General features: G+C 42.6%; 2 protein-coding genes across 2 annotated transcripts; one reads left to right on the top strand and one right to left on the bottom strand.

The window, feature by feature from the left end:
* Window positions 1-56,607: 56,607 nt before the first annotated feature.
* On the top strand, window positions 56,608-98,924 carry LOC147526871 (uncharacterized). Its single transcript, XM_086627016.1, has 69 exons — window positions 56,608-56,718; window positions 56,997-57,188; window positions 57,583-57,720; window positions 58,386-58,568; window positions 58,672-58,866; window positions 59,076-59,224; window positions 60,389-60,557; window positions 61,141-61,275; window positions 61,377-61,520; window positions 61,610-61,811; window positions 61,896-62,036; window positions 62,416-62,598; window positions 62,999-63,070; window positions 64,618-64,744; window positions 64,976-65,115; window positions 65,904-65,975; window positions 66,315-66,464; window positions 66,855-67,034; window positions 67,621-67,737; window positions 68,192-68,341; window positions 68,822-69,037; window positions 69,848-69,952; window positions 70,042-70,186; window positions 70,301-70,515; window positions 70,598-70,697; window positions 71,421-71,587; window positions 71,755-71,988; window positions 72,447-72,544; window positions 73,183-73,360; window positions 73,858-74,085; window positions 74,290-74,385; window positions 74,553-74,726; window positions 75,509-75,664; window positions 76,390-76,510; window positions 76,904-77,121; window positions 77,645-77,896; window positions 78,006-78,197; window positions 79,045-79,269; window positions 80,030-80,179; window positions 80,324-80,427; window positions 80,918-81,135; window positions 82,734-82,954; window positions 83,155-83,301; window positions 83,970-84,134; window positions 84,375-84,526; window positions 84,751-84,919; window positions 85,176-85,284; window positions 85,832-85,977; window positions 86,351-86,476; window positions 86,884-87,063; window positions 87,239-87,463; window positions 87,965-88,091; window positions 88,424-88,623; window positions 89,343-89,555; window positions 90,460-90,605; window positions 91,152-91,279; window positions 92,140-92,302; window positions 92,609-92,741; window positions 93,199-93,351; window positions 93,701-93,827; window positions 94,034-94,245; window positions 94,941-95,103; window positions 95,493-95,575; window positions 96,252-96,412; window positions 96,606-96,747; window positions 97,114-97,301; window positions 97,400-97,478; window positions 97,988-98,125; window positions 98,881-98,924. Exons 1-69 carry the CDS (start codon window positions 56,608-56,610, stop codon window positions 98,922-98,924), a joined length of 10,782 nt encoding a protein of 3,593 aa, XP_086483142.1.
* A 17,152-nt stretch (window positions 98,925-116,076) lies between these two features.
* On the bottom strand, window positions 116,077-134,932 carry ATP12A (ATPase H+/K+ transporting non-gastric alpha2 subunit). Its single transcript, XM_086626788.1, has 23 exons — window positions 134,848-134,932; window positions 133,899-134,095; window positions 132,369-132,428; window positions 131,280-131,483; window positions 130,580-130,693; window positions 130,290-130,424; window positions 129,642-129,759; window positions 128,715-128,983; window positions 127,688-127,886; window positions 127,084-127,193; window positions 126,205-126,339; window positions 125,734-125,926; window positions 125,072-125,247; window positions 123,906-124,042; window positions 123,053-123,203; window positions 120,833-121,001; window positions 119,974-120,128; window positions 119,233-119,356; window positions 118,767-118,912; window positions 118,023-118,156; window positions 117,043-117,144; window positions 116,296-116,387; window positions 116,077-116,105 (listed from the first exon to the last, which is right to left on the bottom strand). Exons 1-23 carry the CDS (start codon window positions 134,930-134,932, stop codon window positions 116,077-116,079), a joined length of 3,234 nt encoding a protein of 1,077 aa, XP_086482914.1.
* Window positions 134,933-142,505: the final 7,573 nt, after the last annotated feature.

Here is a 142,505-nt window from a genome sequence, read left to right as displayed (position 1 = left end):
GACATGAAACTGTAGCTGAGCCTTGGGCTTTTCATATTATCTTCATGTCTACACTGTACCATTCAAAGCAGAAAAGTTTCTGGGTTGGATTAAGTACTTCTATCTTTAAAAAAAGAGTTGTCCTAGCTAGAGCTGTCAGCAGTGCTGAAGTCAACATAGGTCAAAAGCTGACAGGATTGCACAGTGTAGTTCTGCAGTTTGTACTGTGCAAGAATAGCATTAATGGCTGCTTGCCAGCTGTGACACCCTGCCAGACAACTTGCATTACTGGTCCTGGTACATGCTATGACACATGCTAATGCCTGTAAACTTGCCTACAAAGGGTGGCACACAGTAGCCTACTTGGGAAAAGGAGATGGGAATGTGAAAGAATGCTTTGCTGACAGCTCTGAATTGACTGCTGCAATGAATAAAACAACCCAGGTGATATTATGCAGAAATTGCTGGTCTTTGTTTTAACTTGGGTTGCCATGCATGTAGAGGGACCATGGAGGGTAAAATGATGCTGTTTCCACATCAGCTTTGTACTGCTGTGAATTTGGGTGTGAGTTTTAACATGGGGCAGAGATGATGCTAGGTGCCTTACAGATGAAAAAGCTCAACTGCTGCATCTGAACACGTCTCCAGCAAAGAGGCTGCCAGCCTCCTGTACCTTTCTTTTTGGGATTTATGGTATATTGTGAAGTTGGCTAGGAGATAGTGCTGCTGTGGCAGCCAATCCCTGAAACAGGTTTCTGGTGTGAGGCTGGCACAGTGCCCATGCCTGTGGTAGATCTGGGGGATGGGAGCTAAAATGAAATATCTCTTCTAGCTGAGGAGTGCCTGAGTAAGCCAGTCACTTTACAAATGAACAGCAGTCATCAATGTTGCCTTCCTACTGTACTTTAATTGGATTGTACAAACATCCCATAATTTGCAAGGCCTGTTTTCTGACTTGAGTTTTGTCTTTCAGCTCCCTTTTCTGTTTTCTTTTGTGTAACTGTAATATGCTGTAACAATTTATATACCTGCCTTTGACTGGATCTTGTAATGGTTAACTTCTTACAAGAATTTGTGCAAGATGAAACTAGAAATTACATTCTTGGATATTAACATGGCCTTTTCTTAATTATAACTAATTCTTGGCTAATGCTACAAGAAAATTGCCATTTTCTGAATGATATTAAGGGGTAGAGAGCTTTGTATGAACATACCCTACAACAGTTAGGTATGAGCATCATAGAAGGTTTTACATGCTTAACATGGGCTTGAGAAGCAACACCTAATTTTTTGAGACCTTTTTTCAGTTTCTTGCATGAAATGAAAGTGTTGATGATGAAAATTACAGGTGTACTTGCTCACCACTGTAATGTGAATAGTAGAAATTGGATCCTTGTGCTCCAGGAATAATATAGAATATGCCAGTGTAATGTATGACTAGGGTCAGAAGTAGTAACAAATGCATTGAATGTGACTGGTGTGCAACTTGGATGGGCTGGTGCTTGCATGTGTAGAAAATTTGCTGGTTAAAAATGGTGGATATGTTTATGGAAGTATAGTGGAAGTTGAGTGAAATGCGTGGTTTCTCCCTGGAGCAGTTTGTCTGATGCTGAGTACCTGTTATGTGACAATGAACCTGTTGCAAAAACAATGACAAGACTTACCTGGGATCTAAGCAGCCTGTGCCAGATGATGCCAGTTTATATTTATTTGCTAGTGACCAGAAAGAATGCTGCATGAAACATGGTTAGTCTTGCAGCCATGCAAGGTGCCTGTACCTTCTTTATTGTTTTTGTGCACCAAATTCATACTTTGTGCAAGTCTGAAGTCTGATTCTGGGTCTTTATCTCTTGGAAATCATGGATGTCATAGCCTGGTTTGCTTTGTAGAGTTGTGTAGCCCATGGCATGCTCCAGACACGGTTTTGATTATTGTTGATGGCTTAAAGTTCAAGTCGTCTTAAATTGCTAGAGAAGTCTTCTGGACACTGTATTGCCTCTGGAGGATCACAACATCAAAAGGACGTAAAAAAGGTGAGGGCTTTACTGTTTTTGAGGAAATGTTCATTCTCTGCTGTGCTGGAGAAGAACTGACTTAAGCCAAAGGTTCTTTTTGGGGCCTTGTATATACTTCTTTTAGATCTGAAAGAATTAATTGATGAACTACTTACTAGGGGGTAGAGAATGACTTCTGCAGAAAAAGCCTACTACATGCTGAAACACATCCTCTGAAAATGTTGCAAGAACAAAAAAATGCCAGTCTCCTTGTTAGCTAGGTCAAGTGATCACAAGTAGTTTCTAGACATAAATGAGAAACTGCAGATGCTACACCTTCATTATTATTCACACAAACCTGTCTTTCCTTCTGCTCAACATTTAATGGTCCAGTAAGCAGGACGGTAGCATCCTAGAAAGAAGGCAGAGTCATCCCAGCCCTCTGTTCTTTATGCTCTGTTGAAGTGTTTCTATTAATAGGCAGGACAAGGGCTCCTGTCCCAGTCTCTCGCTCTCTCATTAGCATGCTTTTAGTTTTTCAGCAGAGTTGGCTGATGCTCATTGGACCTTGAAGGATTTGTTCCATGTCAGATGCAAGACAAAAGTATAAACACAAGACGTACTTTAAACTTGCAGAAGAATTATCACAGGGGTGATGGTGAAAACCAGCTAAAGATACATTGGTGTCCCTGCCTTGCATAGCAGAAGGATGGTCCTTCCCATGGTGTTATTGGTAGGATGAAGCAGTTATTGACGTTTTGCCTGTAGAATAATGGTCCTGTCTTCAGTCTTTCAGTTTTAGTGGTAATGGAGAGGCCTGCTGTTGGAGATCAGAACAGAAATGGCAAAACACTGTTGTGGTGGTAAAAAGACTAAAGAATAAATATATTCTGTAGCAATTCCTGTGATTTATCTCTTTCTGTGGAGGGGGAAGGATTGTTTGATATCGACATCAGTGCAGAAGCATGAAAAGGAATTAATCTGACCACTTTAACGTGATGATCTTCATCCAAGGATCATAAAACATTATCCAAAGGTGAATTAGTAATATGTCTGTTTATAGCTGAGGAACAGAATGTGATATTATGCTTCTAGGGGTAAAGGACTGATAATACTATTAGTTTTGAAGTGGGTGTAAGGACTAGCCTGCTATGTAAGTATAAATTGGTCTTGTGTGATACTTTCCATGTGAATGCTATTGGTCAAAGCACTTGAGTAATTTGAAAAAAAAGAAATAATTAAGTCTTTGAGGGCTGGCAGGAAGTCTTTTTACTTACAAGGTTTTTTCAGCAACTGCATGTCTGGTGAAATGGCAGATCCTTTGTTTTATTCAGATGATGTGCACACTCCTCCCACACTGTTCCATGTACGAGTTCATGCAGTTTTTGGCAGTGAATGGCTAAAACAGATGAGTAGCTGAGATAAAACAGTAACTGCAGCAGAGTGAGTTAGCTTTTATTTAGATGATGTAAAGAAACATTTCTCAGGCAGACTAGCTGGTTGCTCTGTGGACCAGCTTTTTAAATCTGTTAAATGAAAGTATCGATTTCTGCTCCATAGTTGCCAAATGGAAGCCATGTGTGTTTAACTCCAAGAGCATATAATATGGATATATCCAGACTTTGCATAATATTTGATTGTACAAGCAGCCTCCTTGGAACTTTGTGATAAACCATGCATGAAAGCTCTGCTCTTTAGGAATCCTGCTTCTGTGGGAAGATTTTGTGATGAGGGAAGTGTGACTGTCCTAGGATGAGCAGACAAAATACACTAAGCTGGTTTATTTTTCTACTGCCTTGCATGTCTTATAATACCTTTTGAAAAGGTAGAGCCAGTTGAAGTCATTCTACTGGCAAAAAAAATCAAATAGCTTCCAACTTTTGTGTTAAGATAACTTCCAAGAGCATAGAGAATTGACTCCAAGTATAAAAATAGCTCAAAAATCATCATCATAAGGCACCATGCTGAAAAGGGCCTTTTCCCTTGTACTGGTTCTTGGAACACTTTCCTCCTTTTGATTAAGATATGTGTCTCTAATCATTGCATATATGTTGCCAGCATAAATATAGACTAAAAGCTAGCACCTACCTAGCCTTTAACAATGGCACAAATTAAGGAATATTCCTGCAGGAGTGGATAGAGTATGAAGTGCTTAATCCATTCTTTAAATTGTATTTTGAAGTATCCAAATGATTATTATAATGCATTATTCAGTCAGAAAAGTGCTTTGGAAAAATAATTTCATCTTCATTGTAAGTGCATGTGTTCCTTACACGTGATTAGCTGTCAGTCTTCAATGTTTGTGCAGTTAAGAACTTGCTCTAGGAACTGTACGAGACTAAAACTAGCTGTCCTTGATGGAGGGTTAGGGCTTTTGGACATGCTGTGTTTACCAGGTCAAAGATGTGGTTGACAACATGAAAATTGTGCTACTTGGTGATAGAGGAGCCTGCAAAACCCCTGTGTGTGCTGGGGAAGCCCCATCTCTACGGGTAGGACTGAGGGATAGTGGCACCAGTTTTTACTCTTCTGGCCTCATTGTCCAGCTGTTGTGCTTAAGTGAAAAAGACAACTTGTGTTATTGCTGGGCCTTTTTGTTTGCACTCGGAAGTGAAACAGCTGGGAGGAAGCCCACTCTAAGCTTTTCCACAATGTTTCTATGGAAACTGTCAGCTCTCCAGCAGGTTCTCCAAAAGGCATAAGCTGTGGATGCCTCCAAGTAATTGTTGTGTTCATATGCTTCTGAACCTTATCCCTGGACACCAGCAGATCTCTGAAATGGTTTCCTAGGTGACTGCATTTTCCATGCTGTGGACAGCAATAGGCATGTTAACAATGCTAAGCAGTGGTTTCTGCACCTCTTGCTGCTCTTGGAGTATCTGCTGATATCTTGGGGCCATAAGTCCCTGTCTGGAGTATTTTCTTCCTAATGGAAGTTTTCAATGTCTGGAACTCCTTGGGGGCTTGATGTGTTGAAAAATTCTCTATGAATGAGAACTCAAATTAAGGACTTATTTTAACATGTCCTGAAAAATAAGAGAGACTTTCTAGGAAATCAATTGTAAGTTGATGAACGGCTTGTCTGCTGTGTTAAGAGTTGAACGGTCTGAGTACCAGAAGCCTTATTTTGTCTTTACATGTCAAACATTGACAGAAATCTGGGGTTTCCATTGGTATGCAACAAATCTTTTCCCCTTTGATCCATTGAAGTGCTTTTAGCCTGTTAGTTTTCATCAGCTGGAGTTGATGTCTGAGTTGCATGGGTTTATGGGTCAATATAGGTGCTGGTTCTGAAACAACTGGAGAGATTTTTTCTGAACAAAGTTCCTTTTCTGATGTTCAGCTGCTGTATGGAACTGCTCAGGTGTTGAATGTGAGCCTGAACATGCAGCAGGCTGGTAGATGGTCAATAAAGCTTGGGCAGAATGAATGCATGCTGCTGTCATTACAAGCTAATGCTTCTACTTTTTTGCAGAAGTGTTTTTCACTTTTCTGCTTCCAAAAAGCAATTTGCTGATGGGGCTGGCTATGCACAGAAATGCAGGGGAAGATCCTAAAGCCATTTCCAGAGGTGGCTTTAGATCGTGCTAAGCACAATCACCAGCAAGACTTTTTGCTTTTCATAGGCTATCTGATATCTCTTCTGTATGGGTAGGTTTGTCCATTGAAGTGCAGCATCCAGTAGGATTAAAGAAAGGATGCTTGCAATGAGTATAAACTGAAGTGGAGGGGAGAAAATGAAAAGATAAAACTAAAACTGTAGCAACAGCTTAGAGAGGCAGAGGTGCTTATTGACTTTTTATTATATTTTGTCAACATGTTTGAAAGTGACACCACTTCCTAAAACATCCACTAGCTTAATGCTGTGTTATTGTTTGGGTGCTGCCTGGGAAAGGAAAAGTCAGAGGGAAGGTGCAAAGCATGTCAGCTACTGATTGAGAAAACACAGGTCTTCAGAGGTTTGCCAGCAACATATACAGATGCAGCTGAGTGTTTTATTTGTAGAGATCCCATGTGAAAGAGTTCCCATGACTTCCCTAAGAGGCTACTAAGTGTTTTGAGATAGGAGGAAGATGAACAGAAGCTGTAATGAGAGAATGAAGGCAGTGTTTTGTCACTTGATGAAAGACTATGGCATTTGTCCAGGCAACCCCATGGGGTCTACAGTAATTCATGCAAGCCTGTGTCTTTTGTCTGGTTGAAGTGCCTGAGGGCAGTTTGATCAGGATAATGTTTCTTTCCCTCTGAAGAGCACCAGAGGGTTCTAGTCTGTCATTTTGGTCTACAAGGGCACACTGAAATGCTGCAGGTACATGGTCTGATGCTGAAGAGGAGCAGAGATTCCTAGTGTGAGATGAAGCTGACAACAAAAATAAGAAATGGCTATAACATCTGTTGCAGGACTGTTAAATGTCTCTAACCAGTCTGTATAAACACTGTATGCTGGAATACCTTTCCCATTGATAGTAGGGTGAAATGTGGAAACTGTTTCTGTAAGCATAGTGTCCTAGCTCATGACAATTATTTCTACTTTTTAAAACAATTGAACAAAGTGGACTTCATGCTTTTGGAGTGGTCTGGAGTTATGCTGCTGAGGTGACAGAGCTTTAGAGTGGGAATTGTAAGAGGTTGGAGTGCTTTTAAAAAGGTAGTTGTGGAAAAGCTGTGTCTATTTTAACAAGCTGAGTTTGGTTATTAAAAATGGGGGAAACTACTTACAGAATTATGTAGAAATGAGAGTTTCCTAAATTGAGTGCATGAGCTTTAAAATGGATCACAGTTTTTATTAAAGGATATGGCTTTACAGCAATCAATGTGCAGTCCTATTGAGTTCCATATTGGCTTCTTTTCTAGGGATCTGTAGGGAGCTTTCTATGAAAGACTTAAGGTGACAAAGTAAAATGTTCCTTGTAGCTTCTATATGGGATTACAGTGAAGAGATCCTTTGGACAAGACCTTAAATGCTGGGAGCTGTGGTTACTCAGCAGCTAGTAGGAGATGCTGAGAGTTTGGCTCAGCCCCTTACCAGCTGTAAACATCTGAGTCACACAGGTGGTACTACCAGTGTTAAGTAAGGGCAAACACTGCTCAGTTGAGCTGAAGTAGCTTTACAGTTGCTGTGGATTGGGCTGGAGAATGAATTGCCATTGCTGTGAACTCAGAGGCTGCCTTGGTGCCAAACAGCTCTTTTTCTACTGTGTGAATAAAGGATCCATTATCTGGGAGCTGAGACATCTTCTGTATCTTATGCATAGTGGCAGACTGTAGGAATTGCCTCAAGGTTTTTCCTATGGTGAATACCAGGTTCCTAAATCTAAGTGGAGCTTCTTGTTCATGGTGCCTTCTGGAGGGGAAGAAGCCTAACCTTATTAAAGGTGATCATCATTCTAAGATTCTTTTGAATGTCCTTCTGCTCATGCTATTCCATCCTTAATTGCTAAAACAATGCAGTTCAAGGAATGTTTGAGGGTACTGTGTTCATAATGGGCCTTTCTTCAAAAGCTCATTGGGGGCCACCTTGGAAAAGTGTAGGTTTAAGATAGCTGGCTTTCTGATGCTCAAAGAACCCTAGGAAATATTGGAAGGGCTCCTCTTCTACATGGAAGGATTTTTGTCAGCAGGGTTAGATGAGGTGCCTAACCTTTTGTCAATTCACCTCAAAACCTTCGTAAGAGGTGCTTGTAAAATGGTTCTGTATTTAGACACTTCTCACTTCGACGCTGTTATTAATAATGAGCCTTACTGACAAATGGGAAAATACAGGAATAAACTCAGTGTCTGATTTTCACAAGACTTGCATTAATCCAACCAGGCCTGCTCCTTGCATCCTTTGACTTCATTGTGCAGTAGCTGTTCATCCTTTGCATGGGTAAAATCAATGTGAGTGCATTGCAGCAGGGAGTTGGCTGTTAAACCTGGGACAGGGAAGAGTATATTTGTTGGTTTTGTATAAGCAGGACTCTCACGTGGAGGGAGGACTGTCCTTCTGCCTTTTACTGGCTTTGAGAAAGCTTAGTATTGGCAGGGCCCATTAATTTTCAATTTACTCTTCTCTATGCTGCACTGCTATTGTGTTTTATGAGGACATTATGCTGAAATGAAGGCCTGTAAAACAAAATTTTAAAGTTTGAAAGAGGCACAGTCATACATAATGTGTACTGAAGTAGAAATGAGTGGGTATTTATAGTACAGCTAATATTAATTGTTATTTTTATTGTGATGTCACCCTTACAGGTCATCTGAAAAGTAAGATACAATGGAAGCCAGAAATCCCCAGTCATTAAATTAATATTGACATGAAATGTTAACACATGCTTTATTTCTACTGCTGGTTTGTATTTAAAATGGCTTCTTGTATCACATATATTGTTGTGAGGAAGGATATAATTCAGTAGCACTACTACAGAAGCCTGTGTACTTTATCAAAGTCAGACCTAGGATGTCCAGCTGTTAGAATTAAGAACTGACTAGAAAATAACCTTTTTAGTAAGCAGCATGGCTGTTAATCCATGAAGTGATTCTGGGTTTGTGCAGACACACAGGAAAAAAATGCTAAAAGGTAGTGCCCTTTCCCTTCCCTAAACTTTGGTTTGGGGGCAGAAGTAGTTCTAGGCTCTAAAGGCTGCATTAGACTGGGTAGCTCAGACTTCCAGATGTGTGGCTTAAAGCATACTGGGCTACAGGGAGAAGTGAAGTAGATTTTGGTCTAAAGCATGGCTGGGCTACAGGAAGCACAGTAGCAAACCTGTTGCAATCTTGCTGGAGATAATATGCTTTCTGGGTACTTTTATCTAGTACAGACTGAATTGCCAAAGCTTTTTTAAGGATCTGAGCTAGATGAAAGGAAGCTGTAGCATGGGAAGAAGCATTAGTGTTTTTACGTTCTGAGAATGTGATGTTTTAACTTTTAACTTGATTGGATTTGGATTGTAGTACGGTGTAATTCAGGTTGGAAGGGACCTCAGGAGATTTCTAGACCAAGCTCCTGCTCAAAGCTTGGTAGAGACTTCAGGATTTAGCTTAATTGTCTGAGGAGAATCCTTGAACAGGAATTGACTGTGAGAAACTGCTTTGGGATGAGTTGTTTACACTTTGTCCAAGTTATTGACAATATCAACATCTTTGACTTCTAACCTTCATATAGCACAAATTTCTCAGGGATATTTGAAACTCCTCTGCTTCACTGAAAACTACCTGCGAGGGGAAATTGACAGCAAAATACTTGCTCAGATTCGGAAAGCTTTAAGATCAGGAGAAAAACTTGACAGTTCTTGGAGGAGCTGTCTTGTGCCTGCTTCCTGTAGGATGCATGAGATAGGGGCTTATGAATTTGTTGAAAGATATCTGGTAAAGCAGATAACTTTAAGATTTAGAAATTGCTTCTCCTGAGATTATTTTTCTAAAAGGTAAAATTCTGACATTACCCTACGATGGACCCCTCAGATGCTGCTACTGTGCACAGTTAAACACCACAAGCAGGGAGAGCTTGCCTGCTACAGATGGTTGCCTGTTGCTATCTTCCTTGCTCTGGGGTTTCAACTAGAGCTGTGTTGGAGCAGTTTGGAAATGGAGGCTCAGCTACTTTAGTCAGGTAACGGTTATGCTTTTATTTGTTGAAGAGAAGAGCTAATGAATTAAAATTTTTAAAATATATTTCTGTACCTAGAAACTCACAAGGTGAAATTCTGGTGCTCTAGAACTGGTGATGTTTTCTAAGGCTTCAGCCTCTTGTGCAGAATGTGCAAGCTGAGAAACAGCTTGTACTGACGTTTACTATTCAGCTAATTCATTCTCTTCATCTGAAGATCTTGAGCTTGTACCAGATCAAGGACAAGGTTGGGGTTTGTTTTATCTCTGCCTCAATGTGAGAAAGCATTGTGAGTGGATGTAAGGAGCATTAGAAACAATGCTTTAGAACTGGCTTACATATCTGTAGGCAGACTGAAGAACAAGTAACATAATTTGTGGCAAGGCTTGGTCTGTCCTGTGTACTACCTGAAGAGCTCAGCATTAAGAACCAGCTCTAGCTGACTTGTGTTCTTGAAAATGCTTCTGCCAGAGTGGCTGATTTGGAAGGCTCTTGCAGCCTGAAAATTGCAACATCTTAAATCTCTGAAGCTTCTATCCCTCAAAAAACACAGAAAGATAATGAAAAGTTGATGAAGCACAGGAGGAAGCTTCTAGTCAGCAGACTGCAGTGGTGGTGAATCGGATTTTCACAGCTCACTAACCTCTTAAGTGTTTAATAAATCCAAGAGATCTGTTCCAAGGATAAGGTGGCCCTGGTATCTAACCAGACAGGCTCTACCTGCTGTCATCTTTCTTAAAACTGACCCCGCACAGCAGGACCAATTACCCAGCTAACAAAGTGGAGACAAGTGTCTCCTTTTGTGTCATCCCCTCAGCTGAGCTAAAGGTATTACGGTTGCCATGGCAATATTGCTTCAGATGCTGATAGCAGGAGTAGTTGTGATTAAGTGACTGAGGTTTGGGTATGTAGGCTTTTCTCCTCCTTTTTGTATAGATTTTCTTCATCACATGACCTTGCATTGATGGATTGAGGAATAGGCTTCTCTGAGCAGTCTCTGATGCTGTGATTCCTTGCTATGTTAAAATGGCAAGTTCAGAATATAGCAGATCCTAAAGACATTGGTAAATGAGTTGCTGTATTGAATTAGATAGCTGTGTATAAATATCTGGAGTAAAAACCCCTCTTCTGTAGGCAGCAGTGCAGTGGATGAACATCTGAGGCTTTCCTGTAAGCTTACTTGTTAACCTGTTATGCTGCCTCTGTCCAGGTGATGCTATTGTTTTGTGTTTTGCTGTAAGAGTTTAGGTGTCTTGCTCCTTGAGCAATTGCTGCTGGTCACAAAGTTGTGGATCTGGGCAAATGAAGAGTTACAAAGCTGAGACTCTTGCTGGGAAGGGGTAACTAGGGAGCTGATACCAGACAATTGATGTCCTAATTGGTCAGTGAGTGGCAGGAGGCCCAGCTGGCACCTCAGAAGTGATCTTGAGGATGAGCTGCTTGTTTCTCTAGTTAGGAGACTCCTTCTGGAGTGTGTGTGCACTTTATTTTTGGTGAAGTTAGCTGCTTGGTGCCTTGGGTGGTGACCAGTATTTTGAGTCTTGCTTTAGCTTGGTAGTTGAAAAAAATATTGGACTAAAAGTCAAGTCTAAAGTTCTTGTTTTCGCAGCTCAACTGTCTATGTACGACTATGAAAAGTCTGTAAAATTGTCTTAAGTCAACTCGACAGATGTGAACAGTTAAATGAGACAAGTAGAAACAGTTTAGAAGTGAGGCCTTGATGCAGGAGGTTCAGGAGGGGCAGCCAACCTGTTTATCAATTCTGACTTGTCCAGGTGTCTTGAGAAAATCATTCCAGCTTCTTGGCTTTGTTTACTTATTCAGTTTTAAAGATACCGACTGACCTTGAATTGCATAAGTCTTTTTAATGTTATAAGCTAATGTTACTGTGTTTTTTCTAATAGTCCTAAACCAAGATTGTTTTCTCCCAACAGAGTGGGCAGACTTTGTGTAGCTTTATTTGCCCTGTCAGACCTGTGATGGACCATCTCTGTTCAAGTCTGTTTCCTGTGGCTCAGTAGTTACCACTCTAGTAGTAACTGAAGTTACCTCAACTTCTGTGTTCTGGCCAAGCTCTGGCTGAATTCTGAGAACAGGCTCCAGTTCTACAGGACTGGATCCAAAGTGATTTATTAACTTCTGCAGGAAGTGTCATTTGTGCCCTTCAGTGGTGTGGAATGTAGCTTGGTCTAGCTGTGAGGATGGCATGCACCTTGAATGACAGCAGGCACGACACCAGTTTGCATACAGAAGGCAAAAGCCTTTACACAGTGCAGATAATGCATGTTGTAAAACAGTTACAATAACATTCACTGCAGCCATGAAAACAATTTTACAGCAGATTAAACACACTTAGAGAAAGGGAAAAGATGAGTGAGAAAGCAATGCTGACACTAAATTAGGGTTTAGTCAGCAGCAGAAAGAACATAAGTGAAAATGTTCCAGCTCTCCTACTGCTTAGTTTTTCCAGGCCAGTTCTACTCTGCTTTAGTCTATTTTGTTGGGCTACTGTTTGAGTTGAGAAGCTTTACTGCTTTAAGATCATGCCTGTTAGTGAAAAATACTAGAACTGAGATGAACATTGACGACTTTAGTGCTTAGAGGTTAAGTCAGTTGTGTTGTTTTTAGACAAATAGTTGTTTGGTGGATCAGGTCTTCCTCCTTTGTCTTATCAAACAAGCTGTGAGTGCTTGGGAGCATTGGAATCTGTTGTGCAAAATGCCCTGTTCAGACATACTCTAGTGGATCACTTAGGCTGTTGTCACCAGTATGATGTGTGTTATCGAGTGTGTGTTGTTCCTGTGTGTGGTTTGGAGTCTGTCAGGCTGAATGCTGTTTGTGAGTGTAGAACAGAAGTATAGGCAAATGCTGAGTTTGATTGGGATGTGGTCTTGAATGGCTACAGACTGCAGAAACAAATGTCCTGTACTCGAAGCCATTGTAACCAGCAGAGGATAGTAAACCACATTCTAGTTTCCTGGATGATGCACCAAACACTGCTTTCCCTTCTAGGGGCTGAACCACATAGGAAGGAGGGGCCTACAATGCTAGTGGAGCAACTGCTCAGGTGGTGGAAGCCTATGCTTTGCTGAAGGCTTTAAGCAAGTCTCCACTGTTGATTAAACTTGGGATGTCAAACACATTTCCTCCAGCTTCTTGACTGTGTCTATAGAATTTCCATTAGTGAGCAGTTGCTTCTTGCCTTTACATGCATGATGGCTGATTGTGCAGGTTCATCTTTCTGCAGCACAGACACCTGCTAAAAAGGGAGTAATCTTGTTAGAAGTGAAACTTCATCTGATCGTTAAACATGGTGTGCTTACAACCTACTTGTCAGCTCTGCTTAATTCAGCATGCAGGTCTCTGTCAGAATTTCTATTGATTCATTGGGATTGCTTAGTGTCTTTGAAGATATTAATCTTGTATGTCTGACAAGCTACTGGGCTCTTTGAGAAGATGTGGAGTTGGTCATAAAGGCTACAGGCTATGGTGTCTAGTTGACTTTGTGTAGATGTCCTGGCTCTTTCTGTGAGCCTTCTCCTGTGTGTATTGGTGTTACTGCAGTGTTCTAAAACAGCTAGCATGTGATTGCTTCCTGCTGAATAAGTTTTAGGGCATCTCTGCTGTGTTTCAGGCTTAGTGCTGGTGATAGTGAAAGGGGATTTTTCTTTAGTTTGTGTACAACAAGTAGGTAACTTGGTAGGACAAGGATCTGAATTCTGTTAGAGTGAAGGTCTGGTCATGGTATATGTGAATAGACAACTTCTGTGTCTGCTGATTTGCTTAACATCTGTCTTCCAATTGATCTGTTTTGTGTGCCTTGGAAATATGGTCAATAACTTGGTGATCTGGAGTTTTGTAGGTGAAAACAGTGAGACTGGGAGCCTGTAAGATAGGGGATAGCTCGCTGTAAGTTGTCACTCATTGTCACACAGGCTGGTGTAGACTGAGCGTGTCCAGTGGGGATTCAGCTCACCTAAAGCATGATTGATGTGGTATCATGCCAACTTGAGATGTCTGAGTTAATGACCTCCCTTTAGTCATGCTAAACTGGCAGCAATTGCTCCAAAGGAAACATTGCTGGTGATATATCTCTACCTGTTTTTCTAATCAGTTCATTTACCTGATTAAGGCAGCTGCTCTGGTCTGTGTGAAGTAGATGTGTAGTCCCTTTCTTGTTAAAAATGAACTGTTTCTGTAGCTGTTGAACCTTTTATGCCTCTTCAGAGAACTGGGTCCCTGTTGCTGTATGGTGCTGCTCTTTGGAAGGAGTGCTTGGAACAGTTTGGATATACATCAGTGCTGTTAAAAATCCTTAAGTGAAGCTAGGATATGGGAACATACCTGTGGAAGACCTTGTTTTGGAAACTTGTTTGTGTGTTTCAGTAGAGTGAATCCAGAAGGTGAAAGGTTGAGATGCAAAAAAGGTATCCTTTGTAAAAGTAGGAGATGTACTTCTTGCTGTAAACACATTGGCTTGTAACAAGCATGTCAGTGTTTATCAACAGACATGTGTGACAAAACTGTCTTTATTTGCATGCATTTGTTTCAGGGTGTCTGGAGTATTGCATAAGTTCTAACTCTTGAAGGATGAGAGGAGGTTAAATGAAAGTCAAGAAGTTGATTATATCAAGATCTTCTGGGATTTTCCAGTCTGGCAGTTTCATTACTTTCCGAAATCATAACTGATTCTATCTGAAGAGGTGAGAGGAAGAGTGATTTAGATCATGTCCATTACCTGTCAGCAAATAATGCTGCATACGGCTGTGAGGAGTGAAATGAGTGCATCTTGGCACTGTTGGTAGCTGTCCTGTTTGACTTCTGTTACCATCTAGCACTGTAGGATGATGCTGTGTCTATGCACAAAGAATGTTATGTATCCTATGCACATTTCCAAAGCAGATGTGTTCAAACACAATTTGTAGGAAACACAACATGTTTGTAGCTATACCTGGTGTAGCCAGCAGTGGTGACAGTTGTGGAAGTCATTATTATGTTAACATTGGATTCTAGCCTGGGAAAAAAACAAACATTTATGCTTATATGTAAGAAAAGTAGCAACTTTAAGACCAGAAAGCTGTGAAAGATGGAACTAATGTCAGCAAATACACTCCTGAGGTGCTGCTGAAATGCATGCCTAAGTCTGCTCTGTTGCCAGTGTAACTTTCTGCAGTAATAGGATTTTTAAGTCTCCCATTGAAGTTACTGATGCAGTTTAAGTCAGTCTAGCTCAAGAGATCTTGTACAGTCCCAGTGCATAAGGCAGCTGGCAGCTTTGATGTTCAATGCTGATAACGCTTTCTTTTAAGATACACTTGCAATAGAAACAGTATTTTGAAGAGATGGCTGTTAGCAAGTAGTAATTAGTGTAATACTATTGCACACACAAGAGAAGGGAAATGTGCCTCTGGGAAAACAAGCAGGGTGGGTATGTGCATCTGCTCTTGTGAATACGGAAAGGGAAGGGCTCAAGTGAACAACTGAGCAGGAGGAATGGGAAACCAACAACACTCCTTTTCTGATTTGGTAACTGAAGATCACTGTCCTTGGCTAAGATGGATTTTCCTGCACTGGAAAAAAGTGGGTATCAAAGACTGAGAGCTGTAAGTACACCTTTACATGCAGGGAATTACCTGGTCCCATGGCTGGTTCCATGTAATAGGAGGAGCATGTGAGAATGGTGCACGCTGGCAGAAGCTAGGTGGGCATCAGTGCCTGCCTATTTGTAAGGCAAATGTGTAAAAACATACTACCATGCCTAGTGGCACTTCTTAAGGCTTTAATTATTAGGACCTGGCTGTAGGTTTACTGTAACATGGGTGATTGGAGGACAGGGCCCAGTAAAGTGACTCTAACTTCACATGAGAGGCCGTAAGGCACAGCTGTTACAGATGTGTAATTGGTTGTAGTGATAGGATATGGAAATGATCAGATGAAATGCAAGAAATGTATTCATCTAGCCCTAAGGGGGTGGTCTAAGCTGCGTTTAGTGACAGCATCTTTGAGAACTAGATGTGGTTTGACCTCTTCTAGAATTTATTGTCATCAATCTGTTCAGAACTCTTTTGAAACAACCTTTCTTTCACAGCTTTATTTGGTAAATTTTGCAGTTATGCATAATAGATAATAGTAACTGTATGTGTAATGTCAAGGGCATTTGTTTTTCTTGTATTTTGGTTGGCTACCTGATGTCTTAGTGAGTTATGTCCTAGTTTGTCCACTGTGGAATTAAATTCCTCATTTACCTTGCACATACTACTTGTGATTTCGACAGATGTCTGTTAGATCCCTATTAAACAGTTGTTCTCTTATTTTCCTAGTGAAGTTTAGTTTCTGTCTCTTGTTTAGCCCTAACTTTTCCAATGAAATGACTAGAAATGAGACTATTTGAAGGAGTATATGGTTAAGAATACTATTTAAATGTAAAGAAACAATAGTTAAAAAAACCAGACCCTCCACACATCTTTATCCTTTCTGAGTGTTCGAAGGATAACTGAGTGCAAAGGTACAAAGACACCAAATATCACAATGGAGGATGGAATTTGGAGATTGGGAGCACAGAACAGAAGTGGTCTGTGCTAGTGGCTTGCTCCAGCATGGCAAAGAATCATGCTCTGGCCATGTATGGCTGGAAAGTAGCTTTCTCTTGAGTACAGTATAGCTTCGTTAGTGAGCCTGAGATGTTTGGCAGAGCTGAGGGGGATTTATTTACGTGCAATTTTATTTTCAGACTTCTTACTCTTTTGACACCTCTTGGCAATTTTCCTAAGTGCTTAAACTGCAAGCATTACTGTGAAGGATGTTTTTAAGCAGCTACATGTTTAAATTGGGTAAGGCTTATTTACTGTTTGACTTCTGGCTCTGACAGCGTTTATTTCTCTAAACGATTTCTGCTAAATGAGTTATTTTTTGGTTAGATTGAGCGGGTTCCCACACTTGCATCTCTTCCATTTGCATTTTCTTTCCTTTCTGTTGCTGTCAATCATGCAGCTCCCTAGGTGAAGGATGCTTTTAGAAGTCAAATGTTGCTTGACAGTGTGCAATAGAAGGGGCAGAAAACCAAGGAAGGCTGAGAAGCTTGCAGCTTTTAGCTATTGGCTGACATAGACAGCTGAAAACAACTGTATTTCCTGTTATTCTGAGTGAGAATATTGATGAAGCAGAGGTGAAAGGCATGGGCCCAAGTGATGGGATTTCTAGAAAGAGGCTTTAGGGTGCCATGATTAATAGCTCTACTACAGTGGGCTTTATGTGGCTGAGATCTTTACTGCACATCAACAGTGTCCACGAAAGAGTCAACAGAAGTGCTTAGACTTTATTTGAGGGGCTGATGGTGTGAGCTATCTTACCTTTGAGCTTCTGGCTCCTTGTGTGTTCTGGTGTGGAATGCCTATGGAGTTCTGTAGGATGTAATGGCCTTGGGGAGATGAAAGTACTTTAAGAATGATTCTCTTGTCTCCTGCAGGACTGGGGAGGGAATTCTCTGAGCTCTTCTTGCCTTAGATGCAAACTGAGGAAAGTTTTCTTGTTGAAACAGCCCTGGTGTCACTCTGTTTCATGGTAGGTAAGCTTGCCTCAGTGAGCTGCTGGGTCATCACAGCCTCTGTGCCATGTAGATGCTGCTGTAGCAGTGTCCTACAGAGCTGAGCTTTGCACTGGGCATGCAAGCTGCAGCAAAAGACCTGAAGAGATGGTTTTGCTTTAGCCTGGTTTATTTATCTGTTGGTAGATTATTTTTTTGTTTAAGGAAAAGCTGTTGCATTGTTTCAAGATGTTTTCTATGTGCAGTGAGGTCTTAATCTTCATGCTAAACTTTCTGTCATTGTGAGATAGCTTCCTTTGTACTTCATGAACTGACTTCCTCTATTGATTCAGTGAGACTTGTGTTACTTAGCTCAGGTAGAAATGTACACCTAGTAAGTTATTTGTTAAAGAGATGAAGTAAAACAAACTTGAGCTCAGTATTCTATGTGAGACTTTGCTAGTAAATTGCTTGCTTTGCCTACATACCAATTATTTCCAAATGCTCAGGGAACAATAGTGCATTATCGAACAAGGGAGAGGAATCTTAGCTCAGGGTAAGAAAGAAGCATGTGTTTAGTAGCTGTTGTTGAAGGCTTTGCTGTCTTCTTACAATAACCTCCTGCACAGCTTTTTCTGAGTTCTATCCCTTCTTAGTCTCAACTTTTTGTTACACTTTCAGATGCTTAAGATGTTTCTGAGCCTGATAATGACTTTTTGAGATAAGGTTGGGCCACTCAGGGAGGCAGAGAAATGATAACATCTATATGCCTGGGAAGGAAAGCTGGCTGATATGAAAACTGACCTGCTGTCCCCTTTGGGGATGATACTGTCTGATGGTGGCCGAGGCATTCTTTTCAGAATTGTAATTCCCATGAACCCTGGTTTGTGTTCTTGGCCAGAGGATCTTTGCAGCCTAAGCACAGCTCAGCGTTGCTTAGCAATGCATTTCTATCAGAGCACTGTATGAACCTGACATCTTATAAAGCTTTCTAGGCTGATCTCTTGCCTCCAAAAATATAAACTTGAGCAAAGGAAAAGATGGCTTTAAAAAGGCTCTACAAAAGCCAGATTAGACTTTTTTTTCTGAGTTTGTAGTAAGAGAGCTCAAACTTCACATACCAGTTTTAGAATGTTTCTAAGCAGAGGATGGGAGGGCAGGGGTGGAGGCTGCTTTGTGCAGTGATGCTGTTGTGATTGAAAGCTTGGAATTGGTGAGTGGTGATTCTGGGAATTCCCTTAGGTGTCAGAAGGGATTCTGGCCTTGACCTAATGCTGACTAGTCAGTGAGGCCAAGTCAGAGCAGCACACTACTCCCTTCTGAGTTTTCTGTAGTTTAGGGAGCTCTTTATGTTGATAAGCTGCCTGGTAGCAGGATGGGTGGTATAAAATGCTCAAAGAATCAGAACTCGCCTAGATCTGGGTGGAGACAGTGCCTGGGCTTTGGTATAGGTAGCTGTAGACAGCAGCTGCTGAAGGAAGACCCTGTAGGTAGAATTGATCTCCTGTACTTGCATTGTTTCACTTGTTCTTGTGGCACTTTGGTTTTGTCATTCTTAAATGCTGCTTTTGCTGTTACCTGCAGAGCTTTAACACTACCTCTCTGTCTAGGACTCCTTATTTATTTGCTTAGGGATAGTGTTGGTTCTGATGAGAGCTCTGCAAGATGTCAGTCAAGTTAGTTGTCTGTGAGGACCATGGCAGCCTTCTCAGGATTTATTGCCTTCCAGGATGTGCTGTTCTTGTGGTTAGTCTATGTTGCTCTTGACCGGGTCTCTCAGCTGACCTCTTGATTTTTAGCCCCACTTCTTAACTGATTCTTTGCCCCAAAGGCTGGGGATCAGGAGCAGAGCATCTTACCAGTTATGAACTGTTGCTCACTTTCCTGACCTGCAACCTTGCTTGTCCTTTTCAGTATGTGTATGAGTCTACTGGGACCTGTTTCACTGAGCTGTGCTGTTCAGTCTTTGAATCTTGGTCTGCTAAAGAGCCAGTTGAACTTGGAGTCCTTGCTTTTATGGTCAGTTTGCAGCACATGTAAGTTAAAAGTGTCTTTTAAAAATGTCTGGATAGAAAGTGAAGGATTTTCTTGCTTTTTCTCTGAGAGGAAGCACGATTAGGGGTCTGGCATGTTCATCCTTGATTTAGATTTTTGCTGCTTCTGGGGTTCTGAGCTAAATGCTGCCTTACAAAGCATTTAGGTAGGAGGGGAAGGGGATTTTTGGCCTTCCATGTGTCTGCTGACATTAAGATGCTGTTCTTGTCTTGTGATGGAGTGAAAGCAAATTCTACTGCTAAAACTCTTCTACTGCTAAGACTCTTCAATTCTTGGACAATATTTCTCTTGCTCACTTGATATCAGAGGCTGTTGGACAAGAACTCATTTCAGCTCTACTTTTTAATCTGTCCCTTAAAGGGTTACAAGACTTTTGTAGTGAGCTTATGTATTTCTCACAGAAGAGCAGTGAAGATGCATGTTATAGGGATTCTCTTGCAATGTTAATGAAGATAAAACTGTATGCTTTGGTCATCTTTGCCAAAAGCAGTCTATCTTGATTGATACTTGTATCTGTCAGTTGAGATACAGCCTATAAATCCTGTATTTTTATAACTATTACATCCATTTGGGCTATAATTGCGACTGTTGAAAGGAGTGCTGCCTCTTTAAGGCTGCTTAATTTAGCAGAAGAATATTCAAACTCAAGTTTTGAGCTAGGAAAACTGTGCTTCTTTGGTAATTAGAAGTTTGCTTCCAAACAATCAATAACAAATGTCATAAAGTACCAATCTATTCAGAGGATTAATTGGAGAAATTAATAATGAATGTTCAAGTGATAGTTCCTCTTTAACTTTGCAAGAATATTAAGACAAAGTAAACATCAGAGGAATTATAGTAAAGCAGACAAGCTGTGTGGGGAAAATTAGGTATGCAAACTAGAGAACTGCATAAATCTGCATGTTATTAATTGGAGGAGAGTTCCTGAAGTTATCACATGAGCTGAATATTAAGTATAAGAAACACAAATTAAATGAAGAGGTGCTATGTGAGGGGAAAAAATGGTACAGTGTATGGGAGGGACTATCACAGGCATCCCTCGAGTGCAGCTTCTCCTGGTGGTTGATAATATACATGATGTGTAATATTTTAAATGTATACTGTTTCCTGTATGTGCAAGAAGCTGTTCAAAGGCTGGAATAACCAGAGCAAGTAACTTTTCATTAGAAATGTCTATAATCATACACCTATTGTATCTTACCTCATACAACCCAGGGGTGGTCATTTTCTGATCAATTTGCATTATTCATAAGGTAGCATCTTCCAATGTATTATTTGAAAGTAGTTTTCTTCAGATTCACATTTGAGGTATCCAACAATGAAACTATTGTGCTTAGTATTACTTCCAGCTTGCTACTGTTGGAGTCTGAAATCAGTCCTGCCTTAATTTTTGTGTAATGAAGCTGGACAATGGTTTAGCCTGGCCCTCTGGAAACTCAGCAGAAGCATTCTGTATTACTGCTAAAATCAGAGTGACTGAGAAGATGAGTAGAGAGCTTCAGGGTTAGTGTGACTGGGCTGAACTGAGTCCCCTGCACTGCAGGAAGCAGTTGTTTTCCAGCCTGAATCTCATTCCTATGCACATGAATGCAGGATCTAGACTCCTGTAAAACGAGGACTGTCATGTGGCAGGTGTTAGGCTCATGCATAGCAAACAGGGAATTTACAGGCAAGGATAGGAAATAATTTGCTCTTAAACACTCAGGGAAGCCTGCAGTGAAGCCTTGTCCTGTGCCTTAACCATGAGGCAGGATCTTCTGCTGTGGGGATAAAAGACTTGGTGTTATACTGAGGAAATAACTAATTCTGTGATCTTTGTGTTATGTAGGAAGATAGTAGTTCTCATGCCTGGGAGTGTTTCTTCCTCAGATGCTGGGAAGGCTAGGAAATGGCCATCTAAAGTAGTGATTTGTACCAAAGTCTTCCATGCATCTAAGGCCAAAAGTTTCTCCAGAGGGCTGAGAGTCTGGAGAGCTGTCCCCCAGGTTCCTAGTGTTACGATGCTGAGCCCTGTTGGTTCTGTCTGGCTTCAAGAAATGCCTCCTGCACACATCTGAATCTCTTAGTTTCTGTTTTGTCAGCTGGGAGGGAAGATGCTGTGTCACACCTTCAGATGAACTGCTAATGTCTAAAAGTATAAAAATGGCCTGTAGCTGTTGCAGTGTTCCTTTTTGCAGAAAACCATTGGATCAAGCAGTAAGGACAGAGGACTAAATCTGAGGTTCTGACCTTGTCTCCTGTTTCATTTTGTGACCTTACATGTGTTGCTTCTCTTCATGTTGTACAGTTTTTCTATTTGTAAAAATGAATCTCACTCTAAGCGCTGCAAAAGCTATGATGCAAAAAAGAATGTAAGGTTTAACTACACTGTGACTTTAAAATAATGTTATATTTTAGGTTCTGTGATTTTGAGAGTCTTTTTCTCTCTGTAACAAGGTAACATAGGAATACCTTAGAGATGCTACTGACCAGGTCACTGTTACATGGTTCTTGATGAATGGCATCATCTCCTTTCCTTGATGTTAATGTATTATTGTGGTGCACAGCTTGCCTGTCTCAATAGTCAGACTATAATTCTGACAATAAATGCAATGCAAGTAAAAAGCTATTTAGGGGAGTATAGTGGCGCAAAGTACATGGCAAATGCCTGACTTCTGTGGTCATAACTGGTATTAAATCTCACATATGTGGGTTTTTTCAATTAAGTTTGAAGTATTGCTTTCATTTTTCTCAAGCATGTATCTAAAAAGTAAACTTGTCAAATACATGACTTGAACTGTTTAGGGAAATTTTTTTGGCTTTGTGCATTTCCCTGGAAAAATTGCTTTTGTGAGAAGTATTATAATTGATTAAACAGGAAATTAATGTGTGGATATGTTACAGTAAGTGTGAAGAGATTAAATTTCTGCTGTCTCTTGTTTCATTATGAGCTGGAAATATGACAGTGTTAAGATGTTAAGGAAAGTGACATGAGGATTCATGAACAGGCTTCAGGGAGGATGGGGAATAGATGGGCATGAATCCAAGAGAGACCCTTAAAAGCATCATTCAATAGTGTGCTTGCTCTCCTCTTTTCTCTTCCAGCACTGTCTGATTACTTATATCCATATTGAGTAATAAAAAAACTTACACTGCTTTCCTTTGATACAGGCTCTTATTTTCTCCAATTGCAATGAGCAGAAAGGTAAATAACTCAGTAGTTTAATGGCTAGATTTTAACCCTTGGTTTTGTATTTGCAAACTGGAGTGCATTATGGAACTGTCAGTTATTGCTGCCTTGATAGTAATGGTTCAGAAGGGATATCCTGCCTGTTGCTTCATCTGCTCATGGAAGTCAAACAACTTTGGGGTGACATATTAATGGCTTTCACAGTTCAGGTTAAAAGGATGATTATTTATGCAGGTGGAAGTTTCTAGTAGGTGACCTTGTTGGACAAAGTCTCCTCTTAAAAGAAACTGCTGGGGACTACTTAATGGAAAGAAGTTGGAATAACTGTCTCATTTGAATTGTTCTTCCTGGAAAATCTTTATGTATGTCCAATAGGAACGGCAGCACTGGCTGAGGTAAGTCATGTTTCTGCAGGTGTAGAGCTACCTGACATCTGAGTCAAGCTCTCACCAACGGTATTAGACCCAGCCCTATTTTGTCTGTATGTGTAGCACCAAATGGGATGGGCTGAGAAATGTAAAAAGCATGCATAAATGAGGACAGACATATCCAGGTGCAGGAAGAGGACAATGGTAAGTGTGCAGAAGGGCTGAAGGAGTACTGGAACAAAAACAGAGGGGCCTGGTAACCAGTCAAGTTGTCTGCATATGAGGGTATCTAGCTGCTGGTTGTTCATGATAAACATCCCTCTCCAAGGGACTGTGCGATACTAGTGGCACCTAGCAGCTGGTGTTTTGTAACCAAGATATAAATAATAAAAACTTTTACCTAATAAGTTCAGAATGGTCTATAAGATTCAGCTGCAAAAATGACTGCCTGTTGTCTTTGGTGATTCATTTTGCTCTCTGAATTCCAGGCATTAAAACCAATGTGAATATCTATCATGCTGGCAACATAGCTTTGGGACAGCACCTCTTATTCTGCCTTTAAAGGCCATGGACCTGGAACCTTACTGTACAGTCTCCAGAATGAATACTGTGATGGCACAAACTTTTGGAGGAGTTGAAATGTAAGAGGGTAGTGTTATGTAACAGCCTGCACTATGTATTTGTGAATTGAATGTTGGAAGCTCAGGTGCTTTCTTTGTCTCATTTTTGACTAGTAGCTGAGCTTTCTCAAGAGTATGATGCTTTTCTAGAGTTCCCAGAACTAGACAATTAAGAATTTCAAGACTTTACCTGAACATGTGATACTCTTCTGCTGCATAATTAGAAATTGTACAGCTGCAAGTCTTATGAGTTGCTTTGGTTTTCCCAAGAAAGTCTGTTACATCTTTTTGAAGAGATGAGGACCCATGGTACCCATTTGTAAGAACTGGCTTTTCTTGTGGCTCTGCTTTGACACTGAGTGGTTATGGGAAGGGTTAACCTTTCTGTGTCAGCCCTAAGTGTCTCTTAAATATACTTTGGAAACTCACACTTAAATATGAGGTAAAGAATTTACTTAGTATTTTAATGTGCATTGCTTTTTTCCTTCTAATAGATTTCTTGCATGGTTTAATTAGTTAGTGTGCCTTTTCTATTCTTGACCTAGTAGAGATGTTGAATGTCGATTTACTCTTTCAAATTCCAGTTTGCTTGAGATCTGGCCTCTGGTTTCTCTATGCTGGGTCTGAACATGTTTTTAATGTGAGAACTGAATGGGTTGATTTGTTCTTCCCACTGACAATTTAAATATTTTGTTTGAAAAAAACAAACATAGCAGGAAACACAAAAATATCTCAGGAAAATACAACTTTCTGAAAGCAAGACTTAAACAGTTGTGTTTTCTTTAGTCTTTATTTTTGTTCAGAAGTATTTTCCATTAATTTTTCTGTTAATGAACCCTAGTGCTTCCTGATTTTAAAGAAAAGAAATGCTGTTACAAAGCCTCTGAGCAGATATTTACTGTAGCCTAGTGTGGGCTTTAAATCAGGGCTTCACATTACAGATAAACCTGCTGAAGAGAAGCTGTCTTAGTTGCATCTCTCCAGGTTAGTGATTACAGCTTTGGATGGATATGTAGCCAAAGATAAAGGTAAGGATTGTATACCTAGGCTTCATCTTCAGAAGCAATTGAAATCTGCTGATGTAAGGCTGAAGCAGCTGCATTTAGAGATGTCAGTCTAACTTGATCTTGAGTCCTTGGAATGAGGGAATGTTAGACCTGGGAATAAGACTCAAATATCCAGAAACATGAGTGCTAATTCACTACGTGCTGAGGGTTGCTGATATGCTTGACTCTAGCCCAAACTTTTGCTAGCAAAACACTGTAGACCTCACTGATGTGTGTAAAACTGCTCCTAGCTTGACAATGCCAGAGATGAGCTTGCTCTGCAATGGACGCATGCAATATAAAGGAGACCATGCTTGTGTGCTTCCTTCCTGATGCAGGGCAGTCTCTAAGGCACTGGGTTGCCCCTACAGAAAGTGGGTGACCTAGCAATAACAGTCCTGCAAGACTGTTTCAGAGCCTCTTGCCAAATGTTCTTCTTGAAACACCTTTGAAATGCTGTATAATCTGTCTGTGGGCTGTCTTGCTAGAGGTGGAACATGAAACAAAGCTTTTAACTGTTCAGCATGCTGCCTCTGTTCCCCTGTGACCCTACTGTAGCACCTAATGTGTTTGTAAAGGGAGAACAGACCTGGGGCTTGTTAATTAGTGTCCCTGCTTGATCTGAGCAGCTGGCCTTCTGCTTGTCAGGTCAGATAGGCTGTAAAATCAGGCAGAAAGTGCTGCCTTTCTAATGAACTGTTTAAAATAAGTACCAATTAAAGCATTAAACAAGCTCTGCTCCTGAATCAGCCAGATATTTTTTGTTGGTGGTTATTAAATTACAGATTGCAATAAAAGAAGAGCCATCAGCTGGGACCATTTGTAGCACAGTGGTGTTGCTCTTGGTTTGCATTAGCTGGAATGGACAAGAGGAGAAATAATGGCTTGTAAAACCATGTAGAAATGGCATGATTTCACATTTAATTGTAAGGCTTAATGTTAACTGGACTCGAGTTTATCATCACTTAAAAGAAAGCAAGCTTAGTCACAGTTAATTTTTGCTTGGTTTTTGAGTTGGGGAGGAAAGTAAAAGAAAGTGGCAGTGCTTGAATGCCTCATGGAAGCTCTGAATTGAAGCAGATGTTTCACTTGTGAGCTAAGCTTACTTAGGATGATGACAAAAATTCTGTTGTTTGATGTTGAAATCAACTTAGCAGGCAAGGATCAGCAAGTAATCTCCAGTGAGGATTCCTTGGTTTTGAGTCTTTCTGCTGTCTTCATTGATCTTGTAGCTACCTCTTGGGCACTGTACTGTGTTCATCTATAGCAAATAGCCACAGAAGCAAGAACAAGAGCTACTTGTCCTTCATCTTCAGCTAATGTGACCTTCATAAGAGCTGTTTTTCTGTCAAGGTTGTGTTCAGTTACTGTCCTTGCAGCAAGCTGTTAACCAATGCAGCAGGCTGTACTAGTAAAGCACAGATGTTTCTCCGAGGCCACTTGGGTTAGGCACTGGGCTATTTTGTTTATTTTCAGCTGGATTAATAGTTCAGAGGGAGTGTTTGACAGGGAGGAAGGCAAGAGAAGCTGCCTGATGTGTTTTCAGTTTGGTGGGGCTCAGAATTCTGTGCTATGTAAAATAAAATGAGAAGCTCATGTAAACAATATGCTTACTGACAGCTTTTCTAGGCACTGTGCATAAATCTTGGTGCATGGTTTGTGTGGTTTCTTACTGCCCCTCTATATGGGTGTTGAATGAATACATGAATCTCCTGAACACCACTGTTCCTGTGTGTGAAACAGTACAAACAGGTGAAATTTTCTGGAATGTTTTTGCTACCTTGCAAAATTAGGCAGTTGAGACAGTAGGATACACTGTTACCACAAAATACTATAGAAAACATACTTGTAGTGAAATTAAACTCAATAGTGTGAGTATGAAGTTGTTCTGATGTGTGGTAATTGAGCAGGAATTCCCAGTTGTGAGCAAACCCTTAATTTGAGTGCTCTTGCTTGGGAAGGCTTAGCAGGGGCAGGAGTAGCTGTGATAGAGGTAAAGAGGCTGTTCTGCTTCCCTTTCAACTCGATTATCTGGGAATATTTTGCTTGTTTGATTGTTTTCTCTATTATTACTATTACTTTTTATGTAGTTGCCTTTACCCCAGTGCTTGTCTGGAAGAAACCTGCAACTTAAAAATACACATTTGCACAGAGGAAGTAATTGTAGATAAATAAGACCTGAGGTTTCCTTCCCTTTGCTGACACTCTTTCTCCAAAATAATGGGTGGGCTGAGTAAACCCTACCAAAGCAGAATGCTTAGCTCAGACCCTTACATCGAGTACTAAAAGAATCGATTATTGTAATGTTTTGTTCTCAAGATTGCTCAGTAATTTGCTGATGCTACTCCAAACACAGCAGTGTTATCTGACTGCTGCAAGGAAACATGATCACATTCTACTTTCTTTACTCTCTTGACGGGTTACCAGTTCATTTGCAGTTGATTTTGGCTGTTCTTTTAATTTGTTCTTTTAATTTGAATTTTGCTCTGTGTGCTTGTATTCTCATTTATCGGTTGCTGTACTGTTATTACACAAAGCCACACATTCATCAGCAAAGGACTTTGCTCTTCTCTTCTGGCAGCAGTGAGAAGCAAGTGCCTCCTTCAGGACAGGTACTTTACTGCTGTTTTCCCTTGACTTCTGGGACCTATCTGGAAGATTGTGTCTGGAGCCTTTCCTAGAGCTGTCCAGACTTGCTTAAACTACCCATTCTGAGCAAGGACTTATTCCAGTCCTATGGCTCTGGAGATGAAAGCCCAGGGCCTACCTGGTTCCAACACAGAGGAGCTTTAAGGACTAGGAGTGAAATTTTGATGTTATTCTTGCCTTTACTATTGGGTAAAAAAACGTTTCCACCTTCTTGGCTAGATTAGCTTGATGTTGTACCCTCTTTGTGTTCTGCAAATCACAGTTTATTCAGATCATCGACAAGTTTCTCTCTGTCTCTGAGGGAATATAGTTTTAAGGATATTCGTGTTCTTTCTCCCTCAGCCTTCCTGGACTTTGTCCTTGGTGTGAATGCAGTGCTTAAGTGAAACACATGGAGTGCAAGAATACATCAATAGCCTTATTCTTCCCCTAAAGATGCTCCTCTTCCCCTAAAGAAGAAATGCAAAGGTTAGATTTCCCTAGGTTTTGCTGCTACATGATGGTCTTATGTGTTTTATTCTGCTAAGGGTAGCTTATTCTGTACTGGCTGGAATAGAGAGCATCCTCCAAAAGCAGGAGACACTTTTTAATTCTTTTGGGCCCCTTGCTGCTGTTCTTTCCCCAGCTACTGTTCTTTTGATGATTAGTAATTGTTCTTGTTGCCTTAAAAGATGGGTTTATATACCTGCTGTGATGTTCAGAAAATATAGCATCTTCTGAAATGGTATTGTTTCTGTTTTGGTGGGAGCTTGAGCTGTAATTTTCCTGTTCTAATGTATTTGATACTGAAATGGCTTTTGGGCTGGTGGCACACATCTTGTTTTTCAGTAGTAGAGACTGAAGAAGAAAATAAAACCCCCTGCTTTGAAAATTATTCTCTTGTACTTCTCCTTGAGTACAACTAATTTTCTCAGGGTTCCTTCCTTGGTAAGATCTCATGAACCCAGCTCTCAAACCTATGCTTTTCTGCTTTTGTCTCAACATGGAACTTTTGGAGCCATCAATTAGGCTGCAGTTCAATTTCGTGAAGGGTCTGAATTCTTGACCTTCCAATGATTGCAATGTCGAAAGGAAGTTAGAATATGAAAACAAGTGACTGAAAACATGAATCACCATGGCAGCCTAGCCATCCACTATTAAGACTTTGATGCAAACTGGCACTAGAAGAAAAAAATACTTACCATTCCTTTAAGCATCAGTCTTCTAACATATGGTCTACTTAAGATTTTACAGCCATCTATGGTATAGCTAATACACCTTTTGAGACAGTCACAAGTACTTGTAAAGTACCTGCAAAATTCAGCTTTCTTGTATTATGCTGCCTTAACTTTTTTGGCATCTTTTTCCTCAAATATGAACTGCCTCAAACTTTTCCAAGTTACTGTCTTTAAAGAACAGGGATGATTTTGTGTCATCATAGCTATGAAAAAGCATGGAACACAATGAGGTAGCTTACCTCTGAACTTGGATAGTTGTGATGTGAGCAACAGAAAGTTTCACATGTATTTCTCTTTTAGGGTGAATGAGTCTTAGTGGTTTTTTGACAGCACAAAACGATATATTCAGTCTCTTCCATCTGTGCCATCCTGTTTGGTTTTCATTGCATTCACTCCACTTGTTAGAATGAAGCTTCCAACTTTATGGACCATCAGTTAGGGACTGGAGGAGGCCAATTCCTTGTCACCATGCTCCCACAGCCCCAGAGAAGATGGGGTTTTGTCCTACAGGTAAGTATGAATACAAGTTAGCAGGATGCATTGCTCTGTGCTTTCTAAGCATGCTAACAAAGATACAGCACTAGAGTGGATGGTATGTTTGGACTTGGCAGGGTTTGCATGACTGAATTGGGAATGACTGTACACTTCTAGGCAATGAGTTTTACCTTTGACTTGAATCAGCATAACCAAGTTTTCTGTGTGTGAAAGGTGCTGGACTGACAGATCTACTTGCCTTTCACTGCCTATTCACTGCACATATCAAACAATATATGTTTCAAATACTCAGCTTTGACCTGTAATGAGCATTGAATTTCACTGATTCAGCCCATGGCATCTCTGCTGTGTTTGCAGATTAAAACTGCTGATTGCTCATTGTGGGGCAGACAGTGGAGACTCTTACTGCAAAATTTTACCTAACTTCACCCACTGAAGAACTATCAGATGGTTAAGCTTTTAATCACTATTGCTGTAGGCTACTTTCATACTAGTGATCGTACCCTTGGAGGCAATGTGTCTCAATACTGCTCTGCTGAGCTTGTGAAGCCCTACCCTAAAGTGGACATGTCTTTTTTTCTGTGTAGTCACTGTAATGTCAGCGCTGGTGTAGCTGGCCCAGTGTGACACTTTGGATGTGGAGACTCGACAATACAAGGGGCAGATGTTCTGTGCTTTTCCTGGCTTGGAAAATGTTGGAAGACTGTGCCAGTTTGGAGTTTTGAGTGCTGCGAGAAGCCAGCTGTAGTCTGCTGTGCATCTAAATGGATCACAAAGGGGAACTAGGTTCAAAGCCAAACTGGTTTTCACAGCAAAAGCCATAGTGGTTGGTGGTATTACAAAGCATTTTGGCTGTAGTCTGGCTTCATAGAGCTCTTCAAAATCTATGCTAAATTATTTGTGAACATTTAATCAATTGAAAGACTTTAAGATAGGAAATGTACATACCTTGTAAGTTATCACTTGATATGCTTCATTTAATTGTGTGCATGTATTGCTGTCCTGTGAAATGAGAAGGGAACATGAAGCCGAGAGGTGAGGTGGCAGGTCTCTACTGGCCTTGCTGCCACTGTGCAGAACACTACTGTAAAGGTCTTCAACTACTGCTAAACTAGCTTTGGTCATGTTATGTAGCCTAGCTAGATCAGTGTGCTATGCCCCAGGAACATCACTGGTCTGCTCCTGAGACTTGGCTTATTGTCATACTTCGCTGCCAAGGAGTATCTGAACTGTCCATTGCATGGAATAAACATGTCAACTGTATCCTAGGTGGCAGCAAGATTAGTCTCGGACCTGGATTTCAGGTTTTGCTTGCTTCAGTGTTGGGTGGTAACTCCTACGGAGTAAGCTGAGGAAGGAATCCATGAGCCTTATCTCTCAGCCAGCTGCTCAGCTGGCAAGCTGCAGATGTCCCCTAAGAGGGATGCTCTTGGAAATTTCATATGCAAACAATAATTAAAGCAATAAATGTTCTGAATACAAATTCTGTTTAGAGCTGGCTTTGAAATGAATTTTTTCCTGCTGAAAGGAGGATGGGGAAGGAAGAACAATGAAAATGAAACTCATCTTTTAACAGGAAATGTTGTGTGAATAACTTGGGCTTTTAAAGGAAACAGTACAATAAAACTAAATACAAAATGCTTTGGTTTTTAAGTGGAATTGACACTCATTTTTAAATGTAAACAAAATGGGTAAATATCTAGAGAAAACAAGGATATTAGTTTCAGTCCTTTTTCTCCTTATCAGATGTTTTTCACTCAGTGAAATTTCACTAAGTAATCTTATTTGAAGTTCCAGTAGGAGAATCTAGTGAATGATTAGTAGTATTCTTGAAAATTGGTCAGTCTTTCTAGGTAAGCTCAGATGACTTGTAGTGAGTCCAGGTATTATAGAATGATGCTTTTTCCTACGAGAGACTGGCTACTATGATGTTGTCTGCAGAATTTTAACACTTGCAAGTCTTTCAGGGCTGAGATTTTCAAATAGGTTAGAGCCAAGGGATATGTGGTGAGGAAGTCAAGTCTGTAAGTTTTGGGGTTATTTTGATTAAAACTATCCTAATGAAGAAGGCTTTTTAATAAGGGCCTAAGTTCTACCGTTCTTGCTCATGATGAAGAATGACTAGAAGAGTAAGTAAAAGCAGATTACTGGCCCAGAATACAGTTTCCAAGTGTTAAAGAAAACGTCCAGGTCCATTGCCATGGTTAAAGAACAGTTCAAAGTGATCTTGAAGAGCAGGAAAAATTCATTGCTACCTTTGACCAGCAGAAGTCATGATTAACAAATTGGAAGCCAACTACATGATCTCCTAGAAGGGAAATGTGATTCTTGTAAAGTTTATGCTCAGGTAGAGGGGCCTCCTCCCCTAGTTAGGCAAAATCTCCTTGGACTTTTCCAGCTGTGTGCCAGCTTAGTAGGAAAATGAGAACAAACTGATGGTGGCTGGAAGGAGCGAGGATCACAGCCAAAACAGTCTCATGAGGAAAGGGGTAAGACAGGAATGGTGATGTTGTAATAGAAAGGGACTAAATGAAGATAAATGAGGGGTTGAGACTAAAAGAGAAGAAAGCAAAAGAGTGTGAGGGGAAACTTAAGAATTTGAATCTGACTACAATAACCTGGAGGTTAAACACTGTTACAACACTGAAAGCTGCAAACCCTAATACAACTCCTCCACTCTATTAAAAAAACCATAGTTCACTTTAAGCAAGAGGAATTGTTCTGAAAATAAAGTATTGGGTTTGTTTTCCTAAGGAAAATGAAACTCAAAGGAAAGAATACAAACTAGGGAGAAGCAGGTACTTAACTTGCATTTTACAGTAAACATAAAATTGCAAAGAATGAAATCAAAAAGCCTTTGCAATAAAACACTTTCTAATAGTAAGCTAACAAGCTCTCCATGTTATTTGCTAGTCTGTCCACTTTGTTTCAGGGAAGCCAACCTGTGTCAAAATAACTAGTGAGACACTGACAGGAGATGCTGAAGGGTGGTTTGACACAGTGGTTTTGACACTGCTGATAAGAAGGAAGGTATGGTTTAGCATCGTCTTCTCAAAAGTAGCAAATTACCTAACAAGGGAGAAAGTCGTAGTAGAATTAATCTCTACCTGAAAAACAATTTCATGCTAGGCTAAACAGGGAATAAAAAAATTCCATGGTCTGATTCACAACTCAAGACTTGGTTTTAGAAAGGAAAGCAGCAGGAAAAAAGAAATTAGAGGAAATAGTTATCTCAAGGTGTGACTACAAATGTGTTCTATAAATAAGACATGGTTTGGGGTGGTCTGAACTAATTAAAGATCTGTGGGACAGTTGGCTACTGATTATAAATTTAAGGATTTAGCTTCCTGCAGTAGTTTCCTGGGGATGTATGCAACTTGAGTATGGGAAGGAGGGATAATGGAAGAGTATCAGGAGGGAGTGAATGGGAGGATGTTAGTACGTTTCTACAGAGGTTAATAGGGTAATGTGTTTGAATCTCATGCATTTAATCAGGTACCATGGTGAAATAGATAGCAGATGGAATTGCTTACTTGCACAAGTGTTTTGTTCACATTGAGCAGGAGGAGATCCTGAAGTTAGGAAGCTCGGAGACCCAGATGAGTTCGGTTCCTGCTGTGCTGCATGTGATCTTAGGTGAAGCACTAAAAGGAAGATCTGCAGAAGCTTTTAGTGCTGAATCCTACAGCACTGTTGCTTTTGGAAGGTAACTAGTCATCTAATGGAGCAGAAGCCATTCAATTGCAGGTGACTTTTGTCTGCAATTCAAGGCAAATCCCTTAAATCTGTTTGGAAAACTTGTCAAAACACACAAGTATGTTGTAAATGTCTGAAGGGTTAGCTGTGTACCTTGGCTGACGTGTGATCACCCCAAAAAAAAATCCTTTTGTTTACATCAAGTGTGCCTCAGTATCCCAGGTGTGAAATACAGTTGCTGCCCTAACTCACAAGGACTTTCATGTGGATAATACACTGGGTAACATATGAGAGTGTTTGTAAACAAATGTAACAGCTCTGAGAATGTTGTAGAAACACTGTTCCCTACCAGATGATATCGCCTTTGCTTCTGTTAAAGTAATTGTTCAATGAGAAGTACCAGAGTTTAGAAATAGAGAATTTTCATGTCTCATTTTCCAGAATTTTCTGAACCCAGTTTCTCCATTAAAATTGCTACCAGTTAGAGATGTGTTCCTTGTTTAACTTAAGACTGCAAACTAGATCTTTCAGGATAAACTGAAATGCACTTTTAGTGCTGCTTCCTGAAAGACAGTGGCTCAACAGCATGGAAGAAATATTATTGTATGCAGCATGGCCTTTGTTTGAAGGACTAGGCTATTTTAACACAAACTTTAGAGCTGTCTCTAAGGCAAGTGAAGAAGCTTCATCTCTTCAGTTCCCTATGACTAGACTGGATGTAGCCCTGGAGACCGTACTATATTCTCTCTGGAAATAGGATTGAGATTCAGGAAGTTGGTGGCAAAAGATAGCAGAAGCTGTTGCAATGGAAAAGAGAAAATTTGAACACTTGAAAGAATGTGATCTGCACAACTGGACCGACCTTAAGGTCTTCAAGTACTTTTTTCATGATTGCTAAAGCTGTCTGACACTCTTACAGAAAGTAAAAGTAAGATAAAGTGAAGTAGCTATCCAGGTGCTTAAGCTTGGAAATGAGAAGTAATGATTTGGAGGCACATAATTGTGGAGGATAAATCAGTAGTGCAGATCTAACACTGTTCTCTTCCTGCTCTTGGAGAACAATTCTACTTGATGCAAGGCACCTCTAACACAACTGTGCTTGTACAATGCAGGCTATAGGGGTAAATAAGCATCCAAGCATCTTTGCCTGGCGTTGCAAAATGAGTCCAAACCACAGACTGGAAAGACCTGGAAGTCAGGATCCTGTGATGGTGCCTATTAGCTTAAGGAGGCTAAAGGCAGTATTTCCTGATAATTCTGGTTTTAATAAGTGTCCATTTGTCCCAGTTTCAGGGAAGGGACTGGGACATGAATGCAGAAAGAAACTAATGGGGTAGCATCGGTTGCCCAAGATCACACTTTTTCCTTGGTAAGTGCTTCCATACTGCTCTGCTGTAAGAAGCAGTTATGAGGCAGCTTAACAGGTGATGTGGAACAGCTGAGCTTCATGGAGCTCCATGTTGAACTAACCATGTCCTAACCTGTTAATCTGCCTGTGTCCTAAAAGGCCAGACTCTGCTCTTGACTCTGTGGAGGAGTACATAAATTACACAGCACTTGGAGCTGTTGCAATTTATAAGGAAACCTTCTCAGGCATACCTGGGAGTTGAATGATGGTGGTACTGTGACCATCTTCATCAAATTCTGTGCTGTCAGAAGGGTTGTAGCCTGTTCTGTGTCTGCATTCAGCTAGTTAGATGCTGTGTGCCTATTTAAAATTTTTAACTTATAATTAAATTCCTGATAGTATGACTGCCCTTAAGTTTCTCCTCCTAGATGGATGTTTCGTCTATACTGTCCTGTTAAAGCCATTCATTGCTTTAATCTGAGGATTTCATTACAGGCATCTAATTTTTCAGTGCTTTAGGATGGAGAGACTGAGAAATCAAGTGCCTCTGAGTTGTATGAAGTCCCTTAATATAACACTTGCAATTTTTGATAAATTAGCAGCCTGATATTTTTGAAAGGCTTTTTTTCCTTGTCCAGTTTTCTTTTCAGTCACTCTTTAGTCTATTGCTGGTATTTGCTTCAATCTTTTTTTTCTTTTCTCTTTCTAGGCTTTGTCACTTGAGCTGCTAGTTTGGCCTTGGAGACTTCTGACATGGTCCAATTTCCCTAGCTGAGATCTTTTGCAAGGTCTTGGCAGAGTTTAAAAAGGGAGTTTCTTCTGCTTCTGAGTGACAGAATTGATCCTGATTTCAAGAGGATGCACTAGGATTTCAGTTTTTTCTGCCTCTGGAAGAAGAGACTTGCTTTTTCAAAGGGACAGGTGCCACATTCTTATCAATGTGTAAATCTATGATGATTATGCTGTTGCCTTTGTTTTGGTGCCTACTGCAGGATGAAGTATGATTGTGTCAATATAGGCAAAACAATAATGGGAGTGGTGGGGGGCCCTTTAAAATAAAATTGCAAGTTTGTTCAAGTCAGCAGCTAGAGCTGCTTTTCTGCTGTAGTAGCAATCTTGTTTTCCAATAAAATGTGTGATAGACTCTTAAGTTCTGGTGTTGTTAGGAGCCTTTGAAGCTGTGATCCTTTCTGAACTCGTGCTCCTTTATGCATATATAGAAGTGGAATGTTTGGGTTATCTGGACTCTTGTTCTTGTGTGGGTTGCTTTGTGCTATTAAATCAAAGCTATGTTTTCCTTGCAGCATTTACAGGCCTTCAGACTATCCTATCATTAACTCTTTCTTACTCGGATACATGTTTCTCCCCTTCTCTCTACAACACCTTCAGCTCACATAACCAAGGGTCCATCTCTATTCAGCTGCTTTCTTGGACACTTAGATGAAGTGGCCATGTTTTCCTTATTCTGTTCTCCTGTACCAGGTTTCTACTCCTGTTGTATAGACAAAGGGAATGTACATACATAACACATGCCTACTGTTAACAGTGGTGTTTCCAGATGCATTTAAAATACAGCACACTGCAACTAGGCTATGTGGTTACAGAAGAGTCTATATTGAGGTAATATTCCTTCCCAACAACTGAAATATTCTTTCAGTGGTGGTGCCTAGAAGCTTTAGGTATTTACTGAGATCTGATGTACTTTGACACAACATGTCTATATCTGCTTATACTCTAACTATTACATGATCCCTGTTTATTTTGTCCATTGTAACCTTTCTGTGTGTGGAATCCACATGTGGACTGTGTTACTCAAGTATCTCCTGTGATGGAAGTAAAATGAAAGGTGTTTATGGGTCTAACTTTGTTCATTCTGCTGTGAGTAATTCAGTCTGAAGAACTTCTCAAAGGACGGTTTTGGAGATGCCTCACTTATTCTTCTCCTACAGTTGTCCATATGAACTCTCCATATAGAGGGTTTTTTGGGGGCTACCATTGTTTAAAAATAAAAGCCAAGCTAAAATACTTCCCCCCTTTCATGCTCCAGTTCTGCAACAGGTTGTTCACAGGGTTGGGAAGTGTTGCTTTTCAAAATTAGTCAGCATTTACAAGGAAAGGCTATGCTACAGCTGTTGGGTGTTCTCATTTGCTTCACTACCACCAGCAATAAATGAAGATATGTTGTACAATAAACACAAAATGAGAAAGGGCTCCTGTGATGATACAAGGAGCCAACAAGTGTCAAGTGTGTTATTATCCCTGCCTCATAACAATGGAATTAATCCCTGTGCCTGGGCTTCACACGTGATACTGAAGCTGGTTTAGTCAGTTGCTAACCTGTCTCAGCCTCTAGCATTGCTGTAATCCTCTGTCAACCTGTGGGCACTGTTTGTCTGTCTCTCAAAACTATGCTGCTTGTTAGCAGGGAATGCCTTGGCTGCCTTTCTTCACTTGGACAAGAGATGGCAAAGGATTGAGACCCTTAAAGTTTGCACAGGGAGAAGCCAAATGTCTATACTTGACCAGGAAGTCTAAACAGTAGTTTAGATGCTTTATAGTGGAGCTATGGAATTCCTGTGTTGCTTTTCCAAAATGTTTTCCACATTGCTGGTCTCCTTCCAGCCTGGGATTGCCCTGGCATTGCAACAGAGCTGTAGCCAACCCTATTTATTATTCTATATCCTCAAATGCTTCACTTGGTCTCTTTGGCAAGCCCTCTGCACATTTATCCTGCTTCCTCTAGCAATTTTCAGCATTAGCTTGGTTTGGTAGCTAAACACTGGCCCCATTTCTCTGGATTCGTTTTCTGAAGAGTCAGCTTTGATTCACTGTTTACAGTCCAATCATTCTGCTGAAGCGAGAGGCAGTGGTGCGAAGTCAACAGCAGTTGATGACTTTTTTTGTCTATTCATTTACTTTTCAGCAATGCACAAAACACATTTGTTAAGCCACCTCCCCCTCTGCCTTCCAGGCCCTGCTTAGTGTTTCAGTAGTGGAAACTTGAGAAGGCAGTGTTAGCTGTTGGGTGTGATGTCAGATGTCCTTTTTGACAACAAATCTCTGCCTCATGTTAATCCTCAGGCTCAGGGACTGGAAGACACCAAGAGTTATCACAACTGCAAGTGGAGGGTTATGGGCAGTGGAGATCCTTCTCACCAAGGACAATACAAAGAAATAAGAGGTTTTTAGCAGTGTCTCACCAATCTCCATTAATTGCAGTATAATTATGTAATCACTTTAATAAATGCTGCCTGAATCCTCTGAGGATGCAGCTATCTAAGAAGGCACCAACAGAAATATATCTTGTGACAAAGTGGGCCTTATGGTCTTTTCCAACCTAGAAATCTATGAAATCTTATGAAGTCTTGGAAGCATCATCAACCCCATGACAATGGGGACAGCTGTGGGCTGTGTTCCATAAGTGCATGTTTACCAGAGAAAAATGAAAAGCTATGGGAGAGTACACTGAGGCAAGAGTCAGTCTGTTCCTGCCCAGTTGCTTTGGCTCATCTCATAATATCAGCATTTTCTGCTAACCTTTTTCAAAGGCGGGGTAGTGGATAAATGCTTTGTCCTGGCATACAACGGTTAGCAGAGTGTTTCAAGTTTGATTTGGGGTGGGGTGGGAGACAGAATTATCCAGTCGATGAGAACAAGGTATAGAGCAGACCAAGCATGTCTTACCTGTTTGAGAGAAATTAATGACACTATTTTTATCAAAATGTTTCACTCAAACTATGAGTGCCTGTGGTTAAGATAGCTTTTTCCCAGCTGAGTCTTTTTGGATGAGTGACTTTATCTTTTCTGCCTCTGACGCTCTGTTTGTGCTTGAATGCTGTAAGGTTTTGATGATACAGAGACTTTTTGTTACTTGTCGTTAGTCCCACCAGTCTCTTTCAAAGCTGAGTTTAACTTAAGTGAGTTTAATATTGGGTGTACACCATGCGTAGAAATCCAGGAGTGTTTTGCTGTTGATTTCTTTGGACCTAGGATTCCCCTCCTTGTTTTCTGCCTCCCTGTCTATCCTGCTGTTGCTTTACGCTCCCCTAATCCGTTGGCCATCTATGCTATATCTGCTGGAGAAAACTGGGCAAGCTGTGCTGCATCTTAATCTAAATTCATCTGAAGATCTTTCTGGTTTTCTATGTCATATCGCTTGATTTCTCTCTCTGTAGTTTATTGCCTTTGTAAATTCAGCATTTAGCTTTGTAAGCTTAGTAGGGATAGAATTTAGCATGCAAAGTAAAGCTGTGGTGTGATTTTACGTTGCTGTTTTCCAGCTACTGTTTTTTGCAGAAGGGGAAAAACTTCCAGTTACCTGGGAAGGATGGCTCAATGTTGTGCATGTGCTGGGACCCTGGCTGTGATGGTGCTTGCGTACGTTTAACACGTTACTGAACTTGATTGTCCTGTGTTAAACTTCATGGGTTTTGTCCTCAGTTCTCAACTTGCTCTAGGACTGTACGAGAGGAAAATAGCTTCTGTATCCTCACAGTGTCTCTCAGTTTATCTGTAGGTTTTGTATCAGTAAGTGTTGGATTTTTTTATGCTATTCAGCTATGTGTTTTTTTCTGAGGTGTTAACAAATCTTTGGGGTGCATATACAGGGGAGCACTACAGCAGCCCATAAGCCCATGGCAAATTATGCATCTGATTTATGAGCATCGTTAGGAGGGACTTGAACAGGGTTTTTTTTTATGAGGTGTACGTGCGTGTATGCAAGAAAGATGTAGCCCTGACTTTGCAGCTCTGGAAGTGGAATTTTAATGTATTAATCTGTAGGCTTCTGAGTAGCGCTATCTGCATAATAAGAATGAAAAAAGGAAGAAAAGAGAGGGGGAAGCGGATGGGAGGAGACGCCACCATTAGCCATTGCTGTCATTCCTGCTGATTTATAAGAGAAAATGGTGGCTTTAAGTTGAAATATTCTTGCTGTTTCTGTACAGGAGCTAAGAGGTTTTTTATTCTAAGTCATAGATCTTTTCCTTTTTCATTGAAGAGAAGTCTCTATAAGCTGTTGGTATGATTACAGCTTATATCTATATAAATAAGTGACAAAACTGTTCCCAATGTGATTTCTAACTCCTGTGTCTCCCCAGTTTTGAGCTTTCTGTGCTTCCTTTTCCCCCTTCCCCAAGAAAGACTTGCTGTAGGCGAAATGAGATGTGCAATTTAGGGTAACTGCATATTTTTCATTTAGAAAACAGACATTTTATCAGGTTTGATGGCTGAGGAAAATTGCCTATGTGGAAATGGTAACTAATTTTGGGGTGACTGGTTGTAGCTTTCTGCAAGGTCTGAGGTCATTCCTGTCTCTTCTGGTCCGTTTGCCACAACAGGGCAATCTTCCTGCCCTAAGGTAGGTAGTGCTGCTGCCGCTTACGCACCCAGGAGTTTGTTACTATTGGCAGTGAGCTGAGCAGAATGTTTTTTTGGTGTTCAAATCAAGAAAAATGAGGCCTTTCTGTTTTGTGAAGGACTACTAATATTATAAGGCTGGCTGGTTTCTTTAGGGCTGACCAAACAGTTCAAGAAAAATAGGAGCCTTTTCAAATACAGTCAGGTCTGCTGAAGCGATAGTCAAGTCATTGGCGGAGAGAAGATGAGGGTGTCACTTCTGGGAGCTGACCTGTTTTGTATCCCAGAAGAATGAATATGCTGATGCCTGGTAGACCTCTAACGCCGGCAACCGAGAAAAGGAGACATGCCTGTTTATTTTCCTTGTCGGAGTTATCCTCGTGTTTCTGTACATCGTGTCCAACAGCCCAGATTTATAATTCAATCGGAGTCTATTTGTTTTGTGACAGAAGAGTGGGAAATAACAGCAAGGCTCTGTTCTCTTTCTAGCCAGGAACAGATAGCTGTGGCTTACCGTCAGCGTAAACCGTACGGGGTTTTGTGACGTTTCAGGTGAATGATGCTACTGCTGCATCCAAGTAAATCGCCGTGTCCTGGAGTGAGTCCCAGGTTATTCTGCTGTTCCCGCAGCAGTTCATTTCCGTAGCAGTGCACTTGGGGAGAAGTACATCAGGCTAGATTCTTCTTCTTGCTAACACCAGGAATCACCGTGGCAGAGACAGCGGAAGTGGGCTTATTCAAAATTGGTGCAGATCCAGTGGATGCCAGGACCTGTTTGGAGAGATTTAGAGTTCAGAACTGGGAAGTTTCATCGACTTCGTGCTACACCAGTGGGGTGTGTGACAAAGCTAGTTACTGATGTGCTCAGAGGTCTGGTTTGACTAATCAGAGGAAGGTCTATCTTTGAGCACAAGGTCAGCATCTCATCCCTCAAATGAGACTGCAGTTAAATAGTAGATCCTTCTTTGCCTTACTCTAGCACATGCCACGGGGGTGAATTTGACCTGTGAGTTATCTCTGCATAAATCTGATAATTCCATAGTTAATTAGGAAACTGGGAATGAGGCAAACTGAATCTAACAGTTTTTCTTACCTTTTCTGCATTCTATTGTATCTTCTGTCTTTTCTGAACTTTGTGAAGTACAAGGGACAAGCAGGTCGAAAACGGGAAGAAAATTAGAAGTACTTGGCCTGGTGCCTGCCTTTACACTGTGTTGATTAGGTTTTAATTGGCAATTCTTGTCTGTAATATAAGATAATTGCAGAGATTTCCAGGAATTGTTTGTAGAATAGGAAGAAACAGGCACATCTGAGTTCTACTGGAGGAGTTTAATTAAAGACTTTATAAGTGCAACAGATGGTGCTTAGCTAGTGTTAGGAAGACAGGCGTGAGGCCTCTTTGTAGGCATTCGGCCGCGATGGCTGGGGCTTCTTCTCCCTGCTGGCTAGAGGTGCTCTGACATCATCGTTCATTAGGGGACTTGGACTATTCAAGGATAACATGCACTCTGTGTTCTGGTCCAAACTGGGAAGATGATTTTTCAGAACGTGGCTAAGCAGCCATAGAGTGAAGCTCCTCGTGTGTGTGGCAGGACTACCCTTCCCAACAGGAGTTTGCTTTCACTGACCTCTGCAGTTGTCCTTAACTGCCTTCTGAAAGGCTTACAAGAAGTGAGAAGACAAGTACCTGTTACAGGTTTCTTTATACATGCTCCAGTGGCATGGAATAAGGAGGATCGTTTTGGGTTTTGGACAGCGCTGCTCCCTAATAATTTGATGTGAGCCAAAAGCCAACCATGGGCTGACTTCTGGACTGGAATTACCTGTGTGAAACTTGGAAGACAGAAAAGGAACAAAGAGAGAAGAGGGTATTGTAACTTACAGAATAGAAAAAATCATCTTTTCCCAGTCTTCGATGGAGAAGGTGCTGAACCTTGCAGTTTTCATCTTATTTCTAAAAGTGTGAGAATGTGTTGAAAAAGAACAAAAGTCTCTTCTGAAGTTGGATGTTCATGAAATGGCTTTAGGGTATGATCTGCTTGGTTACTCTTGCAGTAGAATTATGATTTCTGTTTGCTCACCAGCACTGCTGTAGCTTTGAGGAAATTAAGCCTTGTGTGTTATCAGAGAGTTATGTTGGGAAAGGAAAAATGAACTAGTGAATAGTGGGCATTGCAAGGGAGAATCCTGTTTCAGGAAGAGGTTGTCTGGGTTTTCAAATTTCAGTAAGAATCTAAAATTGCAGAATAAATAGCTGGCAAATGGGGACTGTTTCGCTTAGATGTTGAAGAAAAAGAGGAAATTTGTGTCTCTGCAGAGTCCTCTTCAAGGGGTCATCTTGCTGGGCAGCCAGACAAGATGACAAAAAGTATACTTTCAAGGTATACGTTATCTCATGTTTAAATGAATTCTCTTACTTTCTAGTATCAGTAATGCTGCAGAGGAGTTTCTGTTTGGCCACCTTCTCTTTCTGCAGCTCGGTGTTCATTTCACTTCAGGCTGTATTGGAAAGTGATTACCTGAAAGGGATTTGGTTACACTGGGCTTCAACAAAGACCAAGCTAGATGCTTGAGAAACATTCTAAACATAAACTCTGAGCTTTTTTTTGCTTGTTTGGCTTAGAACTGTTTACCAGCCCCCATGGCTAATGCTTTGAATTGGCTGATTTTGTCGTGTAGCCTTAGGATCTTCCTGAGAGGTGAGTAGGTAACTTTCTCATACAGGCAGACTTTTTTGTGGTGCGTTTTTGTTGTTGTGGGTTTTTTGGGTTTTGTTTTTTTTTTCTTTAATTGATGCTGATATTGTTACTTTCTGAAAGCTATAAGGCATTAGAGATGGCAGTTGTTTAGCCCGTTCTGGTCATAAACTGATGAGGGTGGCTGCTGTTCTTACAAAAGCACGTCTTCTTTAGGAGCTCATTCAGGGGAAAAGATGGGTAGAGAAGGTGGGGAGATGCATTCACCAAGAGGTTTTAATTTTCTAGACAGGTGCAAAAAATGAACACGTTTAGTGGTTTGGGGTAACAATAATACCAAGGTGCTTATTTGAGTATGGAACAGATGGGAAAAAACCCAAACCCTGGAACTCTCCTCCCAGCCCTGCACACTTGTTGTTGTTGCTCGGGCACAGACAGAGAGAAGCCCTTTGTGAGGAACTTCATGTGAAATCCCTATGCCTACCATAGTAAAGCTCACTTTTCAAAACAAAGGAGTTTGTTAGGACAGTGGCATACTAGAATCTAAATCTGACAGGCTTGCAAAACAAAAGTAGGAAACGTGAAAAGGGAAATGGTAGCTCAGTATTTGTTCTGTTCTTTAAGTTCAGACTTCAAATATCTTACTCTTTGTCGAGCGTTTATCACCTCTTTCTAGTAGAACATGATATCAAGTCAAGAGACTTCCTAAAGAGGGATGGGTAAAATGGTCCTTACTGTGTGGACTGGATAAGTGAAGCAGAGAAAGATGAGCTGTCTTGGTTAAGATTACACAGCAGTATGGTACCTCCTTCATGCCTTGGCTTTTTTCATCACACTGTGCTGTTTGTACTCTCTTGAAAACTTAGGTTTTTAACTTTCTGGCAAACAAAATGTGACCTTTTCAAAAGATATGGAAAAGGCTCTCTGTTACCTATAGAGGGTAGCTGGTTTAGTTTGATAAAGCATCTGAAATTTGGATGCCTATGTAAAGCCTTTGGGATTTCCCCCAGAATTTTGTACTCAGAATGTTTACCTAGAAATCTTAATGGAACAGATTTGAGTTCTGAAAGAGAAACCTTTCCTTAATTTTAGTCACCAAAACTTAAGAGCGAAGAGATAATGGACAGGGAAATAGTGTTGATGAATAGAAAACCCAAGAAGTTAGGTTTATTTCCAGCTTTGGTAAACTCTGAGAGGTCAGCTATTTCATGTAGGTGTAACAGCAATAACGATAACAAGGAGCTTATTTGACTGTGGAGCATGAGATTTTCTGATTCAGATTCTTTCTTAACAAGACAGGCTTAGAATACTTCCTGTTTCTTTTTTATTTTTTTTCTTTTTTCCCTGTTTCTGAGATGCTGTGTTGCATTCATAAACACTGTTTCTCTATAAAGGCAAAGCATTGTTCTTAATAGTAAAGAATATTGTAAGAGTAGTACTAGTGCCATTAGCACTAGTGATAAAATTGTGCAGATTATGGTGTAATAATAACTGGTCCTTTAGTTTGGAGTCTTGAATGTTTGTTCATTATACCTTGCATGTATTTCTTTTGCTTTCTTTTAGGGACCTCTTCCCTCTCACCAGATTGCAGCATAGACTGCCAGACCCACTGTCTCATAGACTGCAGGCAGGGACATTACTACGCAGCTGGCAACTGCTTGGAGTGTCCAACAGGTTTCTAGTAAGTCTCCTTCCTTCCCTCCCACCCAGCACTCAGACTCCTGCAACAAGAAAGTTAAACATTTGAGACATCATTTTTACACTGAGAATATTCTGAGAGCTATTTTGGAATGCGGATCAGGAGGTGGGGCACGAAGCATAGTGCTAGTCCCTTATAGATGAATAATCAGCTGACCAGGAAAACCACTATCTAAAAGTCACTATCTTTGACTTGAAATGCCATCCAGGGCTTTCTGCAGGGATTGACGCTCACAGCTCCCCGTGAAGCCAATGGGAGTGGTTGTTCTTCAGCACAACAGTTTCAGTAAAATGAGTGACAGTCTCTGTGTTTGTGGGGAATGTACAAAACCAGGTTCCATTTGAGATTGCTTAGGACAGATTTTGAGTGTTGTGTATTTTGTGTAGTGTGTATCTAGGATGGGCAGGAACGTTATTTGTATTTGTAGCAGCAGAAAAACTTAAGCTGATTTTCAGTTTAAAAGAACAATACAAGATGTCTTTAGCCTCCAGTGCAGGGAATCCTCCCCTGGAAAATTCATTCTGTGTCCTGGCTACTTAGTGACATGCCTGTCAGAAAACATGATGTAAGCTGGGCACAGAGCAGTAACCTGAGAACAGAGAAGCCTGGGTACAAAGAACAGGGAGTTGCAGGGGGTTGGTGGTTGCTTTCCAGAGGTGCTGAACCCAACACACAGACTACCAGCCAGCGTGGGGCTGTGTTGCAAGCAAGCTCTCAGTGAGCCATTTTCAGTTGTACAGCTGTCCTCAACTCTGGGTATCATTGCCAGTGTGCTCTGGGATCCTCAGAAGAAAATCATTGAGTACTTCCTCTGCCACACACGCTCAATTTAAATGAAAGTAGAAATGGTTATTGTGGAGTTTTCAGACATGATCTTAAACCCAGTTACAAAAGACAGGTTTTGTACAGACTGTCTTGAACCCTAAGTTTAGGTTGCTACATCTCCTCCTGCAAATTCTCTCCTTGCATGTGCAATCCAAGCGATGCACCTTGAGCTCCTGTATGTGTATTAGAACCCTCGGAGGTTCTGGAGGGATCTGATGTGAATCCACGCTTCTGTGCCTAAAAGAGCATTTGTTTGAGCAGTTGGTGAGAGGAACGTTCCTGTATCTACGCAACACCCATACTGGCTGGTAAGAGAGAGAATTCCAAAGAAGCAGAAGAATTTAATTTTATAACTTTATTATTTTTGATCTAGTTGCCCTGGGGGTCAAGCAGCTCCAAGGAAATGCCCGCTGGGAACAGCCAATGAACTTACCGCTCAAGCAGACATCACAGCCTGCCGGGTAAGCTGACGGACAGGGAAAGAGCAAACAGGCAAAGTAGTACTTTTTGCCTCTACTCCCATGTGTTTTGAATCATTTTATTTCAGGCTTCTCCCCAGATTTTGCAGTCCACTTTGAAATTTCTCAGTAAATTCCTGCGCTGTATTTGACTCTGATCTGGCTCAGAGAAAGCAGGTTGTCCCTCTAGGTGGACAGCAAGCAGCACTCTTTTTTAAACAGCATTCTTTGTTTACGCCACTGACATTAAAAAGCACGTTTTGGCAGCTCTCAAGAGTATGTAGGCCAGGTTTTGAAAATGATCCAAGATCCTTTTTCTGGTACTTGAGCTGAGGATGTCTGAAACTGCTGTTTTACGTTATCCATGCAAAGAATATGTTTTTTGTGGATCTGATGCTCTTTGTGATCTCACTGCAGGTTTGTCCCAATGGCTATCTCAGCCTAGAGAGTGGAGCTGGGTGCCGTGCGTGTCCAGATGGCTATTCATGTGATCCACATAGTGGCGTGCAGAGGAGCTGTGGCCCTGGTCAGTATTCACCAGAGGGACAGTTGGAGTGTCAGGAGTGTCCAGAGCCGTACATCTGCCCAGATGGACGGAGCAGACAGGTATAGAATGAGCATGGTTTTCTCCAACGGCAAATTTTCATTCTTCCTGACAGGCAGGGCCTGAACATGAACGTGTTGTCAAGAGAAGACAGATTTCCAACACTTCAGTGGTGTATTAGATCTAAGACCATCTACAAGTAGCCTGCATCAAGAGAAATAAATATTTTTTATCCAAATTCTGTGCAGATTAGCACTCAGGTCATCTGCCAGCACTAAAAGCCTCAGCCGAGGGCACAAAGAAGCTTGGACTTCGAAGTACTGTTTTTGCTCCTGGAAATTGTCCCTGGAGCATAGAGCTGAAGTAGTGCTGGGAAGGGAGGAGAGGACAGGGAAAGAGGAAGCATGAGACAGGATGCAGTACTGGGTTTTTTCCTGACTCAGGCCTCCCTGGGACACAGCTTTGGGCAGCAATGGCCGTTAGACCTTCTGGTGGTATGAATTTGTGTTTCTTCCCTTTAGCATTGTTTGACTGGTCAGCAGCCAGATCCAAGCCGCACTCATTGTGTAACCTGCACTCCTGGTTCTTTCTCAACTGAAGATGCTTTGCAATGCCAGCCTTGCCCAGCAGGTAAGTACATCACACGAGTATCTTCTGTAGGCATTAAAACGTAGAACTTAAGGAGGCTGAAATGACACTTTGCTCTGGTAAAGCTTATCAGGCAGTATTGGAACAGAGATAGGCTCCTTGTATTGCAGTAAAACTGGAGGTTAAAAAATGATTCCTGACATAAAGCAGGTGTTGGCGTGTTCAGAAGAGTTCATGAAAAGCAGAGAATGAAGAAGAGAGAACGCTGGGAATCACAGCTGGTTTTGACAGTCATTGCGCTTGCTGGGTTTATGAGAGAGGTCCAGCTGGTGTAGCCTTGGGACATAAGCTAGTGTGTCTGAACGTGCAAGCATTGCTGGGCAACAAGAGAAGCCTTTTCTTTCTCTTTCCACACGAAAAAGAGAGAAAGAAGCTCTCTCACTGCGGTTTTAACTGATCACCTGTAAAATTGGTTTGCACACACTTACAGCTTTCTCCACTTCAGAGCCTTGATTCACTGGCCATCACAAATACCCATTTGTAGTGAGTGCTGTATTCCCAGGTGTAATGTAGGCATTCGTGCTGGTTTTGGCTGAGGTAGAGTTAATTTTCCTCACAGTAGCTAGTATGGGGCTTTGTTCTGGATTTGTGCTGGAAACAGTGTTGGTAACACAGGGATGTTTTAGTTTTTGCTGAGCAGTGCTCACACAGGGTCAAGGCCTTTTCTGCTTCTTGCACCAGCCCACCAGTGAGCAGGCTGGGGGTGCACTAGAAGATGGGGAGGGGGACACACAGCTGGGACAGCTGACCCCAACTGACCAAAGGGATATTCCATACCATATGACATCATGCTCAGCATGTAAAGCTAGGGGAAGAAGAAGGAAGGGAGAGACATAAATAATAAGCCTATGTTTAAGAAATTGCAGTGTGTCATTGTTGGGGGTGTCATAAATTCTTCACTGAGATGCTGGTACTGAGTGAGGCAGCAGGGGGAACAGGTTAGGAGAGACTACATTTTTGTAGTGAAATTATTATCTTTGGAAATTATGACAGACATAGAATGTCATTTCACATGATTAATTAGCCAAAAACGTCCGTCAAAGCAAAAGATGGAGTAACTCAGGAAGCCACCTTAAGTTACATTTTGTGAGTATTTGCTATTTGGGAATAATCCTGATACCAAAAACCCAAAGCTTTGCATTTTCCCAGGCTGGTAGCCTGCAACCCTTCAGTGAGAGTGCAGGTTAAGCCGTTCTGGTACTCAGTGGCTGCTTGGCATAGTTTCCCTACAAAGAAAGAGAGAGTTTTCTGCAGCATTAAAATCCTGGCATGTCCCTTATACATTCCAGAGAATAAGGATAAGCCTAGTGAGGATTTGGTAGCCCAAGGTTAGCTTTCTGCTGTGCTTGTTTCCTGTGATAAAGTGTGGTGCTTTGGTATCCCCCCAAGGCCCTCCACGTAAATTCTGTTCTGTTCTCAATACAGTAATTGGTAATAGGAAAAGTTTGGTGCAGCAGGTAGCAGCAGTATCGCCGATAATTCCTTCCACATACCCTCAGACTTTAATTCACGTTTCCTAGCCCACCTGAACCCTAGCCAAAAGGCCTTGTAGGGAGAGGGTGGTGTAGCTGTGAATTTGTAAAAGAATGTGTAATATCACTACAGGGGTGCAGTTTGCAAACTGCAGTCCTACCAAGCTTTTTTCTCTCCTGTAAGCCCTGTACTGCATGTGAAGATGAACTATTTAATGAACGGCTCCAGGTGCCTCCTGCAGAGTCACTAAATGCAGTAACTTGATTCTCATGTCCGTAATTAAAATCCCTCTTACTAAATAATGAAGAGTTCCTGTACTCTGGGTACCTTACGCGTTGTCCAGTAGAAGGAGAAACGGAGAAGCTAAAGAGATTGTGCCAGACCAAAATCTCAGTAGTTTAGTTCCAGTTATAATACACAAGTGAGAGAATAGAACAGAAGAGTTCTCTTACTTCCAGTGCCTGGGGTTAGGTATGAATAGCAAATAACTTGCCTCTCGCAGGGTCAGTCATACTCAGGGAGTGATGGTGGTTTTGTAGATGTGTATCATACTACACTTACTAGTTACTGTGCTATGTAGAGGACCAGGGAACTAATCATGGCTCCATAAAGAAAATAAGGAAATGTTGGCTTAAGGAAGTATTTATAAATTGTACTTAGCAAGCATTCGAACAAGTGAACAGACACAGGCATGTTAGAGCACGGATTTTAGAGTGACAGATTTGCTACTGTATTATTATTGCTCGTAGTGCAAGATCTGCCAAAGGCTGCAGTCAGGTTTTGCCTCCAGTGTATCAACCACAAAGCCTGGAGAGAGCAAGTGAAAACCTCTGAGTGGGTGCTCAACAGGTTAAATACATGCAGGGTATCGTGTGCTGAAATTCAGTGCTTCAGTGTTAAAATTGGTCTCTCTCGTGTTCATAAATAAGTCATCCAGCCTGATTGCAAAGCCCTTAGATGGTAAGGAGTTTGAACACCATCACAAGCAGGAGAGGCCTGAGGATTAGCAGCGTTCTTTTCCATGATTTGACTGACTTTAATTACATAGAATCTGTGCACTTAGCACTGCGTGCACATGAACAGAGTGTCATTGCTGTGCTGATACATAGCAATGTATTTCAACGTAGCAGTGGCACTTTCATTCCGCAGTTAAATCCTTTTTTCTTTTTTATTTTTTCACTCTTCAAATATCTGTCTGGGGTTTAGTAAAGCATTCGATAATCAAGTTCTACAAAATCTTACTTGGAAAGAGTAATTGGTTCTAGCTTGACATAAGCATTTCATCACTAAATGTACAACTGGCGGAAGGATTTTAAGAGAAAGATGGTATATTGAGCTGGGGAGCAGAATGTGTGGTCCTTAGAACAGGAGCAGGAGCACTTCAGCTGATCTTTAATCCTCGTGATCTTGGAGAGAGCAGAAGAATTGGAGTAGAAAGGGAGAACAATTAATTCTAGTGATGCTAACTAATAAAACTAAATTTGATATTTAGCTTGAAATTTCATTGTATGTTTTGAATTAAAAAAATGTTATGACATATTAAACGTTTGAATGTTCTTTGCCAGCTCAGTTCTACAAAAGGAAGAAGAAACATTTTTAGACAGGAAATTAATGAGAATTTATTTTCCAAATCTTGTCAAAATTTCCAAAACATGAAAGATTTGGGCTATCTCTAATGTGCTGCTTTTAAATAACGTGACCTGCTGTTTTCTTCCATTGATTATGTCCATGTGTCTCTGCTTATATTGCAGAACAAGCGATTTATAGTCTTCACAGCAGCTTTGTTTGTATTCCTGAAATGAACATGTTCTTGGATAAAAGAACAATCAATCATTTAAATGACAGCCTTCAACAAACAAGAGCTGTCTGAAATGCTATTGAAATTCTGGATCTCAAGGAAAACGTTCTTTCAAAATTAAGCAAACCCAGAAAAAAGTGAAATTCCATAACCTCCTCTTTTCTTTTTTTTTTTTACAACTTGCCATAAATGCTTAAAATGATTTGTAAACTTTAATGCTTGAAGTTTGAAAATATTACTGAGTTTCAAAGCTTTCTTTTAATTTTTCATTGGTTAGCTTTAGTAGAAAGCTTTACTCCTGGATTTCTGCCCTGTGCTTCTTGAGCGTTGTCTTTTCCCAGTGTAAACACAGGAAAATCCTTTTGCAAGTTAAAGGGCTTTAGACATCTTGAAATATCTTTTCTGGAGCAGGTTCCCTTGCCCCCTCCAGACAGCCCTCGTGCCTAGTGCAGGACAATTTAGCTGCTGATATATATTGACTTGGTGAGTTGGAATTGGAGGGACAGACAGACATCACTGGGCAAGGCTTGTTCATCTTCGACTTCACCTATTACTCAATTTCACTCACTGCTGTGAAAGACTTTTTTGAAACATAGTCTACTGGAATGGCCTCCTCTCCGTTGCCTAAGTGAATCTGGCATCTTAATGCCATTAGGTATGAAACCTTTTTAATGTGTAAGTAAAGAAAGTGCATTTACTGGCCAGCAGTCCTATCCAGGTTCTAGGCTGGTGTCATCAGTAGTGTACCAGCTTGTTGGGGACCATGCTGGACTTTGCTGCTTTTATGCGTGCAAAGCTTAAATAGGCTCTGGGAAACTGTGTATCACCTACTATCTGTTTTATTTTAGGACACTACTACACCTTAGCTTTGCCTTGAGCTTGTGCTAATAAATCCTTTTCCATTGGACAGTGTATTAGCTCAGACTGAGCACTGTGCTGACACAATTGGCTCTTCCGTTTCCACTTTGCAGGTGGTTTGTATCCTGACAGATCAGAGCACGTTCCTGTCTGCCTTCAGGGTGCAGCGTTCATACAACCTGATGATTTAGCCAGCAAATACTTGTGCTTTGTCCCCCACAACAAGCACACGTGTCAGCGTGTGAGCGACCTGTCGCCTCTCTGCTCTGAGTCTGAGTCGTCCAGAACATCATTTCTGAACCACATGTTTCTTCTCTATAGGTCACTTCTGTTCTGATGGCCCTGCAGTCTCTCCATGCCCAGCAGGGAGCTTCAAGCCCAAAGAGGGACTTCATACACCCAGCAGCAGCTCCTCGTGCTTGCCAGGTCTGTGCCATAAAAGATCTTCATTTTGGACAGCGGGGGTGATAATTCTCACTGTAAACCACACCGTTATGTACCTTCTTGTGAAGGGGCTGGCAGTCACAGTACTTATTTACTAGGCTCTGGCTCAGGCAATGCTAGAGTTGGATGAAAGGAGCACCCATGGAATCACCTACAAGTCACCAGATCTGTGGTGAAGCATTCAGGAATTACAAAGGTGTTACATCCAGGGGTGCTTACAATCCACTTATTTCACTGGAACTGCCTTTATGGACAAAGGACCCTGGTGTTCAGATATCTGCCCCATGCAGAGATTTCAAAGAAGTTGCAACGGAGGGAAAAGGTGACTGTTGTACTTTCAGTGGAAGGAAGGAAAATCAAGGAGCAATCTGAAATGGTGTGCTAAAGTCATCCGACAGATCAGTTGCGAAGCCAAAGTCAGCAACTGGCCTGTTGTTAGAACTTACTCAGCTTTGTCAGCTTTGCACGTGAGACACTTTTTTTAGTGCTATTAGTCAACTTTAAGGAGATGTGTTATGCTGTAACACAGACTCATTTTCAAGCTCTTTTACAAGTGGAACAGAGGAGTAACATAAAGTAAGTTGACCATACACTTTCCCTTGGGAAAGGGATTCTTTATTTGTATGTGTTTGAATCAATCACAATAGTCCCTGGCTCATTCTTGCAGGAAGGGGAAATTAGGTTACAGATAGGCAAAACTTTTTTATTATAGCAGTAAAAAAGCAGTGAAATTTATGCCTTCACAAGCTGTGGAAGTCTTGCCCTTAAGAGTTTTTAGAGTGCCAAGTAGATGAAGCAGTGTGTAATGTTCTGAAATGCATGCAAGGAGGTAGACACAAGGCTTCCACAGATTTCCAGCTCTATTTTCTGTGATGTTTCTTTGTAAATATTTTTGGTTTGGTTTTCTAAATCAGTAGAACTTTTGTTTTGGATATAGTAGCGCTGAGTCATGCTAATGATGGGGAAACCTGTTGAAAGTGACCAGATTTTGCAATTTAGTAATGGCTAAATTAATTTAAAAGGATAGAATAATAGAGCTTTGCTAAAGTCGTCTCTGCTACTACATCTTTGCTTAGGCATGGAAGGGGAGACCTGGATTTCTGCTACAGTAATCGCGTGTTGCTAAGGTTAGCTCTGCCTGGCTCTGAACATTTCAGAGTACCTCAGTGACTCTCACAATGTTATAAAAAAATGCCTCTCTCTCCTTAAAAGTGCTGTGCAAATGGGAAATTAGAGTCAGAGGGAGATGCAGAGAATGAGCTCAACTCACTAAAATAAACTTTGGCCCAAGACCAGAATGTTTTGTTCAGGGTCACAAATGACCAGGTGCATGGCTAGGAGCAGAAAACTAGACTTCAGTTGCTCTTTCTCCCTTTACATCTACTGGGCTCTTCCTCTCAGAGAGGTACGTGTGCTAAGAAAATGATTATCTCCTTCAAATCAAGCGATATATTTTTCTATTTCGTCATTTCTTCTCTAGCAAATGACTCAGCTGCTAAAGCAGCTTGACTGTTGAATGATTTTCTTACTCACCAGCTAAGTCTAGCAAATTGCTGCTTTCCGCCCACTTCTGAAATTAAAACCAGAAGTGCATTTGCGTGGTGCAGCAAGGAACAAACCTCATATGTCATCAAGGCAGCAAAATTCAAGAGACAGGGCCCTTGGCACCTGAACAAATGCTGTAGAAGCTGCAAAGTAAATTAGAGTTTAAAAACTCTTTTGGTTTAATAATATAAGCTGTTATGCTGTGCCTGTACTACTTTATATAATGATATTGTCAACTCTCCTGAAAAACACTTGGCAAAGATAGGTAAATGCTTGCTCCAAAATAGGCAGGGGACACATGAATACACTCTGACAAGCCACAGAATATTTTTAGTACCATGAGGCAGATGATGGCTTATATGGTATTAGCCTGTGTCCACCATCTGTGCTACGGCGTGTTAAGGGTGATATAGTTACCCCTCAGTGAAACCAAATTTGTCTGCATCACGTTTATTGCACAAGTACCTGGGCTAGCCTGGTCCTGCAGAATAGGTAATATGCTGTAAATCTGTGCCCTGACTGGTCTCGTATAAAGTGTCCAGGCAACCATGCTATCAAGTCTGTTCTGAACTCCAAAGGGAAGCATCATCTCTAGAGGTCGGATAAGAAATGGAAATGTTATGTCCCTATGCCAAGTGGCGTGGATTCTGGCCATGTAAATGGCAGTCCCACTGGATTTGCTAGGGGTGCAGATCCACATCATGAAGCTTTTGTCAGCTTAAGGCAATTTTTAAAGGGTCCCACAGCTCCATGAGGTTGCAGCCCCCCTCAGGTGTGTTGAATCAGTAGCTTTGCTCAGAGCTGTGGAATTTTGTGGTCTTGGGAAACTCAAGTCTTGTCATACTGAGGTTTTCGAAGCTTGTGTTCATCCGTGATATGTGGAGTAAAGGTAAGGGGGAAATAATGAGATTTTTCTGAGGGGTGGGAATGAGCACATGGGTGGAAGGCAGAGGGAGAGATGACCTTTAAACTTGCTTTGCACCCTGAAGAATCCTAATCTGGACCTGCATCTTCAATCTGTGGAGGGGGAAGGCTAGATTTTAATAAATCCTATTTGTTTTAAGCGGGCTGTAAGGCTCCATTCCAGCCTGCAAAGGCAGGTACACGCTAGAGTATGCTTGAGCCTTGCCTTGACAAGCATTTTGAAGGCAGCAGGAGTTCAACCTGGAAGTACTCCAGGGAGCCATCATCATCAGCCAGTGTTTTCCCTTCCCTCTGAATTGCTCTCTTTGCTTTGTGCTGTTGAAAGGCCTGACTCAGGAGGATAGCAACTACTCCTGTGCTATATTTGTGTTTCCTTTTCACCAAGTTAAACATTTGGAGACATTTTGTAATGAAATGCACTTTCTGAACAGGGTGACACCAGTAAGGGATCGTTGTTTTACTATGCATTGGTCTTACTAGTATTCCCTTAAGATACAATGCAAGCATCTTTTGTTTAACACATGGGAATTTAGAGATGATCACAGCTTGAACTGGTTGTCATTCAAGCAGGTATCCGTGTGTTTTTACTGAGTGTGTCTCCAGTCTGCAAAACCCGTTCATCTCGCTCTGGATTCAGCATGCAAATACGGCAACAGCTCAGCTTTTAAGGAAACCCCAGGCTCTCTCACAACTGGGGTCTAAGCATTGTGATTATTAAATACGCCTTCATCAGAGTGTGTTTTCAGGCTGATGTTTGTGTTTATTTTTAAATGTATCTCATTTCTTGTGTTATCGGCTGGGAACACAGTCCAGATGGTTTTGCTGCTTCCATGAGCCACTCAACCGCAGTAACATTCAGCTAATCCAATACCACCACCTTCTGGTTTTGCAGTAACTTTATTGTTGATATGAATGAAGCTCCATCATACTTTCTTGCTATAGGTGAAAGCAAGGAAATAATATTTTGTAGGGCCCTCTGTTTTGTCAGCAGATGATGCTGCCTTTGGGACCTTTTAAATGTCTTCTCTCTCTTTAGGAATTGGATTGTGTTTGAAGTGCCCTGCTGGGTATTTCTGTCCTGCTGGAGCAAGTTACCCAGTCCCATGCCAGCCAGGTACGTACAATCCTCTCCAAGGACAGGATGAAGCCGCAGATTGCAGAGCCTGCCCAGCAGGGAGAGCTTGTACTCAGACTGGCTTGGCCCAGCCTGACACGGAGTGCTCACCGGGGTAAGCCTTGGGTTTTTTCTGTGCTTCTATTTGTGTCTGTGCATATATTTCGCCTCCATTGTTTTTGCTTTGTGCATAGGAAGGTGCAGGTGGCATCCTATGCTATGTCAAGATTTTATTGCAGTTTCTGGTAAATCAGCATGGCATGGACTGCTCTGGTGGAAGGCACTGCTGCCTGCTATTGCCACAGAATGGGTGGTACAAGAGAAAAGAATGAAGCTGGGCCACACATCCCACCGTTACGAACAGTGTGATGTGGCTGAATAACTTGCTTTTCTTTTAGTGAAATATGTATGACACAACCAGTCTATTTACGGTGCTTTGTTTTCAGTATTTCTGCATTATTGGTTCAGTTACATTGCTGCCAGCCACAGCATGGAGTTCTTCAGCTTTTCCCCAGCTGCAGCATTCATCCTAATGCTGTGGTAGGGCACAGGATTTGTCTCCCTCTTGCATCAAAACATTTGTCCCAGCTAGCCTGCTGTGTTTTGTTAGGTACGTGTGCCCAGCGGGCTCATCCAGCCCTCATTTCCCCAGCAACGCGTGTCCTCCGGGAACAGTTGGCAATGGCTTCAACCTCTTTGATAAGTCCCAGTGTGAAACATGCCCCGCTGGATTTGTCTGTGTGAGAGGTAGGTGGCTTTATGACAAAGTGAACCGTGTTCTTTGGTACCCAGTCTCACAGAGCCTACCAGTAAGTACTAGAGCAAGTCAGTGAGGTATCACAATAACGGTAAATGGGAAAAAGTTGCCCTTTAGTGTTACTGCATAGACTGCTGTGCCTGCTGGATGACTTGATTTTAATTTTACTCTGAAATTTTCTCTTTATGCCACTCATGGTTACTGTTTTAACTTCATGTTCGTGACCTGGAAGCAGCCAGTTTTTACAAAGTTTTTAGCTTATTGGTCACCTCTTCACTTCAATGTCTCTGCCAGCCTTGGACAGCGGCACCATGCAGGATGCTTGGGTTGAGGAATAGTTGCTTTAGTAACTGGTTCTAGTTTTGTGATAGAGCCCCTCATCAACAGAGGGAGTAATTATTGTCCCATTTTAAATAGAGGAAAGGTGCAAAATGAGGAGAAGGCTTAAGTCGGGGTCATCCAGCAGAGCTGAAAACATAATGAGGGAACTGAGTTGTGTGAAGCCAGTATGACACACGTTAGGCTACATTGCTTCTCTTAATTTTTCCTTTGTGTTTACAGGAACAGGGGGGAAACAGAAGCCTCCTACTCCATGCCCAGTTGGTCACTACTGCCCACCAGGCACAAAGCACCCAATGCAGCACAAGTGTGCCCCAGGCACCTGGAGCAATAGGACAAGCCTGACCTCAGAAGAGGAGTGCTTTCCATGTCCTGCAGGCTGGTTTTGTGTAGGAGGAGCCCATATCCCTACTGGGATGTGCAGCTCAGGGCACTACTGCCCTCAAGGTAGGCAGCTTTTCGCGGGAATGAAGGAGATTTAGTTTATTTCTGTGTTCAGAAATTTTGTGAACTCTGATAAAATCACATGCTGACTTTATCAGAATATTTTTGAAGTGTTTCAGTGTGGAGTTGGATAGCAACTGTCCATTCTGTATAGTCAATACTTTGAATCTGTATTGTTTGAACTGAGCATCTTGGTGTCATCATTTTCCCTTAATTTGCAAAGAATTAAAATGCACAATCAAGTATCTGATGCAAGTACAATACTGAATTTGAAACTTCCTACAAAGATGCTACGGTATTTGCTAAATTGATTTTTGTTGTTATTCTCAGAGCTGCGAGCAGTGATTTTTGTATATATAAATATGTATTTACACGTAACTCAGGGAACTACTTAACAGCGATGAAAAACAGCAGGCCTTATTGCCTTCTGTCTTAAAGGCTGTATTAAGAATTAGGATGGTTGTCTCCTCTTTTTTTGGAAAGGTACACGGAGGGGCACACAGTACCCCTGCCCTGCGGGAACTTACAGTACCAGGCTGCGAAATGGCAGAGTGGAAGACTGTGCTGCCTGCCCTGCAGGAGCTTACTGCTCCAGTGGGACCTCCAAGCCAGTTCTGTGTCCAGTGTAAGTACACTACATGTACTGCAGTAGTTGTGCAGGTACAAAAGAAAATATTTCTACAAGGCATTTCAGAATACTTCTGATTTTAATTAATATCTTTCTGGGCCAGAAATGTTAGCAAGTTCCTTCCACCTTGCATGTTACTGGGTGATCCAGGCAAGTTTTTTCTGATTCAGGCAGTTTCTCAGCTTCAGAAATGGTAGATTTCCTTCTTTTGTATGCAGACCAGAGGTGCACTGTCCTTTTCTTGGCCACTTTGCTGCTGCTTGTGACTCTCCCTTCTGTTATATTTTCTCCTGCAGAGGAACCTATCGCATGGAACATGGTGCAAAAGCAGCTGCGGACTGTGTCCTTTGTCCTGGAGGATATTACTGCCCTGAGCTTGGCACTGTTACTCCTACAACATGTGGTGCTGGCAACTTCTCAGTAAGTAGCAATAATTTTATCCTGGCATCTGTTAAGCATAAGGACTGAATTTTGGCAGAAAGAGGAGCTTCAAGGGGAGCTTGAGGCTTTGAGTGCCTCAAAGGAGGCACTGGAATGAGCCCATCTCCTTGCATGATGAGCCTGAGTGTTTGGGGTGATTGTCTGCTGTAGAGTTGGTTGCATTTGTTTCCTTTGTTCTGTGCCTCAAGACAGTTTGCCAAACGTGCAGGGATTCTTTCGCCCCCTGCAAGTGGAACCGTGTGCATTTCATGTTGTAGGACCAAGGTTCAGTCTCCTGCTTGCCATGTCTTGTTGGACATTACTGTGCTAGTGAGCACACCAGCCAGGAGGTGATGCTCCTTGCCATGATTTGCCCAGCGGGTCTCCTGTGCCCAGAAGGACAGGCAGTTGTTCCAGACGCCAGTGCAAATGCCTGCCCAAGAGGATACTACTGTCCCCGGGGAGATACTGTAAGTGAATCTGCTTTGGTCCTTGGGGTTCACTGGTCTCTCATCAAGTTGGCTGTACAGTTGCAGACTGCACAGGGATTAGTCTTGCTATGGGAGCCTTCCCTAATAATTTTTTTTTACTGGTTTACGTACTCTTTCGATGTTCACAGATCTCAGCAGTATTTGCCCTACATAAAACTGTTCATAATATTAGGATAACGTTTTCTGAGACGCTGGATCTCCATTCTATTATACTGCCTTTTCAGCACTCACCCCAGATTCCTAGTGTCGCTTCTCAGTGTTTGTTCCCAAACAACTGGGAAGAATTATTTGCATAGCTTCAGCTGCTGTATGTTTGCCTTGTGGGATGCAGCAGTCATATTAGTATGTTAAGGACCCGTTTTTCTATTTCCAGGGCTTGCATGCTAAGCCTTGCCCCAATGGGACCTATAGTGAGCAGAGGGGTCTAAGCAGCGCTGATGAATGCTTCGCGTGCCCCGCAGGGAAGTACTGCTACAGAGATGGGATCGAGCCTCTAGGAATTCCTCATCCTGTAAGTATAGCCCAGGTTCTCCCAACTTTTTTCTCCAAAGGCTGCAGCTATTAATGGAGTACTCTTAATGCATGTTTTCTGTCTTTACTTTGCCTTCTGCCTGTCAATGCAGGCTATGAAGGAGAGTTCAAAGGGTCAGGAATTGGTGCTGCTCTGTATCTAATGAGTTTTGGGATCTTTCATTGTGCTTGTCTTGTCTCTGGAAAGAGTGAACTCTTCAAATATTAATAGCTGTTAAAAATAGAAGCATCTAGTAAGAGTGAAAAACTCGGTTGGATTCTCTTCCGCATGGATGAATCCATGCTTTTATTTAAGAGCGAGGTGATAACTCTTATCCTAGTTACAGCTCTTTTCCAAGTGTGGAAGAACAGCATCTTCCCCACAACTGTACAAGCAACGTGTAGGGCCTGTCTCAATGACAAGATTTTACGTTAAAAAAATCTCACCTAAAATAATTATCCTACATGGTCAGAATATCACTGATAAGACTGTGAATTCCCTTCCTTCCTTTCTTTCCTGCCTCATTTTCTTGGCGTAAAAAAATGCCAGGTTATTCCAATTGTAGATGAAGCTTGGATCTTTCTGTGTTGAATCTTAACAGACTCCTCTTTCCTACACAGAAGAAGACAACAAAGCCATGCCTGACTGTGTGTTTCGCTTTCCAGACTGGGGATTGCCCACCCGGTTATAACTGCCCTCTGGGGACTGGATTCCCTTTCTCCTTCCCCTGTATGCCAGGCTTCTTCTGGGCAAATTCCAGCATAGAGGGTGAAGACCCTTGCAAACCATGTCCAGCTGGGCACTACTGTGACTCTCCTGCCATGTCAGAGCCCAAGCCTTGCCCAGAAGTGAGTTGTTCTTTCCTGGTTATCTACTGGAAGAAGCTGGTATGTGGGAGTCTGTTTAATGGAAGAGCCTTAAATGCTGTATTAAGCTGGCTTTGTTTTGCAGGGCTCTTACTGTGTCCAGGGCAGCTCTAAACCTGCGCCGTGCCCAGAGGGTACGTACAGTAACAAGAAGGGGCTGTCTGGGCCCTTGGAGTGCAGCCCGTGTGGCCACGGTTTCTACTGTGCTGCTCCAGGACAGACTGGGCCAAGTGGTCCCTGTAAGGCTGGATTCTACTGCCAGGGCAGGGCCCTGACTCCAGTAAGTCACGTGCCAAATTTTTCTCTTCCTTATATTTATTTTTTGTTTGTTTGCTACATTTCCCTTAAGTAAGTATTGTCTGTTCACTGCAAAACAGAATGTCTCTGTTTTTCTTTTCTTTATTGCCTTGAGCCCAAATCAGTTATGATGCTCTAAATATTTTAAACCCATTTATTCCTTTTTTTGAACAATGCCTTTTCTGATGTCAGTTGCCCACAGATGGTGTGACAGGAGATGTGTGTCCTGCTGGGGCATACTGCCCACCCGGCTCTCCCTTACCTGTCCCCTGTCCTCCAGGAACTTACAGCAACATGAGTGGGTTGAGAAGCCTCCATGAGTGCTTGGATTGCCCACCTGGGTGAGCGTCATTTTCAAAAGAATATGACTCAGTTCTGTCCCATTGCAAAGGGATTGTTTAACCCTCAAGTTTTTTTGCCACAGCAGCCCATCCTTGCCTTCAGCCCTCTTGCAGAGGAGTCCTCTCTGTTCAGAGAGCTCTAGTGCAAACGCACTACCTGTGTCCTCCATGGTTGCATACCTGTATCAGCAGATTTGCAATAAGGCATTTGAATTGTCTGAGTTGTCCTCCAGCTTTTACTACTCACTGGCTTGTGTTGAGACTGTGTCTGTAGTGCAGGATGACTTGACCTAGCAGCTCTTGCTTAAACATTCTTGTTAATACTAATTGGATAATCCTTTTTATATTACCAGATAGTATAATTCGCCACCCTGTCGTGTTCCTTTTAATGTCACCAAAATTACACATCTGATTTTGAAGGAAAAGGTATGGACTGTGGTGGCTTTCACCTCTCCATGAGTGTGCATGGAGTATGTGCAGCTTGCTAAGGCTGATGAGGGACAGTTTAGCTTTCAGGTGGTCATATCTTCATGCTGGCATGACAAATGGTGCGTGGAAGATCATCTGGGGCCTAGTGGCACAAAACCTGTAATTTTTGTGCTTTACTGTGAAGGAGGCAGGTTGTAGATCTCCACGGAGTGGAATCTGAAGCTCTGAGAGAATCCAAATTCAAAAAACTGTCCCTCTGGTTTTTTTACTTCACTCTTTCTTTCTCAGGAGAAGAAAGCAGGAGAACAGAGCAAGAGACGGCTCTGGAATTAATATTCGGTCCAGAAGTTGGAGGGAATGCCATCAAAATTCCTCTATTTCTATATATTTTTAGCCTAAAGCTTCAGAGAAGGTTTGAAGAAAACCAAAATTTGGGTGTTTGTGTGATCTTTATTCAGAAATATATGCAGATGCCACTCCCTGACTGTAGAAGGGAGAATCCTTCCCAGGATAAAGCTACTGAATCTGAGAGGTTTTGGTCTTTAAAAAGCATGTGTGAGAAGTGATACACATCTGCTGTAACTCCCTTTCAAAGGCCTGTAAGGAAGCAGGAACCAGGTCTCTAAGATTCCAGGTAGACTGCAGGGATTTTTATTTTTTGTTTGTATTGGGACTGTGCTGTTCAGTGACAAAAGGAACTATTGCTACCTAAGGTTTTTGGTTTTTCCCACGTAGCCTGTACTGTGATGGGACAAATAACCAGGCTCCCTCAGGACTGTGTGAACCTGGCTATTTCTGCACAGGAGGTGCCAAAAGTGCTCTTCAGCAAGTGGTGATGGAGGGGCATTATTCCTTAAGAGGAGCTTTCAAGCCAGAGCCATGTCCTCTTGGCAGCTTCCAGCCTGTGAGTATGTTAGTATACACTGTGTAAGATAGTTGTGGGGTCTTCAGAGCCCTTGGAAACTGTAAAGTGTGTGAAGAGAGATTCATGAGGCGTTTGTAAGTGGTCAGCTTAAAAAAAAGGGGCGCTTGGGTTTTCTTCTAAGCTGGGTAATCACCACCACCTCCTTTGCTTTTACCCTGCAACAGAACTCTGTGCAGAATTAAAAGGTTTGGGTCAGAACATCAGATCCATCAGTCCAGCACTGCTGTCTGTAGTTCTTTTGGCAGTTTTTCTTAACTCTTCTAGCACAGTACAAATTCAGAAGAGGGCTGAGGAGGCTTTAGCCTAGCATGGATGAATTAACATGTGCATGTGCCTTACTGCTGTGTTCGATCAGGGATGTACCTGCCACTGCTTTAGCAGTGCAAGGTACGATTCAGATACCATAAATTTGTTGCTTTTGGACTGCAGTTTGTTTGCTTCAGGGTGATTATTTTGTAGCAGGGATTTTCTGGGAGTTGGTAGAGTGTGCCAAGTTTATTCATTCACATGGTAAGCAGTGATACGCCACATCTGCCAAATTCTTTCTATGTTCCCTCTTTAGGTCTCTGGTCAGTCTCTTTGTAGGGACTGTCCAGAGGGTACATTCTGCAATGAGACAGGCCTGGCTGCACCCCGGGATTGTCCCAAAGGGCATTTTTGCTTGGCTGGAAGTTCCTCGCCTCTTCCGTGTCCAGCGGTAAGAATCAAATACAGACTTGTTTTTCAAGTAGTAATTTTCAGCAGGCTTCTAGCCCCTTGGCAAGGGGGGGCATTCACTGGTTCTCTCTCTTTGTGCAGGGAACTTACGCAGATGTAGTCAGGGCAGGTTCATGCAAGCCCTGCCCAGCAGGCATGCACTGCAGCATGACTGGTCTGACCGAGCCAGAAGGACGTTGCCAGCCAGGATATTACTGCATTCTAGGTTCCAACAGCTCCTCACCTGTGAGTACTGAATATCTTGCATTGCTTCAGAGCTTTTGGCACTACAAAAGCTTTCAGGAACCATGTTCATTGTATTTTCCTTGCTTCAGGTGCGGCTTCCATTTGGAGATGTTTGCCCACAAGGACATTATTGCCCTGCTGGCACAGCACACCCAAAAGAGATGCCATGCCCTGTGGGCACCTGGAATGGACAGAGAGGAGCCCGAGATGCCACTTGGTGTCTGCCTTGTGAACCTGGGTTTTTCTGCAATATGTCTGGTCAAGATGCTCCTGTAGGACTTTGTGCACAAGGTGAGACAAAGCCAGAACTTTAGTTACTTAGAAATTCAGTTGGTTTTGAATGGGAGACAGGACTCGAACGCTTTCTGCTTTAAGGCTATTACTGCACGGGAAGGACAAAGACTGCAAAGCCAGAGGATGATGTCACTGGAAATCTCTGTCCTCGAGGACATTTCTGCCCTGCAGGCTCAGCAGCACCTTCTCCCTGCCCCAGTGGAGAATACAATAATGCAACAGGTCAGGAGCTGCATCTTTGCAACTTCAGTGTGACTTGGGGGAGCTAGAAACACAGGTTGTGTTTTTTGTCTGTATCCAAGAACATCTTGGTAGCTGCTGGCCATTATGAGTGTTCAGTATTTTGGGGGGAAGGGGGCAGAGAAAGGGGTTTGGGGGGCATTTTTTTTGTTGTGATTTTTTTTTTTCCTAGTGTCACATGGGGAATATGTTTCCCCCTGCAGCTGCTCGTGTATCAGTTAATGCAGGAGGGCTTACAAAATAACTTTATTTCATTTTCTGCTTCTTTAAGCGCACAATCAGGCAGAGGGAAGTTGTGCACATGGTATTTTTCTTTCACTTCATTATATGGTTCCTTTTAATTCCTGCATTTCCTTCACAGGTCAAGACAAATGCTTTCCTTGTCCTGCTGGGTTTCACTGTTCAAAAGGACTAAGACATCGCTGTCCTCCTGGCTTCTATTGCCCTCAGAAAACTGGAATAAATTTTTATCCTTGTCCCCCTGGGACTTACAACCCCTCCTATGGACTCAGCCGGGCTGAGAGGTGTCAGCAGTGCCCTGCCGGTGAGGAAATGGCCACGTACTCTGGTTGTCCGTGTAGGGCAGTGTCTAAAAGGGTGATCCCTCTGCACATCTCTTTTCCTAATCCATTGATGCATGTTTTACCTCTAGGAAATGCAAGCATAAAAGTACACAGTCAAAGGAGGTTCCTCGTCCCACTCATAACATCCTCCAATGAGCCACAGTTTTTTTGGGTCTCTGCAGAAGAGTTTGGTTTACACTCAGGGTTTCCTAGAGAAGCATGATCTGGATTGGAATGCAGTTTTGTCCCAGTGGTGCTGATGCTGAGGGACTGGTCTCTCAAAGTCTTCCCCTTTGCCTTCCAATCAGCGCATGCAGCACAGCAGCTCTCCTGTTTTTTCTCCCAGTTTACTGATACTCTTTTCCCTCTGTGGTTTTCCAGGAATGTTCTGTGGAGAGTGGGGATTATCCTCTCCAAGTGGTCCCTGCTGGCCAGGATTCTTCTGCACAACAGGTATTGAATTTAGCGTTCAGAGGGCAAAGAGAAAAGTGAAAAAGCAGGAAGCTGTGGCCCTTTAGGAATTGTTTTTTGTACAGTCTTTTCGCAATCTCTCCCTAGCTTTTGTTGCAGAGAGCGCCAGGACAGTCCTGAGGAATGAAGCTATGTGATAAGGTCATACTCCATCACATCAGAAGTTTCTCTAGTCAAATACTAGCTTTCTGAGGCTAGGAGGAGGACCTAGGGAAAACTACAAGAAGCAGACTCAAGCAAGTTGTTACTGTAGAAATTTGACTGTTATGAGCAACTTTCCTGGCAGCTTTCAAATGGTGTTTGTACAGAATAAGGGTTTGTATGTGTAGGGACAAAGGACTACAGACAGATAGGAAGGTAGTGACAACTTTATTCAGTCCTCCTGCACAGTATTCAGTAGCACTGAATTTTCTCTGTGCTGCATGCTGTAGCTGTGCTGCTGAGGGTTAGAGTTTGATATGTTTCACAGAACCATGGTACCTGAGTTGAGTTTAGGTGATTTAGTACGCATCCTTACCATTTACTGTACTTGTAAGTTACTGTATCCTTGCAATTATTAAGAAAAGTTTGAAATGAGAGCCAACTGCAGGAGCTGAAAAACACAAATACATTTTTAAAGAGGCCTAGCTCTCTGTTTTTGACTGCTTGGATTTGGCAGTTCATCCTTTCCTCAAGATTTCTTTCAGGTCTTTACGGATTTCTGTGCTTTCTGCAGGGCAGTTGTGAATTTTTTACCAAGATCAAGTCTAAACTCAAGACATCTTTGGATGCAGTCCAATTTAAAGGAAACTCATACAGCTAACTTTGTGTGGTGTTTGCCCCACCAGTGAAAGGGGAGCTTGCAGTAAGAACAAGAAGTCTTTTTTGTTTCTAACTTTCTATTTGCCAACTAGCACATAAGCCTGAAGACTGCTCTGAAACAGCAGTCAACTCTACTGTGATCAGCATTCAGGCCCATGCTTTGCAATGTGGATGGCAGGCCTTCATAGAAGCTCCCAATGTTCTCATATAAATAAAACAGCTTCTGTATCTACTGCCCCCTTCAACAAACGGGTGATTCTGGGTTTGGCATGAGAGATGGGCATTTAGGATCACTAACTTTTAGTCCTGGTTGCAGCGGTGAGAACTCGTGTAAGCTGTTCTTTTTTCCTGGCTATACATTAGAAATGACAATACATGCCAAAAAAGGATTTTGTGAGCTATAGGTAAAGCTCATGTTCTTGTAGGGACTTAGAGATAATTGTATGATTTGTGATTATAATCTCCTTCCTCCCTAACATCCCAGAAGCAGTAGTTCTATGGTGAAATAAGTAAACAGGCAAACCCTCCAAATGGTTCTATTTCCCTACAGTACTTGCTGTTAGTTATTCCATTCCACTACAGATTTTTTTCTTGATTTGTCATAAGTAACAATGAGCTGTTCTCTTTTTCCAACTACAGAAATGTTTCTTTAGGTGTGGGGAGCAGACTTGCCTATGAATAGCAACCCATATCACTCAGGATACCTTTGGTCTATCTTCCTTATGTAGGAGCAAGTGTCCCAAACCCTAATGGAGCCACAAACACGAGCACTGGTGGCCCATGTCCACCGGGACACTTCTGCCCAGCTGGCACAAGTATCCCACGGCAATGCCCCATTGGCACTTACTCAGACAGGTAAGTTTCTGAGTTCTGCTGATGGTAATTTTTATTTTCCTTTTCATATTAGTTTCTCCCTTAGTCCTTGAAGCAACAAAGTGCAGCTCAGTAAGTCTTATTAGACACATCTTTGCATTGATCATAAAAGCTTTGTGGTTGTTTTCACTTGGCCAGAGGTGTAGATGTCAGTGGTCTACCTGCTGAACTTGCACACTTGCCAACAGGAAGCCTGCTTATATCCCTCACCAGACTCTACAACTGGCAGGACTCCAACTGCACAGTGTGTCCACCTGGCTATTACTGCAGCTCTGCTGGTCTCACAGCACCCTCTGGACGTTGTTCAGCTGGATACTACTGCCTGTCTGGAGCTTCCTCACCATTGCCACTAGGTGAGCTGCACTGAGTGAATGTTGGTGTCTTTATCTTCCTGTGTCAAATAATTAGGGGTTTGGGCAGCAGGTACCTTTACAAAATGCCACCTTTTTCCCCAGTATTTCTGCCTCTGCTTTCTCTCAGTCATCCAGGCCCCCATGTTAATATTGTTTGAGATATTTGTAGCAATGCATACACGCCAAGGATGAAGAAGCACTTGATTCACCAATCTGTGTTATCGAATGAGATACTGGCACTGAACACTGGGGAAGTCATGGGTCTGTAATGGACATAGCCTGATTCCTCCTTGTCATTTCCCTGTGTCTCGGAAATAATAATTTCCAGGGAAGAGTTCCAAGTCCCCAGTGGACAATTCCATATCCTCCAGAATTCCTGGTATGTTGTGAAGCAAAGTGTTTAGAAAGCTGATCTGTTAAATATGATTTGTTGTGGCTTTACCCGTGAAACAAGGAGGGGAGAGACATGGTGACACAGCATCAAATAATTCTAAAGCTGGGATACGGTGGTCATTCTAGTTACTGTGTTGTGTATCCTCTTAATTTGTCTTCTGGGATCCCAGAGGAGACAAGATCCTCATCAATCAGGTGTTATGTCCCTTTGTTGGCATTGTCCCTCCCTCAGCAACTCTACTCTTCTACTTTCTGTGTCCTAGGTATGCAGGAGAAAGGAGGTCCTTGTCCTGTGAGCCACTTCTGCCCAGAAGGAACCAGCTTTCCCTTACCCTGCCTTGCAGGGACTTACAACAACCTCTCCAGACAAGCCACATGCTTCCCTTGTGCTGCAGGCTACTACTGCCCAGAAAATACCACCAGCTACAGTATGAATCCTTGCCCAGCTGGCTTTTACTGCCCTAAAGGTGAGATGGGCCCAGGTAACAAGCCAATCCACTGGCCAGGTTGAAACATTCTTCTTCTTAAACACAAGAAATTATCTCTATGAACAAAACACGTGTCAGTCTGGTTCTTCACAGAAAAAAAAACCCAACCACAACAGTTTTTTAAACCATAGATATGACTTGCTTAACCCCCTGATAGGCAAGCTAAACAGCGCCCAGAGACTGTCTTGGCTATGAAGGGCAAACTGTGCACTCTGGAGACCAGCAAGGAAATAAACTGGCGAAGCTGACATGGACTGGTACGGCAGGGTTAATAGTCTGTACAGTCCATGAAAGATTCTCGCTCTCTTTATTCCAAAGGAACCAGGTTTGCTACTGAGTTTCCCTGTCCCCGGGGCTACTACAACCCTGATCCCATGACACAGAGCTTGGATAGCTGCTTGCCCTGTCCACCTGGGCACTTCTGTGGGAAGGAGAACTTGACAGCTGCCTCAGGCAAGTGTGATGCAGGTGAGTCTGCATCGGTTTGGCTGTTATATTGCACAGCACTTGCTGGCAGTATGGTTGGGAGGCTGAGGATTATATCCTGCAGCTTTTACCACAGCCTTTCTAGTCTGAATTGAGGGCTGTACCCGTAAAGCAAAAGCACTGAACTTAAGGCTGTAAGATCTCTTACTGTCTTTGCTGATGTGATATAAAGAAGCATCATTGCATGGAAAATTGGTGGTGTTTAAACATGGTGGTGTTAAACTTCAGTGATATTATCCTGTCTTGTATTCTGTGTGCTCATGGTTGTGCTGTGCAGACATTACCTGCAAGGCCATCCCAGCTGGTTCATTCATGATAATTTCTGGAGCTCTGTCATTGCTGGAACTTCTCAGTCATGTTTTCTGTTCTCAGGTTGGTTTTGCATCTCAGCCGCTTGGACCTCACGACCTTTTGATCTGGATAACTACACCAATGCCAACTGCCTCTGTCCAGCCACTGCCACTGGAGGGAAGTGCATAGCTGGTTTCTATTGCCCCAAAGGAAGCCCAGAGCCTCTTCCCTGCCCTCCAGGATTTTACTGCAACGCCTCAGGTTAGTGTCTGCCTTTGAAGAACAGGCATCATCTGTTTCAAGGAGAGCTGAAACAAAGGCATGGTGTGGACGAGGAAATATTTGCTATCAAAGAACTCATTAGAGGACCCTAAAGCTAAGTTCTGCTGCTGGGTGATAAACCTGATTTTTCTTAGAATTGTCTGTGTGACCTTGAGCGAGTCACTTTGCCTCTGTGGCCATATTCCTGTCTTGAGAGAACTGTTGTGAACATACATCATTATAGGTTCATAGACATGGAGAATCAGGGTCTCGTGTCAGACTCTGTTCTGTTCTCTGCATCTGCAGAGCCTGCAGATGCTGGGATACTGACTGATGCTTCATTTTCTCTTACTGCCTTTCAGTATTCTTTCAGTGTGTTAAATTGGAGCTGGTTTTATCCTGATGCTTCCGTAGAGCTGTAATGGTGCTTGCAAGATGCCTTTGGTGTCTCCCTGGACTAGCATAGAACAGGGCTCAGGTGTTACCTTGCAATGTTTGTCCAGAGGGAGGCTGCCAGTGGTTGTTTTTCCTGCATTTCTCCCTTTGTCTTAGTGCTTTAAGTGATGTTATCCTCTCTGTCTTCCAGGTCTGTCTGTCCCCAGTGGGGAGTGTACTGCTGGGTTTTACTGTAAAGGTGGAGCAGCTCTCCCTAAACCAACAGATGATGTGACTGGGAATATCTGCCCTGTGGGGACTTACTGCAGTAAGTATCCAGCATCAATCAGGACCAAAAATTTCATGTCACACAGTGTCTGAAATATTGAAAATTTTATGTCATATAATATCTGAAACATTGATGGGTGATTTTGAGAGTGTGGTGGCCAACTTGCTAGTGTCTGACCAGAGTGCCCTAAATTCCAGATTATTCCCCTAGTTCTTCCCCTGGCCTGTTCTTTGAAAATGGTGAGTGACATGTTTGTCTCAGTGTCTAAACTTGTCTGTCTTTAAAACGTAATTAGCTTCACCTCTGTTTCCCTTGGTAAAATGAAGCTAATAATCTGTCCTCTCTCATGCAGCACTGCTTGATCTATGAGTGAAAAACAAGACTTCATGGATACTGCTTCCATTCTGCTGTGTGCTCGTCCAACCCCTGAATGCAGCGATCTCATTCATTCTTCCATTGTTCTTTTCTCTCTGTCTTGCTTCTGTCCTTACAGCTGCAGCATCAGCAGTACCCAAGCTCTGCCCAGCTGGCACCTTTTCCAGCCTCCTCGGGAGGAGAACACTTTCTGAGTGCCAGCCTTGCCCCTCCGGCTTCTATTGCGAGGTACCTGGCCTCAGTGCCCCAACTGGAGAGTGCTGGGAAGGTAAGTCAGGAATAAACTACACTGCACTGCATATTGGGGACGTGCTCGAAGAAGCATTATTATTCAGTTTATTCTGAATAATTAAAATATTGGCAAGGGAAACTCTGATGTTCAATGGGAAAAGTTTATTTGAAGGGTTTCAGTACTGAAAGGAAACAGAGAGATCAATGCTATGTCCCTGAGCGTTTTCCTGTGCCACCTGTAAGTTGTGTCTTGTGTTCCGGGGACCACAGGGTGGTAAATTTCCTTCTAAAGAGTGCAGCAAGTGGAAAGCTTTGATGTGTATTTGTCTCAGCAGGAGTGTGATTCAGATCAATAGCAATTTAAGGTCAGCAATAGATTTATTTTTTGAGTGGCCAGTGGGGTGCTTTATATGCCTGGGACAGCCTGTTAGGAGTCTTGTCTTCTAATGAGCAGCACCTCAATAGCTGGGATCTCTCAGTAACTAATTCAGTTTTCTTTCCTCTGCCTTCTCTGCAGGCTATTACTGTGACAGCCAGCAAGGGCCAGTCATCGATTTTACCCTTTACCCATGCCCGCAAGGTTTTTACTGCCCACCAGGGACAAACAGGAGCACTCAATACAGCTGCCCTGCAGGAACCTTTGGACCAAGGCAAAAACTGAAAGCTATTGAGGAATGTCAAGAATGCCCACCAGGAAAATACTGTGGATTCTCCGGACTTGCTGCCCCAACAGGTATACTGCTATTCTTCGAGCGTATTCGCTGTTGCTAGAGAGTCATGTCGATGGCCGATGGCTAGTGCCAGGGATTGGAGTCAGGACTCTAGGGGTCTGATCCCAGCTAAGCCCTGTTTTACTTGTCAAGAACTTTCTGAGAAAAAAGATTCTTTTTTCCAAGCAAGAAGCTGGAGTCCTATGTATGATACCTCATGAAAAATCCAGCGGGGAATTTTCCAGTGTCAAACCTGTCTGGCATTCTTTTTGCAACTAGTTTGTTTTTTTCAACCTAGTTCCCAGAGGACTAATCCTTTCACATAATTGATCCACATGTGATTAGGCTTAGCAGAGAAAAAGAGGGCAAAATACTCAGCAATGACATCTCTCCATTTGTTTCAAGATTGCTTTTTTCACGTTGGCACTGATGATTTTTCATTGCTCCTTGTCCTGTACAGATAAAGGCCCTAGTTCAGCAAAGCACTTTAATAAAATGCTTGATGTTTCAGGCTTTGCTTAAGGATGTGTTGAACAAGTGCCTAAAGAGAAATGTGTGCTTAAATGCTTGCCCAAATGTGGAGGCAGTGCTCATTCTGAGCTACGTAAGGTGCTTCCCTATCTAGGAACTGTAACCTGCTACCACTTCTGCACTCCTTACAGTTAAAAGCAGCTCCTCTGCTTGTTGACCATTACATCGCTGATTTGTAGACAAGCAGTGGCTCTGCATGATGGTACAGCAAATGACTGTGTTTCAGTATTCCAAAATTTGCATTTACATGCCTATTATTGTAATATATTAGTGTATTTTGTGTATGTTATTCTGTTTTCTAGGAGACTGTGCTGAGGGATTTTGGTGCAAAAGTGGTGCCCGAGTAGGAAACCCCCAAGATGGAGAATCAGGACTTCCTTGTCCTCCTGGTCATTATTGTCCTGAAGGTAGGGTGCTTTGCTAAAGCATAATTTTTCTTAGTTCGTAGAAAGCAAGAGGTGGCATTTCCACACTCCGATGCATTTGATTTTGCCAGGTACACCGCTTCCATTACAGTGCCCTCCTGGCACATGGTCTGACAGTGAAGGCAGTAGGAGTTTGCAGGAATGCCAGCCTTGCCCTGCAGGGTATTACTGCAATAGCTCTGGGCAGAGGGCCCCCTCAGGACAGTGCAGCCCTGGGTAAGTAGGAGAGCGAACACGTTTATGTACTCTGTGTATGGACAGATGTTCTACAAGGGGTGGTCTTTACCTTCTTGAAAGAAAGAGAGTTTGCTCCCATATTCACGACTGCAGGTACTACTGCATCACTAGGGCCCAGACCCCAACACCCACTGATGGCCTTTCAGGAGCTCCGTGTCCAGTCGGTCACTTTTGTCCTCTTGGATCCAGAAGTCCAGTGCCATGTCCCCCTGGCTCCTACATGCCACACATTCGTGGAGAGAAGTGCCATGCTTGCCCAGAGGGTGACTACTGTGTCCCTGGTGAGAAGCCACAGCCATGTCCCCAGGGTGAGTTAGGATCCCATTTAAATGCCTTGTTTGCTTTTGATTTTCAAAGCCTGCTGATTCTGATCTGTTCTTTCTTTTCCAGGGTATTTCTGTCCCAAGGGCACAGATCTTCCAATTGCATGTCCAGCAGGGTCCTATAACCCTTCACAGAGACAAGCCAGCTGCCTCCCTTGTCCTAAAGGGTAAGAGTGAAACAGTGAGCTTATCATTGCACGTATGAGGAAGGGACTGTTGGAAAAAATTGTTTATCCAGTCATCATGGAACAGTGTGTGGTGGGAAAATTTCTTCTTTTACTACTGAAAAGCACTTGTCTCTGAGATGAAGTGGAGCAACTATTGGGCTCTGTTTAGCAACACTGTATAATTGATTATGGGACCAGGCAAGTCCTAAACCCAGGTACAACTACGCTGGAAGGGAATTTAGATCAGAAAGCTACTCAGAGCAAGGAAACCATTGGCACCATAAACTTTTTTCAAGTCTGAAGTAAATAGTTCCCTTGGCAACAGGCTGGCAGAGGCCTGTTGAAGGGGAAGAAGATCTTGTACATCACCTGATGTGGAGTCTGGCTTTTCCTTAGGGGATTCATCTCCAATTACTGACTGGATTTGACCTTGATTAACTTTTACAAGTTGATGAATCATAGCCTGCATGTGTTATGACTCAAGTTAAGAAAATTATGTCTCTGTGGCTTTTGCAATTATGCCATCAATTTGGCATATGAGGAAGCAACTAAGAATGTAGCAATATGCATAAGTAGGTCTTTTTGTGGTCAATACAGCATAGTGCAGCAGCCACATTAGACTAGCTACTCCCACTGTTAAGTCATTATTCAGGTACTTGTGGATAGAATATTGCTAGAAAATTTATTTTTGTCCTTCCTTTTTTAAATTTCTCTTTGGTCCAGGTTCTTCTGCCCTAAAAACTCCTCTTCGTTTTTGGAGAATGCGTGTTCAGCTGGCCACTACTGCCCTACCGGTACAGCTTCTGCAATTCAGTTCCCTTGTCCTAAGGGGACCTACAACCCACAGACTGGAAGCAGCCTGATGTCTCACTGCACCCCCTGTGACTCAGGTAAACAGCAAATAAACGTATCAGGATGGTGACAGGAGAACACAAGAAAATGTATATTGAATATTCTTGAGGTTTATTGGATGAATTGTGCAAGTAGGTAGCTTGGTCTCTGAAGTATCTTTCTGGTTTTTTCTGCCAGTACTAATGGTATTGCATTGCTTTCTCAGGGCACTACTGTGCGCTCGCGGGACAGTCGCATGTCACAGGACCCTGTTGGGCTGGGTTCTACTGCAGCGGAGGCGTTTCTAGTCCAACACCTACAGATGGTCTTCTGGGCAACATATGCCCAAAGGGAACTTACTGTCCTATGGGATCTGCCTTTCCACAGCCATGTCCTCCTGGTTATTACAGCAACTCAACTGGAAATACTGGGATTGAGAACTGTCTCCTATGTGATGCAGGTACCGTATTGAAAGAAAGGATTAGTGAGATTCTAGCCAGACGCCAGCATTTCTAGGGCTCCTGAGAAACTTTGTGGTTCTAGAGCAGGCAATCATGAACAACCACTTTCTTGGAGAGAGATGTTAAGTAGAGCACAGAGAGACTAAATCTGCCACTTTTCCATGTAAGAGGATACCCACAGTGAGATGTGAGTTTTGGCACTGTGAGAGCAGCCCTCTCCACCCTTTCTCCAGATGCTTTTGTACTTAGAGATGATACAAAGAGTGCTGTTTGTTCAGGCATGTAAGCTCTGTACTTTCAGATATTCTCAGTGAAAGCATCTCCAGGAGAATAGACGTGGGTGACATCAAACATGGTGATTTCACTTCAGTGATTATTTTCTCATTACATACTTGCTGTTGTGTGTCTTGTGTGACTGATATCATTATGGTCCTTTTGTGGTTCCTCTTAATTTCAGGATATTTCTGTAATGGAACTGGACTTGTGTCTCCAGCTGGATTATGTGAGGCTGGATTCTACTGTAGTGGAGGAGCCATTTCTCCTAAACCTCCCAGGGTAAGCTGTGCTTGTGGTGTAAATAGTGGAAAGTGTTGTATCTGTGGAAGTGAAGACCACAAGATTCTTTTGTGCTGGATTAAACACTCCCTTACTACATCATCTTCTTTATGAGGTGCATCTGGTTTATTGATAGCGAAAGGGGCTAGAGATAGCAAAATACACCTGGCCTTATTTCAGCTTTTACATCTAAAAGCTGACCAAAAATAGTTCTATCTTTACATATTGATGCTGCAAAGCAGAATGGAATGCCATATCAGATTAAAATTACAGAGGTTGGGAGTGCATGAGTTTGATTAGAATACTACATCTGTCAGCCCTCCTCCTAGGCAAAATACAATAAGAATATTTAAAGATGATAACAAGACACTGGCTTTATGCCACAGCTCTCTGCGGACTACGAATGAAGAAAGGGTGGTGCCATCTTCCAAATGGCCAGCCCAGCGAGATGTGTTATGGGCAGAATTCTGATCCCTTGTTTTGGAGGAGGACGAGTGTGCAGCCTTAAAGACTGAGGGATGAGTGCAGGATTTCATACTGCACATCTAATTCTCTCCACTGTTAGAATCTGACATAGATCTTTTTGCAAGGCCACCCTCCAGGTTTGTAGACTGTAACTATGGAGTTTCTCTTCAAAGACAACAATCAGTGGAGGACCATGTCCACCTGGACATTACTGTGTGGTGGGGAGCAGCAGAGCCCAGCCATGCCCTTCAGGGAGTTACAGCCCATCTTGGAGTATGGCACAGTGTTTGGAGTGCCCAGAAGGTTTTTACTGCACGACTGCTTCCACAAACTACACAGATTGCCCTGCAGGTGGGTCTGATTGCACCTACCCACTCATTCTGGGAAATTTTGTTTAAGGCATTAGCAGATGCCCCTATGGCTGTTGAAGTAGATTTGTCCTTAGACAGGGTTGCATGAAGCATGAATCTCTTTCACTGGACAGATCAATGGCCTTGGTCAAAGTACTTCAGCTCTTTGGGATTTAGTTTCTGTCTTGAGCATGGACAATGTTAACTGGAACAAACAGTTGCGACAGTAGACCTTTATTCACACACTTTGAGATCTTCTCATTTGAAAACTACATGCTATTAAAAACTATTGTTAATCCTCAGCCCTGATTGGCTTCATTTCGTGCAGCCACTCTGATGTAGCTGTCGCAGAGTAGTGATAAATTGCAAGATGGACCCACCGTCATAGCTTGGGCTCAGTCTTTCTCAGAAAGAGATGAAGAGAACGCTGTGTGCAGGTTGTCCTAGGCTGTTACCAGCATGTGTTAACCTTTATGAAACCTATCTTTTCTTTCCTAGGTCACTATTGCCCCAGGAATACAGAATTTGCCACACAGTATCCTTGTCCCCCTGGAACTTACAGTGAAGCTTTAAATATCTGGGATGCTTCCGAGTGCCAGCTGTGTCCTCCTGGAATGGTCTGTTCCAAGCCAGGCCTAGCAAGACCAGATGGACTGTGCATGCCTGGGTGGTTTTGCCCACCTGGATCCACATCAAGCAAACCAGTGTTTCCTGGAAATTACTCTGGTACGAAGGGGAACAATAAAGCATGACCATTAGTATTATTTAGGAGGTGGTAATACAGTCACCTAAAGGACTCAGCCAAGTTCAGAATGACTTACCTTCCCTTTTTACCTTCCTTAATTCAGTGCTCTAATTCTGCTCTTCCTGAGCTGAGACAGAGTGTTTGCAATTCTTATATTTCAGTTCAGTCTGTGTCTTTTCCATTAGCAGGCATGGCAGCTCCAGCTTCTGGATCTTCTGGGTTGTGCCAAGCAGGAACTTTTTGTCCTGCTGGTTCATTTCTCCCTCTTCCCTGCACTCCAGGTAGGAGAACAGTCTTTCTTCCTGCACCAGTTTGTTGGGTTGGGTTTTCTGTGTGTATGTACTCTTCTCCCTTTTGTCAAGATCAGTAGGCAATCCTAGTCTTGTGCTGTGACTGTTCAGTTGTGATGTCTCTGAAATGACGACCCTGCCTCTGCCCCCTGCGTCAGGTTTGTACTGTGCAACTGCTGAGCTCGCAGCTCCATCAGGTCCCTGCGAGGCTGGCTTCTACTGCACGGGGGGCTCCACGCTCCCAAACCCCACGGATGGAACAGTGGGCAACATTTGTCCTCAAGGCCACTTTTGTCCTGCAGGGAGCTCTTCTCCATCCCCATGTCCCCCAGGTAGGTTTGATGGCAGCTGCTGCACGCTGTCATTTCTCTTCCTGGCGTCCAGTGTGCTGCTGAGCTTGTCTGAGTCTGTGCTAGTGTTCTGGGGCCCCTTGTTGCTTTGTGCTGATGCATGCCTTTATGTTCCCCAAGGGACAGCTGCTATCAGCACAGAAGTTTAGCCTCTAATCCAGCGCTGTTGTGTTGGAAACGTCAGTGCTGAAAGTGCATTCGGACAGTGATTGCAGAAGGGCCCCTGGAGCCTCAGTCTGTGTCCTACGTGCTGCTGTGCAGCTCTTGAGGCTCTTCGCTGAGCCCTCCTGAACGAGAGGTCACACAGCTGATCATATGTAAGAGCCTCTGCCACCCTCCCTGCACAGTAAGAGCTGTCCTTTAACACCACCACTAATGAGACAAAAGATTAAGTTGAATGAGAAAAACTGCGGAATATTTGTTTCTTTCCTGGCTTAAATCTATAGTTACATTAAGCAAGCGATTGCACTGCTCAGTCCAGACCAGAAATGAATAGCAATTCGGCTCAGCCAGCACTCAGGACCAACCTCTCACAGACTCGTCTTATAGGAAGACTGTCATCTACTCTCCTAAGGGAGTGCTGGAGACTGTGCTCCCTTTGAATTCCTTCCAGCCAGCATCCTTTAGTCATCTTTTGTAAGAGGTAGCTGGGCTAGTGTAGCTAGAAAGTTACTGTGTGAGCAGCTTGTGCTTCTCTCCATTGCCACTTCCAGCAGGGTCAAGGATGATGTGAGAATGTGCTTTTGGTGGCTTTTTATTTTCAGGCTCCTTTTTGGCTCACCGTGGTGGCCAGTCAGCACAGGATTGCCAGGCCTGCTTCCCAGGGTGGTTCTGTTCTCAACATGGTCAGAACTCTCCGGAGGGCATGTGTAAAGAAGGATGGTTTTGCCCAGAAGGCTCTGTGTCAGGCCAGCATTCAGGTAGGAAATCTTTGGGGTCGTTCTTTACCTACAGGAGTTGCAGTGGCAAGATGATCTTAAAATCTGCCTTGACTTACAGTTTCAAGTTAGGTTTAGAAATGACTGACTATTTAGATTAAAACGTGTTTTCCAAAAATTATTCCAAGTAACACAGGTGAAGTAGTGGGTAATTGTGTGTTAATACAGTAGAAAAAAACTATGGGATCTTACCAAGGCAAAAAACAAGCTGAACGAGTATCCCAAGAGGAGTTTATTCCTTGTGATGTTTTCACTTTTGTTAGAAAGAACTAGTGAGAGAGGGGTTATATGTCATTATCTATCCTCCCTTTCATAAGGGTGATGTAGGGATAAGTGCAACTCAAATCCTGATGTATTGGACACACACAGGTGGCTGGGAAAAGGGAGTTGGGGAATCCTGGAGAGCGCAGAGAGGCTGCAGCCCCTTCACCTTTCTGAAGGCTCTTAAGGGCATCGTGTCTGCCTGACTGTTCAGCGATACGTGAAGTTGCTGTTCAGAGTGCAGCGCGTGGGCCTCCGCTGCTCAAATCTGCGTTTAGCAATGCTTGTAACAAAACCAGACGTTTTTTGTTCTTTATAAAGCTTTTATCTTATTAAATCTTCCAGTTCTAGGTTTGTGGTGATGCTTCCTCTAATGGCATTATGCAGCTGTTCAGGACATAAGCAGAACAGCGACGTCAGAAGTAGATTTCTTTTTTTACTTCTAGACTATTTGTGTCCTGTGGGTCACTATTGCCCCACTGGCAGCCCGGAGCCCATACCATGTCCCTCTGGAAAATATCAGGACCAGGCTGGTAAAAGTCAGTGTGAAACATGCCCAGCAGGAATGTAAGTGAAATGGATTTGCTCCTTCCTCTTGATGCTTTCCTTAGGAATCAGCAGTGTACTTCCCTCTGCCTTAGGGTGCTCTGTGTTGTATCCTTTGGTACACAAGACTGGTTTTCATGTTTCTGTTTTCATATCACTGTTCTCTTTATTGTGTCATTTTCTGTACTGCAACGCATGTGTCGTAGAAAATTCATTCTGGTCTGGCTGTCTGCTGCTATGGACAAAATGGTCCTGACATGTTGCGTCTCAGGTCTCCATTTGTTTCAAGTAATTTGTTTTCCTTTTATTGTGTAGTCTTAGACTGTCACTGTTGGGCAGGAAGTTTTTCTTAGTCTTTTGCAGAACAGAGGGAGAGCATGGGCTGAGGCAAGACTTCGGGGGTTTTTTTGGTAGGTTCTGTGCCCTAGAAGACCACCCAGGTGATCTCCGAGAGAACTTCTCACATGGTGTAGTCAAACCAATGGAATGTCCAGCAGGATATTACTGCCCCTCGGGAACAAAAGCTGCCAATCAGTATCCATGCCCAGAGGGCACCTACAGCAACCAAACTGGACTGGGAAATCCCAGGGAATGCAAGCCTTGTCCTGGAGGCACATTTTGTGCCAGTGCAGGTAGGAATTGTGTACAGATTAAATACAATTCTAGGCTGGTTTTGTGTCTAGGAGAGTCACAAAGTTTCCCCAGTGACCGAAATGTTCTTCTGTATGCAGTTTGTATGACTTTTAAGTGGCATTTGAAATGGTATCTTGGGCCTCTTCAGTAGAGATTCTTTGTGATTGTTTTAAAGATTTTCACAAACTATCTTTTGTAACTGAAATTAAAGAGGCAGATTAAGGTGTTTTTTGTTTTAGCAAAGATTATGAAACCAAAAGCCAAGCAGCTTTGGTTTTAGAACTTGTTCGTTCTTGGTTGGTACCAATTACCCCCTTCTATAAAGGTGATCTAGAAATGCATTTAGGCCTTTAGCTATCTGGTAACCAGTTGTGTAAGTAAATATGGAGACAGTAGACTGAGCTTTTCAATAACAGAGCGAGTCACAGGCTAGTAGACTCTGAAATCATTGTGATGACAAGGCTTGTCGGGTTTGTTTTGTAATGCCACTGGCTTATTTGACTTCATGTTCCCTTTGTTTAGGACTCTCGTCCCCAAGCGGTCCTTGTTTGCCCGGGTATTACTGCAGTTCAAAGGCACGTGTACCAAATCCTGTTAACGATGAGACAGGCAGCCTTTGCCCAGCAGGCCATTACTGCCCACCAGGTAGCAGCAAGCCAGAGCTGTGTCCCACTGGCACGTTTTTACCTCAGTCTGGGATGGTTTACAGTAATGCTTGTCTGCCCTGCCCTGGGGGAAAGTTCTGCCAAGGAGGAGGCCTTGCCAGTGTTTCTGGTGTGTATTGCATGCATCTAACATCCTTTTTGTATCCTAGTTTGGATTTTTTTTGTTTGTTTGTTTTCTGATTGCTCAAACCTAATGCCAAAGCTTTTCTTTCTTACAGGAACATGTTATGCTGGGTATTTCTGTGATCTTGGATCCACACAGCCAGATCATAAGCGTTGCCCCCCTGGCTTCTACTGTCCTGAAGGCTCTGAATCCCCAATCCCGTGCAGCCCTGGAAGCTTCAACTCTGATAGTGGAAAATGGCAGGCAACAGACTGTCAGCTCTGCCCAGCTGGATATTTCTGCAGTGGTGAGTCTGCTGGTGCATTTGGGAACTGAGGGGTTACACAATGTTAGTCAAGATAGACACTCCCTACAGCTTTACAAGCTTTTCTTTAGCAGATGTAGGAAGAACAAACTCAGTAAGTGCCACGCGTCATCTTTGGTTAGTGACGCTTTCTGCAGGTTGTGCACTAAGTATAAATGCCCCAAACAACTTGTCTTCCAAAATTCCTGTTGGGTTCTCAGTAGCAGGCTCAGATCGCCCATAACAATTCTTGCTATTACACCTTCTTTCTTCCTTGGCTCAGCCACTTCTTCTAGATGGTCTTATATGTCTTCAGCCTCTCAGGGAAACAAAATATCCTGGCAAACAGGCGCTTGATACTGGCTAGCAGCCAGGGTCTGCTCTGAGACAGCTGCTCCTTCTCAGAGGTTCTCACCATCTGTCTGTACAAGATGTTTGTTTGCTCCCCCCAACACTGAAATATTTGTGGTCACGCTGACTGTAACAGATTCACCCATCACCTTCTGTGAGACAGAGGCTTTTCCTTTCTCAGGTAAGGAACTGAAGCGACAGGAAGGAAATGACTGAGCTAACATGAGTTTATAGCAGAGCTGGAACCACAACTGAAAGACTCAAAATCACACTTGAGTGTTTTAATTGGAAGCCTATGTTTCCCTCAGGCATATAATTCAGAACTCACTTACCTGTCTGATAAGATGTTCTTTGTCTGAGGCTGAATTTAAGAGAATAGGTACTTTCTGACGAATGTTACAGGTATATGATGATGGAGATCGTGATTTCTGGAGATAAGGGTTTCCATTGTCTTTGATCTGGCAAAGGAAAAGGAAAGACTTTGCTTCCATTGTTGCAGGGCTGGGCAAAACCCCTTCTGAAGGACCATGTTCTGCAGGCAACTACTGCCCACCTGGCCAGACTTCAGTTACTCCTGTTCCCTATCGCTGTCCACGAGGCTTTTACTGCCCCACAGGATCTGCTTTTCCTATACCCTGTGAGAATGGGACATACCAGTCACAGGAGAGGAAGGACTTTTGCAACATCTGCCCAGCAGGACTCTTCTGTGAACAGCCTAACAAAAGTGAGGAGTCTGGAGGGGACTGTGTATTGTGATAAAAAAGGGTTCCATGTCACTAAAGGGCTGAGTCTTCCTTTTTAGACTTAGTGGAACAAAAAAGGACTTTGAATCCTTTAGCTTCCTTCCTTCTGTTAAGGTTTTACTAAGTCAATATTACATGGATTGGACTGGGCAGGCAGGTGTATCAGTTTCTGCTAAGAACGTAAGTCGAAACAGATTTCAAAGAATACGAGGTTGTAGGTGAACAAGTAGGCTGAAGCCAAATCTTTCTCCTATCTGGGGAAAGAAACTCCATGCCCATGAAGATACAAGTAACGAAGATATTTCTGTTTGGCAGCTCATGCATGCAACAAAGAAAAACCAAGAAACATGGCTGCGTAGGTGGGATTGAACTCCCTAGATGGGATCACTCTGATTAAACAGTAGACAGCTCCTTTGTAGACATCTGTATCTGAGCTAGTTTTCTGTGCTCCCTCTGTAGTTAATGGAAAGAAAGAAGCACTTCTGAGGTGCAATTTATCTTTCTTGTTTTAGATGTCTGCTTTAGGATGAGATGAGTTGCACTCGAAGCACCCTGGAAGTGATATTTCTCTCCAGTTACTGCAATGGGAACCTGAATAACTAAATCAGAAGCACGCATGGTGAATCCCATGTCCTGAGTCTGGCTGAACTAATGGGGAGGAAGGCTGCCTATGTTGATAGGGAATGAAATTGTCACCTCTTGTAATATCTCCTGAACAAGATGCTCTTCTTTGTATCCTAGATTCTGGAGCACATACTCCTGAGCTGTGTCCTGCTGGGTACTTCTGTCTGCCAGGTACCAACTTCAGTACAGAGCATCCGTGTCCGAAGGGTACCTTTGGCCCCAGGACTGGTGCCACGAGCGAGTCTGACTGTGAGCCCTGCCCAGCAGGTAAGTAGGGATTTGAGACAAGAAACCAAAGGGATATACATGGGAAGGCTGAGGAAAATATGACTTCTCCCTTCATATTATTGACTCCTCCACTGATCTTCTGTGCAGGCCCTCACACCGAGATTGCTTTTCTGTTCATTTTAGGCATGTATTGCTCAGCACCGGGTCTATCACAGCCTTCTGGATTTTGCTACTCAGGTTATCATTGTGCCAAGGGAGCCGTCAGCCCAGCCCCCTTCCAACACAGGGTGAGTGGGTGCCAGGCAGCAGCACAGTAAACTCAGTGACCTGCCGACAAGGACTGGACTGTCACAATCTCATAACTTCTGGTCTAACATTTTCCAAGCATTATTGCTCTGTATGGGGTTGCTCATGCCTTTCACTGCTGCCCTTCCCACTGAAAGCTCCTCAGATGTAGTGGCATGCTGCTCTTCATGTCTGCTGGAATATGTTGCTGCCTACTAATAAATTCTGGCCAGACCTCCTCCTCTGTAGATTGCACTGGAGTATGCTATCTAAATATCTCCTCCAAAGGATGGCATCAGGGATAAGATAGCCACACCTCAGCAGCCAGCACCCTTTTTATACCAGCTGTGGTCTTCCTTTAGTTTCAGTGGCTGCAAACTTGTAGGACTCAGCTCCTGTGTACCCTTTCCAGAACCTGTGTCTGTAGTATATTGTGCCAAATCTTCTTTCAGTAACCCTTTTTCTCTCCTTCTATGTATTTTTCTGATACAGGTGGAATCTTCCAGCCTTGGCCTGCCTGGTAATGACATCTGTCCTGCAGGGCACTTTTGCCCCAGCGGTACAGGGTATCCTGTGCCCTGTCCTCCTGGATCCTTCTCTACTATTGTGGGCCTGGAGGCAGAGGAACAGTGCCAGCCCTGCCCGGCTGGCCGGTATTGCAGTGGGGCAGGATTGTCTGATCTGGCCCAGACGTCGCTGTGTAATGCAGGGTGTGGTGAGACAGTCACTTGTTAGTGGGGAAACACAGCTGGCAGAATTGCTGTAGGTTGTCACAGAAGGACATCCAAACTAAAAGATATTGGGCCTGAATATCTCTTGTCGAATGTCTTGTGTGCAAATATTTATTCTCAAGATTAACTAAACCACAAAGACTTTGTTCTTAGCCCTTCAGGTCAACTGTACAGCATCTGCTTGGTGATTTCAGTAGATGCTTCAGAGCTGTTTTTTTCTTTTATGTTTGCCTGACATTCTGTCCCAGCCTTATGCATGTTTTTTCACTGTTTTCACCATAGGTTTAGTGTGTTACAAATCCCTTGTTTAGCCTCATAATCACACTTGCTGAGAATTTGACCTGAGCATCCTTTTTCCCTTCTGTGTTTTGTCTCTTCTCCCACGAGGTGGTGCAATAACCTGTGACAAGGTAGCACTTCCAGCCTGCATAACGAAGCAGGAAAATGCCATTAGTTATATTTGTCCATCTCATGAGCATGCCTCGTAGCAAGAGGGTACAGAAGCTCAGTTTATTTTATCCGTGAAAGAGAGCCTTAGAAGTGATTTCACTGTAGTGCAACGAGATCTTGTGGGAAAGATTTCTGATAGCAGATGGCTCTTGATTCTAGTGGAGAAAATCACGATGAAATTTGGCTAGAAGTCGAAGCAGAATACAAGTGAGGGCTACATTTAGAATGACTAAAAATAATTAGCCACGGAAACAGACTACTTAGGAATAAGAGGGATTTGCCACGTCCCAGTCGAATTTTAAGCCTTCCCCAAAATTCCTTCAACCCTATAAAGATATTACAGCCTGACTGCACTGGTATTGATTAAGATTTTCTGGGCTGGATGGTAGTGAATATTGCATGATTATAAATGACCTTAGACTTCCAAAATCTGTGAAGTTCTTGCCCTCCAACAGGGTACAACTTGTGCTTTGCTCAGGTTGCTTTTCAACACCTCTACCATGTAGCGTCCATCACTTCTCATAGCCTGCTGTTGTCCAGTCTAAATCGATCTTGCATCCAGATGAAAAACCAAACTTTGCTGTTCTTTTGTTTAATTCTGTTCCTTCTACACTCAGTCATTTGTCTTAAGGACTAGGAATTGTTCTTCAGAAATTATTTCCTTGTCTGTCACATACGATGGGATCATGGCTCTCAGTTCCTTGTTGATTAGCTCTTAGGAACTGTAGTAGTTTTTGCATTTCCTCATCTTTACTTGTTGTAAGGGTGTGGGAGGGAAGTGGAAAGGGAAAAGTCAATGATGGCATTAAAGCAGAGACCTACAAGAAGACTGAGGATAAAAGAAGGCTAAGCAAAGACAGCAGGAACTGAATGCTTGGGCCCTGTTCTTTGAAGTAAAAAAAATTAGTTTTCAAAGGGTTTTTCTTTTGGAATGAGAGCACTTTCTAGTCACCTTAGTGCAAAAAGGGGATTTTCAGGTGTGCACTAAATTATAAATGCAGGGGGGAAGTTGTTAGCAAAGCTGAAATAAACTGGATTTTCAAGGGATGTTTCTTAATGTCCCTCATCTATTGCCTCTGAACAGGGTTGTAAGCTTGTTGTTTCAGGCCTGAATCCTCTCTCTACAGGTATGTTTGCCTGGAAGGAAACTCTGCTCCCTGCCCTTCTGATGGGGTTCATGGATACAGATGTCCCAGTGGCTTCTACTGTCCTGCGGGCACTGTGGTAGAACTGCCATGTGAGCCTGGCACATTCAGCCCTGTGCCTGGGGCAAGTGTCTGCCTCCATTGCCCAGCTGGTATGGCCTGCAGCAATGCTGCCACTGTGGAGCCACTCCGCTGCCCCAGAGGTGAGCAATACAGCAAAACTCCAAACACGAAAATGGGAAGAGGTGCGACAGATTCCTGCACAACTCTTTCTGGCTGAGCAGTAGTAGCGATTCACGCCAGGGGATGGGGTATTTGCCATTAGTTAGAGCAAGCTCAGCGTTCCCACCTCTTTCTCCCTTCTTTTTTGAGCAGTGTCTCATTCCCCACTCTCAATGTGCAGGTTACTATTGTCCAGTTCGGACTGCTGTCCCCCTGCCATGCCCCGAGGGGACGCTGAACACTTTGGAGGGGGCAGTGGCCCCCACTGCCTGCAAGCTGTGCCCAGTGGGGAGGTACTGCAGAGGAGATGCTAACTGGGAACCTGATGGTGAGTTTGGTTAATAGCAGACACCCACACAGAGGGGTTGGAGATTCAGGACTGAAGGACGCAGGGAAGTAGAAAACGTACCTCAGTGAACAGAGGTCATAAGGGCTGTTGGAGGGCACCCTCCTACCCTGTGTCTGTGCCTATTAGTCGTTTCTTTCCTCTGTTTCATTCTTTTAACTGAGCATTTTCTTTGGATGTTACCTTTATGTTAATGCTTTATTTTCCCTGTCTCCCTTAGTTTTTTGCATTTTCCTCTTTCTTTGCTCTTAACCCTTTTATTGTTCTTCTTTCCATCCTCCTAAATCCTTCTTCCCCTCCCATTTAAGTGCAAAGTAATTGTCACTGATTGGACACGTGAAGAGAGGCAGAACTCTTCTACAGAAAAAAAATATAGGGAACCAGTTAGAGAAGTGAGAAGGTAAACAAATGCCAGATGAGGTCAGTGCCAGTAAAGAGAGGAAGTGATAGAGGCCAAAGATTGATGGGGAAGAAGGAAGGCAAAACAAAGGTGAACAGCCTAGGATATCAGCAGTGATAAGACAAGGATGACCTTTAGCTTGTCTTCTCTTGAGTTATCTGCCTGCTTCTGAGGGTTTGAGGAGGTGCCTCTTCACTGACCACAGTGCCATGGACTGAAGATTGCCACCTTCTTTGTTCTCCCATGGCAGGTTTGTGTTCAGCCGGGTACTACTGTGAAGGAGGAGCCACTGATGCCATTCCACGTGGGACACCAGCGTTCCCGCTTAGTGGGCCTTGCCCACTTGGGCACTATTGTCCAGAGGGTATTCATTTCCCAGTTGCCTGTCCAGTTGGGACCCTGAACAATGCCACAGGTGAGTGTGACTTCACCCACAGGCTTCTCCGTGGTCTACAGTGATGGGAGACTTCCTTGCTGGCAGCCAGGGTGAGGAGCAGGTGGCCCTTTGTCACAAAAGGGTATAGGTACGTTCAGCCCAGCCTGATGGTAGCAATGTGTTACCAACTCAAATAGGTGCTGATGATGCTGTGACTGTACTACGGATGTACTTTCATCTCTCTTTCTCATTGATCTTGACTTTTGCTTTCCTCCTCAGGTGGTACCTCCCCAAAGAGCTGTGTGCCGTGCTATCCTGGGTTTTTCTGTGCTAGCATTGGTTTGAGTTCTCCAACAGGACCTTGTACTGAGGGGTTTTACTGCCCAGCAAACTTCAGCTCCATCAGCCCCACAGCATTCCTCTGCCCTAAGGTACTTCTTAGCGAGAGCTGGGCAGTGAAAGACGCGGGTCTCGGCTCTGGGCAGGAGATGTTTGTTTTCCACAGTGGTAAAGGGTCACACATGCCTGGTCGACATGTTGATTACATTCACAGGGAATGTTGCCCTAGGCTTTGGAAATTCTAGTATTCACCCTTTACACGGAGCCTGTTTGCCACCGTCTCCATGCAATCCTTGTACTTCTCTGTCATTGCCAGGGTCACTTTTGCCAGTCAGGGGCAGCCCACCCAACACCATGCCCTGCTGGGGAATACCAGCCAGCCAGGGGCTCTGCGTCCTGCATTCCATGCCAGAGAGGATTCTACTGCCAGGAGCTGGTAGCAGGAGACCCCAAGCGCTGCTCGCCACATTCTTACTGTCCTACAGGTACACTGAAACTTGCGTACCAGCTGTGCCAAGGATTCAAATGTTATGTGCCTCACTGTGACTCCAGAGTTGTACAAACCTAATGTGCCAGTTTCCTGTAGGCCAGGTGATGAGGAGGTGGCGATGAGCAATTGTGTTAGAGTTGCCACCTTGCTTTCTGGGAGTCGTTGGTTATGCTCTGGTACGGTTCTAGAGTCTTGTCACATCACAACTGCCTTCCTAGGGTTTTTTATTGTCTCTTTGGTCCCCCTTTCAGGCACATGGACTCCTCTCACATGTCCTGAAGGCACTTTCACTCCTGCAAATATGACTGGCCTCTGGAACGAGAAGGAATGCCTGCCTTGCTTAGCTGGTCACTACTGCAGGTAGGTTCGTTTCAATCCGGCATTTTTTCACGTTGTCTTTGGCAGTTTGGCATCCTTGTTTTGTGCTGATAAGTTGTTGCTAAGTTCCTCCTAGCTTCTCTACCACATCTCTCTCATTCCAAGAAAATAAATAAAAGCTTAGACATAGCTTTTTGGATACAAAGGTGTTGGATTCGTGAATTTTGGGAGGCATCTCAAAGCAGTCTGATGTCTATTGTCATGATACAAAGCAGCATCTGAAAGAGATAGCAGGTAGCATCTGTGAAAACATGGAAGTAATCCAGAAAGCCCAGCCCAGTGGAAAGTCATCCACAGTTTAATCTAAAGCAATTTGCCCATGTTCATGGAATTTAAACTCAAAAGTACCCAGCTAACTCTAGTCATCTGCGTGTTTTTATAAGTGGAAAAAATGGGTCCATTTTCTCTCCCATATCACGGTAAGAATTTCCTATTTTTTGTTGCAGACCTCAGAGTTCATTGCTCTGCTTCTGCACCAAATTATTAGCAGTAGGTCGTATATAAGCTCTTATTGTCCTCTCTGCTCCAGGCATGGACGGCTGGAGGGGAAGTGTGCTGCTGGATACTTCTGCCTTTCTGGCAGCTCCCAGTCTACTCCACAGGGCCACAGCTTTTCCTGGCGCTTCCTGTCTGGATGCCGCTGGGGTCAGGTGTGTGCAGGGCTGTGTCCTGCAGGTACGTGAGAATCTCAGTAGTATTTAAAGTATAGAATACTGACTTGCTTCTAACCAACTGGAGAGCAACTGTTATCTTGCATAATATATTGTGATCCCTTCTTTGTTGTCATTGCTGATAGGTTTCCTCTGGTTTTACATCTTTTGAATAAAGAAGTGTGCCTGACCAAAAAGGCCACCTTGAATTTATGGTGCTAGATTGCTAGTCCAGAAAAGTTTGAAGGCTGTTGATTTGGCTCTCCTATATGCACAGCTGCATCCCAACAGCTGTCTAGATGTTCATTCTACAACAACAGGAGGCTCTTGCTGAGTCATTTTTGCCATTGGAGGACTTTCATATTTTACTTTTATCTCTTTCCTATCCATTTCTGAAGGTTTCTACTGCCCGGAGGGGTCTGAGGTACCTATACCATGTCCTGCCAATACTATTAGAGATGTTCCAGGGGCTGTGAAGAGAGAAGACTGCCTACCCTGTCCACCAGGACACTGGTGCAAAGCAGGTTGGAACTCGGAGGTGAACAATGAGGGGAGGGAATGGGAGTTGCTTTTCAAGAGAGTTGAATATATCCCTGAGTCTGGTAAGGCTAGCTTTGATACCAAATACTGCATTGTGGAACAGTCCTTGCAGTAGGACACGCTCTCTGTTGATGAGTTCTAGTGTCTCCAGAGACGAGAGACATTTAGCACTGTTAATATAATGTGCTGTTCCAGGAAACTTTGGAAATGTAGGAGAACCTGAGATCACAACCAGTCTCCAAATATCTGTGTGCCATCTGTCAGAAGAGGGGCTTAGATTGTGGAGGTGGATCATGCGCATATGTGCAGTAGTTTAGGGAGGACACAGAAGAAAGGTGTTCTAATTACAGTGAAAGGATGACTCCTTAAAGCCCTGCTTTCTGCTCGTTAGGAGATTCAGAGGCCTATCCATGTCCGTCAGGCCATTATTGCTTCGGAGGCAATGGCAGCAACCACAGTAGTCTCCTGGCACCTCAGAAATGCCCTCCACAAACTTACCGCAAGCACCCAGGAGCTCAGAGCCTGACAGATTGCCAGCCGTGTCCCCCGGGCTATCACTGCCCTTTATCAGGTAAGCTCCAGGGGAAAGCCAGTGCTTTCCCACCTCTAGAGCTGATTACAAAACTCCCTAAGATGAGATAGGGAAAGGGAGAGGTAATTCATGTTCTCAGTGTCCTAAGCTCTTCACTAAGAACCCCTCCTGGCCATTGAGCCTCCCTTTCTTCACTCCTTTCTCTTCCTAACAGGTCTGACCAGGTTTGAGGATTATCCATGCCCCCCTGGATACTGGTGCCCTGGTAAAGGGGATGCTTTCCTTTGTCCACCTGGCACTTCCAGAATCCAGCCTGGTGCAAAATCATTGGAAGAGTGTGATCCCTGCTCACCTGGATACTATTGCCCGGATCCAGCACTGGCAGGGCTGCCTAACACCCAAGGAATACCTTGTAAACCTGGCTATGAATGCCCAGCAGGTGACATGATCATGCTCCTTTGTTTTCTTTATTATTTCTAGCCATTTCTGGGTCTAGATGGCTGAACAGCACGCAGCAGGCCCATCCATACCATTTAGCAGGGACTATAATCCCATTCTTGCAGCAGCTCTCCTAGGAAATGGTCACCGATGGAGAGGCTCTGGATAGTGGATTTATTACCCTGAAGCCTCTTCCTGGTTTTTGGCCTTTAAGTTTGCATCTCCTCTTTCTCAGCCTTCCCTTCCTGTTCTCGTTTAGCTGAGGTTCCCAAAGGAAAAGGAGCAGATATCTTTCATCAGCCAGGACTAGGCATTCAGGTGTTGGCATTTCATGCTAAACAGCAAACTGGTTCCCAACACATCTGTGCCCTTTTGTGAGCGATAGAAGTGTGGTGTTTATGGACAGTCACACTTAATAAAGCCCCCTTGCTTGCTGTCTCTCAGCACATACTCTTCTGTTCCGGGAACGTCACGTAATCACCGTTTCCCTCTTTTCCGCCAGGTTCAGTAAACCCAAAGCCTTGCAGACCTGGCCTCTACTGTGGTGCTCGCACAGCCGTGCCTTCCATGTGCCCTGCTGGGTATTACTGTCCCGAAGGATCATCGACATACAATAGCCCTGAGCAGCTGTGAGTACCCAGCATGTTTGGTGCAGCCAGCTTTAAGTTTCTAAAAACTCTGAATGCTGTGAAATGTGCCTGTGATAAAACCCGAGTTGAGGCTTCAGCCACAGTCTTCGTGCATTGTGCAAAAGCAAAGGTATCTTTTTAACTATAGTTACAGATTTGGTGACTGCTAAGACTGAAGAGGGTGATTTATGATTTCTACCAGTTAGCTTGAGCCTGGAAACAGAAGAGAACCATTTTTAATTTTGTCCTTAGTTTTGCACTGGTCATTGAATCCAGAAATTGAAACATTTCAGAGACTTTCTTCCCTCTTCCTGCCTTGTTTTGCCTTCCAGGTGTGTGTTTCCCTACTACTGTCCCCCAGGCAGTGCCCATCCGCTGCCTTGTGAAGGAGGGTACATGGCCCTCAGCTTGCCTGGTCCCAGGGATTCGTTTGAGAAATTCTGCAGGATCTGCGATGCAGGCACTTACCGTAGTGCCTCTCTCATCACGGCACCCTGTCAGCCCTGCCCAGCAGGCTTCATCTGCCCGCAAGGTAATGGGGCTGCCATGGAGGAGGGGCCAAGAAAGAGCATCTTAGATTGTCGCCAGAAACTTTCAAGTTCTACGTGGGCAAAGCTCTCAATCCTTTACGCTTACAAATCCCTTTGTTGCGTGTTTGTTGTGGTAGGTTCCTCTGAGAGTTTAGAGAATTGGGTCAAGAGTGGTTTGGATATTGGTGTCCTGTCTCTCGGGGATAATCTCTCAGGCCCTCACGAGCCCCATTTTCTCTCATTTTGTGACTTAGCTGAGAGGTCCATAGTTAATGTATTGCTAGAAGTAGAAGGATTCAAAGTTTGCTGTGTGACAGCCACTGCTGCTTGCAGCCTGCTGGGTTAGGATGCAGGAGGTACAGCTTTACAAGCATTTGGAAGCCTCTGTTGGCTGGGATCCTATGTTAAGTTCACTGACATGTTAGCTCCTGCTGCATAGTGTGGAGGAGATCATCCCTACCCACTCTTGCCACCAGATTTGTCCAGTGAAATAGGTGGGACAAAGAAATCTAGATTTACATTTAAATATAAATAAATTAAATTGAAAAATGCCGAATGTTGATTAGCTTTATATATACATACGTGTGTATTTATGTATTTGTATCTATTTAGACGTGTGGGTATGTATAACTGGGTTAAATAAGTGGTCTCTGCCTATCTCTTAGCACTTGCTTGGGTCCTTACGCAGTGTCTGTGTCTGACATCCCACTGCTCTCTCTAGGCAGTGAGAGTTACCACAAGAAGCCTTGCCCCAGTGGCCATTACTGCCCTCCCCTGGCATCTGCCCCTCTGCCCTGTCCCCCGGGGACCCGTGGGAGTAGCAACTTCGCAAAGCATATAGAAGATTGCCAGGCCTGTCCTGCTGGCACCTTCAATCACCTGCCTGCTCAGGCTGCCTGTTTCCCCTGTGGCAGCTCTTCTTCCTCTCAGCCTGGTGAGTTGCTGTTTGTGGGTGAAACTCTCTCCTCTGTTAAGAGAAAGACTAGAAAGGAAATAACCTGGAAGTGGTTTCACAATGGACCACAAGCCCTGGGATCCTCATGATGCTGTGTGCGCTACCAATGTCTGACTGTTCTTCCTCTGTCTCACCCAGAAGGAGGATTAATTTTTCAAAGCTCTGTTTTTTTCTCTTCCACTCTGTTAGCTGAGGGCATTTGATCTTATCTTCTTCAAAGGAAGGAAGAGATGAGGAGCCCCACTAATTTTTGCTCCATCATTGCTTTGAAAGAGCCTTTTGCCCTGAACTGGGGAGCTTGCATTAAGTGGAGGTGTGCTTTTGAGCCAAAACTGGGCACTGTAACCATTTCCAGCTTGGGCCATGATAAAGTGAGAAAAGGCTAGAAAACTGGAAGGTAGGTGGCTGGGAACAGTAGAGAGTGCGTACGCCTTACTCCGTGTGCTGTGCAGTACTGTGCCAGCATTTCAAATCAAGTGGATCTGAGAGTGTTGAGGCAGAAGAGAGACTTGGCCACCTTGATTGGTTGGGTCTTACCCTGTCCAGTGGCTTGATGTACAAATTCATGGAGTGCTTGTCAAAATGCTACTGTGGCAAATGACCAGCTGGGCCTTTCTGCATCTCTTGCTAAATAGACACTTCAGGAAATGGTCTAATGGTCATGCTGGTGGAGCAAAAGGCAGGCTGGCTCCAGCTGGCTTTCCTGTTGGCTCAACTCTGCTGTGCTAGTGGAGCAGCAGACTCCAGGAGTGCCACTAAAATGGGCAATGTGATTTGGTCAAAGAGTATTCGACACAGAAACTGGTCCTTTTTGGTGAGTGCAGTTTTTGCCAACTGTATTCCCTACCCTGATTACCACTCTAAATCCAACCTCTTCTCTAAGGTGCTACCAGCTGTACCTGCCGTGGGCTGAACCGGGCTTTCCAGCAGTCGGATGCCTCCTGTATCTGCCGGGCAGGTTACATTTACTATGATGAGAGAGGCAAAAAAGATCCTGACAGCAACAGCGATCAGGACTGCCGACCTCAGGTAAAGTTTGGCTTCAAAACAAAGTTGTTGAGAAAGAGAAGTAGTTTGGTGCTTTAGGCCCTGACTCAGGGTGTGTACGTGCATGCAATCTGAGCTCAGTTCTCCAGGCTTCTGCAGACACAAGCAAGTCCTTTAGCTGTTTTGTTCAAGACTTTTGACCCTTCCTTGTGGGATAACAGCATTGTATTCTTTACTAGAGTCTTGCGAAGCAAAATTCCTAAGGGCTGAAGGCAAAAAATACTCCCATACTATGTCTATGGGGAGCAGTCAAGTGTCTCAGACAACTGATGCAGGAATTTAAGCCTCCATATTGTTACTGTGGAGCTCTTCATTAGACCTGCTTGAGGAATTTGGATGGGAAGTGAAATTGTTGTTATCTTTCTTCCATTATTTCCAATTTGTCTTTTAATGGCCCTTGTCGGGTTACCTTTATGTTGAATGTCAGCGGTGTGGGTGGGGAGGAAGAGAATTTTAGCGATGCTGCATCCCAGTGGAAGTGCTAGAGCTCGTCTGGTTTCACACATTGGATGAGTGTTGTTCCTGCAGGTGGATGAGCTCTGTGCTCCTGGAGAGGTCCGTCTAGCATCTACACGCCAGTGCGTTTTTCCTGAGCGATACAACTGCTCTCTTTCTTGTGGACCTGCAGGTGGAGAGATTAATGCAGAGTTGGGCATGTAAGTCTCAGCCCAGCATCTCGTTGAAAAGCACTTCACAGTTCTAACTCACTGAGTTACTGATCCCATGAGGTAATTCCAGGGTAGAACTGTAGGAGTTGTTTTTGAGAAACTTTCCATTGCTGGAGTTCCTTTCTGTGACGATACTGGCCTTCGGTCCTCGTTTGTTGGCCTAATTCCTCTACCTGGAGAGTAGCCCTGTGTTTTCAACATCACCTAGTGATTTTGTATGCTTGAGTGAAGGTACTAGAATGAACACTGAGCCACAAGGTGAGGGTAGACAGCTCACGTTTGCTGAGGTAGACCTTTTCCACATTCCTCAGGTCGAGCCTCCCTGAAGTGGATGATCACTTTGTTACATTTAGACCAGATCTGAGGAAATTCCCCAACTTGCTTTTAATGCCGACTAAAATATTGAAGCTAGTTCTTGTCGTATGATACTACTTTTTTCTCTTTGTGAATGAACAACTGTGATGCAAAAATCTCCTCCTGACATGGATCACACGGAAATCTAGTGTGTTAAAATGGTACTTTGTTGCCTTCAATCATTTCCTTAAAGCAGAACTTCAGGGAGGGATGCTTAATGCTCTGCTACAGGACTGAAGTTAATCTCTATTAGAGACCAACAGAGGCCTGTTAGAGAGTGGAGTATAACGTTTTGGCCTTTCATGTGCATTGAACAGCAGACACAGCACTGGATGAGATGGACTGTGGGTTTGCTCTTTCCCATTTTCCATGGATATAGAGTAGGCACACTCATTATGTAGATTGTAAGATACTGGGGCTAGCCTGACCATAAGTATGTTGTAGTTCCTTGCTCAGGGATCATAAGTGATCAAGACCTTTTGTTCGCTTGATAGATGTCACTGCAAGCAGTATGTCTCTGCTGAGGAGCTCTGTGACCAGCTGTGTTTGCTGAGAGCCCCACGGATCTCCCTGGGATTTGGCATCAACAGAGAGCTACTTCTGAGGATGAATGACGGAGAAGTGAGGGTAAGTATGGAGTGGGGGAATGCTTTCTCAGCGTGCAAGTCTGGAGAGAGCCTTTACAGATTACAGTTAGGTAAAAGGACTCTTGGAGGCTGAGGTTACAGAAGGGTATGAAGCTGTGAGCAGAGAGAGGGAGGAGAGCCTCAGTGTGTCTCGTTACTCAGAGTACTGATCAGGCAGCAGATTGGCACATTACTGGAAAATGATGGTTCCGGAATGGTGGGGAACAAACCTCACTAGAGCAGCCTTGTACAGCTGAAGGTGAGGCTGATCACAAACCAGAGTCTGAGTCCAGAGTTGATTGTATCAGTGATCAGTGTTCCCCTCTGCTTTTAATAGGAAGTGGCAAACGTTCTGGGCCCAGATGAACATGTGCAGAAAAGCCAGCGGGTGCATTTGGTTCTGTTTAGTCCCAGTGGAGTGCTAGGTTTCATTGTCTCCAGCACAGATGTTCTGGATGCATTTCTCACGGGTAAGGCTTGAGAGCCCCTGAGAGTGAACCTAAGTTCCAGCCAAACTAAGCCATTCATTCCCTTTCAAGTTGGCACAGAGGGAATTTATTGTCAGACACTCCAACTACTTACAAAGAAGGGAGAAATCTCCTCTCTGGGAGTAAACAGTGGGGACCTGCACTAGCTGCACGATTAGCTCCCTGGGAATGAGTCAAATAAAGATTGTCGGATGATTTTGGCCTTCCAAGAAACTAGAAGGAAACTCTATTGGGAGGCAGATCTCTTGGCAAACGTGCTGGCTCCTGATTCCAGTTGCTCCTCATTTATGATGATGCAACCAAGAGCAGAATTTGGCCTTCTGAACTGTAATTGCCCACAGATACAAAAGAAATTGTTCTATGTTGCCAAGGATTAGATGTTTTCACATGCTGCTCGTTTTGTGGAATTCATCCTGTTTTCTTCTGTTGCCTGTGCCAGGAGATTTTTCACCAGATCAATTGCTGCAGAAAGGTCGTCGGGTCCAGAGGACTTCCTCCAAAGATATCCGCAGCTTGCCCCTTGTTCCTAACCCAGTAGTATGTTTGGAAGCAGGAGACACAATCCTTTTCCAGCTTAGCATCGATTCCCATAGTGAGTGTTGTTAGTTCTGTGTGCTCTTTGCAGATATATATGTCCAGACCCGTTTAGAGTAATGACTCCGCGTTTGGTAGTACTGCATGTATGAGCACATTCCTTCACCCTCCCATTTCTTTTGCCTTCAGGGGGTTCCAGAACGTTAGTTTAGGCTCTGCCAGTGACTTACCCTGGTGGTTTTTCACTTTTTGGCTGGATTTCTGTAGAACAGAGAGAGAATTTTTCCTCTGTTAGAAAGCGTCTTTCTTGGGCAGTAATGCAGTCACATAGTTCTTTGCCAGACCAGTGTCAACTGTCCTAACTGAAGTGTGTCAGAGTCGCTGACTCTGTGCTCAACTGTTCCCAGATCGTGCATCCAGCCATTACCCTGTTTATCAGAAGCAGCATCTATATAACAGCAACCCAAGCTGGGATTTTGGACCCTTCCGAAGGCTAGACCACCTCATCCAGGAGACTCACCTCAACATCTCCTGGTAATATCTGGTGTGATTAATAGTGCACGTGTTATGGGCAGGAGTTTAGAGTGACTCTTTCACGGAATCAGTAGGTCCTTGGCAGTGAGCAGTATGTGAAAACGCTGGTGTTTGGTGTGTTCAAGTCCATGTATTTAACCATCGTCACAGCTGGAGGCTAAAGGAAGCTTGGATCAGCCAGTGCCTTCCTTACTTCTCCCTTTTAGGTTTGCCCATGTTTTCCTGGAGTCTGGGACATACGTTTTCAGGGACAGGACCATTCAGGAACACTTCTTGATTGTGACTGTGAATGAAGTAAATACGGGCTGTGACCCCAGAGATGTGGCCTTCCAGCCCTCTTCTCTGTTCCAGCTGGCCAGACATGGGGTTTTAAAGCAACAGGAACTGAACGTAGCTCCTAACTGGGCTGCTATCACAGGTACAGCCAAATCACTGTGATATCTACCTTGAACTTTGATGCTGAGCCATGACCTTTCTCGTACCTCTTTGGGCGTGTTTAAACAAGCATTTTTTTGGAAATACCATCAAACCACTGGTTTTGTCAGTTTTAATCCCTTTCTCCTGTGGAGCTTGCCTTCCCAAAGTTCAGTGCTCTCTAGCCAAGAACCTCCCTGCATAGAAGCTGAAGGGGGGAGAGGGAAGGAGCAGTTGTGTTTCTCCCCACATCCTGCTTGAAGAATTCAAGTGATTGAGGGCTTTGTTTTCCTTGGCATGAAAGCAGAAAGTGCCAGTGCATTTCCTTGATAAACTAAACTGAAAATAAATTAATCATTTAAAAGTTCACTAAAGGCCAAACACAAGGGCAGTTAAGGTCTTTCCTCAAAGCCAGTCCCTTGCCCATCAGCGACAGGACAGCAAAGCAATAGAAATGAAAATGTAGCTTGCAAGCGTGATCCTTGGTTCTGTCACATTCAGCTACCAGTGCTGAAAACGTTTTGTTTCCTTGCTTGCATGCACCACATCAGCAAGGGGAGAAGCAGAAGCCTGTGTAACAAATATGAAAGTCGCTAAATGTCGGATTTGTGTGAGAGGGAGAGTTTAGGCAGAGTGTGCGATTGATACACACTGCTTCCTGTGTTTCTCACTTCTTGCCATCCCTCTTGGATTCCCCAGTGGTCCTGTTTGTTCTGGGGTTCCTAATTGTGGTGCTGACAACCCTGGCTATAGTGCTCCAGCCCGCTGTCCCCATCATTAGCCCCCTGAAGAGCTGGAAACCACGATGGAGGAGCCTGGGCGAGCCACACATCCCACCAGAGTACATCCTCCTTAAAGACAGGTAAAAACCGCCTTTGCATGGTGTAGGTATCGGAAGCTCAGACCTTGATAGTACAAAAGCATGTCCTATTGCAGTCACTGTCTCAGTCCCCAGTGCTGGAATTCTTGCCACCTTTAGCAGTATGCTGATTTTCTAGCTGCACAGATAGTTTCTTGGTATTACTCAAGAGTATTCCAGCTGTCCCACTGCAGTGTGGAACAGCTCTGTTGTGCCTTCTGCACAGAGTATTACTGCCTGAATTACCTGGCCTAGGCTTTTCTTCCATGTTTTGACTTCAAAATCTAGACAAGAAGCCTATCCTTCTGCTCGAACTAGCTGGTGATACTGCAGTATCTGATTTTACTGAGGAGAGTGAGATGCTCTTCAATCTCTTCTGTCGTTCCTTCTAGCCTTCAGTTCTATCAGGCAGTTGGTCCTCATGGTTCTGGAGAAGATGCTGGCTTTGGAGAGAAAGGAGCTGCATATAATGCAGGTGAAGTGCTGTGCCAACCCCAGGTGTTCTCCCATTGGCTTCTTCCCACCTACTCCCCATTTTGTTGTCTTATGTTAACTCTCTAGTATGGTACATTTTTGATACCTACTAATCCAGAAATTTGATCCTTTGATATCTTTAGTTGGGGAATATAACCTCCTGTGATTGGAATGGTTTAGTGTTCTCTTCCTTAGGAGCTAGGAGGGTAAGTGGTCAACCCTGAAAAGTCCTTCAAAACAACGGCCGGTTCAAATGATGAGTGAATGCTTCCTTTAAAAATATTTATTTGGTTTCTCCTGTTGGTCATTCTGTTCTCTGAAGGCACATGACAAGGCATGGGCTTGTTTGCCTTCTGGGAATGACCTCATCTTGGGAATTGTACAGCAAGTCCAGAGCCCAGCAGATGGCACCATCTAGTGACGCCGAGAACAGCTTACAGAGAAGTAGCACCCTGACAGTTTACTGGACAAGTTAGGAGTTGGTAGTAACGCTCTGTCATCCTCCCCCTCACTAAGGGACGAGACCTTCTTTTGCATCTCTTGCCTCATCCATTTTCCTTTTTCGCAGAAGAAGGAAATACTGCTGCCTCCTGTGCACAGGCAGTGCCCCTTCTGGGAAATCAATTAGAATAGACTTGTGGCCAGTGGTTAAGTATGAGACTTGCCTTGTGTTTCAGAAGAGCGCTGTGCACTGAGGGTTCTAGAGGATTTCAGTGTTCGCACCCTGTACGATAAGCTGGAAGATCAGAATTTGCACCTGGCGTCTCAGCTGGCAAAGCACAGGATGGATGTGTTGGTGTTTTACAACGGAATCAGCCAGCAGATTCAAAGTCTCATGGTCAGTGTGAAGAAACAGTTGAGGGAAGGGACTCTTGGAACTCTGTGGCAGTTTACTGAAGTCTTACTCCTTTTGGTACCTTGTTCTGGCATAAAATAGTTACACTAGTCTCTGTTTTGATATGAGAGGCAGAATGTGGAATGGGTGGATTGTGAGGCTCGCAGAGTATAATACTGCTGCTTTCTGTAAACAGGACATGGTGCAAGCACTGGACTCTGAAAGCCTCAAAATCTTAGCCAGGCAAAGGATTTGTGGACATAAACCTGCAGACAGCAGCTGGGCAGCAGTGGGCGTCGAACAATGTGATGAACACTGTAGCAACGACTTCCACGCAGGTGAGAGAACCAGAGTGCAGAGCAAGAGAGAAGTGGAGTGTATGGGTAGCATCAGTGGAACAGTTAAAAAAAGGCATGACTCTTACACAAGAAGAGAGCCCACAAGATGGTGTCTTCCAGAGGTGGTGTAGTTCTGTAAGAGCTGACGTCCTGTCTTCGTGCCAGTTCAACGAGAAGACAGGTCTGTCAGGTTAGGAATGGGGTAAGCACAGAGTTATTTGGAAATGTTACAGCATGAGGCATCTTGGAGCCATCTCGTGGAATTTCCAAAGAAAGATTCCTGCTCTTCGTTTTGCTCTGGAGATAATTGCTGTTCTTCATGTGGTTCTGTAGAAGCCCGTTTAAATTGCTTGTCGGGTTCGTTAGGTGCTCCGTGGCAAGAGGCGACAGAGTTAATGAAAGCTCTGGAAATGCTGCTCGGGAACGCTCTGTACAAGAATGCTGCTGTGAAGCGAGAGATGGAGCAGAAGGTCCAAGGACAGGATGCGGTGACAGTTGTACCCTCACTGGGCAGCCTGGCCAGTGAAAGTAAATCAGAAGTGGTGGAAGGGCAGGTGAGTTACAGGTGTCTGTTGGAGAGCCATCTCTCGCCTTTCTGCTGGTTTTTCCACTTGCCCATTTCTTCAACTCTTGGGCCCTTTTTATCCCTCAGGATCACGAGCTGCCTCGACAATGTGAGCTCTTCAGTGGGAAAGATGCTTTTTTCAGCTTCCCTGGACTTGAAGATCATGGTAAGGGTAGTGATTTAGTTGAGGGTACTTCACAGAGGTAACAGTAGAAGGCTGATTCAGTGGAGTCTAGGTTAAGAGAGAGTATGTATTGCTAACAGAACAAATGTATAATTACTTTTTCCCATTTATGCTCTTTCTTACTTACATCAATCTTTTTTTTGCTAAGATGGACTACTGAAATTTCTCAAGTTCAGGAAAGCCACTTCTGCCTCCTCTATTCCTCTGGAAGAGGGAAGTCAAGGAGCTTTTGTCCTCACAGACCCTTTACACCTATATATTAAGCAATGACATGTAGAGAAGAGATTGAATGTCATTATACTAATTAAATGCTAATACGGGGAGGTCAAGAAAATTCTATACCATCAGTTCTGTGGTCTGAGCAGCCTCTGGGTAGGCATTCTCTCTGCTCAATTCAGTATTTCCTTGTGGCAGCATGTATGTTGCAGTCATCCAACCATGAAGGGCCTCTTCTTCCTTTAAATTTAAAAGTGCCCCCCTGTTTTCTTCAGGTTTAGATCTCCAGTTGGCTTATCTGACTGAGTTGGAGGTGGAGGGCCTGATAGCAGCTTCTCCCCTTGCCAAGACTCCGTGTGAGATCAAGCAAGCTCTGGTGAATCTGCAGCAACCTTTCCAGGTAACAAATCTTAGTCTGTATTGCAGTTTCTGTTTGCCTGCAGTAGATTGGATATAAGATTACAAAATGAGGGGAGAGAAGTTGTGTCTCATCGTTGGGGACCTGCTAAAATGCACACACAAATGTCTGCTGTTGAGCTGCTGGTCATTAAAAAGAACTCACCAGAAGGTCAATAAGCAGAACAAAATGCTTGGCTGATTCCCAGATCTAGACTTGTTTCCATCTTTCTCTCAGCAGTACTTAAACAGAGGATTTTGTTTCTTATGAATTCATTTGTTAGAGCTTTTCTGTTCATCACAAATGGTTTCTGGGGATAACGTTGTGATCTTAGGGCACAATTTACCAGCAAGAGAAAAGGCTGGTAAGCTGGTAAAGATTCTCTTCATGTGTACTGGTATATAGCAGTAAACAAACAAAGAGTTAAACTAAGCAGGATGTCTTCTGAACTGAACGTTTTCCTCAATCCGTTGAGGAATTTTTAGCCTGATGCTTAGAGTTTGAAATTATTTATGGTGTGTTTTTGGTGTAATTAGGGGTGGATCACTTGCATTATTTTGAAGTTCAGATACAGTGAGCTTTGCAAAGGCCTGAATATGCTATCAAGGTGCATTATGAAGCTTACCACGTACTCTAGAGTCACTGAGTGTGACTCTAGAGTACATGGTAGATCCTATCCTGTTTTTTTGCCCATTGGACTAGGCTGCCTTAGTGGTGGCGTAGCAGTCCCTTGAATTCGCACTCTTCTTTTGTTTTGAATTTCTGTAACAGACAGCAAATATCAAACAAGCGTGAGGAGCTCAGCCCCCTTCTGAGCTGCTGGATTCTTGGGCCACAAAGAGGGAGGAAGCTCTGCTGCTGGAAACAAGGAGGAGCTGCATTGTTCAGAGGACTGAAGAAACAGAAGCAGAACTATTTCATCTTCTTGGAAGTAAAATAGCCACTGGCTCGTTTCCTTGAGGGGAGCCTCAATTTATCCTCGGCAATGGCTAAAGCTGGATTATGAGAGAGTGTGTGTGTCTGCGGACAGAGCTGCCATACCTGAAGTATCAGAGTAGATGTTTGTTTAGTTAGAGATGTGCTTTGTCAAATATGTGATGAATAATCCATATTCTGTTTGCTTAAACTGGTTGAAATACTTTCATACTTGCCTTGGATTATCAATAATTTGTAGGCTTGAGAAGGAAGCTGAGGTTCTTGGCATTATTTACTAGTTTTATAGTTTTCATTGTTAAGTTAGTAAAGCAGAAAACATGTGAGGCCACGGGTGGCATATGAGCCCCTGCTTATCAATGCGTTCTGCTTCTTTATATTGCCTGTGCATGTTTTCAATATGCTCCTGTTGATCTCAATAAGGTCTACTGGCAGAGACCTTGAAGGTCTAGAGATGTGAGATGAGAGATGTGATTTTTGAAAAAAGAGTACACTGAAACTACTCCCTGTAGTGGTGACTGCAGAGATCAGCATAGCTGCCGGTATCCAGTGTTCTGGGAGCCTGATCTTTGCACTGAAAATATCCTTCCTACTGTTCTTACTCTTTTGGCCTGTGTATATGATGGCAAGAGAGCCTGCTGTGAAGTGGCCATTGCTTCTGTGGAACAGGAGTGGAATCAGAACACCAGCTCCATCTCTTTCTGCACAATATTCCTTAGCTCCACGTGAAGTACAGCAACGTAAAATTTCTTGACTGTGAGCCAGCACAGTACCTTGACAACCCCCACAGGTAGGCTTCAGCCAACTGTTTCCAGCAGCAAAGCCTATTCTTTTCCCATTGCAATATTTACTGAATTGCTTATGTGTGAAGAGGTTTGTGAACCCACTCCTTCCTGGCTCCTAGACACAAATCTGTGTTTACTCCTTCTGCCTTTGCATAACCATACTGGGTGTTAAGAGGGTGAGACTTCAATGCCCAGGAGCCCAGACAGGAGATAAAGTTAACTCTGTGACTTGTGGTTCCAGGTTATGTTTGTAAAAGGGTAGGTGGAAGGCAGTAGTAAATAAAATTTGTCAAATTTTTCATTGTAAACGTTTTCCAATGAAAACAGGTTTTTGGTTTAGATCAAAACAAAAATATGCATATGGAATTTTACTAGTTTTCTTTTTTCCCCACTGTGGTTTTCTTAACAAGTGTACTTCAGTTACAAGTAAACATTTTTGAGTTTCAGAATGATTTGGGTCTTGTTTTCCCACAAAACCAAAGAATATCAATGAAAAGACCAGAGTTTAACACAGTGTTTCTCTTCATGCTCTGTTAGTAGTTTCTTGGAAAGCAAAGAACAAATAAGAAGAGAGGAGTGGTGCAACCCTCGTTTTTGTTCTGCTTTTGAAGTATTTACTGTTGATAGCTCTTTTTGTAGTGGTCTATGGAATCTTCTGGAAGTCCAGTGCTGTCTCGAGCAGCTGTCAAGTCCCCTCGTATTGAGAAGGGTCCATTTCCCTGAGACGGCTGATAAGAGTGATCGAGTGCAGGATCACTTAATTTGGAATTTGGAGAAGGGTCACAGGGCTGTTGTTGTTTCTTCGGTTGCTTTGACTTACGCCTCTCTTAACAGAAAATGAAAAGGCCCGTTTCAACATTCAGTGTAAAGTTCAGCTTCTCTTGGAAAGCATCAAAAGCTGTTGTGGCTGTGAGAAGGAAGGTATGGTTGAGTTCCCTGAAAAGGAACCTCTTTGGTTTATGTGTGTGTGTGGCTCTGAGTTCTGAAAAGAGCTAGGTGGTTTCTGCTGATTCTGTCTTCCAGCGTGAAATTGTCATCAAGCCTCCCAGTGTGTTAACAAAGCTCGATAATGCTCCTGACCCTGTTTGTTTCTGAGGCTGCCCTTGGCTGTTCTCATTATCTGGTTGATCCTTGCCTCTTATACATACACAGCTAGATACAGTGTTTTTAAATGCTGGTAGAAGAAAAGGTCTAATAAAAACGTCCATCTGAAGAAAATATCCCATGAGGATTTTGTTATTATATCAACACAATGAAGTATACTAACAACCCAGATCTACTGGCAGATTCTTTGCAGGTTTTCACACTCCGTCCTTAAGACAGTCATGTTAATTAAACCTATCAAGTTGCCACTGATGAACATAAACGTATCCATTGAATTCTAGACCATAGTAAGTGCAGTGTATTACGAGCCAGCTTGTCTCACAGCACAAGGTTTGCACTGAGTTGTACGACCTAGTTTTTGCCTTGACAAAAAGCATACGTGTCAATGTAACTTGGCTGGCTGACCACTAGGATGAGAGGTAGATAATTATTTTGAGATGGTCCTGAATCATAGTACTCAGCTAAAATGCACCCAGACTTTGGGCTGTTTTTCAGATGTGGATTACCTTTGTATAGCTGAGATATGTTTTGATTTTTATTGCCATAGCTCTTAGTGGCTTCCTGACTGTGTTGCAGATGAAATTGAATTGGCAGATGAGAATGGCCAGGTGAAGAATTTGCTCCAGAACCAGCACTGCTACACATCACAGCTCCTGAGTGAGAGAGTTTTGTGTACTACTCAGTCACATGTATGTAAATTTGCAAATCTAAATTGGGAGATGCTTTTATTTTCCTTTGTAGCTAAAGAAATACTCACACACAGGAGAAGGTTGAAAGTTAAAGAGGATTTTCATTCTGGATTCCCATCTTGAGCCCCTAAGCATCCTTAACTCCGCTCAGAGACAATAGAACCTAATGATGTTGAACACTTTCTGAAGGCAGAGCTAAGACATCAGAAACTGGATACTGAAATTAAGACTGTGTTTGAAAATGGTCTAGTAGAAGTCAGGATTGTCTCTGTGTGGGGCAGAGATTTCCTGATAGTCCCAGTTCTACCTCCAGGAAATGTTCTTTTGAAAGTTTCCAGTTTTAATACCGTGCTTTTGTCCCACACAGGACATGAAGATTCCCAAGGAGCTGTTTTTACACCATTGCTGAAAGATCACAGTGTTGTCACTCCAGAGTTCCTGGGTAGGTGGCCTGAAGCAGATGTTTCTATAACCTTGTTCTCAAACATGAGAGGAGAGAATATTGTATCAGTTGTGCTCCTAGGGGAGGAGTAAAAGTCTGAAGTAAAGAAGAAGGTTTTTAATTTATAATCAAAATGGGAATTCTTTCTTTCCAGAACTAAAAAAATAAAACTAAATAAAGAAGAAAAGGCTCGTTAATATCTTTCCATTGTGCGTGAAGCACTAGAGTCATAGATGACATGGTGTGTATCATGGCAGTACAAGAATTACATTTGATCTTCTCTTATCAGCTCCTTTTTCTCTTCTCTCTGCAGCTAAACTGGGGAAGCGGGAAGATTCGAAAGTGTCACCTACCAGAGTGAATTCCAGAAAATACGTCAAACAAGCAATCTTGCTTTTGGAAGTTCCATCCACAGAAGGTGAGCCTCTGACCTGAAGGAAATTAATACTTACACTTTCTTTAGGTCCCCAGCACCTACCCATGAGCATATTGTGTTTGTACTGCAGGTAAAAGGTGTCATTCACCACAGGGTGACAAGAATAAAACTGGGGCTTTTCCTTCCAAAGAAACTGGGAAACTCTAATAAAAGCAAATCAAAGGAGTTGCTTGGTACTGAGTTTTGGAGGCCATCTTCATGCTTTGTGGCTTATTCCTTGACAAAACACTTAATTTGTTGGGTTGTTTCCAGAAGCCTGAAATGATAAATGCCTCATTTCAATTGCCTATGAGAAAAAAAATAGCCTTGCTGAGCTCATGAATCGTTTGAAGCCAGGTACATGCTTAATAACTTTGCCAAATGAAGCCTTGATCCTTGCAGACACTGAGCCTGTGTGATGAAGCACAGCAATTGGCAGAAGAGCAAGCTGCAGCCTCAAGTTGGTTCATCTTTAACTCAGTAGTTTTATTTCTGGAATTGTTGAAGTATTCCATTAACAAGTCCTTAGTACTTTCATCTCAACTTTTACCTGACCAACTTCTATAAATAGCTTTATAACTCCTCAGATGGGTCATGTCTCCACGAGATGGACCCTGTCCCATCTTTCACACACCTGCTAAATCAGCAATCCTGATGATTTGCTGTGCTAAGTACTTGTATATACACAGCACGATGAAAAATGTATTAAAACTGTGTATAAAGATTTATATAATCTTGTAAAAGCTGTAGATGAACCTTTCCTCTTCCAGGTTCCTCTTAAAACAAAACAAAACAAAAAGCTAACAAGCAAAAAGGCTGTAAAACCTAATGAGTGAGAAGGTAACTTTTCTCTGTACAACACCCAGTGTTACATTGATCTCGGATAAATTCACAGACAATTTTCAAATTGCAACACTTGGGTTTATGCAGTTCTTTTGTTGCTGAAAATATTTTGAATTAAACAAAAAGATCTTCAAAATGTATTTTTTAACAGTGAAGAGGAGGGCTGTTTGGACTTTTCAGTAAGATTCCCTACGTGCTGGTGATGGTACAGTGAAATTCACTTATGTCTGTTTATGCAAGAACTGTATGACAATCTTGGGTGTATTTAGCTGTTCATGTAATGGGAAAGTATTACCCATGTTTTCTAAAAGGAACTGATGCTCAGGGAAAGATCTCAGTCACCCAGTGACTACTAAATTCCTTCTCCTGGCTTCGGAAGTAAAAACAGCACCTGATTGCTATTAAATTGAAGGAGGAGATCTGTGATTAAGGAGACACTGTATTCCTCTGCTTCAAATCCATTCAGCACGTGTGTTCTATGTGTGTCGTTTGTTCTGATATATTTTAATGCATACTTGGAATCCAGCAGGTAGCATCTCTTTTCCGTGAGATTTGCAGAAGTACTAAGTCATGTAATACTTAGATGATACAGGAACGATCACCACAGAGCGTGTTACTGACTCGCTGCGTTGTTCATGGCCGTTGCAAAAGGCATAAAACAATGGAGCTGCAAAATGACATTGTGCTGATAACAGGGAAGTGCAAAAGTGGTGTCTGCTTTGGGTTTGTGGAGATTTAAGATTTGTTGGATGTAGCGTTTTTGTAAGGTAGCATCAGAAATAACAGTTACTTCAATGGGAAGTCTCTGTTTTCTCTTAAGCTTACAGAATTCAGTCTTGCCCGAAGTCCAGGAAAATGAAAATTAGATGAAGGGAAGAGTTACCCCTGCTAGCTTTTCGTAGGAAAGAAAATGGATAACCCTGAAAGAGTACAAGATAGACAAGATGACTTCATAAATTAAGCAGGACAAAAATCTTGTCTTAAAGTGAGGCATCTGGTCCAGTCATTTAGAAGAACTAGAAGAAGCTTGAACTGAGGAAGAGGAAACTTGACTTTCCATGTTACCTCTTACTGACTGGCGGTATCAGACCCTATAAAGGACAGACCTGGAAAATTCATTTATATCTTCCAAAAGCAAGAGGCATTGATTCCTAATCTCCCCCTCACCCATCTGCCAGCCAGTGTAAGTTGTGACAAATCAAAGCCCAAAATAGCAGAAAATATGCACTGTTCTCTGTGAGAAATCTACTGCAGCCCTTCACTCCTACAACTTTGAGCAACAAAGCAAACAGCTCTATTTTTTGTACTTCCAAGACCATACCAAGTGTACACCTGTGGTATTCCTGTTGGGAGAAAAGCTGCTAATAAGCCTATTTCTTGGAGCAGATTTGCCAAGCCAAACATAGATAAAGTGACGAATGTGGCATTAAAAAAGCTGGTGGTTTCCAGGTGCCCAGCTCTTACTAAATTGTACTGGAGAGCCGTTGTGCGTAGGTCTGACAGGTTGGCCTTTGTAAATGGTGCCAGGGGAGGTACTAGCTGATAACTGGGTTGTGGTCAACAAGGAACTCAACATGCTGTATAGGTCGAAGGCCTCTTGTAATGCTGAATGTTGAGGCCAGTCACTTTTTGGCATGTGTAAGAAAGTGTTTTCGAAAGCAGCTTGCCTGAAGCACCAAGCTCTTTAGGTTCCACAGACTGAGCTATACTGCAGTGCTAGAAGTCAGGAAAGGTGAATTGCCACAGTCCTGTGTGTAGATCCTGGGCTAACAGCTTTTTGGAAGAGGGCCAGATAATGAATATGCTCACAGATGATACCAGCGGAGAGATCAGAGGAAAAAGTGGATGTTCATGGTTTGGATTTACATTACAACACTGTTGCAGCACTTAGAAATTGGAACTACAAAAAGACATTGTCCTCTCTTACTATGTGCTGTTGTGAAGTTGGATTTACTCCACTTACATGAAATTTTGATATATTTTACTATAAATGAGGTCAGGACCTGTAGGGTTTTTTTGGTCTTGTCAGAGAAACCAGAGTAAATTTTTTATCTTCTAGCAAAAGAAGTGTGGTCCACTAGGTAAACCGTCCTTGAACTCTCTCTTGGAGAAATAATTTTAAATTTAAGATGTAAATGCTATTTGATCCATAGTAAGTCCATCAACAAATGTCCCCCGTCAATGATTTACCACTCTAAGGAGTTTTTCTGCAGTGTATTTACCTGTGCTTTATAGGTCAGCAGTAACTTAAGAATGAGGAAGACATCGTAATGTTATAAATCCTTTGCTTACCTTGGCTTCTCCACCCTCTCTTAGCAAACTGCAGTTCCAAAACTCTTAGCTAAGCTCAGAAAGGAAATATTTGCGCAGCAAAATTGCTCTCCTCAGGTTTTATTCTTTTGTGAGGTTCCATGGTCACCTTCTGGACTGGGAGGAAATTTGAGACTGGGTTGTGTAGATCCTGGACTCAAGGAGAAACTCACCTTGTGGAAGAGTTTAATGTCTGCAACAAGCAAGTTGGATCCAGCTTCCATCTGAACAGGAGGCTGTGCAGCCAAGCAGCTACTTCCCCTTGGAGTTACTGTTCATACTTCATTGGGTGGTGCTGAGGGGGAGCAGAGGGCAGTTCTCCTGCACCCCAGTTGACCTGCCCTGGACTGTACCCTGTAAAGAAAGCTCAGTTTCAGCTGGCCAGCTTGGAACTGGGAGGAGATTTGCCTTGGGAGCATGCTGTCTGTTCAGGATGTAATGAACTTTCCTCCGAAGTAGAATCATAGAATTAAAGTAGCTCATACCTGGCTATTCCAGACAGAAATATAGAACGTTTTGTCTTATGGATCTTATCTACTCTTTCATTCAACATAACTGTTTTTTATTTGCGCAGAACTTTTGATACACTGCTGAGCTGTTTCACACAGTCCATCCATTCAGCACACCTTTGCATTCCTCCCTCTGTCCATCTTTCTCCCCATTGCTACCATGACTGCTAAACATGTTCCTACACTGCGTTTAGGATTCACAGATCGGGACTGTTCCTGTTTAAGTGCACACTCTTTGATTTGCAGACCAGTCAGACTGCCAGGGAAGTCATTGAGATTTTGACTTAATGCCTGGAAAACAGGCCTATGGAAGACCAAGTGAGATATGCTAGGAATTCTACCACAAGTAAGTTTACTCGCATGATAAATGATACTGTTCATGGGATTTTCATCAGCAATGAACCCTTCAGGGAAGTTACAGAAGGATAACTCAGTTCTCTACAGGTTTCTTCCATCTCCCTACAGTTCGTGTCACTTGCCATCTGTCTGTGTCTCCCTCCTTTGTTGTGTATTTTCCTAATTCAGTTCTGTTTTTCAGCTTCTTACTGTAGTTATCTTCGTTTCTGAGCGATCCTTTCTGGCGTTGAAAATCTATGAATCGTTAGCATCGTTTTGGTGTTCTATATTCTCTCCCTAAGCCTCTGATTGTAAAATAGGAGGCAGACAGTTAAGTGTCAGAGACTTCCTGAGCCATTTTGCTTCATTTACTTCCCTGCTTTAGTGCACAGAGTCTTCCTGCCTGGCAGCTGAAGCTGTGAAAGATTCTTCTGTGCTGCTGGAACTTTCCTCTGCTGACTCAACCTGCGTGACAGGGAGGGACCAGAGAGATGTCAGGGCCTGGGGCAGCAGTGGTACATGGAGGTGAGAGGATCTGCTGGTACCAGCAGAGAAGAGTGAGCACATGCAGTCTCTCCTCCTTCCCTGCTGGTACCAGCGCATTCTCCGTACTCAGGTTCAGGCTGGTGCCAGCGTTTTCTTTTTCTTTTTTTTTTTTTGTTTCACACGAAATAATTTGTTTTTCTACGTAGGTCACACTGGATTTTAGAGCTGAGGGACACCTGTTAGTGGGAGCCTTTTCAATGGCATGACTTCGAGTGTGTCCCCATTCTGTCCCTGTCACAGAAAGCACAGAAGGAACAGTTACAGAGGAGTCTTTCAGTACGCTGTTGACCAGTATGTTGTTGAGACCAGCCTGCCTCACATAATGCAGACTTAACAGGAGGTCAATGTAGCTAGGGAGAAGAGGAGCTAAGTGAGAGATTCTTGAGGGAAAGAGGGAAGTTTCTTATTTAAAAAATTAATTCTTGTTTGGAAGCATATTTTCCTTTCAGCCAGGGACAATTCTAGATATTAACATCTTTTCACAAAGACGTAGGTATGGTGTATTTTCTTCATAGTCAAGCCTTTCTGTAGCAGCCTGATCCTGTAGATTCTTTGTTCAAGACAGGCAACTAGGTATTGTCCTCATGCAAGATTTTGAAAACCCTGCTGTGCAGGTTTTTTTTTCCACCAAACTGCAGATCTGTGGCAAATCTCAACAGTTTTCAGGTATCTTCTTGAATTCACAAAATAGCATAGAGTGATGCTTCATGTAAGGCCGAGCAGAGATCCCAGAGGAAAGTGACCCTGAAAGTGTTAGTGCTACTTATGAAAGAAAATTGAAATAATTTCTGAGTGTATAAGGCCAACTGATCTACTGGTGTAAATAAGGCCAGCAGCCAAGATTATTTCAGCAGTGTAGGAAGCAAGTGTGTGTAGGTATCAATTGCTCCATTGGAAAATCTGGTCTAGGATGGTGCAGCAATCTTACAGGGCTTCAGACCTGGCAAACTGACAGCATAGGAATTTCTGCTTAAGAGGCTAGGCTTGTACAGAACAATGTGGTTTTTCTTGTAGTTTCTCAGTGGCATAGCCCAAAAAGTTGTCTGTTTTCCAGTTTTACGAGTGGTGGCTGGAGAAGTATGGAGACTATGTAGGGCTGGAACAGTGGGATGGAACAGAAGTGCTGAATGACTGATGAATTCATAGGTTGGAAAAATAAATAATACAATAACTTCTAATATTTTATTGTCGAGATAGTTTCAGGTTAGGGCACTTCTTGCCTGGTGACAGTAGATGACTGAAAATATACCCTTTACTTTCCTGTTGAGATTGGAATGAGATTGGGCCAAATCGTTATTAACCTAAAAGTGGAATTCCACTGCAGCGTACAAAAGGGCTGGTTACAGACTCTTTCTTGGGTTAAATTTGGAGGAACAGAGGCTTGGCAATAGTTGAGTTGTTTGTGAAGCTTCAAGGCCATGCTATTTGTACCATAGTGGTTATAAAATCACTCTTTTTTTTTGTGTTTAAGAAAGGATCAGTTAAGTTTGACAGACCTCAGGTACCATGAGAGCACACGGGTTCTTTGACTTGCAGGAGAGAGATATCATAGTTTTCAAACCCAATTAATTTGGCAGAGAAATCTGTTACCATTTTTTCTGGTTTTTGTCTTTTCTGCCTATTTTACACTTAAGTGCCTATTTCTCGTCCTGAAGAATATTTATCACGTTCATCTTAGAAGCTCTTGGGAACAGAGAAAAGCTTCTGCTTTATGGCTGTGAGTCCTGCAGGTGCACATATTCAGGTTTTGTGCTTGCAGACAGCTAAACACATCCCCCACCCCGCAGGATGGGAGGCTGCGTTTGCTTATTGCCCGTTTTTGCAGCATTTGCACATGTGTCTGCCACCTTACTGCTGATTGGGAATGTGCTTTGGTGTACTGCTCCCTCCTTCTGGGAAGTTCTTTGCTGGTTAATAACCTGGACGTTTTAGGAGTACAAATACACTTTGGAACAGATACATTTCAGTATTTATTTAGGAAAACTTGCCTGTGGAGGGGTGTGCGAGAGCGCACAGGTGCCTCCTCCTCGGCAGCCCACCCCAGCAGCAGCTGTGCACCCTCATCAGTGGGCATTGGGCACAGCTGTGCAGGGCTGTTGTCCAGGCACATGCTGTGCCCCTGGACACATTCACTCATGCTGCACGTCTAAGCAGGCAAGGAACGTTTGGCCGTGCTGCTGGAGTTGTGTTTTTTGGGCTGCGGTAAGTCCTTCGGCAGCACTGGAGGGGTTTGGGGGGAGCGGTGGCAGAGGCTCCTGTGGGATATTGTCCTCAGAAGAGCTGTGGCTTTGCCAGGCTCGACGGTGGCTCCCTGAGGCACAGGTAGCCTCTGGCTCATCTCCTGGAGGTGAGGTACCTTGCTGTTCTTAAACCTTTAGTAGTTAAGCTTTTAAGCTCACCTGCACAGAGATTTTTTTGGAGGTCTTGTTTCATTCTGTTTTTCAAGAAAAAGAGCAATGCCTTCTCTCACTTGTTTTACATTTTTACTTGAAATTTTTACGAATCGCGAGACAATGAATTAGTCTTCTAGTCCTTTCAGAAAGAATCACTACCTGTTGCAATTCACTTTACAATTAAAGTGGCATTAGTTGAGAAACATAGTGGCACTTCAGAGTAGGTTGTTAAATAAAAGACATAGTTCTAAACTGTTTGGTGGTTTTGCTGCTTTGCTATATGGTTCTGCTAGAAAATGACTGTTTATCCTTAAATCCAGTATGCTGTGTTGCTCTGACTGGACCAGTGGGCTTTCTGCTTGAAATTCCTAGCAAAACACTACAAGGCTTCAGCAGCACCAAACCAGCTAAAGTTGATTCCAGTTGAGCTTCGTTTCCTAAATTGCATACTTCCTAATGTGAGCATTTAAATGATGCCAAATGAGCTTTGAAGATAGAATCTCGCAGGTAACAAAGGGCAGCTCATGTTGCTGTGGTCATTATGGTTATCCAGAGAATCTGCTAGATAGACAAGCGCTGGGGGTAAATACCTTTGCATCTAGCATTTCTGCATTTATTTGGGTTTTGGTTATGGCCTCAAATTTCGCACCTTCAAATTATAACTATTTTTTCAGCTTAAAAATAAGCTTCAGTTCACATGGGGAGTTGAAGGAACCTCAATTACAGTCTAAGCAAGAAATCGAGTCTCATTATGAATGCAAACTGCATTGTGCTTTCTGGTGCTGTTACCTGGAATTAGATGGATTGAGTGATTATGGTGTGTGCAATGCTGCCAGAAAATATCTGCTCTGAGGGGGACTTTCACACTGGTGGGTCTGGACTAGTTTTTCAGACATTGCAAAATAATGTCTTGGAAAAAGTTCATGAACTGACCTGGTTATAGCAGGTGTAATAAGGCATGACTGAGGAGAGGTGTTTTTCCTCTGTGAAAATCTCTAATATCAGAAGAAATTAATGCAGCCAGCTTAACAATGTTTGAGAGTTTTTGTCAGAGGATGGGGCTGGAACAAATCATTAGCGTTTCTGTAAATCAAGATGCCCTAGATTGAGTAACACTAAACTAATTTGTGAGGCTATGTCAAGCCCCAAGAGTGGCACCATAATCATACTCTGTAAGTTAGTTCGGTCTCTCTCCTTATGGCTTACGTACATGCTTATGTGCAGTTACTTTGCTACACCACAGATCTGCAGTAAGGCCATTGAGAATTTGTTACCCTCATGAATAGCCAGTCCAGAATTCTTTGTGCGGTGGTGCACCAGCACTAATCTCTCGAAGTTCAAGAATAAATGGATTATGAGTTGGGTGTGTCTTTCTAGCATCATTGTGATCACTTCTATTTTCAGGAAGTGTTGACACTGTAGTGAGAAAAGCAGTTGTCTGCAAATGTTTGCAATGATAGATTAATTTCTGTGTTTTCCTTCCTCTTCTAGTGGAGATACATGCGGGCCAGCAGTGTCATGATGTCTGCTGAAGAAGTTCCTTGCACTAGAGGCAGCGCTGCCAGAAAAGTTAATAAGAACAATTCTCACTGTGTAATTCAGCTACAGTTTTTGTTTCAAAACGTGAACCTTGCCTATGAGCTAGTGATAGTGAAGGTGCTCTCCCCCTCGTATGAATACAATTATTCCCTGTATCCCTCCAGTCTTCACCGAAATCTCAACATCGTAAGCTCTCTCAAACAATTCTTCAGCTCTTGTCATATTATGTGGTTAAAAATGTAATACTGAGAATTCCTAGTTGTTAGTCATGTTGAGAGGGGATGAGTAACCTAACTGAGGTCTGCAAAACTGATTTGCTCCACATATAGTTGTCACTGAAAAGTCTACATGCTACACTTAGATATTACATGTGTCTCTCCTGCTACTGCCAAAATCAGTTTTGTGTTTGAGTGTAAGGGAAAATTCAGATCTGCCACACATAAGAGCCTTAGCTCTCACGCAGTTATGGCAGAAGATAGTTATTATTTATTACCGTTTAGAATCTTGACTAACCCCAAGATAAAATGCTCATAGCTCTGCCTTGTTCAAAATCTGTGTGTCAGGAAGTATAATACAAAATCCTACTGTTTAACTATAGTGTGAATTCTTAGTATGTTGCTCAAAAATTAATTCATAACAATAAGGCCAAGAGACAGACCTCACGACAAAGAAACCAGTACGATTTGCCTGCCTACGTAGCTTTTACATCCTGCATTGCACAGCAGTTTTTGCCATCTTTAAATTCTCCCTTTCTGCTTTTTGGCTTAAGCCAACTCTACCTTTTCTTCTTGCTCGCCTCTTGACCAGAATGCAGGGATCATCTAGTAACATAGCAGGTGAAAGGGGAAAGGTGTTCAGGTTTTTTGGAGGTGGGAGGGAGAGATGGTGAGAGCCAGTTTAAACTAGAGGAAACTGTGCAAAGAAGCAAAAGGAGGTAAAGGAAAGCTGTGAAATTCAGTGTAATCAGTAGGGACATCTGACCTGTCTAGTCTGGCTGAGGCTGGAGCAAGAAAGCACAGTTTTATGTTAAAGAAAGATTTCTCAGTTTATGAGCTAGTAAATTAGCTCTTGGCATGCTTGCAACATAGCTGTAGGCAGAAAAGAAAGAGCCTGCTTGAAGGTATATCAACTTACAGTTCAAAATCTGCTTCTCTCCTTTGCATGTCTTTGAGTTATTGCTACCTACTTGGAGAGCGATGTTTTTTCCTGTTGAAGCTGTAGAACTGACTAAAAGAATTTACAAGTAAGAGCTGAGTGGAAGAATTAAATTTTCTTTTCATTTTTGTATTTGGTACATGAGTGTTTTGCATGGTCCGTGGCTATAGTTCCTACATGTTTTCTCATGTAGGTGTGCATGTAGAAGTAAGAAACCTATGCAAGGTTGAAGGCTCCTTCTTATAAAGATCGTGCAAGACTAAATGAAAAAGCAGTACATAGTCCTAACCAGGAAAGTAAATGATCTTCCTTCCCAGCTATAATAAAAAGAGCCTGCCAGCTCAGTTTTTCAGATTCTGGATTACAGTGTGTGTGTTCTGCCCAGATTTGGAGTTTACCTGAACATTTTTGATTTGGGAGGTACTAGAAGATTAAGATGCTGTGCCATACTGCGGTGGATATCTTCAACGTGCTCACAAACGGGTTACAAAACAGATTAAATGGAAAAGATGATGCAGCAGTAAGTGTAAGAATTGATGTGTGATGTTGCCACTTAGAAACCCGTTATGAGACTGGAGGAAGGATGCCTGTGTGTGTATTTGAATTTGCAACTGGATTGTACCCCCCTCTTTGCACTTTTCCTTGTGAATAGTCTTAACACCGATGGGTACAGCAACATTCTCTGAGTTTATTGGCTTAAATGAGGCCTGTGTTTGAGGACAGTTCCACGTTCTCTTACACCAGATACCATAACATCATGCCTTGGATGTCAGCAGAGGATGGTTATACTGGACCGGGAGGTCCTGCCTGCTGTTTTCCCGCACATGCTGTTAGGCAATGGTCTGTCTTGTCCTGTGCAGTAATTCCCAGACTTACTAGTTCTAACAAAGATTACGCATGCCAGTGAGTGAATGTGGGATTCATTCTTTCCACGCCTGTGGCCTGTTTGTCCGTTCTGCCTTAGTGCTTTTGAGATCTTTTGCAATACTGGAAAGTCTGTTAGATTTAGAAACAGCGAATCCGTCTTTAGGCGTTCATGGGCTCTGCCCTTCTTGGAAATTATGTTAATCTTCTGATTTCTTAACTTGGCTTTTCAGTGGCTTTGCAAACCTCTGATTTGCACTCTCTGCTCAGGCATTCATGCAGTGAAACAGCTTGCAAAGTACGTCTTGTCCTCTCAGATCAAATGTTGGCGTGATGGAGTCCCAGGCAGCCAAATGATAGAGCTGTTACGTTGCATACTACTCAGCCTCTGAACAGGGCTTTGAACTAAAGCAACTTTTGAAATGCAAAGGAGCATCTCTGTTAAAAGCAAGGTCCAAGAGCATGCTATTTCAGAATAATTTGCTGATTTTGAGGTTTTTGCTCCAGACCATCAACTGCTCTTTTTTTTTTTTCTGCTGTTGCTGATCTTCTAGGTGGCTTTTTTTCCCCCTAAAATGATTATACATGTGGAGAACATGATGCCACAATTCTTCCTCACTCACTTTTGCACAGAGGGGACATGGAGACATATGTCTGCTAGTTTTCCAGAGATTACTAGGACAGAATTCTTTTGCTCTTCTCTCAGGAGCATATGTTGATGCTAAAATGGATGCATCACATCTATCTTTTTTTTTTCCACTCAAAATGTCTTTTTTTTTTTTCCCCTCTACTGTTGATTTTTTTCCTAGCTTGCATTGCTTTGCTTCCTCCTGATTTCTTTGTTTGACTCTTCCTCAAGCCAAGGACATCCACGTCCTACTAGGTGGGATGCATTTGTCAGACAAAGACTGAATGTTTTGGAATAGGGCAAGGGAAGAATCTTCCTAGAAAAAATAATGAAGAGGCCAGATTAGCTCCCAGTGTTACACTTGTAACACTGTTGCTTGCCCCTGAAATCCTGGAAAGTTTCTCTTCTGTAACTCTGTGGTTTTGTCAGTCTGTTTTGTTGTGTTGTGACATTCTGACATTCTGTGTGTACAATTTCATGAGTATTTTTTTGTTAGCACCAAAATGGTATGTTGACTGCGAATGTAGCCAGAGGTGCTGAAGTATTCCAAGAAAAAAAAAGGAGTCCAGAAGCAAAAGTGCAGTCCAGCTGGCAGTGTTTAGAGATAGTATCCTCCTGTTCTTCCAGAGTGATGTGTTTATGAGGTTATAACTATCAGGAGCTAAAGCACAACAAGAGAAATTTCTTTTTGTAAGACTTTATTGTAGATTTGATCTTTAGCCAGCGGAAGACTTCACTCGTTAGGTGGTTTTGCAGAGCAACCACTGCGTTTCTCAGTGCTTTTATGGTCTTGTATGTTCTGTAAGTGAACAACCTCTCCAGTTATCTTTCTCCCAAGTTTTTTCAAGAAAATGTATTCTGTTTTTGAAGTAAAACTAGTGTAGCTATATTCTTTCCTGATGTTCTGTGCAATAACTGTCCCCACATTGTGCAAAAACCGCCCCACCTTTTTCTTTCCTCTTCCTGTCTAAATTTGAACATGTTGTTTTGCCTAAGAACTGCAAATCTGTAGATGGTAGAAAGCGAGTTATGTTGCTCGCCAATATAGCTTCTCCTTATATTTTTCCTATCTTTTGAGCAGAAGAGATCAGTCCTGGCTGCTGACAAATGATAAGGTGTTGAAATGAGTCAGCTTGGCACCTCACATACTTGATGTGTTACAGGGTTGCATTATCAGGTGATAAACAGCACGTACTCTGGAATCTGGCTTACCCGTTGTTTACCTACTTATTTTTGGTTGCTCTTCCTTCTTCCTTTGTAATTCCTCTTCTTCTTCATGTCAAGATGTGAAAAACAGTGATATCCAGTATGATTGATACTCAATGTAATACCCAGCCAGGTATTAAGGAGAAGAGTTTTCAGGAGGGAGGCTCACAAAAATAGCTGCTAGCACGTAAGGGTGTGGACTTTTGAGAACAGGCAGGCTTTAGGCTGGAAAACACTGTTCTTTTTCCCTTCCCTCAGTTCTCTTGCTTTTTTTTTTTCTCGTGGGTAATCCCTCTTGCTGTTTGCTGCAACAAGAGTTCTCTTTCTGCCCGTTTCCTCTCTCCAGCTTGTCTAGATTTGTATTTAAATGTGAAATATCAACGTGCATTGTTTGCTTTAAAGTTGGTAAAGCCTTTGTCGAAACAAGATGTGGTACCCTCTGGTTCTTGCTAAAATAACTGTTTTAAAGACCTGTTTTCAAACAGAACTTGAACTGTGTCTATCTAATGAATACTAAGGTCTATTTTGCCATAGAAATTGAGGCCTTTGGAAAGTGAGTATTAAATCTGATATCTCAAAGGATTCAGATCGACCAGTTGTGCCTTGGTTTTCAACATGCGTTTATCAAAACTGAACAGGTATTTGCAGTATGTTAGTCTGTTAATGAAGGCAAAAAAAGCAAGAGTGCACTTATGTCCTCTTTGACCCGGCAGAGGTTAGGTCCTTTCCTGTTCCACTCAGTTTTTCTGAGTCTTCATAAGAAAACAAGATGGAGAACTGTTTTCTGGAAAAAGTTTTATTATCAAATTATTCCTATACAGCATTTTTACCCTTGGTAATGTAACACAGATCTCTTTATGCACTGACTTGGAATTCAGTTCCACCAAAAAAAGAAAATTGTCAAACACCACCTTTAGTGCAAATTAATGCCTTAGATTATACGGATTTTGTATTTTTTTTTTCTTTATGCATGTTTTCCTCTCAGAGTGCTCTCCAAGTTCATCTTTGAATGAGGGGAAGACCATGCTTGTTACAAAAATAGGTAGCATTTTGATTTCTAGACAAGTGTCAGCTTTACAGTACAGTGGGAGGTAATTTATCAACCTCTAAAGTCCTTGTTTCTTCATGAAATTTATGAAACTTCTTCACCCCTTCATGGGGCGAACTCATGCTCGGTATTGCACAGAGAGGACGTTAAAGCAGCAGAGGCTGTGTCAGGTGGGAATGAAGCTCTCCACAAGGAGGAAGGAGACCAGTGATAAGGACTGTTTCAATAATACATGTTCTTGTCCCACCAGCCTGCAGTAGGAGAAGGGAGAGGGGGAAAAAGATCAGTTATTTTTTCCTCAGAAAGGAAAAGTAATCACTGGGAACAAACGGTCCATTTTTAAGCAGTCCACCTGTCAGTGGCAGCTAAGGTAGGTGTACAAGTGAAAAGGTAGGAAAGGATACCTTATATTAAAATAGTAAATGCAGAAAAATTACTTACTTCCTGGGTATCTCCTGATAAACAGCTTGCGAACTTCATCGTAGACCCAGATCAAGATAGCAAATGGTACAGCCACAAACCAGTACTGAAACCTGGGAGTGGCAGAAGAGGTTCTTGTTCAGAAGCATCTAACCACTCAGCTGAATTTCTGAGATCTCTGTCTATGCTATTTGATGTCACTAAAAGAGAATCTGGCCTTTTTGTCTTTTCCTTCCTGAAGTTGAGCTTTGAAATGGTTAGAAATAAGGTGATGTCCACGTAAGCCCCCCAATCTTAAGTAATTACTGCATTAATTTATTCTAGATAGTATTCAGGAGGAAACGTTGCCTAGTGGCATTACAGTCTCTGAAGATGGCAGAAAAATGGAATGTTTCTGAGAGTGATATATTTAAAATACAAGTTGCTTGCATAAAATTAAGAAAATGCTGTCTAATCTCACCAAAATATTGAGGATTGTGGAAAAAATACTGAAATGTTTGTTCTACACAAGTAGGTTTCTTGATCCTCGGTAGTAAATCTAGTAGACGAAGTGGTAAGTGGTGCGTTTTTTTGTGGAAACTATGAAAATAATGCCCTTTTTGGTCAAGAAATTGTCCACCCTGTTCTTCATAATGAATATTGTTAAATACTTATCCTTGAATTGTACTGCATAGGCATCCTGCTCTCGTTTGTCTGTTTATGGGAGAATGTTAAGTCCACACCTGTTTATACAGAGGGCAAGGGAAGTATGCTAGCATCAAAACTCACCTCAGTGGTGTGAAGTTCAGGGCTGTAACGTGTCCAAGACCATAGGTAAGAATCAGAGCGATTCCTATCTGGGAAAATATACCCACCCAGATGACTTTGTTCCTACAAGAAAAGCAGAGAGGAAAGGTTACGTGGCTCTGTCCATGCATGCAAACCTGATGCTACAGCATAATGCAAAGGCTGTGCCACTTTCAGAGTTGTGGTTGCGCTCGGGTAGGTCGCTTGCATGGTCTGCAGCAGATGATGAGCGCTGCAGACACTGAAGCACTGTCTTATATGTGTCTTTCCTAGTGGACTTCCTGACATACCTAGATGAAAGCAAGCTTTAGGCAGACTTGCAGTGTGAATGTGCACATTGTGTCTCAAATAAACGTAAGAGGGAAATACACATAGGTGTAGGCTCTGTACCTGCAGATAAAGAAGGGAAAACAATTTGCCTTCCTATCAGAAATACCCTGACTAAATGCCAGCTTTTACGTGTGGCTTCCATATCAATAGCTGGTTTTAACTCCCCGTGGGATTGAAGGGTGCAGAGTGTTTTGCAAAGGGCAGCCAGCACTATCTTAGGGAGTTTGACCAGTTGATATCTCCTCAGAGGCTGAGATTATCTCAGAGAAATCCAAATTAGCTATCTATTGATAACTGCATGAAGAACTCAAGAAAATAATCTGGAGAGGAAGCTTCTTTTTTTTGTAGTAAACATTTTAATGAATGGAGAGTTAGTTTTAAGCTGATGCATTTTCAGAGTAACCAATACAATGTCTTTCTTTAAAGAAAATCCCTATCATAAAGTAGGAAAGGGGATGGGGGGGGAGTGTAATAAAATGTTGGTCTGAGATTTGTGATTCCTTGAAGCCAGATTTAGTCTTTGTTCGAAGATTGAACGTGAGTTGGTTAAATCACTGAGCTAACCTTCTTCTAAAATTAGCAGTATGCTAACTTATCCTCTCATGTGTCAGGTGTCGATCTGCAAAACTTACCTGAAAAGACCTTGCCGGAAAATGGAATTTCTTCGTGTTTTCCTGATGATCAAATCAGCAACTTGCTGAATTGTGATGCTGACAAAAAAGGCAGTATAGCCAGTCCACTGTAGGTACGTCCTCTGATACTTGGTCTGCAAAGCAAAGGAAAAATCAAGTAGTGTTATATCAGACACTCATATCTTGTGCAAGTGACTGCAAACCTTGATAGTAGGATTTCAGTTACTAAGGGGTAAATGCAGAGTTATTCCAGATTTAGATACAAGTCCACTAGTTTCTGTGGATGAGTCATGAGGCTGAAGCACAAGCTTGGTGTAAATAGGTGTTTATATTGATTTATTAATGGCTTTTGTGTCTGCTGATTCCTGCAGAATGAGTGAGGGGGAGTGAAGAGCGAAAGGAGGAGGGTCTGCAAAGTACTTTACAGCAGTGCTGTTCACATGCAAGGCTGAGACATTATGATGAGTCTAAATGTAAAGTCCAGAGAAGGTGGTGCATCTCCAGAGGCTTTGAATCAGAAGAAGGGAAATTGCAGAAGAATGATGAAAGAATGGAGTCTGAATGAAAGAGTTAAGTGGCAGGAAACTTTAAAGAGTCTATCCTGAGGGACCCTTAGATGAAAATTCATTATTTTTACATTTGACTCTCTCTCTTTCCCTAATCCTTTGTTCTGGAGGAACGTATAGAATTTTTAAGAAACTGTTGAGTGAGAGGTAGTGCAAGGATGTTTCAGTGCTTGTTTACCCATTGCTGTCCATATGAATCCTCAAAGTCGTTAATGGCATTGTTTTCCCAGTTGACTCGCACACCAAGCAGCGTGGAAGGGAGGAAACCTTGTTCAGCATACACAGTAAAGTAGGTTACAAAGGCTCCCACTGACTGGATGATACCTGGAAAATCAAAGAGGTAGAAATGAGGAAGAAGCAAAATTTAGGAGCACTGGGGAAATATACTGGATATCAGTGTTAATCCTTTGGCACAAAACTTGCTGTTAGTCTAAAAGTAGTTTTAGAGCTCTTAGTACTCTAACTGTAGGTAAAAACCTGTTGTTTTGTTGAATAATGAGCAACAGAAGGGAGTTAGTAAGCTTGCCTAGGAAGGCAGAGGAAGGAGTTGAGTTTCAGCTCCTTCTTTTCTAAAAAATTAATCAACTTGACTCTGTCTTGGTTTGCTAGTTCAAGACAGTGTTCCAGGGAACAGGCCAACCTACCGATCTGCAGATAGGAGTACACAGCGAGCTGCTCATTCACCAGCCTGTCCTTCTTTTTGTTACGAGGTCTCCTGTTCATAATATCGCTTTCAGCTTTTTCGTAGGCTAGTGCAACAGAGGGGATCTGCAACAGAAATAAACCGTCAGAGTCTTGGTGGCGACGTTTTCTGCTTCTCAGAGACTTAGCAGAAAAGTTTCAGTTCTCAAGGGGTTCTTTTGACGTATTGCCTTTTCTGTATACACAGAGCAAATGCAAGAAGGATCTATGTAGCATTCTCTTGACATGTATAAAGGATCTGAGGGAAGTCTGGAACTGTTTCATAGGTCTGATGATCATATGACAACACAAAGGGCTAGAGGATACTGAAAACATTAAAGGATCTTTCAGATCCCTTGGTCTGGGCTCTGAGGAAATGTCTGGTATTCATCCCCTGTAGTAACTGCAGCAATCTGTGTGATCTCTTGATTGAAACACACTGTTATTTTGCACACTGCTGAGATTTGCTTGTCAACATGGATCAGATGTCTTTTCTTTTCGCTTCCCCTCTGCAGTTTTTTTTTCCTACTCTTTCTCTATACCTGGCTGCTTTTAATCTAGCTCTCTGCTCTTTCACTAGCTTGTTATTCAGCTGCAGGGTAAGGCAACTAAATCTTCAAGTGTTCTGCATGTCCCTTTGCACCCAGCCTCTCCCACTTGTCATGCTATTTCAGCAGAAAATAACTTAAAAGACCTCAACTTACAATGTCTGTGCCCAGGTCAATGAATAGGATGGTGATAGTGCCAATGGGCATTGGAATGCTGGCAATAATGTAGATGAGAAAGGGACAGAGCTCAGCAATGTTCTTAGTCAGGGTGTAGGCAATTGTTTTCTTTAGGTTGTCAAAGATCAGGCGGCCTGGAAGAAAAGGAAACACTTCTGTAAAAGCTAATTGTCGACAGTGTTTTCCAGAAAAACAGTTCTTTTTAACTAAATGAAGTGAAAACATTTACTGCTTATGTCTACTTTCATCATAGTTTCCTCATGCATTTTGAGTTGTTTTGGGTTTTTTTTAAACTACTAACCTACCTTTCCTTAGAGCCTTCTGAAAATTCAAGTGAAAATAATAAAAAAAAAAATCTCTTTCAATGAGAAAGATTGAGGAAAAAGTCCTGTTCCACAATATGCTGTAGTTTTAATGGAAACTACAAGCTCTTTACGGTGAAAGAAGAGTAGAATGCGTGTTACTGTCGTAGGTGGAGCAGATGAAGGTGATGTGTGAGCAAGTAACAGCAAAAATGTAGAGAAAATGTGTGTCTTTGTGAGGCTGACAACTGCATAGGAACAAGATGTGAAGTGCTTTCATCTGGAGCTTGAACAAGCAGTGATAGCAGACTGATGCTATGTGTGAGAGAGGGGGATGATTTCCTTATTGTCTGTTTGTTGTGTGTCTATAAATGGAATTAATTCCCAGTTTTTCCAAATATCAAAATCACATTTCCAAATCCAGAAAGGAAAAAAGAGGAGGTGAGTGCAGGAGGGAAGCATCAGGAGGACCTGCCACTGCTGTGTGGCTGTCAGCAGCTTTCAGCTAAGAAAATGGATAACAATGTTATTTTTACCTTCCTCCACTCCTGTGACAATAGAAGCAAAGTTATCATCCAGCAGTACCATATCAGCTGCATTTTTAGCTGCGTCAGAACCAGCAATACCCATAGCAATTCCAATATCTGCTTTTTTAAGAGCCGGGGAGTCATTGACTCCATCTCCAGTCACGGCAACAACTGCTCCCTGGAACACACAAAAGGATCCAGATGAGGGTTTTTGAGGGTTTTTTAGATGCTGCTATCTTCCCCTAAGGACAGTCTGTTCTCAGCACATTCCCTGCCTTTAAATCTCTAGAAGAAAGATGCTGTTGTGACCTTCTGAATCTTCCTTGTACCCACATCAAACATAGCCAGTGATCGGACACGCTTCTGTGTGTCTCAGAATCTCATGTGTGTCGCAGAATCACAGAATTCCGTGAATCTCAGACTTCTGTGTGATAGATGTCTGAACCCGAGTTCATCGCCTAGACTCCCTTTGTAGCAGAGAGAAACGGGAAATTCAGGGATATGATTTACTACGTCCTAAAGAGTAGACATCTAAATTAGATGCACTGAAAATGAAATTAATCAGATCATTTCTATCTGTGGAATGTAAAGGGGCTTAAAAATTTAGACATCTGTCTATATGTGTATGGTCTATCCCTGTCTGAGCAGAGTCAGGCTCAACTCTGTCATCTGTGGGAGATTCAGTTGACACAGCATGTTCTGTCCTTGTTTTTTTTTTTTTTGTGAAGTGCTTACAGAATCAGTCAGTTTTCATCTCAATTGTAAATTATGTAACTGTTCAGTTAGAGACCATTCTCATCCTCTCCCAACAGCTTCTGGTCATTGCCAGTCTATGCTAGATTGTACTAGTAATCCAAAAGATGGAAAACTCTGGTTATTCAAGTCGCCTTCTTTGTTATCTTCCAATGCAACCATCTCCTGCAGCTTAAGGTCCTGTTCTGGTTGATGCAGAAGTTCATAGCTTGATAGCAATGCAGTGTTCTGAGTGGGAAAAAGCCTGACAAACTGATTAATACAAATGCTGAACGTCCTGTCCCTGTGGGGATTTAGCACAATGTCACTACCTATAAATAATGTGATGTACAGAAGGGCTTATAAGCTCTAAGTACTAAACATAGCATGTGGACTGGCTGGCTTGAGTTGAGGGAGGGGAGGAGGGTGTTCCTCTTCATCCTTTAAAGAGCCAAATGTACTAGGAATGTGGATCTCTAAGCAGTGCAGAACACATTTACCCTCTATCTGCCAAAGGCCATTCAAAAAGAAAATAAAAAAGAGACAAAATTGATTTTTTTTTTTTTTTTTTTTTTTTTTTTCCCCGCTCCTGAAAGCAGTTTAGGCTTGAACCTGAAGAGCCAATAATGCTGATTGGAAAGCTTAGCTCTGGCATAACTACAAAAATAAAGTAATGTCTTGTGCCACATCAACTCCCCTGCAAAGTTAAGGCACAGCAGTAGTGTGGCTTTCAATTCACAGTATCTCCTTGCAAGACATCATATCTGAGGAGAGAATCTTTTGATGACAGTTTGCGTCTTTTTCAGAGCTCTGTGCATGTAATTTCTTTCCCTTCTGCCTCTTGCACTGGCTGCACTCTGTGCTCCTTTACATAATATTGCCCATGGATGGGACAAACCATCTTTAAATCCTGCTTTCTGTGGGTTGCTTTACAGTATTTTAAAGTAACATAGATAAGACTTGCTCCTAGATAAATCATTGACATTTTATGGGATTCATACCTTATTTTGCTTTTAAACATTCCTGTGGGCGGGAAGTGCATAGCTCTAAACGACCACAAGAGATAAGATGAGAGGATGCGGTAAACACGTTGCTTTTATCTGGGTTTTAAGAATTCCTGGGAGAAGGCTCTTTCCCAAACAGTGTACAGTCTCTGCCTGGGAGGCTTTATGTGCAGCATAGCAGCAGGTTCTCAGAATTACATGCAAAAGATAAACTCTCGGTACAGCTCCAAGTCAATCAAACTTAGGAAAAGCTCATTTGTCAATAGAAGTTCCGAGTCTGTAACAGGAATTTGAGTAGCTTGGATTCTGTCCAGACAGTGTTTGTGACAATCTGTTAGATAATGTTCTTGCACAGTGAAAAGAGTATAAACAGAGCTTAGAGAGCATCGGAAATTGGCTTCCACCCTCTCAGCTCGGGGATGATATCTTGGAAAGCTACGGCCTCAGGAATGCCCTATATCCATGTCTATGTCTAACCTTTTACGCCTCTTACCTGCCTTTGGCAGCCTTCAACTATAATCAGTTTCTGTTGGGGGGATGTCCGAGCAAAGACTATCTCTGAGTGGTTACACAAGATTTCATCCAGCTGCTGCAAGCTCATATCCTTCAGCTCCATCCCATTAACCACTGCTGCTGTAGCTTCTCTGTAAGAGCCATGGGAAAGCTGGGTAAATTTTCAAATCAAAAGGCTTAGATAAAAATAGCGCACTCATAGAATGTATGCGGCTTGATAGTAAGGAAAGCAGCAAATTGAGTTAATTTCAGAAGCCTTAGTTGTTAATTAGCAGGTGTTGAATGAAAGCCACTGTAGAAATGCACCGTGAATTGCAGTTACCTGGATACAGAGGGGAGTAATTGAAGCTTCCTCCTGAGCAGACATAACAGCAGAAAATGCAGTTCAAAGAGGATTCTGAGTGGGAGGGTGGGACAGTGAAGGAGGAAGACATCTTTTCTGTGAAGAGCTTTTATCTTTCTCTTAGGATGCTATTTTTTCCACGTTTAGTGGATGAACGATCATCCTTAGGTCGTGCGATTCTGAAGGTGGCTTTTTGTGTGTGTGTGTTTTGTCAAATGGGCAGTGACAGCAAAGCCCAGCGTGATCTGCAAAGTGCAATTTGCCAGGTTTTTTCCAAGTGCCAGTGAAGATGAGAGCCACTGAGCTGGACGCATAGTTATTTAAGTAGAGGTGACGCATTGGATGGACACAATGGCTGGGAAGGTGTCAAGAAAGAGAAAAGCAAAAAGGAGCTGTGGTGTGGAAACAGGCTATAAGAGCATTGTGGAGCAAGAAGGCATAGCTTTCAGCAAATGAACCTACAGGTATCCCCGCTACTCTTTGCTCTCACCGTCTATTGACTTGCTCAACAGGAATGTTGAGGCGCTTAGCAATATCTTCCACGGTCTCGCTGGTGGCTGAAATGATGCCCACGCTCTTGGCAATGGCCTTGGCCGTGATTGGGTGATCGCCAGTGACCATGATAACCTGAGGAAGGGACAAGCATTCAGCGTGAGTGACAAATGCGTATGCAATGGCTGGAGTGAGATAAGGTGAAATAGCTGCTGTCGTAGACCAGGAAGCAGTTTGGAAGCTGAACTTGGAAATCTGTGCTATGTACACAACAATGACAGATTATGGCAGTTACTTAATTAGCTCTGTATTGACATCTGGTCTCTACCTCTTGTTATTGGCACTGTTTTATCAGGGCTGTAAAGGGAGAACTTGTCACAGGCAGCAAAGTTAGAATAATGCAGAATAAAGAAGCCTTTATATAAGCATTTAGATTAGGTATACTCAAAGGTGACAGTTCTTTAGAATGTTGCATCTTAAAATGCATTCTTCTGACTGAGGTGTCCTGACAGATAAGACAGTGTTTTCTTGAAGAAAAGTTGCCAGATCTGTCTTCAGACTACAGAAAATTTCATCAGGGTTGGGACTTGGGATTCATCTCATCTGAGATCAGTAATTCCAAATACTGATTTTCCTTTCTTTAGCTACATTGCCTCTCCATCTAGAGCTAAAAGTTTATTTGTGGGTCCCCTGGGAGTGAAATCAGGAGAATTACTGCTTCAGATTCAGTTTGAACAGTTAGGAAATTAGTGATTCCTATGCGTAGAAGTTCATAACAGGTGTAGCCCTGTGTCCTAATGCCTTCTCAACAATTGTTTCTGTTACCTTACACTGCTTACCAGCAAGTAATTCCAGCTGGCATGGTTTCTATATTCTAGAAATGGATCTAATGAGACAGTATCTGAGCTTTTCCACATTTTCCAGTTTTAGGGTTCTGTGCACTCCCTATAGTCTGATTCCCATGTTAATTAAACTGTTCTGCCTCTCAGGGTCTTCAAGTAGTTTCTTTAAGTTACAATCGTAGAATGGTTTTAACAAATGTTTAGATTTTTGGTAGTTGTCATTAGAAAGATGCTTAATGACAATGTGGTGGAAGATCTTAAAAGTTATATTCTTATGAGTCCTTCTGTTGAATCACTGTGTTTTTCATTGTAAAATCCCTACCTTTATCCCAGCACTGCGACACTTCGAGACAGCGTCTGGCACTGTGGAACGAGGTGGGTCAATCATAGATAGGAGCCCAACAAAGCACAGGTTGGAGGTTGGGAAGTTCATGGAATCCGTGTCAAATGGATAGGTGTCTGGAAACTCATTTTCAGGCAGGTACAAATGACAGAAACCTGAAAAGAAACATAGGTTGATGCAACATACATGAAATAGTGGGAGAAAGAGATGAGCTTGCTATGTAGTATCAGGATTTGCTCTTCTCCATAGAACTGCAGTGCATTTAACCATTAGCTTTTCAGGGAGGACTTTTTAACCTGCCATTGTAACCTTCACATCAAAGTTCATGTAGATCAGTGTTTCATGTGGCAAAGCTTGGATACTGCCAGCAGGGAAGAGTGTTTTCCTTTGTGGATTACTTATGGGTTTTTTTGGCTGTGCAGTGTGGCAGATCAACATCGATACAGAGCAGTAAGGGCATCCCTGCCACGCAGAGCTTACAGCACATCAGTGTGGTTTTAACACTCTACTTAGGAGGCTGTACACTTTCCTTTTTTTCCTCCACTGCCAAAGGAATGAAGGCCACGCACACTGGATTGTACCAAGATTTAAAACCTCATTTTACACTGCAGTTCCCTGATAGTCCCTCTAGTTGGACTCACCCAGCACTCTCTCTCCCATGCCCCCCAGCTCCATGTATGCTGTTTGGAAAGCTTCTGCCTTTTCACTGTCCAGTGGTTCTTCTTTGCCGTTGATCATGATGGTGCTACATCTCTCTAAAATCCTCTCCGGGGCGCCCTTCATCACGAGCAGAAAGCGTTTGTCGTTGGGGTCATCAGTCTCGTGAATGGAAAGCTGTATGCCACAAATATGAAATTATTTGAAAGAGCATACATGATCCTCGTTTGTTTCTAGTTTTGATCACTTTGCATGGAAGTAATGTTTCTTCTTTTCCATGAGGATATCATACATTCCATAAAACGCAGTGAGCTGTGTTTATTGTAGCTCAGATTTCCTCTGTCACTGAATTACCCCATTAAGACTTGGCGTTCACAAATAGTTGCATTAGACCCAGTGATAGAAATGGTTTAAGTCGGAAACAGTCTGGTATAATTTCCACAAATGAAACACACCTGGAATTTGTTGGTAGAGTTGAAAGGAATTTCAGCCACTTTCTTGTTCTGTGCTCTGATATTCATTACATCACCCACAATGACTTCTGCAAATTTCAGCAGAGCTGTTTCAGAGGCATCACCTACCACAACTCTCTGCATGAACAAAAGAAGAAAGTTTTTAGCATGTGTACTTCTGCACTTCCCTCAGGAGAGCTTGCATGGTTCTATAACATGTTGCACGTTTAAGCAGCAATGAATCTACATTGCTACATCCAGGTTGTCCTGGAAAATTATTACAGTAAAAATTTGGGATGTCTGTTTTGCACTTGCTGCTAGAGCTAAGCTGCAGTAGAGATATTTAATTAGCACTTGATTCTGCGAAAGCGCAAGATTTGTGATCGCTTTCAGATCTGTGTGGAAGCTTTGTAATGCAGTTCTAGGGTAGCAGCAGGCATGTATGGGTGAGCTAACTGGTGCACAAAAATCAAGTGACTTTGAGGAAGGCATTGATGGAGTAAACAGTAGAAATCAGAGATTTGTTCTAGTATCTGGTCACCAGAATTTACTACCTTCAACAGTCGTGTGCAAAGATACTAATTAAGGCATGTTTAACTTTTCTATCTTGATATATTAAATTAACAGTGTTGTAATTAATAATGTAGAAATTCTTGCTAACTGAATTGTCTTTTTCCTTATAGGGACAGTTGCTCTTGACTTTGTGGGGTTTTTTCCCTGTCTTAAACTTTTTGCAAGTGTATAGCAGTAATGCTACTATAAATAGTAATTTAGGAGATTGCTGTGGTAAAATGAAGGAGATTCGTAGAGCCAAACACAACAACTTAATGTGTATTGTTCTTTCAGAGGAAGAGAAATAAGCTGATGTGAAGTAGGCAGTACCTTCATTATTGGGAGATTCTCCTGTCCTGGTCTGAATTCCGCCCGGTTGCAGAGAGTTACAATTTTTGATAGTGCTGTCCACGATGGAGAACTTTGATCAAAAGGCTGGGCTGAGAGGAAGCAAAGTAAATATTACATCCCTTAGCATATTATGTGATGCAAGTAGAAGCTTAAGTTTGAAACAACAGAATTGAATTATTTGCAGAAGAAAATTGCTCTTCTGAGTGGTTCTGTTACAGAAAAACTATTAGACACAAACTTTTACATTTGTCAGTTAGCAGTTCTGGCAGAGTTGCTTAGATGATATTTCTCTATTTATTTACCTACTAAGTTCACTGATGGCAAAAGGATCTGGATTAGAACCTCCTCCACACTTACTTTCCGTGAGTGGAGTTCAAATATTAGTTCTTTATTTCACCTCTCTGCATGGCTAAGAAGGGACTTTCCTGTTGCACACTACATTTCTATGTGGACGGAAAATATGTCTGGTTTAGCTCTCAAAAGATATTCCTATTGATGTCATTTTGACAGCCAGTGGGTGTGAAACACCACAGGTTTGATCCCAGTAGTTGCCCTTTCCCAGATCCCCCATTGCCCTGTTTACTTGTTTGATCTTCACTGGTGTCAGCTGAGTAGATCTGATTATCAAACCAGAGGTGGGCAACAGTCATCCTGTTTTGCGTGAGGGTCCCTGTCTTGTCGGAACAGATGATGGAGGTAGAACCCAGTGTTTCTACAGCTTCCAGGTTCTTCACCAAACAGTTCTTCTTTGCCATCCGCTTGGCCGTCAGAGACAGACTCACCTGGCAGAAGTAAAGAAGTTCAGCTCACAGTGAGATACAGTTACAGAATGATGCAATGAAGTTACATCTGTCAGGTTTTTGGTGTTTATTTTTTTGGGGAAGAGAATATTTTTAAACATGTATCTTTTGGTAAACTGCAGTGCGTTGGGTTTTTTTTCCTTTTTAATAGCATTATTAAGGTCAGAGGTTTGGCTGTAACTAGCACAAGTACATTTGCTGCTGTGAGGAACCTGCTTTCCTGCTGACAGAAGAAAGAATGTCCTATCAGTTATGAGGCTGTTTTAGGTGGAAGAACCTACAATGGGAGGGAGCTCCTAATCACCAACTTAATGAGTCCTGAAATTATTCTCTTCGTTATTGCGGAGCTGCTGGTTTTTCATTGTTGGTGTGCTTTAGAGTTAACAGCTGCTGCTCAGCCAGAGCTTGTAGTGATGCTTTATGTGTGTTAGTAAGTGGAATTTTCATGTGACTTTTAGGGTACAATATTCTCATTTCCAAACAGGAACAGGTTGTGGGGAAATGAGTCACATCGTTCTACTGGTTAGCAATTGAGGAAGAACAGTACTTGAAGAACCTTATTTCAAACTGGATTATTGTGCTGAAGCTTTTAAGATTAATTGCTCAGTTATGCCAGAATTCCCAAATAAAATGTTTGTCCTTTCAGTTTCATGGAAAAAAAACACACCCCTATTTCAAATTCAGCTCAGCCAAGTGACTTAATCTGTTCTTCAGTGGTTAGTGTAGCACTCTAATGAACTTAGGAGCGATGAATTGTGGTAACAACTGAAGAACTACAGTGGCAACTGGTGAATTCAAACACAGACTTACTGTTACTGTGGCTAGCAGTCCCTCTGGCACGTTTGCCACAATGATGCCAATGAGAAAGATGATGGAGTCCAGAATCTTGTATCGCATAGAAACAGATATAATGAAGAAGAGAACCCCGATGGAAATGGCCACTCCTGCCACTAGGTAGACAAAATGTTCTATCTCAATAGCAATGGGTGTTTTCTCGTTTCCTACTCCCGATGCAAGAGAGGCAATCCTTCCGATGATAGTGCGATCGCCAGTGTTGATTACAATGCCAGTAGCAGTGCCTACAAAGAAAGAAAAGACTGTCGGCTCCAGGAAAGACTGCTCCTGTCTTCTGTACCCAGTACTGATTGGCAATGACCCTTCTCAGCCTTAACGTGACTGAGACTTCACTCCAGAATTACATTTTTCCCCTTAGAAATCTTATCGCTCTGTCGGTGAAGAGAATGAAGGATGTAAGCTATTTTCATTAATTAGAGTCTTTTTTGATTGCATTGCAGTAGGAATGTGGTGCTGTCCTGTGCACTGTTCAGTCTCGTAGCAGGTAGTCCATCAGGTATGACACACACACCTTTTAGTGTTGAGAATAGGAACACCACCTTTATGCGTGCAGAGCCCTTACACAGAAGCATCCACAAGTACTTAGAGGCATCTGCAACTTGACATTCCTAAAGATTGTGATGGAAAGACCACAAGGAAACTGCAATTAATTGATTGTTGCAGCCATAACCAGGCTAGGTGTTAAATGTCTGCCTGGTTGATGCTAAGTGTGACCAGCCCAGTGCTTAAGGCTTTATTTTGGTGTGCTTGGTACAATAGTTTCTTGTGAGCAATTAAACCTTTCTGGAACTCCTTGAAGCAGGGTTGCTTAAAATGGGTTAGCAGTATTATGCAGTACCCTGTACAGGTGCCATTTCTGGAGGCCCTTCTGTCTGTACACACCTTCCACACAGGTGGTGGAGTAGAATGCAATGTTCCTGGTCTCCAAGGGGTTCTCGTGGGTGAAGTCACAGGAACGAGACTGTGGTTCCGATTCCCCTGTGAGTGAAGAATTGTCCACCTTTAATGAAATGGAGACATACCCGTATTAAAGTTAGTAATAAGCAGTTATGTCCAGCCCAGAAGGCAGGGCAGCACATTTAACAGTCGGTGACACGACCATAATCTCTCAATGCCTTTTCCCCAGAGAGTTGCCGTTGTCCCTGAGACAATCTATTTCTGTGGGAATTCAGTTCAGTCAATGCTTTGGGTCTGTTGGTGCGATTTTCAGTAGCAGCCTGAAAGAAGACATGGTTTGAAGATCTGCCTCCAGGTCTGTGGAAACTCTTAATGCTGTATTGGTATTTCTGCCTCTGTCCTGGTAAAGAGCATGGTATTGACCTAATGGCTTCTTTTGATGTTCAGGGAGTGGAGATGTTAGTCCTACATGAGCTGAGCATCACAGTATAGCTTCTGCACTCCATGATTTAATTAGATTATGTCTAATAAAGCTCTAATAACTCATGGGGTGTGCATGAATTCTTTACAGGTAATAAAAGTCTCGAAACCACATTTTTCCTCTTTCCCCGTGCTCTTCAAAGTACTGTTTACCTTACAGCCCTGAGTAAAGATCAGACGAATGTCCGCTGGGATCCTATCTCCACCCTTTATTTCCACGATGTCTCCAACCACCAGCTGGTCTGCTGGCAGTTCCTTCTTTTCTGCATCTCTGATGACAAGAGCTTGCTGAAAAACACGTGTGACAAAAATTAGGATTGTGCGATCCTCTAAACCTCCTACCAAGAGGTACGTTCAAGTTGGGCTTATTGTGCTTGTGTCGTTTTGAGGTGCGTTATTAGAATGAACTTGTTTCTCACATGAAAGGCATTGTTTATTCTTACCTGTGGAATCATTTTACTGAAGCTAGCCATGATGTTTGTGCTTTTAGCTTCTTGATAGTAAGCGAAGATACCAGTGAGGATGACCACCAGGGCCAGGACTACTCCAAGGTAGAGCTAATCAGTAAAAGACATAATCCAGTTAATTTAAATCCAGGGCTCAGTAATTCCTCTGCTAGAATAAATCATAGTTCTATATTGTTTCAGGAGACTCTTAAAATGAGGTATTGGTCAGGTTAAAAGACACTTTCAGAAAAGAACTTTCAAGTTTTGCCAAGCTAATGATCAGGTAAAGCTTTTTGAGTATGAAAAGGGCTTTTAATAGCAAGTTTCCCATCTCTCTTAAAGTCTTCTCTAAACTATACCTGACACAAACTCGAACAAATTATATTCCTAGCAGAGTGTAACTCGTAAGGGAATCAGTCAAAGACTCCAGAGTCCTTTGTGGACTTTAGTATTGCTCTTATGAATACTCAAGTATTATGATTATGGGTAGTGGTTATAAAACCTTTGGATAGGCACTCTTAGACAGAAATGTTACGTCAGGTATTTGAGCATTTATGAGAAATGTTCAGTAGTAGAGGGAGAGTCTTGAAAGAATAAAAGGCCTCCTTGTAGCTACTGAATAACTGTGAAGGAGTATTTAAAATACTTAGATTGTCAAAGGGTCAAATCCTCACTTTGTAGTTATTCAACTACTTACATTGTCAAAGGCTGATTCAGCTCCCTGGGAAAGCTGAATGCCAAATGAAATCCAGGAGAAGACAGCTCCTATCCATAAGAGGATGGAAAACCCTCCCACCATCTGCTTGAGGAACTTAACAATTTCAGGAGTGGCTTTGGGAGGAGTGAGTGAGTTGGGACCATCGCGAGCCAAAATCTCTGCTGCTCTTGCACTGGAGAGACCCTGCAAAAGTAAATGACGTGTTTAAAATGAAGTCACAGGAAAAAAAAGATTTTTATCTCAACTCAGAACAAATTCACAAAATTGCTGTTTTTCCTTAAATGTTTGTGTCGCAGATCAGCTGCGGTAACCTGCATCTTTGATTTCCAAACCTTCTGATTTCAGAGTGGCTACTAATAGTTACCTGCTGTGAAAAAACAGGTATTTCTTTACTGGAGCATTGAATTTGGGACTGTGTCCATTAAGGGTTTTCATTCTGTCTGTTATCTGTCAAGTATACTGGTACTGTTTGGAAAGCTGGGCAGAAACAAACATCAGTTCCTTTGCTGCTGTTTCTGCATTTCCACCAAGACATTTGTAGTTTATGAGTTTCTTGAAATTCTTTTCTGTACTCTGGCCATATTGCAATACTTTGATATTTGAATGTTAGGTGTCAAAGTGACTCAGGTGTATAGTTTCTCAAATTTAGTGTTTCCTTCAAGATAACACCTTTTCCAGAGCACTCTCTTGCTATAAATTGTTAGAGACTGTGCCAGTGAAAAATGAATTGTAGTGAAATCAAAATACCAGATAAAAACTTTATAAAAGCTGAGGTCCTGGTACAAACTTTCAGGTCACGTTTTTGGCAGGGATTTTGATTTCAGAACAATAGATCAGACTTGAGAGAAACTCCAGTTCAAATCCAGGTCAGTGCTGCACGTTGACTTGCTGGTTTAGGCTTTGTTGGGAGTTGGTGCATCATACTCGTGCATGCATCCACACATACATCTATGTATGAGTCTGTTGATTTCAATATTTTCTTACAGCTTCTAGGAAGCTTTGGGTAAGCCAGAGGCAAAGTAAGGCAACTGATTCAGGCAGTTTCTTAATGGTGCCCTATGGACTTACTTTGTTGATGCTCGTCCCGTACTTTTCCTCCAGTTCTGAAGTGCTGAGTTTGTGGTCATCCTGGATCCCAAAAGAAAGTGAAAATAGTAGTAAGCAGAATGTCAAGCTGTTGAAAATTTTATTTCAGGATCTGGAGAATGTTCAAACTGCCTGGATCTGGGACCATGGATCCAGTTGCTAGGATGACATCCCACTTTCATGAATATTGATAAGCAAAATATCTTCCACTGGAAGATGGTATTTTCTTTGGATTTTTAGAGTACTTTTGTAAATAGCTCCCTCCTCCAGCAAATCTGTCACAAGAACAGAATGGTGTTTTCATGCTGATACTGCTCGCCACAAATGTCTGTGCTTCCTTTAGATGAATAGTTCCTCTTTACACACTAGAGGACTCGAGCTTTCAGTCCCATAGGCAATACATTGCAAGAAGAAAGGGTGTGGTGTCAGAATATGTGTGACAACAATCTGCACTTGATTGACAAGGCAAGGTATGTGAAATTATTCGCCACAGTCTTGTAGAAAGCAGCAGCAGGTTATATCCACAGTTAAAAAGGGTGTGGGAAAAGGAAATCTCGAAGCTCTTCTCCTTTCCCTGCAGTGACACCTCTGTGGTATCATTGACCTAATTATATCTTGTGCCGAACTGAGATTTAGAAGCCAAGAATTTGAGAGATCTCACGATTGTTTTCACAGAATGATTCATTGGTACTGGGATGAGTCAAAGAACTTGTCTGTGCTTTGGTTTCTCTTTAGAAACATGAGAGTAATGTTACATCCTCTGGTGGCAAAGATAAGATACATTGAGAATTATTTAGCTAGTACTGGCCAGATCTTGGAAACATGATGGGTAAACTGACGGCTCGTTTTGGACTTTCATCGCCTTTGAATTACCATCTCGCTAATAAATAGCCTCTCCTTTGAGTTGCTCTCAAAGCAGTTCAGAAAAGAGGTCAGTATAATTACCTTCATTTTTCAGATTGGGAAACTGAAACAACTAGAGAGGAAGCAACTTTTCCAAGATCAGCCAGCAGGTCAGTAGCAAGCCAGAAGTAAAACACAGGCTTCTTGAGCTTAATGCGCTGTCCTTGAAGTACAGTGCAGTTAGTTTTGGGAAAAAATCTGTGCTTAAAGCAGAGGCATACGTTTAGATCTACTAGGAATCTCGTAAGCAAAATGTTGTGCTTCTGCCTTTCCCTCTGTTTCCTGGTTGACTGTGCAAGTGACACTTCACCAAAAATACCGGCTACAGTTGTTCCATCTGGGGAATAACTCCTTTTTGGGGAGATAATGTTCTGTACCACAGGTCGCTTAATTAAGCCAGAATCATTCTTTCATTATAGGTATTAATCCTGCACAACTTTTTTCTGGCGCACGAGGAAGCAAATCCTTCCCTATGTTAGGATTTTCTGTGCAGTGTGTCTTCTGTTAAAATAATCGTGCACTGGCATTTCTCTCCCCTTCACTGGACTTCATTCAGACAGTGGATAGAGGCTGTCCTTTCAGGTGTAATGGGAATTTATCAACACTCACCAGGTCCAGTTCTTTCTTGAGGTCTTCCGTCTTCTTTTTTTTCTTGTTGCCTTTCAAGTCTTTGTACTTCTCCTCTTCATCTCCTCCTACCTCTGTTTTTTCTAGATCTTTGGTCCCATAGATCTCAATCGAGTAAACATCTGACTTTTTCTGTAAAAGAAATAAGTTTTTGACGTTGTCATGAACATCTGCTGGGACTTGAAGGAAGCAGTAAAAATTACCACAAACAAGTCAAACTGTGACAAATCTGCTCTTTTTAGATAAGCTACAAATTGCTACTTTCTCCTGCCAACTTAGAGTGCTGGTTCCTGTCTTATCCTGAGATCTCTCCAGCATGGATTACAGCAATCACGGTCAAGTCTTCAGCAGATGTAAAATTATGGCGATTCTTTGAGAGAAGTGCAACACTTCTAGTAGTTTATGGTCTAACATAAAGTGTAGGAATACAGCCCCAGGATCTCAGCGTTGCTAGTGAAAACCATTAAGTCATTCATCAGCTCCAAGGAAAAGATCCATGTAAAAGCAAAAGAGTTTTAAAAGGAAAGGAGAAGGAAAAATACTCATCAAGAACTTGTCTGTTCCTGGAGCTTTTTAGATACATGACTTCAAGTGTTACTTTCCTTTTTAAATTAAAATTAACGTTTATATGTTTGTATTTACATATTTACACTCGATCATGTAATGAGAAATGGAGGCAAACACCATACTGGTAGCCAAGGAGAAACAAGGTGTTCCTTTTCACCTAGAGCTCAGAACTGACAAGGAGTTAGCAAACTCTTCATTCATTTTTGCCAATCTAGTACCAGGTACAGGAAACTGTTAACCTAGGGAAGCTGCCAAACCTCTGACAATGTGTTTTGTTTATTGTTAGCTTGGGGGGGGGTGCTGTTTCCTAACTTTAAGTTAGTACTGTAGTCTGAAGGGCAAACTTCCTGTGTTGCTCATTTACCAGCTTCTATAATCATAACATTCCGGATCCTAATTATCTTGTAAACTACATGCCGTGCTTTGGAAGAACTATTGGTTGACCCCATTTCAGAGACTTCCTTGGAGATTAACCATCAGAGCTTCGTGAGAGTCATGCTGGGTCTTATCTGATGGTGTGCTTTACTAGCTCGACAGATGAGCTTGTAGGCTGTTGCTGCTGCTGTCTGTCTAATGAGTACATACACACTCGCAGGGCATTTGCCAACGTTTGGAGTCCTACAGAGCTAATACTTCAGATGAGCTGAGAGTAGACATCTTAATTACATACAGACTAAACCAGAGAGTTCAAGTAATGGAAACAACAAGGAAAAAAAGAGGATTTGGGACATCTTGTTACTTAATACTATTCTGAACTCGGAAGTGGCATCTTATCCTCAGATACCCTTTAACTAGAGGAGTGTTTAAGTCTTGACATTGTATCTGGAGTAAGGCAAAAGCTAAGAGCTGGTGAGTAATTGGGAAGTTAAAAATCTGAAATCCATTTCCTAAAGCACTTGAATTTGCTTGATGATACATATCCCAGATAAAGGACATGTCTGTTACAACAAGTTCTATTTTTTCTACCTTGCCGAAGATTCACAATCTGGTTTATCTATTGGGATTTTTCCATCACCTTCCTCCTTTACATCCTCCTAGCTATCTCACTCAAAAATCTGTTAAGCTTTTCAAATGCCCATGAAGCAAAGAGACTAGGAGAGAAAGAAAACAGCTATCTATTGTCAGAACTTAATACAGAAAATTAATGAAGTCAGTAAAATCTGTTGATCACTTCTATGCGTGATCTATATTTAACCTTTTAACCTGCAAATTTTCATAAAATCTCAGATTTGGGGATTTGCAAAACGGATAGTGTTCATGAAACTGTTGATTATGAAACTAGCCAGACCTAGAATTCTGCCCCATCCAATCTGATCTCTTTGCTTTTTAGGATTAGAGTGCATACCCATCTACAGAGAAAATGTTAGTCATTACACTGGATGCCCAACAGTGTCTGGTATTAGTTCCATTTTTCACTTAGCTCATATTTGTAATATACATGCATATTAAAACTTAAATTAATGCTTGTTCTTAAGAAGAAGTACATATGAAGTAGTAGCAATACCGTGAACAGTGTACTCACCTTTACCATCTTGGTGAGTTTATTCCTTTCCTGATGGAGTGAAACAGCTGGATGAAAAGCAAAAGCCCACCAACTGGAGAATGAAGTGGCTCAGAGCAGTCTTGGCTGTTGGAGTGCAAAAGCTCACAGAGGTTGTAGTTCCCTCTCAGCCGGCAAGCAGATGTTAGCTGGAATCCTGCTTGCACTTTGGCATCCTTCAGGCAGGACGAGATCGTTGTCCAGAGCCCGTGGAGAAAGAGCACTGCTTGCTAGTGCTTTATAAATCAGCATCTTGTGCTGCCACTCCACCCCTCCCCTTCCAGGTCCAGCCCATCTTCTGTTTCACCTGTAGTAGGTGGAAAAATACCACAGTAATGGGCATGTGGGTTTCAGGTCAGATAGTTTCTAATTATTCCTTTGTAGTGTTTGCTCACAACTAGGGAACAGGTATATTATTCATCTTGCTAGAAGCAAAGAGTTTCCTTCGGAGACTTTCCAGCACCGGACTCCCCTTATGATTTCCAGCTGTCGTGGCAGCTTACAGTGGGGTAAAGGAAGTCCGTGCACATTTTGTCTTGCCTGTTTACGTGATGTTCTGTTTGCCTACCTAGAGGTCCCTGAAAGTCAGACCCCTGCCCTCTTTAGGTACTAGTAGTGGTTTAGTGGAGTGGTGCTTCTTCAAGTCTCTTAACTTGGACTTTGGTTTTAACTCTTGCATTGCGTTTGCTGTGTTTTTAACCTTCATGCTTAGCTGAAAAATGCGCTTCCAGGAAGAGCACTTACCTGAACAGCTTATTTAAATTGTTTATCTTGCACCAATTACCAGCTTCCATACTGGAGTGATAATGAGATTTATGACACTAGATACCTGGTGTATCTCATCACTTAGATGAAAATTTAACTGCTTCTTCACCTCTGAAATTTAACTGATGAAAAACTAAGTCAAATAGGTTGAAAGATTTTCTATACTTTAACATTATTTGGGGGAAGACTGTCTTTCATCTGTCTGACAGAACTGGTCTCACAGAACAACATAGCATTTCAGCAGTTGGGTTTTTACATTATATAATTCATGAGCTTCAAATTGCATCATTGGAGGTGCTGTGAGGTACCACAGTCACTAGCAGATGACTCAAATTGTGGTGAGAGATACAACACGTTAAAGGAGATAACTAAAGTTGACTGCTTCAAGCCATATGTATAAGCTGTTAATGTAACGAAGACAAGCAAGAAACATCCTTTACTACTTCAACAGGAGCATGAATAAATTCATGTTCAAATCACAGACAGGTTTCTAGTGATATGAGTATCATACCTCCTTAAACAACACTTAGATGAAAAAGCAAAGCTGTTTCCACTTCTCAGTTTATGTGTATTGGTCTTTTTCCATGGCATTCTTTAATCTTAGAACGTTACGCAAGATACAGAAGTGTATCTGGAAAGGTTTCGTGTTCAGTTTCTGCTGGTTGTTGTATGGAGAGCTGGATGTGTCCTGGGGCTTGAATATAAACCTCTTCATACGTACGTAAGTGTTGGAGGTTTCACAACGTGTGCCATTTGCAAGAGCAGTAATATATTGACTGTATCCAGTGGATCTGTCTGTGTCGTGAGTTACTCGTGTCTGAGATCATCCTCTTTATTGCTGGAAAAGATCCTAGAGCAAGGCAATCAAGAGGTGCAGTGAGCGTGTCTGACATCAAACTAGAACTGCTGAGGCTGGAAGCTGGGGAATATGTGAAAGGAAACATGGACTTGGAAATAGGGAAATGCCTTCCAGGAATGCAGTTGCATTGTCCATCAGATCTGCCGGTAAAGGCAGTGGGCTGCAAAATGTGAAAACAGGGCTAGCATCATTTTTCTTGTTCATTCACAGTTTTTAACTGGGAACTATGTGTATCATTATATCCTGCTATTCACAGATTTGTAAAAACAGCTACTCATGGGCTTTTTAGTAACGGTTTGTGATTTAGAATGTTATCTGGGTCATTTGGGCAGTTTTTGCGTTTGTCATCTGTAAACTATGACTACTTTTGCCTGGGGACAAATGTTAGAAATTCAGATTAGAAAAGCGGCAACAAAGTACCCCATACACCCTGGTCTACATGCAATATTTACACTGACACATCTGTCTTCTTAAGGGTATGTTTTATAGCAAATTAATTGAACTGAGAAAGCCCTACAGACAGTACCATAGCTTAACAATATTTACAAAGTATTGAGCCAGGGTCTGCATTGAGCTGCTAAATTCAAATGTGAAGTTGATGGTTAAAAAGTTCAGTGCCAGAAATTTCATTAATTTTGACAACTGAAGGGATTGTTTTCCTGTGAGTTACAAAGTAAAGATGAGAAGCACTGTAAAAAGACATAGCTCTTGTTCCTCGTGAACCAACATATTGTGGTTGGACAGCATAACATCCCACTGTTGGGAGGGATTATCCTTGTCAACAGTAGTCACTTGCCCCTGATCTTCTTGGGTTTTGTCATTTGGCCCTGCTTAAAAGGCACCAGAAGTAGAGCCCACATGAGAACCTGGGCTGCAGTTCTGGACAAGCACTTGTACACAACTGAATCCTGCCAGTGAAACACATGTGCCTTGGTTTGGCAAGATGTGGCATGTATAGAGAGGAATATACTTGGGTCTGTGCCCAAGAGCTGTGATCGTCACGTGTGTTTCCAGTGTGTCTCCCACATTCACAGCTGAACCCTGTTTAGAAGGTAAAATGAAGGAGTATAGTTCTAATTTCTAAATATCAGCCTAGAAAAATAATGCATCCCTTCTGAATGATTATGTTTCTTGCACTTCTTCACCAGAATTAAGACCTGTTTTGATTCTAGTCTAAGTTCCTATGCCTGCATGCAAGGACATGTGCTGTACCATGTACCAAGATAGCCAGGAGAATGCTTTGCTGTTGTTTAACACGCGGAGACCACGTTTCTTAACTTGTAGTGTGTGAAGGTTGCTGATACCTATGCTCAGATTCTCAAATTCATTCAGGTGGTGAGGCAAAGGTGAAAACATTTGTAAGGGCTTTTGGAGTAAGGGGAATGTAATGCATTTGCCTGCAATTTCCCTGTTAAACTTTGCTCTGTTATTTATATGCCTCCTATATCGTATGGAGCGGTGCCTGCATCAGCAAAACCGGCAGCGTGCAGCTTTAGAAGTACCTGAAGACGTGGGAGTGGGTGGTAGATCTAGACTTCAATTTGCTTTCACAAGCATGCTGCAGGCTTGCTGCCTTTCCTCGGGGAGAGCCAGCAGAGGGAGCGCAGCAGCCTCGGTGCTTAGTGCTTCCCTTGCTCATTCATTGCTTTCACACCAGCAAAAATAACATTTCAGACAACAGAGTGTGGGTCTGCCTTGGTGCCCTAGCACAGCCCTGTCTCCAGTGATAAAGTGTTTTGGTTTTCTTCCTTTGAGGCCAAGTGTAAAACAAAACCTGGACTTCAGGTGGTAGTTTTGTGGTGCTGAACTCATTTTTCAAAGGAGGGATGGAACTGCAGACGAGCTAGGCACATACCGGCAGGTAGGTACATGAGCTGTGTGACTGCCTTGGGCTTTGTAGCCTTTAAAGCAAGGCTTTGCAGCCAGGAATCTCCAGTAGCAGGAAACCTGATAGTGAAGGCAAGTAGAAGGAGCTGAGAATGTAAGGCAAGTAGAAGAATGTATTCTGGGTCCATCCCTTAGCAAAAGTGGGAAGTTTTGACGATTCCTTGCTTCTTTACTCAGGGGAGAGGAGAAACTCCCCTCTCAGCAGAGGGAAAAGCTAGTGCTATATCTTACCTTTTTTTTTCCCCCTCCTAATTTGACCCAAAGATGTTAAAACTGTAATTCGCAGTCCACAGGTGATGAGCCAAGCTCTTGCTAGAGCTCTCAGGAGCCAGATTAAAACAAAAGCTTAGGCAGTATTTTGACACTGGTAATTTAGGCATCGGTTGCAAACCACTCCTCGTCTGAGTGCCTACAGCGTTCACCTTCCCGTGATCGGGGAATTGCACGTTCTGTTTTACGTAGCACTGGTCGAGTTCATGGAAAGATACATTTCTGTGCTTTTTTCTGATTTTGCTTTCTCGTTGATCAAAGGTGATTAGGAAATTGTAAGGAGCAATAAGCTTAATTCTCAGCTTTTAAGATGGCATTTTAAATGGTAAACTATAGTTCACCATTGTGGTGCCTCACTAGAAATACTATGATGACTTGATACCCCCAAGGACCTGGCACAGTCACCACGGTTGTAGTCTGTTTCAGTGAAAGTTTTATCTTGATTTTACAAACAGGTTTGGCCTACCCTCACCCTTTTGAAGCTAATATACTGCCAATGTGCGTTTAATATATCCAGAAAGAAATAACATGGATGGCATGTATAATTTCATGTATATATTTCAATATATCATTTATCTTTTCACCTCTTCTGAAGAAGAGCTAGCTAGGTGTGGGGGAAGTGACTAGTCTTTTCATCTCTAGTCCTTGTTTACAGAGTTTCTGCTTAGATTTCTACAACAATAGTGTCTTCTGTTTCTTTCTGATGTGGAGAACTGCTCATTCAAAACATTATCACAAGGATTATCAAGAAGCCATGGCTGTCTTTAAGATATCTAAAGTAATCCTGAGTTCCTAGCTACAGAGATGTGTCTGTCAGGGCATGCCGCCAGCTGCTCCCTGCCTACAGAAAATTCAAAAAGATAAGTAAAACTTGCAGGTTTCCTAGGATATTCCTTAGAAGCAAGGATATTACTTAGAAGCAATCTTTTGTTGAAATTTTCTGTTTCCGAGGAAGAAAACAGAAGCCACAAGCGAGACACAGTATCTAGGACTTTCTTACTCTCCTTCCTGCTTTTGTAGTGCTGTTAATATGAGCCATCACTGAGTTCATATTGAATGTGGTACAAAAACAGAAAGGAAAATTGATCATCTTCCTTTTTGCAACTTCCTGGCGCTGTGCAAAAGTACGGTCAGGACTGGAAGTTGGTGTGGAAACACAGTATAACCACCTTCTTTAAATGTGGTGATATCTCCAACATTTCATTTGCGATCATAAATTATTTGTAGGAATTTGTAAATTCCAGCCTTCCTTTCATAAAGCTCCTGTCTTGATGCTTTCATCGTTCTCAGGCTAAACGGTATGTTTTTCTTAAAATATTGTCTTCTGTGCTGGTTGATGTGCCAAACCAGTGCATCTAGAACTTGCAGAGCCAACCTGTAGTCTGCAGTCTGAATCTACTAACCTAGAACTACTCACCCAACCTCATTCCTGCCAGACAGCACAGCCTGTCAAGTGGCAGAGGCAAGGTAACTCTTAAGGATGAAGAAAGGATGAAAAAGGGACAGTTAAAAGAGGGATGCGAGTATGGGCCTAAGCAGAGCTCAAGCTGGACACGCGGGAAGAGGAAATGGATAGTAATGCAGAGGTATGTTTACCTCAAAGCACCTATGCAAATGTAGGTGAGCAAGCTTTGGGGTAGACTCGCTCATAAAATACATGGTATGTGTGCTCTGTGTTTTGAGTAATGCTGTCTAGATACGGCAGTCTGTGGTCAGCAAAGGTTTCTGTACACAGCCTCTGGAAGGGTGTTGTCCATTATTTGTCAAAAGTCACTTGGAACGGGCAGGAATTATTTCCTAATTTAACATGGAAGCAAAGTAAAATGGCAAAGCTGCTCTTTTGCTTAGAAAATTTTGGTCCTGTGGCTTTTGTGTTTTTTTTTTTTAATGATGAAAAGCAGGTCATTGCACTAATGTGACTGCACAAGTAATTGACTACTGATACAGCAGAACTAGATGTTGACTAGCAAGATAATTCTCCTTGGAAGATGGCTGAGGTGCCACAGCCAGATGTTTACGGTCTGGGTGACCTCTATTGGAAAGTGATTAAAAATGAGTCGGTTGAATGTGGGTCGTTCAAACAGATGATCCTTTTTTTACCCGGTGATGTCCTTGCACTGCTGCCATGTCACCCGAGAGTTCTGCTAACTGAAAATGACAGTTTGTGAGCACAGAAGCGGTGAGTGTTTCAGCTGAGAATGCCAAGATGCTGGCTCACAGCTTGCAACAGCTGCTAGCAGAGCAAGTCAGGATCTTTAGTCACAGCTTGCAAAGCCGAAGGCTGAGACTGGCAAAGTGATGGCTCATGGTTTACAAGAGCTGACAGCCAGCGACCATTGCTCTGGTACAGACTGACCTCTCTGTTTGGAATTCCTGTCTGTAACAACGCTAGCAGATTTGCAGGCAGGAAGCAAAGTTTAAACGGCCAGTAGTTGAAAAGGATATTGAAAACGGTGGCCTTCAGTGGCTTAGTGGAAGAAAAGTTTTAAAATGTGAAAAGTCGGTGGGTTTTATAGAGCTGCTACCAGTGCGGGCAAGGTGGTAGGCATCTGTTGAAGCATTTAATGCTGTGTCCCCTCTTCTTTCTTTTTTCTTTTTTTTTTTTTTTTTCATTTCCATGCAATATTGCAGTGAAATTGTTGGCTGCTTTAAAAGGTGGGGAGGGAGGAAGAGCATTCTCTACTCAATTCATCACACCTAT

The sequence above is a fragment of the Tauraco erythrolophus genome, chromosome 26 (assembly GCF_009769465.1).
Source record: "Tauraco erythrolophus isolate bTauEry1 chromosome 26, bTauEry1.pri, whole genome shotgun sequence".
Classification (NCBI taxonomy): Eukaryota; Metazoa; Chordata; class Aves; order Musophagiformes; family Musophagidae; genus Tauraco; species Tauraco erythrolophus.
The sequence above is the reverse complement of the archived record's forward strand: the minus strand, read 5'-3'. Positions and strand labels throughout refer to the sequence as shown.

Excerpts from the sequence above, each read along its gene's own strand:
- ATP12A (XM_086626788.1), bottom strand. The coding sequence starts at position 134,932 with ATGGGGTCAACCAATAGTTCTTCCAAAGCACGGCATGTAGTTTACAAG. Across the intron at positions 127,194-127,687 it reads CACCAGTGAAGATCAAACAA|CCCAGCCTTTTGATCAAAGT; the intron begins GTAAACAGGGCA and ends GCTTCCTCTCAG. Across the intron at positions 123,204-123,905 it reads GTTGAGCAAGTCAATAGACG|AGAAGCTACAGCAGCAGTGG; the intron begins GTGAGAGCAAAG and ends TGGCTCTTACAG.
- LOC147526871 (XM_086627016.1), top strand. The coding sequence starts at position 56,608 with ATGGAACATGGTGCAAAAGCAGCTGCGGACTGTGTCCTTTGTCCTGGA. Across the intron at positions 77,897-78,005 it reads AGGCCTTGCCAGTGTTTCTG|GAACATGTTATGCTGGGTAT; the intron begins GTGTGTATTGCA and ends TCTTTCTTACAG. Across the intron at positions 92,303-92,608 it reads AGTGGGGGAATGCTTTCTCA|GAAGTGGCAAACGTTCTGGG; the intron begins GCGTGCAAGTCT and ends TGCTTTTAATAG.